Source organism: Canis aureus, chromosome 15, assembly GCF_053574225.1.
Source record: "Canis aureus isolate CA01 chromosome 15, VMU_Caureus_v.1.0, whole genome shotgun sequence".
NCBI classification, from domain to species: Eukaryota; Metazoa; Chordata; class Mammalia; order Carnivora; family Canidae; genus Canis; species Canis aureus.
Window position 1 is genome coordinate 28,424,538 of NC_135625.1, and position 144,179 is coordinate 28,568,716.

The 144,179-nt window shown below is 34.2% G+C and overlaps 1 long non-coding RNA gene across 3 annotated transcripts; it reads right to left on the bottom strand.

Annotated features, from left to right (window-relative positions):
* Positions 1–1,729: 1,729 nt before the first annotated feature.
* Positions 1,730–111,855, bottom strand: LOC144283984 (uncharacterized). 3 transcript variants are annotated; one of them, XR_013352467.1, is made up of 7 exons: positions 111,680–111,855; positions 88,068–88,273; positions 67,467–67,552; positions 57,173–57,379; positions 18,504–18,626; positions 5,040–5,149; positions 1,730–2,427 (listed from the first exon to the last, which is right to left on the bottom strand). It is a non-coding gene; the product is annotated as an uncharacterized LOC144283984 (long non-coding RNA). The 3 variants fall into 3 exon arrangements; XR_013352465.1 differs by lacking the exons at positions 1,730–2,427; positions 5,040–5,149 and adding an exon at positions 17,853–18,202; XR_013352466.1 differs by lacking the exons at positions 1,730–2,427; positions 5,040–5,149; positions 67,467–67,552 and adding an exon at positions 17,854–18,202.
* Positions 111,856–144,179: the final 32,324 nt, after the last annotated feature.

Below are 144,179 nucleotides of genomic sequence, written 5' to 3' on the forward strand. Positions count from 1 at the left end.
TGAGAGCAGGTAGGGATGGGTTGCACAGCCCAGAGCAAAGCTACTGATTTTCCCATTTCAACTTATTAAACCAAAACAGTGTGTTTGGCTTTCACAAGACAGTCCTGCCACTTACAACACAAATGAGAGCCACAGTTTATTGAAATAAGCATTTTCTAAACTTTTTGACTCACAAACTTATTTTGCTATTAAATATAATCTCATATTATAACATTTCCCTTATCTTTATGTATTACATGCTTAAGAAATTATTTTTCTAACAAATTATTTTATAATATAGGAAAGTTCACTCATTATACTTTTTAAATATATTTTATTTTCATTTTTACTATTTCAATGACTTTTGAAAATATTAAGAAAAATGTTGTTTCTCCACCTACTTGTTTTTAACAAGTAACATGCTATTTATTTTTTTTAAGATTTTATTTATTTCATTTATTTGACAGAGGCAGAGAGTGCACAAGCAGGGGAAACAGCAGGCAGAGGAAGAGGGAGAATTAGGCTCCCCACGGAGCAGAGAGCCTGACACAGGGTTCTATCCTAGGACCTTGGGATCATGACCTGAGGTGAAAGCAGGTGCTTAACCAACTGAGCCATGCAGGCACCTGTGATAATTAACATGCTATTTAATTTACCACAGAGTAATCCTTTGAGAAAAGCCTCATTTATTCAAATATATATTCAAAAAAACCCTGCTATATTGTTTAATACAATTTACCTATATCATGAGCCATTTAAAATGGACCAGCAAGGCAGCTCCAGTGACTTAGCGGTTTAGCGCCGCCTTCAGTCTGGGGTGTGATTCTGGAGGCCGGGGATCGAGTCCTGGGTCGGGTTCCCTGCATGGAGCCCGCTTCTCCCTCTGCCTGTGTCTCTGCCTCTCTCTCTCTTTGTGTCTGTCATGAATAAATAAAATCTTAAAAAAAAAAAAAAGGACCAGCATAAATTTACAACATAAAAACATAAATTTAATTAATAATAAAAATAATTTAAAATTATATTAGGGTCAAAACCACCAAGAAAGTTAGTCAATATTAAGTGTACTTTTTGACAGAGTTTTTTTTTTCCTTTTAATTAGCATATAGTGATATTGGTTACTAGCGTAGAATTCAATGATTCATCACCTACATATAATACCCAGTGCTCATCATAGGTGCCCTCCTTAATACCCATCACCCACTTAACCCATTCCCCTGGCCATTCCTTCCATCAACCCTGTTTGTTCTTTATTGTTAAGAGTCTCTTATGCTTTGTTTCTCTCTCTCCCTTTCCCCCTTTTCCATATGTTCTTCTGTTTTCTTTCTTAAATTCCACATATGAGTAAGATCATATATCTGTCTTTCTCTGACTATTATACTTACCATAGTACACTCTAGTTTCATCCACATCATTGCAAGTGACAAGATGTCTTGTTGATGGCTGAATAATATTCCATTGTATATATATATATATATACCATATATATTATGTGTATATATATATACCATATATATTATGTAATATATATATATAATGGATCTGATATGTATATATATTCCAAATATATGGAATATAAATATGTATTTTTATATATGTAATATATACATATCATTCCATATATGTATATATGGAATATACATATACATATCATATCATTTTATATAATATAAAATTACATATATATTATATATAATGTATATTATAATTATAATATTATAATGTATAATATTATATATTTGTCATTGTTATCCATTCATCAGTCAACAGACATTTGAGTTTTCTCTGTTGTTGATAATGCTGATAATTGTTGATATTGTTGGTAATGCTGCTATAAACATTGGGGTATATGTATCCCTTCAAATTTGTTTGTTTGCTTTTTTTTTTGTATTCTTTGGGTAAACACCTAGTAGTTCTATTTTTAACTTTTTGAGGATCCTCCAATTGTTCTCCAGAATGGCTAGACCAGTTTGCATTCCACCAACAGTGCAAGAGGGTGCCCCTTTCTCAGCACCCTCACCAATACCTGTTGTTTCTCCTGTTATTAATTTTAGTCTTTCTGACCAATATGAGGCAGTATCTCATTGTGGTATTGATTTGATGATGAGTGATGTTGAGCATTTTTTCATGTGTCTTTTAACCATCTGAATGTCTTCTTTGAAAATGTGTTAATGCATGTCTTCTGGTCATTTAACTGGTTTATTTGTTTTTTGAATGTTGAGTTTGATAAGTTCTTTATAGATTTTGGATACTAACACTTTATCAGATATGTAATTTGCAAAACTCTACTCCCATTCCATAGGCTGCCTTTTAGTTTTGTTGACTCTTTCCTTCACTGTGCAGAAGGTTTTTATCTTGATGAAGTCCCAGTAGTTCATTTTTGGTTTTGTTTCTTTCGGTGACTGAGTTTTCTAATCTCTTTAAGATACATTTGGCAGCTTTCATGCTGCTCTGCCGAAAGAGAAAACAAATGAATGGTTAGTTTATTTAATGACCTTTTTCCCAGAAAATAAAATAAAAGCAATATCTTTGTCTTCTTTAATATGACGGATTCCTAAGACTTCCAACTGGTGGTTGGAGAAGTTCTGATAAAATATTCCATGCACTTCTTCTAGACAGTATGTTACCATGCCAGCTGTTCTGTATGGTGAAGGGTTAAGTGATTAAGGAAATGAGCAAAAATAACAAAGCCTCTAGTCAGGAAGTTCTAATATGCCTTTTGAGAAACTGCCAACGACTTTCATTATGGAAGTAGAGGGCACTGCAGTTGAAGAACTAATGAAACAGGCAATGTCTGCCCGGATGTAAAACAAAATGAACTTCTCTCTTTCACCTTACAGGGGAGGCCTGGGTTTGACTTAGAAAAAAACAGAATTCTTGTTTAATGTAAGGAAGGGGAGAGTGCTATTTTACCAAAAAGCATTTTATTATGTTATTTGTAGCATTTCTCAAGAGTTTATTAAATATAAGTTTATATTTAGGCTTGTCTGCAAACAGTTTCATACCAAATCAGAATTTTATTAGAGGGCAGGAGGAATGTATAGACTTTCATCAAGGAAAAAACTGTTTAAAAGTGGCAATATGTGAACCCACATCAGGAAATAATCTGGTTGTAGATTTGGTATATTATTTCCAAAGGATTTATTTGTTTGTTTTAGGTCACCTTTAAATCTCACTATTTTAGAGGAAATACAATGAGCTATGAGAAATGAATTATTTTGTGACATAGTGGGGTGTATTACCTTGTAGGGCCACAGCTGATGTTGCAGCTCCCCAAACTGTGGTCTGGATAAAACTTTGCTCACTCTATGAGAAATGTGCAGCATGATGGTGAAAGACGGTAGGTGGGGGCCTGGCAAGAGGGCTGTGGACCCCCCAGCAAAGAGGCTTCCGCACGAAAGGGAACTAACCATCAACTGGACTAAGGCTTTCCTCTGATACACTGGTGGGGTCGATTAGTGAACCAGAGATTGATTTAAATATGTGTGGCTTTCCTGTAGATAAATTTAGGTTAGCTCTAAAAAGTTTCTCATCATTTTAACTCAGGGCCAGAACATGTTGGCCAAGACAGCATCTGTATCATCTTATTAGGAACACAAATGACTTTTCCCACAAAATGCACTTTTCCCATCAAGAACAATAAAGGTAGAATGCAGCCAAAATCAACTAGGAGAACATACATACTAATTATTTTCCTTTTCTTTCTTCAGCCTTTTTCATGTTCTTATGCTTGACATTACATTGTATTTCAGAATTACTTTCATGATTGAAAAGGAAATAGAAGAGATTGGGACCAGATGTAAAAATTAACAGAATATATTACAAATTAGTTAACGTTTTGTTATCTTTTGGGTAGTAAGGTAATATCTTTTATCTTCTTGGATTTCAGATGTCTGTCTTATATATTTAATTGGTGTAAAATTACTGACATCCCTTTGTTCCCCACCTAAGGAATCAGGAGTCCTTCCCCATCTGAAAAGTTATTTGTGTGTTTGTGTGCACATCCAGGTTCCATGATAAACTAGTTTTATTTTACTTTTTTACTATTTGATAAAAGAAAATTATTAAATGTATTAAAATCGATTTAAGAATTTCCATGCAGATACTTATTCTGACTTTGACTAGGCATTACTTTTGAAAATTGTTTGATTAAGTCATTGCATATGTACTTCATGTATATATATAGCCAATGAAAATTATATAAATCATATAATTATTATTATGGATCATATATTAATCTTTTTTAGAGACCTAGCCCTTCTTATATGGTGATAAGAAAACCAAAATAATTATATAGGTTATATAATTATTATATATAATTGTATAATATTATACAATATATAGTATTATATGTAGTATATATAAAATATTGTATAATAATTATATAATTGCCTGTTATATTTGAAATATATAACCAACATAATTATAGCCATGATTTAAAACTTACTTTAAAAATAATGATATTGGGACACCTGGGCTGCTCAGTGGTTAAGCATCTGCCTTCAGCTCAGGGTGTGATCCTGGAGTCCCTAGGTTGAGTTCCATATTGGTCTCCTTGCATGGAGCCTGCTTCTCCCTCTGCCTGTGTCTCTGCATCTCTCTCTCTCTTTCTCTCTGTGTCTCTCATTATTAAATAAATAAAATCTTAAAAAAAGATATCCATTCATAAATATACTGATCTTATCTAAAAAGCTTAAAATAATTCTGCACATTTAAAGATTTATTTTTTTGTGGTACTAGATTATGGTGAAATATCTATTTAGTATGTACTTATTTGACTGAATTCTTCAGAAAAAAATAAATATGGTTTCTAAGGTTTGAATAATGTAAGCTGCCTCATTACTCTAAACAGCAGTCAAAGCATATATTTGATATATTTCATACCCATATATTTAGAAAATACATTTTCATTTGTTAGTAATTTTTATCATTTCATTTATTTCAATTTTGGAGACAAATGAAATTTGGCACAAAATGTGTTCTTCATAAACTTTTTTCCAACAATATACTTAAATCCACATAGTACAGCTTTGCAATCAAATTTCACGAGTCTGCAAGCTTACCAATTTCTCCTGACTTTAGTAGGGATAGAAACAGAAACACACAAAGAAGTTATTTTTTCATATGCTTGATGTAAGTCACAGCTCATCCTAGTTGTTGATGTTTCCTGAAACTGGGCAGAAACATACCTCTTTCTGTTAGAAAGCATTTACCACAAAGAAGCAATTCATTTAAAATACAGCATCATAGTCAACTAAATATAATCATGCTCTTTTACCTGGAAACAAAATAACTAAAAAAAAAAAAAAAGACAATAGGAGACTGATAGCTACTTCATTAGCATGTATAATATACCTCTACTATGGTCATTAGCATGGAGGAAAAGGGAAAGAGGAGGAATGTTAGTGGGGGGAGCTAAAACTGTTGTTTTCTTAGAACCATTAGTATGTATGTATGTATGTATTTTTAAATATTTTATTTATTCATGAGAGATACAGAGACAGAGAGAGAGGCAGAGGGAGAAGCAGACTCCGTGAGAGAAGCCCAATGTAGGACTCAATCCCAGGACTCCAGGATCACGCCCTGACCCACGGCAGAAGCTCAACCACTGAGTCACCCAGGCGTCCCTAGAACTATTTGTATTTGAATATCTGTTGACTACAGTTGGATCTATCCATGTAGCTACTTCAGTAAGGGGTTTGCTATCATGGTTTTGTATAATAACTCCTATATGAGCTGAAATAAAAGAATCTCTTTATTTGATATTGAATTTGAATTTCCAGAGTGCTTGCTGGTTATTTACTTCCTATTGCAAATTAAATATATCAAGTATATGGAGTTTAAGTTATAATGGAGAAATAGCCTGCTACTTTAAGTAAATAGTGTGCCTGGGCAGCCTGGGTGGTTCAGGGGTTTAGCGCCGCCTTCAGCCCAGAGCCTGATCCTGGGGACCCCGGATCGAGTTCCACGTCGGGCTCCCTGTGTGGAGTCTTTTTCTCTCTGCCCGTGTCTCTCTGCCTCTCTTTCTCTGTGTCTCTCATGAATAAATAAAGTCTTCCATGCTTAGGACATTACTAGCGCCAGTCTGGTGTATAACCAGAGCACTTACCAGATGGCTTGTGAAATCCTCCCTCAGAAGGAATTGGTGCTATAAAGAAAAGTGAACTGCCCAGGTCCTTGACAGGTGTTATTATGACCCAATTAAAGTTTCTGTGTTTTGGTTAAAAGGAAAAAATAAATAAATAAATAATAAATAAATAAATAAATAAATAAATAAATAAATAAATAAATAAAGTCTTTAATAATAATAAAAATAATAATAATAGTGTGCCAAATAGAATTAAAGCTTTTGGAACTGTAGTGTGAACAAAAAGTGGCACTCTATTTTTTTAAGATTTTTTTTTAAATCTATTCAGTTCAGAAAGAGAGAGTGAAAGCACAAACAGTGGGGAGATTCTGAGGGAGAGGGAGAAGCAGACTCCTCACTGACTGGGGACCCTCACATTAGGCTCAATCCCAGGACCCCTGGGGTCATAAACTGAGCCGAAGGCAGAGGCTTAACTGACTGAGCCACTCAGGTGCCCCAGTAAGAGGCACTTTAGCCATTAAATCTAACTGTGACATGCAATACACATATATATGGAAAATGAGTATAAGCATATAAATAGTATTCAAATTCCTGATACTGAAAGAAATATAAACTTTAAAAAAGATATCATTTTCTCTATAAAGTTGCTAACCTAAAATGGTCGGTAGGCTCCCATGTTAGGGAGACTTTAGGGAAGAGGACCTCTCTCTCTCTCATGTACGTCTCACTAATATATGCAGGTGAGAGCATGTGTTGCTGCACTTTTTGTGTGTGTCAAGTGTGGGATAAGATATATCAACATTCTCAAAAATGTTATAGACATTGGAGGAAAATTTCCAATGTGAATAATGTATGAGGAAATAAAGATTCATGTAAAATATATAAATTATTGATATATGTAGGAAGATTGAGAAAAAAAAATGTCTTTAATTGGCCTTTTATTTAAAAAGTGTGTACAGGGACGCCTGGGTAGCTCAGAGGTTGAGTACCTTCAGCTCAGAGTGTGATCCTGGAGTTTCCAGATTGAGTTCCATGTCGGATTCCCTGCATGGAGCCTGCTTCTCCCTCTTCCTGTGTCTCTGCCTCTCTCTCTCTCTGTGTCTCTCATTAATAAATAAATAAAATCTTTAAAAAAAAAATAAAACAAATAAAATAAATAAATAAATAAATAAAGTGCGTACAAATGTTAAAAAAGATCTATGAAGCCATTGCAAATCATGCTTTGAAGAATATATAATGGTTATTTCTTTTGCTGAAATATTTCCTGATAAATAGCATAAAACCCTCTGACTTTCAGAATAAAGGACTGATAAATCACATAGCTAGTATGCTACCTCAGAATACAAACTGTCTGATTTCAAAGCCCACTTATGCTCTTGATTACTTGCCGTAGATGAAGAAACTAATGTTCGTGAACATAATTCATGATGATAGTGATTTTTAAGTCATATAATAAATACAAATCTAATATCTTAAGATAATTTCTATAATCCAGAAGCATGCTAAAATGAAATTACACAAGAAAGCTATATCAATTAATCAATATTTTTTATAGAAATGGTTTTAAATAAACACATCTTAGTGAATGGCCTAAATCTTAGTAGTACTTAATAAGTCAAGGATTTATGCAGAATGCAAAGCTATAATCATCATAAGAGTTTCTAAGGAAAGAGAAGGTCTTTTGCTCTGATGATTCTCCACAAATTTTATTCACAGGAATGAGCCATAATTTCATTAAACAGAGTCATATTAAATATTTTTGTGTGAATAATTTACCTTCATAAATGATTCTTATAAACTATTTCAACAAATGTCTTTATCATTCTTTTAAAAAGCTTCAAAAATTTATGTATATTTTATAAAAGTTTCTTACATGGTTTAAAAAATTATTTTAGAAAGGGAGTGCCTGGGTGGCTCAGTTGGTTAAGCATCCGACTTAATTTCAGCCTAGATCATGATTGAGCCTGTGCTGGGCTTTGCGCTCAGTGGGAAGTCTGCTTGAGACTCTTTCCTTCTTCCCTTGCCTCTCCACATCTCATGTTCTCTCCTCTCTCTCTCTCTCTTTCTCTCTCTCTCTCTCTCTCTCTCCCTCTCTCAAATAAGTAAATCTTTTTAAAAAGTACCATTCAAGAATATTTAAATGAATGCTATTTTTCTCCCAAACATGTCAGCACAATATTGAGTAATTTAGTATTGACAAATACACAGATACACATTAAGAAATGGAAAAGATCTAGCATATTTAAATACATCATAACCTCAGGATGCCTGGATGGCTCAAGCAGGTCAGCGTCTGCCTTTAGCTCAGGGTGTGATCCCAGGGTCCCTGGATCGAGTCCCACATCGGGCTTCCTGCACAGAGCCTGCTTCTCCTTCTGTCTATGTCTCTGCCTCTCTCTCTGTGTCTCTCATGAATAAATAAATAAAAATCTTTATAAATAAATAAACAAACAAATAAATAAATCCATCATAACCTCAAAGACAACATTATAGAACTGTAGGATTCATATGGCCCTCTTCTGAAAATACCACACATATCTTTTCTTATCCCTGTTCATCCAAACTATGTGTTTCTTGCAAAATAGAATGCCAAAAGAATAAGTTGAAAATGGAAATGGAAATTGAAAATGGAAATTGAAAATAAATTGAAGATAGAAATAATAGTCACAGATGAAATCCTCTTTTTTATATTTAAATAATTAAAAATAGAAATTTTACATTTAAAATAATGCCTGAGGGGTGCCTGGGTGGCTGAATGTGTTAAGTATCTGACTCTTGATTTCAGTTCAGGTCATGATTTCAGGGTCCTGAGATGGAGCCCCACATTTGGCTCCTTCCCCAGTGGGGAGTCTGCTTGTTTCCCTCTCCTTCTTCCTCTCCCTCCTGCTCATGTGTTCTCTCTCTTACTGTCTCTCTAAAGTAAATTAATTAATTAAAAGAATAAAATAGTACCCTAACTTATTTATTCATGTATACTCCCTGTGGAGTAGGGAGACCAATGCTGGACTCCATTCCAGGACCATGGGATTATATATGACCTGAGCCCAGAGCAGTTGCTTAACCAACTGAGCCACCCAGTTACTCAAGGTAGACATCTTTAAAATGGATCAAAAGCTCAGTGTTAGACACTCACAATAAAAAACTTAAAGTCAGACATTTACATACAGTGTGTCACTACTTTTTACTTTGCTTAGGCAAACATATGTTATTTTATATATTCCGACTTTAGACATGAGGATCCTGAGGCTCAGACAAGTTATTTGTGCAATTGCATACATTGGGATTTGAGTCTGTGAAACTGCCAAGCCACACTCTTTTCCCTGTCCCACATTTGGTGTATACTAAAATGGAACTCAGAGGACTGCACAGTGAAAACTCTGGCTCCAGAGTGAAGGTGCTGAGACAGGTTGCTATGTCTGCATGAATCCTGTTGGATGTTTATTTGAATAGTATTTGAATATATAGTCTTTGGGGCATCACTAATAGAGCTGACATTGTCCTATAAATAATTTAGCATGGATGGTTGACAGAGAGGCTCTATCGTGTAGGGGAGTGAAATTTGCCACCCCAAAATGTATCTCTTTGCAGAGGGATTATTTTGGGCTTATTATTTTAAGAACACAAGTTTGTTTGTATATTTGTTTTCTTTTTGCCTCCCACTTAATTACCTAAAAGAATTTAGAAAGAGTATCTGCTCCAGGAAGTGATCTCTCACCATAGCTAACTATAGTATAATATGAACAATGTATGGTAGACGGGGGGGAATTTAGCAAGGCCTATTTCATCAAAGTCTTTATGCCTTCATTGTTTCTGAATGGCCTCAAAAACACTTGTTTACCAAACATTTACTCTTTCCATTCTTGCAGTAAATTGCCTCTTTTCTCTTTGTCGTGCTAAACCTTTTCCCTCTTCTCCTTAGTCCAGAATGACAAAATAATTCATTTTGTCTGATGATCTTTGGAATCTTTCATGTTTATGTGGATTTCCTGAAGGTACATAATTATTTTAGTTTTCTCCTATTAATCTGTCTCATGTCAATTTAATTCTTAGACCAGCCAGAAGAAACTTAAAAGACAGAGAAAAAATTTTCCCCCTCAGAATTGTATAGCTGGCAAGAGCACTTCCTCTGGAGTCTAGTACTGGAGTTGGAAGCCTCACTAGCTGCCAACTTTGTACACATTCTTTGACTTTCTTGTGGCTTAGTTTCCATCTTTCAAGTTTCTTGTGGGGATTAAATAAATTAATAGATGTAAAAAGTCCTTCAATGGGGGAAATCCTTCGTAAGTACTGAATAAATGTTAGCCATCACTGATATTATGGATTTTGTTTCCAGGGATCTTAGCCTAATGCAGAATAAATAGCTTCTTAAGAAATTAGTTTGCAATTTAACACTCCCTACTTCCTGATGAATGACAGACACCACTAATCAAGCATGGCACTCTTTACCTCATGGCCTAGACAAAGCCTTACACTAAATACTTCAACCAAACATCTAAGAAATAATTAGGTTTGGCATGTAATAATGAACTTACTTGCCATACTGGGCAATAAGACCTTTTTTTTAAAATGAATAACTTCATACATTAAGAATAAGAGCCAGAGCCCCCTAGCTAGAATAAAACTACTTCAATACAGATTTATGATAGACCTTTCTAACAGTTTGTTTTCAATGAGATAATTTCCACATGAAGAAATGAAATATATTTATCTAAAATGAAGTAAGAATTTCTTTTCTGAATGATCTGTTAGGAAATTTGTCTCCATATATCATGTTCTCTAAAATTACAATTGATTTGATCTCCTGGATTGCAGAATTGGTAGATTCTGTTTCCTTTATTCAAACTGTACTTCTCAGTTGTTTGTTTTTCCAAGTGGCTAACTCTTTCTTGAGTCATTTCTTTGCTAGAGTATCTCCACATGGTTTTGTGGATACCTCTGCTGTAGTCTTTAACCACATTATCATCACTTGGTAAAATTTCTCTCTAGCCATATTGTGGATTCTAATGAAAGAAAATTGCTTCTGTCTCTAAATTCTAGGAGCCTAGAATGGTCCCTTCTGTGTAGTGTATATTCAGTGAGTATTTTACTTAATGAAGTTCTGATGACTTTACCTAAGTCAGATGATATGGATCCTTCACATTTTTGCTCTGACACTACATCCCTTCTCATTATTTTTTCCAGCTCCTTCAAATGCTTTGGATAGCTAACATCTACTGCTTTAGACACAAATGTATCCCTAAAACTCTATCAGCCATTACACTGAAATTATGAGATCCTTACCATGAGGTTAGCAGTATCACATCATTGTTAAAAATCTTTATTACTCTAAGAATATTATAACTATAAATTAAACCTTATTCTTGCTCCCATTCTAGGATAGAAATATTTTCACTGTGTTATTATCTGCAGGTGGAAATTAAATCATAATTACAGGAAGAACAAGAACTTTAGTATTAAGAGAACTCTTATTCAGCCTTCACAGATCATCTTAGATATCATTTTAGGTACCTTTTCTTGTTTGCTCATTCTATTGGGGATTCTTTCCATTTTCTTTGCTACTTCCAAGTGTTGTACCCATTGCTCTTTTTGCATGTACTCTTGTATCTGTAATTATTATTTTTATTATTTTACTCTTTGGAGAATTTTAGGTTCAAAGTAAAATTGGGCAAAACATACAGAGACTTCTCATATGCCTCTCCCCCTAGCCTCCCTATTACTGACATCCCCACCACAATGATACATTTCTTATAATCAATAAATCTACATTGACACATCATTATCACCTGAAGTCCATATTTACATTAGGGTTCACTCTTAGTATTGTATATTATGGGTCTGGACAAGTGTATAACGACATATATCCACTATTTTAGTATTATACAGAGTAGTTTTACTACTGAAAATCCTCTATGCTTCAACTATTCATTCCTGCCTCCTCCCAGACCCTGGCTGTCCTTGATCTTTTTACCGTCTCCACAGTTTTGGCTTTTCCAGAATGCCATATAGTCAGAATAATACGTTATGTAGCCTTTTCAGATTGTCTTCTTTCCCTTAGTAATAGGTATTTAAAGTACTTCTGTGTCTTTTCATGGCTTTATAGTTAATATTTTTTTTAGCACTGAATAATATTCCATTGTGTGGAGATACCACAGTTTATCCATTTATCTACTGGAGGACATCTTGGATGCTTCCAGGTTTTGATAATTATGAATAAAGCTTCTATAAACATTCATGTTCAGGTTTTTGTGTGGATGCAATTCTTTTTCATGTTATCTCCTTAACAAAAGTGTGAGCTTGGGCAGCCTGGGTGGCTCGGTGGTTTAGCCCTGCCTTCAGCCCGGGGTGTGATCCTGGGAACCCGGGATTGAGTCCCATGTTGAGCTCCCTGCATGGAGCCTGCTTATCTCTCTGCCTGTGTCTCTGCCTCTCTCCCTCTTTCTTTCTCTCATGAATAAATAAAATCTTTAATAAAAAAAATGTGAGCTCTGTGAAGACAGCTTTCATCTTTTTGTTTCTTAAACTAAGAACAGTGCCTGGCACAGAGTAGGTACTCGGAAACTTTTGTTGAATTGAAAATGTGTGGCAAAGTGAATGGAATAAAGAGGCACACATTCCATTTCAGAACACTTGCTTGCTTTGAATGAAAGTACATAAAGGATTTCTAATTCAGGATGATCTATTATAACCATCTCATGGAAGCCATTATTTTCAGAAGGCATGATGATAGCTTTGCTGTGTTGAAATAGATTTATAAAGGCTTTGGCTTAAAACCCTGCTACTCAAAGCATAATCAAAAATTGATAAACTTGTAGAGAAACAAAAATGGGATTCAGTATTTTTTCTTATTCTACAATGGATAAGGGATTTCTGGATTGGTCTTTAAATCCTCAAATAACATTTTCCTCTCATGAGTAAGAGAAAAAAAAAATATATATATATATATTCTTTTAAACTATTCACTAGAGAATTGTTTCAAAATTGCAGTTGTCATACTAAGGTTCTTTGATTTGATTATAAGAACCAGTCTAATTTTTAAGCTCTCACATAAATGTATGTGCATGGGTGTGCACAGACACACACACATGCACACACACAGAGGATATCCAGCAAAAGCTTCACAGAAAAAAATTACGTTTATTTGGAATATGGCCTAAATACAATATTATGTAATATTGTCCTAAATACATGCACATATGGGCATAAGTTTTGTTTCTATAAATAAAATTCCATTTTTCAAATGCTAATTCTGAAATGCTTAAACTCCAATTTTCCAAGGCAAGGTTATCAGGATTTTCAAAATTATTAAAATAGGATACCAAAAGCATGTTGAATTTTTCCTTCTGTTTATTGTTTGGTTTTGTTAGTATGTATATTATATATAGACTACAAATCAAAGTTCGTTCCATAATAATTTCAAATTTGAAATGCTAGCCATTGTCTCCCAATTATCTCCGGTTAAGCATTGGTGTAGTAATAGGTAATTAGATTTCATGTAGATGGTAACTTCATCAAAATGCAGGAGAATGTTCTTCTGTTTGCACATTTACAATCATCCGAAATACTTGAATTATGAACATGTTTGCAACATGGCCTTTAAATTTTCTTGAATTTATTTTAAATGAATAGAATTTGGAAGATTTACAGACCTTTAAATGCCATGAAAATATATGATTTTGTTTCAGTAATATATGAAGATGAATGATACAGTCTTTGGGTTAGATATGCAGATCTAATCTCATTAATAAAAGTACCTAATCCTTGCATCCAGAAAAGGAATAATTGAAGCTATTTGTAAAAGTTACCCCTGGGATCAGAATATTTAGCATTTATAGTATCATTTGATGGTTTATATTTTATCCACTTGAATCAACATGACTGAAGGGACCTCAGAAGCAACACCAAGTTTATTTAGAAAACGTATTTTTATGGAACTACTAATAAAAATTTCAGAGGAAAACAAAGAGTACACATGACCTTTTCATCTTCATACAAATTATAGAATTGCTATAGTCCAAAAGATGAGGAGCGAATTCTTTATTTAGGGCAATTTCATTCTAAATTCTGACAGAATTAAATTTTTCTGATAAGTCTATAATTATGATCCAAATTCATTTTATTTAAAAGTTAAGGGACAGTTGAAGAAAAAATTTATCATCTATAAAATAGAGCAAAACTGTTAGGCAACATTCCATAATTATTAGGAATATCAGTGATTTACTACGTTTTTTTTACTAACCCTGTGTCTTTGTTCAAGATACTTAATATGGAGGCAATAAGAATCCATACCTTGTAGGTTTGTTATGAGGAATAAATGTGTTAATATATATTACATGCTTAGAACAGTGCCAGGCATAGGATAAAATAAATAAATGTATACAATAAGTAGATTTGACATTTTAAACATAAATTATGAGGAAGGATTGCTGCCCTTCTCTTTCTTTAAGACTTACAGTCACAAATTAAAAATAATATATAAGACAAGTGATGCTAAAAAAAAAAAAAAAAAAAAAAAAAAAAAAAAAAAAAAAAAAAAAGACAAGTGATGCTGATTTATAAGGACAAGGAATTTAACATATTTTCGAACTTTGAAGACATCATCTGATATTAACCATTTATCTGAAGTGACCAACTTTGTCTTTCACAATATCTTCAGATTTGTTAATTTAATGGAATTTTGCTTTCTATTATATAAGTTCTTTGCATCTTTAGGTGTAAATACTATTATATACAATTAGGATATTTACTTGCAGGTATTCTAGAAAGGCAGAATTTTATTCAGAATGTGTCAAGTTCAATACAACTTATGCCATAAAAGCATCAAAATCTCTCAGTATCAAAATGTCACGTATACAGTAGTTCCTAAAAAATTATTATTTTTCTTATGTAATCAAAGACAAATTTTGATTATAACAAAGCATTCTTTTAAAATTAACAACTCCTAAAATAACTTGCCCATTTGTGTTATATAAAGCACTGGGATATTGATTAATATTATATAGAGAAGTGTTCTATAGAGATATAATCTGATATTAAGCAGAGATGCGTAATTTTTCTTTTTTTATTCCAGGATATCTTGGAATCTTTAAAAAGTCTGTATGCATTGTTATTCTGTATGAGGAGGATCAAAAACTTATTTGACCAAAGATGTTGCTGGGGGAGGTGGGAAGGCATAAAACAAAAACATCTCATGAAGTTAGGGTTTCACAGAGACACAATGGTTTGGAAAAGCTGCCATTTTGTGCCATATTGACAGTAAATACTTGGGCAACTGGAGACTTCATTTCAGGTGCAAAAGTAATAACAACAGTTATTCTCCTCTGTGATTCTATGTGTGGTGCAATCTTTATCCCGAAGCCATCTTCAAAGGGGTTAAAAGAATATTAACCATCAATAAGCCAGAATAAACATAAGTACTTAACATTTTGGTTATCTGATATACATGTGTCTCCTCAAAAATAAAATTGTACAGCGATCAGAGAAACTCACTGTTGAACTTTATTTCAAGCTAGAGTTTCTTATGGCAAATAACAAAGTATAATAGAGAAATTCTGCAATGTCTATAGTTGCACAATACAAAGTTGTTCATGCAGACATTAAGTGAAGCAGACACAGAGTTCCAGAAGCTTTATTAGTGAATAGCTTGGACAATGAATCTCTCAAGCCAAACTCTGATTGGCAATCGAGTCCCTTTTATAATGTCACAGCTGTGCACCAAGCTCCAGTGGTATCTGAGCACAGCTGGGATCTGACAATATATATAAATGGGAATTACTGCACTTTTGTTTGAACTTCTTCATGTTTTACTTTGAAGTACAATAGCAAACTTGTCTTTTTTATCTTAATCTGTGATTTATTTTCCTTTTTTTTCTGTAAAAATCTGCCATGCAGTCATGACAAAATCCTTTGATGATTATTAAAAATTTAAAATTTTTCCTCCACCCAGAAAATGTTAGTACTTGAAAACAAGTAGAAAATTGTAGAGGAAAAAGAAAAAAAGAAGAAGAAGAAGAAGAAGAAGAAGAAGAAGAAGAAGAAGAAGAAGAAGAAGAAGAAAATTGTAGAACATACAGAAATCACATTCTTTCTACTATCTTAGTATTTTCTTTCAGAAAAGAGGTCAAATATGTTTTTCCAATATTGAAAGGAAAACCTAGGCAGTGTGAGAATTTTTCCTTTTAGAAGAACCAAAAAAGAAGTTTGGTCATTCATATCAGGCTTTAATATAAACAATAAAAATCAAAATAATAATAATAATAAATATATAAACAATAAAAATTCAAATTCTCTATATGAGCACTATTGTATTCAGTAGTGGAAGTGAAAAACTTGGAAAATGCTCAGGTCAGGATCTCAGGGTCATGAGATCGAGCCCCAAGTCAGGCTCAGCACTCAGCACGGAGTCTGCAGGAGATTCTCTCCCTTCCTACCCCTCAAATAAATACATAAAAATAAAACAAAAGAAAATTAAAATTAAAATCTAAATACTCAAATATGAGGTCCTATGTGGCCTATTAGTGGCTCTGGAATTCCCAGTGTTGGGTTGTCATCTCATCTCTGGTGGCTCCTCAGAAGATTGGAATTTCAAACTAGAAAGTCTTTGACCAGTCTCTGCTTTTTTTTCCCCAACCTATGGTTTCTTAGCACTCTTTGATCATCTTTTCAGCCTCTCCACTTCTCAGCTACCCAAGAAAACTGCTGGAGGGGAAAAGGCTTTATTTTCTAGGTTTTTCTGCCCTTTAATATGATAGCAGAAAGAAGAAAAGAGGATAAGATCCAATTATGTGTCTTCAAAATGACAGCCTGAAACTCATGTGTCTCCCTTGTCTTAATTTGAAAAAAAAAAAATAATAACAATGCATTTCTCTCTTAAAAGTTGGAGAGAAAACAGGAGCAAATGGGATTGAGCCTCTCAGCTCTGTCCACACATAAAGTTCACATACTTTTGTTGAAGTTAAACAGAGTCACCTTGGCTTGGAAACTCACACTTCTTAGAGTAGACTATGAATTCCATTTCGTTTAATATATTTAGGTTGAATAAGATTATGCTAAATATAGACATTAAATTGAGTCTCTCTTTGGGAAGTATTCCATTAAATCTAGATAGTATTAGTACTGGCCACTGCCTAGTACCAACTTTTTGCTCAAATCTTTGCTCAAGACTTCGCTGGAAAATCACATTTCAGAGAACTGCCCTTATTACACTGTTATTATTGTGTCATTATTCTTGTAGTTCTGGTTACTCTGCTCTTTCTTTGTCTTTTATCTGCAGCATCTAGCGCCTTCTGACTATAAAAATAAGTGACTATAAAAATCACTTATTTAATATGTCTCTGTTTTTAAAGATTTTATTTATTTGTTCATGAGAGACAGAGAGAAAGGTAGAGACATAGGCAGAGGGAGAAGCAGGCTCCCTCTAGGGAGCCTGAGGTGGGACTCGATCCCAGGACCCCATGATCATGACCTGAGCCAAAGGCAGATGCTCAACCACTGAGCCACCCAGGTGCCCCAATATGTCTCATTTCTTATTTCCATCTCTCCCCTTGCTATGGAGTAAACTCCACAGAGTGTGGAGTTTTGCTGATCTTATTCACGCATTTATCTCAAGTGTTTAAAAAAAATGCCAGGCAGAGCACCCACTAAATATTGGTGGAATGAAAATCTCTATCTCAAAAATTTCTCATCAAACTCATGTCTCTTTAAACATCTGCCATAGTTATTTCCTTTTCCAGTTTTTGTAAACCAAAGAAGGCCTTGATTTTACTTTACCATAGTATTTACCACCAAACCACCAAAAGCAGAATTTACTGAATAGCTGTTTGTTTATGGTACCTGGTTATCTGCAAAGTCCATAGTTGAAATCATTGTTGCATATATCCAAGATATAGGAATATACAAATAAAAACTGTCAGTGAATTACAAGTCCAACTGCTTTGGACATGTAAAAGCCCTAGAAGTTTGAGCGTGATATTCAAGTTACTATTTTAATTGTTCTCTTTCTGGTATTCTTATGTAAGAACTTAAATATGATTTAGCCTGGTTCCTGTATTCCAGACTCTGTAAGCCTCCATTTAACTTGAAGGTCAACGCCTCATGAATGGAGCAGATTGGGGAGACTTTCCTAATGCCAGAGAACTAGACCTAGAGGAAGGAAAGAAGAAAAGTCAGGTCAGCATTTGGAAAAAGGGTAAACAAGTTAGTGTTTCCTCTTCTGGCAGGCTCACAGGCCAGATGGGAGTATCACATAGCTTTGTCTACTGTGTAGTTCTCTAGGTATGGACACACCAATTTGCTTCCCAAATTCTCTGTGGCATGGAACCACTGGGGGAAAAAAAAAATCCAGCCTGTTACATACCAGTGCTATAAAAAAATTTGAAATGTTGCGTCAGTGTTGAATTTTCATAGGCATCTCTAAGTGCTTATTCTTAATTTTTGTACTTACTTAGTTGAGTGGTAACAATCAGTTCAGATATTAGCACCGGATAGAGGTCCACACCGTGAGTGTCATGGGCAGCCACACACTGAGTAATAATCCATGTGTCCACTATTTGTCCATCTTAAAACACTAGAACAGAGAATGCCAGGCAGAAGAGTTTAGTGTGAAGATGAGAAGGCACACCTGTTGGCATGTTATTTTCCCCAATTTGGGTGCAAAATGTAAATATACTCACATTTCACAGGTCCAAGGAACAGACTTAACAGTACACTCTCCTTTCTATTTTTTTTTTAAGATTTTATTTATTTATTCATGAGAGACACACCCAGAGAGAAAGAGAGAGAGAGAGAGAGAGAAAGAGAGGCAGAGACACAGGCAGAGAGAGAAGCAGGCTCCATGCAGGGAGCCCGATGTGGGACTAGATCCCAGGACTCCAGGATCACGCCCTGGGCTGAAGGCAGGTGCTCAACTGCTGAGCCACCCAGGGATCCCCCTACACTGTCCCTTCTAAAACTCAGTCACAAACCAAGAGGCTACTGGAGAAAGCTTGTGAACCACCATGATAATCTGTCTGGGACTTGTACACCAAAGCCATGAACTTGATTGACTCCATAGAAGGAGCTCTCCCTCAGATGCTTTTTAATCTGTTTCATGTCTAATTTTCAGCAAGCTTGATTATCTGGTTTTCCAGCTCATAGACTGGAAACAGATGATGACAGCTGGCACCAGGAAGAAATAACTGTTACTGTTCTCTGGCAACTGGAATAGTTGATAACTGACTGAATAATCAGACAAAAGGATGAAGATAATGCACACAGTAGTCTAGGGCCATTTAGTGGATGGCTGACAGTTCCTATCCACCTGTCCATGGCTTTATGTTCTAACATGTGGCTCTCCTGCGTGCTTACTGTGAACCTCCTGTTATTTGAACTCTGCACGCATCACCGTCATCTATGGAATGTGAAAAATATTTTTCAAGACTGTTTGAATGTCAATATATACCAAAGTATGTTGCAATTGCTAAAATAACTATATCAATGACCATTATAATAATTGTAATTTTTTTTTATATTTCAGCCTAGTAAAGTTGTGTTTTTAGTATATTGCTCCTGTATCATCAAGATAAGTTAAATCTTGTTCTTTTTGAGATATTACTTAATTCATTATAAAAGTAGTTCAACCTATGAGCACCTGGGTGGCTCAGTCGGACATCTGCCTTCAGCTCAGGTCAGGATCCCAGGGTCCAGGGGTCCAGGCGCACTTTGGGCTCCCTGCTCAGTGAGGGAGCTCAGTGAGGGAGCTCCGTGAGGGAGCTCCCTCTGCCTCCTCCCCTGCCCTGCTTGTGCTCATTCTCTCTCTCTCTGTCTCTCTCAAACAAATAAATAAAATTTTTAAGAAAAAAGTTCAATCCAAATTTCTGAACATGTCATTCTTAAAGCAGTATATTTTATTAACTGAAGCATTCACTTATTTAATAAAATATCTAATAATTTTTGTATTATGTATGTTCTTTTAACAAAATGAAAAATAATTCTAGGAAATCACTTAAATGGAATGCATCATTCTTTGACGGTGATAGATGGTAGAATTCGGAGTTGCCAATGTTCACCTTAACATTTTTTGAGCCTGCCCCATTGTGAATTACTATATAGTACTGTCATGGCCAGTTCATGGTATTGCAAAGACCAAAATATTGAAGGCCATTTACATGCAAGATTACATTTCTATTTTATTACCTAATTTCTATATAATGGGGTTATCAGGATGTTTCTTGGAAGGATTATAATATGAAATGAGGGCAGCCCAGGTGGCTCAGTGGTTTAGCTCTGCCTTCAGCCCAGGGTGTGATCCTGGAGACCCAGGATCAAGTCCCACGTCAGGCTCCCTGCATGGAGCATGCTTCTCCCTCTGTCTGTGTCTCTGCATCTCTCTCTCTCTCTCTCTGTCTCTCATGAATAAATAAATAATAATATGAAATGAGTCTAGAAGAAAGAGAATAACATTTCCGTCACCACAGAGAGTGCTTTCAGCACATAGAGGGTTTTCTAGTTAGCAGTCAGGGTCTGGGTAATGGATCAGAGCTGGTAATTCTCATTTACAAACTCTAGAAACAACAACAAAATATAGATCATTTGACTAGAAGAAATTAAGATTCAGCAGTGAAAGAAGGGCATGAAGACAAACCTTTTTTTTAAATTTATATTCAAGCTAGTTAGCCTATAGTGTAGCATTCATTTGAGGAGTAGAATTTAGTGACTCATCACTTACATATAACACCCAGTGCTCATCTCAACAAGTTCCCTCTTTAATGCTCATCACCCATTTAGTGCATCCCATCACCCACCTCCCCTTGAGCAACCTTGTTTGTTCTCTATAAGAGTCTCTTAAAGTTTACCTCTCTCTCTGTTTTTATCTTATTTTATTTTTCCTTCCCTTTCATCTATTTTGTTTCTTAAAATTCCACATCAGTGGAAAACAGTGGCAAAGTGTGAGTCGCATGGTAGGAAACCAAGCACAGATTAACAATTCATATCACATGAAGAATGGGTTGTATTCTCTATAATCCACCGTTTGTTTCTTTCTCCTCTTAAGTCCCTATATAAGAGTTTTTCAGTAGGTTGGTTAGGAGATCTCAATTTCTAGCCAGTTGCTCTAAAATGAGTAAGCCTTGTTAATTCATTTTTTGACTTAGAAATTGGAAGTCAGAAGGGTGCATAACCTCAGATAAGCCAGGAGATTCTGATCTATGTGCAGTGATTGAGGTTCTTGAACACAAGTCTGAACAGGTCTTTTCCCACACATCTACAAGCTTGTAGGAGATTCAAGGCAATATTTTATCCTGTTGTAGATAATACCAAGAGGTCTGAATTCATCATCCTCTTCAGATACTATCAAACTAATTTGCAGCAAAACATGAATTGCAGTTCTTTTGCTGTATTCCACAGCTTATGGAGTTGATATCAATTCTGAATCTATCAGAATTACAAGCAGAGCAATATTTTAACTTGATACCACTTTAAATATGGCTAATTTTTGAAAGAAAATAGCTTCTAATATGGGACTATTTTATTAATTCTACTAGCATTTGAATCCAAAGCACTTTAGACAGATGAACTTGCTGGGCTGAAGAACTATCGAAGATTCATGCATATATAATAATTCTTTAGCCTGAAATATTAATGAATTTAAACATTAAAAAATCTTTTTGCAAAGAAAAAAGCATAATTCTGAATTTTTAAGTTATTATTTGATTTCCAGAAACCAAGCTGGCTTGCTTTTTTGTTTTGTAGAGAAAGGGAGGCAGGGGAGGGGTAGAGGGAGAGGAAGAGAGACTCTTATAAGTAGGTTCCATACCCATTTTGAACCTGAGATCACAACCCTGAGACTATGAACTGAGACAAAATCAAGAGTCAAACGCTTAACCAACTGAGCCACCCAAGCCCTCAAGAAACCAAGCACTTAAAAAATGTAGATTAGTTTTCCCCAAATCCACTATATTTATCACTTTAAACTGAATTCTTAAATTTTACCCCCAAAATGATATAAATAATGAGGTCTTCTTTACCTTTAGTAAGACTACTATCTGAGAAAAAGCCTAAATTTATGGAAAGAGAAAACAAGTATTTAAATATGAATTTTTTAAAAAGATTTTGTTATTTATTTGAGAGAGAGAGCACGAGCAGGTGGAGGAGGGAGGGCAGGGAGAAAGGGAGAAGCAGACTCCCCGCTGAGCAGGGAGACCAATGCTGGATCCTAGGACCCCGGGATCCTGACCAGAGCTGAAAGCAGATGCTTAACTGATAGAGCCACCCAGGCGCCCTTTAAGTATGAGTATTTTAAATAACCATTGTTATGTTAACTACTTCTCATTGTTTATGAAGATATATTAGCTAGGAATTTACAGGTGGAATACTGATGATAATGAAAAGAAATATTTTGTAGTTCAGATAAAGTGTAATAGATTCTGTTGATTACAGCTAATGCCAATCACGTTTAATATCGTCCTTTTGTGCACTGTAGTAGAATTGTGTATTTGAGAGAGGTGACTTCAAAAGTTAGAGATAATATTTTCTGGTGTTGAACTGACAATGGATATATTTTAATTAAGAATAATAATGACAGCCAGAAAAACTGAGAGTGTACATGAGAACAACTAGACACACACACACACACACACACACACACACACACACACACACACCTCTGTCCCAGCTTTGATCCCCATCTCAGTTCCACATGAGGTAGTCACTTAATCAGCGTGGGAGATTCAGCTGCACGAGCCTATTCCTGTATTGTTCAGTAGGACAGATGTCTCCAATTACTATGGCAATGTGCACCTTGGATGAGTCAGAGGTGAAATGTGTGGGATTTTTAATTGAATTTTATTTGCATCAAATTATTTGCACTGAGCAAGCCAAGGATAAATTGCTGATGGCAGATCTATAAGACATAGACTTTGGAAGGCCTTCTGGGGTAGCATGACTCAGCAGAGATGATCTTCTCAGACAGTTGGTCTGACAACATCCGATCTGATTTGAGGAGTCTGATCACTTCTAAAAAGTACAAAGATATTGATGACTGCCACTATAATCTATTTTGGCTTCTGGTACGCACTCATAAAATATATTTGTTTATGTAATAATGACTTGCCACAGAAGTCATATATTTGGTTTTATATTACATACTCAATGACTCTAAAGTCTTCATTCCCACCTCTGACCTCACCACCAAATTCCCAGCTCATCAGCATGAGTCTACTTGAAATATTCAGCTATCTGTCCTTAACTCTAATGTATCCCAAGCAGAAGTCTTGCTTCCTGATTCCCCCAAATCTGTTACTCTCCCAGTATTTCCTCAGCGAATCCTGAGATCTCAAGCAATTGATAGAGAGATGCTTGAGTCATATAATTGGGAGTGACAAACGCCATGCTTATTAGTGACCAAGCCAGGTCAGGGACATGCTTAGCTGTAGAGTCACAATGAGATACCTGTGATGACATTTGTTCCCAGGCTGGGCTGAGAGCTCCACTCCAACCACCTATCTGCCTCTGTACAGCACACAGGCTATAGGAGCAGAGAATGTGTGCCTTCTGAAGCCAAGCAGACACTAAAAGCAGAAAGTAAGGAGCTAACTTGCAATGCTTTGCTGCTTCTCCCAAATTTACCAATTAGGTAAGTCATACCTCCTCCCCCAAAAGAGGAGTGCTAGAACTAAGGGCAAAGGCCTGCTTTAGTGGAGGGCCCTTAATATGGAAATGTGAGTCCATGAGAAAGCAAGTCCCTCCAACATACCCTATCATAGTGAGTGGCTCTACACAGCTCTGGAGCATATGCTACAAATCAACAGTGTTTTTGATTTCTCTTTTATTTCCCATCTGCCCAAACCATGTTCTGTTCGCTTTTTCTTCAAAGCATATCCTATATTCTTCCACTTCTCTGCACCTGGAAAACTGCAGTAGCCTCAGACTGACCCCCCCACACCAACTACCATTCTTTTGCCTCTGTTATCCATTCTCAGCACTGTTCCTTGTATCAAATCATATTCCTGTTTAAAACTCTCCATTGGCTCCATTGGCTTTTCAAGTCCCTAGGATGACTCAGGAACCTCTATAAATCCGCCCCCCCCACCACATCTTCGTCTCATACCTACAACCTCTCCCTCACTGAATTCCAGCACATCAGTCTTCTTTTAATTTTTCTTTCTTTTCTTAATATTTTATTTATTTATTCATGAGAGACACAGAGAGAGGCAGAGACACAGGCAGAGGGAGAAGCAGGCTTGAGACTCGTGGGACTCCATCCCGGGTCTCCAGGATCACACCCCGGGCTGAAGGCAGTGCTAAACTGCTGAGCCACCGGGTTGCCCTTCTTTTAATTTTTCAAGTGCAGCAAAAACACTTGGCCTTTGCACCAGCTTTCCTCTCTGCCTAGACCTCTTTTGCCCTAGATGTCTCTGTAACAGATTCCTTTTTGTATTCAGGTCTCAGTTTACCTCCTTAAAGAGGCATTTCCTGACTATCCAACTTAGAATGGCTGTGTGGTTATTTCTAATCACTGTAATACTTATTTCTCCCTGGTATTTTTCATTCGGTTTCATTCTTTGTTTCCATCCATCCATTCATTGCTTATTTTCTGTCTTCTTATCTTAAAACATGCATTCTTATTTATTTATCATATTAAGGATATCTCTGAACCTACAACAGTGTCTCTGATATAATGAAATTTGAATAATGTGTGTTGAATGAGTAAGTGTGTGTTTATAGGATAAAATACCTCTGACAGATGCAGGCTTTGTGCTGGGGCCTTGGATGTGAGGAGAAAATTGATATGATTGACTTGTGCTTAGTATCTAATAGCATTTCAGTATCTATCTCTGAACTAGAATTCTTTTACATAAAGTTTTGAGTTTTATAGTGGTGACAGCATTTATGAAAAATAAGTTTGGCTTCTAGATAAGTTAGTATAGAGCAAGCAGCTGTGCAGTGCTTCTAGACAGAGATGAAATTTAAGCAAGGTGTGAATATCAGTTTGAATGTGCATTGTGTTAGCCTCTGAAATTTGGGTCTGCCCGTGGACCAGAGCAATAGGTCTTTACAAAATTTACATGGAGCCGAGAGGCATGCTCAGAAAAAGCTCAACCTACATCTAATGCTGACCAGGCATGACTATACGCTTTTCACTTTAGGGAAGTGGTATGTAATAGTGACAATAGAGCCCACGCCTTTTCTTGACTATGTGCTTAGGATCCTGCTAAGATCTCTGTACCTATTGTCTTAGTGAATCTTATACAAAACTCCTCTGCCGTAGGAATAATTATTATTACAACCTACTGGTGAGGCAACAGGGTCTTGGAGAGATTAAAAAATTTGTTGCATAACTAATATTTCTATGCCAGGATTCAAATCCAGGCTTGAATCCAAAAACTGATTTTTAAAATATTATTTCTCCAGATAATTGTCAAAGGTACTGGGAAAAATTCTGTGAGGTAGCTTATTAGGTTATTGTTTTTTTGTTTTGTTTTGTTTTGTTTTTGTTTTGTGTTGTTTTGCTTTTAATCCACACAAAGCCCTGGGGGATTCTGAGTATCTATTGTAATAGTGGATTCTTGGTCAGTCTTACCCCATGGAAGAAATCACCTTATTCTCTCTCCCTCTCCCTATCTCTTCCTCTTTCACTCAAGACACACTACTTTGTGATCTTACCAGCAGAGTGCAATACAAAGATGGAGAAAGCCATTTCCCAGCACCTCTCAACCCACCCACCACCACCACCTCCACCATGTAATTTCCCTAGTGAAGCTGTTGGGCATGTGGTTCATCATCTACATACTTGGCTTTTACAAGCAGGAGCTGCTCTGAGTGTAGGAGCTGTGGACAAGCAGGGAACCTAGTATCAGTGGTATATGTGCCCTGTAAGTCATTATACTATGGAAATCACAGAAATATTTGGGGGAAATTTTGCAGAGGGGTAGAGTCCCTGAATTAACTGCTGGGGATAATGAAACCCATAAATTTTACTTTTTATGATTAATTTGCAAATATAATGGAGGCAGTGATTTTTTTTTTTTTTTTTAACCAGTAAAGGCTGTGAAGTGAATAAAAACTCCTAGCAACTGGAGATATAGAGAATAAGGATTTTTGCCAGGGTGCATGGGTGGCTCAGTCAGCTGAGAATCCAACTCTTGATTTTGGATCAGGTCATGATCTCAGGGTCCTGAAATTGGGCCCCGAGTCAGGCTCTGCACTGGGTGTGGAGTCTGCTTAAATTCTCTCTCCCTCTCCTTTTGCCCCTCCTCCTTTGCTTGTGTGTGTACTCTCACTTTCTATCTCTCTCTCTCTCTCAAAAAAAGGAATTTTTGTCAATAATATTAGTCCTCATATACCAGAAAAAAAATGGAAATAAGAAGAAAAGGGAGATACAAAAACAGGAGAAAATAATGAGGAGACCATCAGAAAAGAGATCAATCTGTGTCAAATAACCAGAAATTGTCATCCATTGCTAGACAGGAGGTGCTATGGCCTGAATGTTTATGGCCCCGAAAATTCGCATGTTGGGATCCAAATGCCCAATGTCACGGTGTCAGAAGCTAAGGCCATTAGGAGGTGATTAGGTGATGAGGATGGAGCCCTCACAAAATAATTAGTGTCCTTATGAAAGAGACCCCACCGAGCTCCCTAGCTCCTTCCAGGTTGTAAGGATACAACAAGATGTTTGCCACCTGGAAGAGGGCCCTCTTCTGACTGCCGGCATCCTCATCTCAGACTTCTGGCCTCCAGAACTGTGAATAAATTTCTTCTGCTTATAAGCCATCCAGTCTGTGGTATTTTGTTAAAAAATAGCAACCCAGACAGATTAAGACAGGAGGGATTGGAAACTGGTATTAGAAAGAACCACATTATTTCTTATTTATTGCTTGTTCCATATACTTATTTCCAGGAAGCAATAAAGCAAATTGTATTCAGTCTTATTTTATAGCATTCATTCAGATATTCTCAAATAGTTCATCTATGTTTATCAATTAATTTAAAGGAAGTTTTTAAGTTTTACTGTAAACATTTTATCCTGGTAGACTCTATCAGCTCTTTCAGAATTTTAAGGTCCATAATGAACAGACTGGTCCTTAAAGAAGGCTGCTTGGACTGTCTTATTTATGCCTAGAAATACTAGCCCTCTGGCAATAACTGAGTAATCGTGAACTGCTCACTTGTGCAGAGCCAGAAATGTCCCAACAGAATTGTGAGTCTGTCACAACACTCACACCTACTTTAAAGGAATCAATCATTTTGTAAAAGTCAAGATGGGCTAGTGGTCCTATAACCTCCTCTGGATTTAGTGATTAGTGGAACTGAAGTGTGCTAACCATATTGAGCTCGTTGGTGTTTTAGGGAAGAGAATCACATGTCTGTGCCGAGTGATCAAATGCTACAGACACCTGACCATAGGTCCAGGTGGCTGGTGTCCAGAGTCTAATATTTCTTGAGTAGAAACTTGTTGGGGCTTAAGGTCAATCAGAACAGCTGCATCGAAACTTTCTCAGGAATAAGGATACTCATAAAGCAACTATTCTATAAGTACTTAGTGAAGAAATGAATAAGCAGCCTTCCACCCACAAAGAAACATACAAAATGAAGGCACCATTCCTGGAGAAAGTGGATAAAATCACTGTGGACCTGCAGCTGTGTCCATGCACAACATCCTTTGTCAGAGCCTTGGGGATCTGACCCCATGCCCAGCACATCCTCTGGCCTGCCTAGAATTGGTTTGCTCGGATAATGATTGGACCATGTCTTTACTGACATCAGCAAGCAGGCAGGTCTTGTCTATAGTGGTTTCCCAGCTGTCAACATACATGCTGAGGTGCCTCAGACTTGTTCTTAGTATAGCCTCAGAGTGTTTCTTGGGACCACTCACCATTGTCCTGTTTACCATCTCATTTCAGAAGGAAGATGTTTGAGCAAACAAATACTTTTTATTAGTCCCACTAGTCCTGAGAAATTGAGTAGATTTTAACCTGTCCTGGATCCAGCTCCCAAATGTGGCTACATTTTAGGTTTCTTGGTCATCCCATCCTAACTGCGGATAAAAACAAAAGTAACATAAATAGTATTTAACTGAGAAAGTGTGCACCATAACTGTCTATGCTCAACAGAAGCAGGTGGTTTCTTCATAGAGCCCACAGACTTGCCTTACTTGCTGTTTTCTCCGTGATTGGTCAATTTAACCTTTGAAAATGTGCATATGTTTCTCCTTAATCATAATCACTATTTACTAAGTATATAATATGGGACAGATGCTTTTTGCACACTACCTCTTAACTTCAAAACAACCCTGCAGTGAGGAAAACTGAAAATCATAAAGATTAAGTAGTTGGCCTAAGTGCATAGAGCTGGCAAATGCTAGAATGAACATTTGAAATCCAGTTTGCCTGGTCCAATTCTGACTCATTCCTGCAGTTCTTGCTGCCTCTCATACTTAGCTCATTTCTCCTTCCTAGGCACAAATTACCTCAAAAGATTACGGTAGACGAATCAAAGGATCAGGAAGGAACCAAAGATGGGTGGATGGGTGGAAGGAAGAAAAGACGGAGAGAAGGCAGGAATGAGGAAGGGAGGAGCTCATTTAAGAAAAGGAAGTAGGCATTACTTAAGTGATTTCAAATACTCCTGGAGGAACATATTCCTTTGTATTATAGATGGCAAGGGAAAGATTAAATACACTGCACTTCAATTCGTGGGAATAAAATACATGCTCAACGAAGCTCTTACCATCCATAACAACTTTATGATTCCATTATTCAGATCATTTTATTTTCAATCTGCTGGCTTGTTCATAAGGGTTCATAGCTAAGAGTTTTATATTTCAGTACGACCAAAGAGAAATGTATTGAGACAACCCAATCCATCTAGATTTCATTTCAGAAAAGATATATGTATCTGTGCATCAAATAATCAAATAAAGGAGATAAGTGTACTTATCACTTAATGAGTCCTCACGTGATGCATGCATTTTTCTCTAATGCATACGAGATATCATTTTTAAAATGTTACCAGAGCCCCATTCCTTAAAAATCCACTTATTTACCATTAAGAAGTTGGCACCAGAAACCATTTCTGCAGAATAGCTTTTAAAAATATAAACCTAATCGCAAGATAACTCCTAACATTTTAAATGTGGCTTGGTCACTTACCAGCTCATGAGAAAACAAAAAAGAAAACCAAATACCATTTTCTGACCTTAAAAGTGAACAGAAAAAAAAATCACTGAAAAGTAAATGCTGAACAGGAAGTTTTAATTTATACTATCACCTGTTCTATTAATAAGCAGCAGGAAATCTAATGTGCATGCAGGCTATAACTTTAAACATCTCTGCTTATTCTATTAATATATTAATATAGATAAGGACATATTTTAATAGCTTCTTTAATGCAATAGTATAGATACACAGAGAACTCTATGTGTAGGTTCAAAACTAGATGCAAACATGACCTACTAATTGAGATATCCTCGTTTTAATATAATTGCTTGGTAAATTATACCAAGAGCTAATTAATATATTTCTACTGTTAATCACTATAGTGAAATGAGAAAAGAATGAATTTAGAGTATAGATGCACTCATAATTTTGTGGTTTTTCTTTATCAACATCAATATAATTAATGTTATTGCTTTCCACTTACAGTTTTTAATGGTGATCATTTCATGCAACAATAAATATTTTGGAGAAGTACAATTATATATTTAAACTGAGGCATTGGGACGCCTGGGTGGTTCAGCAGTTGAGTGCCCGCCTTCAGCTCAGGGCATGATCCTGGGGTCCCAGGATCGATTCCCTCATGGGATCCCTGTGAGGAGCCTGCTTCTCCCTCTGCCTATGACTCTGCCTCTCTCTCTCTCTGTGTGCTTCTCACAAATAAATAAAATCTTAAACAAATAAATAAACTGGGGCATCATTTTACTTTTAGCAGAGTAGAGGGCACAGAGTTTGACAACAATACAATTCTCTGGAAAAAAATATTTATTACCAATTAGAAAGCAGGATAGAAGAATTCATTCAAAATTAAGACAGCTTGGAATTTATGTTTTAAAGTCTACTATATAGAATTTCAGCTATTATCATGAAAATTATCTTACAGTTGGTTGGTTGTCCTCCATGTGCTCTCACAACTGAGGTCATGTGAAATATTTATTTGAAATAATTTTAGATTTCTTAGTTTCTATTAAAATACACATAGAATCATTGGAGAAAGCCAAATTTAACTGTTTTATTAGGATTTTGCATTGGAATAGTTCAAAAAGCAATACTTGGTTTTCAAGTCCACAAAGATACAAAACCAAAGCTATGAGGACACTTCTCAATGATTTCTGGTGTGACCAGTTGTTTCCTTTCAAGTTCAAAAAGACAAAGAGTATGGTTACCTGGCTTACGGTACTTGGAGGAGTCTGGATGTACTTCAATAACCCCTGTCCAAAATTCAATTGCAAAAATATTGTCATCACAGTTTAATTACTTTGAATACATAAGGAGAAATGAAAAAAAAATTTCTAAACCTTCAAGCAAAATTTCTATATTTACAGGATTCTTACTGCCTTGTATCCACAAAAAGATGTAAATTTAAAAGAAAAGTAGAACTTGAGTGCTGAATTTAAGAATTTAAGATAAACTTTGCAAGATAGTTTTTAATCAAAACTTCTTTAATCAAAACAGAATTTTTCAAAAGCTATATTTAAATGTTTCATTATAACACTATATTCTCTAGAGTCTTTTTGTAACAGAATAGCAAAATCTGGCACACAAAAGTGGAGAAAGTTAATTTTTTTTAAAGATTTTATTTATTTATTCATGAGAAACACAGAGAGAGGCAGAGACATAGGCAGAGGGAGAAGCGGCTCCCTGTGGGGAGCCCGATGTGGGACTTGATCCCAGGATCCCAGGATCACAACCTGAGCCAAAGGCAGACACCCAATGACTGAGCCACCCAGGAGCTCCAAAAGTTGATTTCTGTATCAAAATACATTTTTGCATTTGAGGTTAGAAATGCTCATGGTAAGAGCATTTGATGTGATTCTCAAATGGATTGTTTCAATTTTCATATATATATGTATATATGTATATATATATATATCGGCAAAAAGGACAAAAATAAAAAGAAAATGGAATATATATATATATATATATATATTTTTTCCCCCCTTGGAAAAGCTAATTGCTTGTCTGTGGAGGGCAGAAATGTTTTCACCCAGCCCCTGAATTTTGGTATTAATGTTGCTGCAAACAATTAGATGTACCAGCCAAAGTGCTAACTTAGCATACTACCTCTTTAGTTATTTTCAAGAGTTATTATTTACTTTCTTTGAAAAATAACTAATAATTTGTTCCTTCAAATGCATGACACAGCACTTTGCTCCTTTATATTTTAATATGCAAAAGTCAACATTTTTGCTAGCTTTCTTTGCACTACACAAATGTCTAAACAGGCACATTTAAAATCCCCTGATGGTATAATTTCCAGTGTTAACAGTCTTATGAAATGCAGATTGAAATTGTCAAGTTAGATTTTTGCAATTTATCTATTCAGTTAAAATATAATCCCATCACAGATTTTTTTTTTAAGCATCTAGTTAATCTTTTGACACATCCCACCATAGCTGGATCGCTAGAAGTACAAATTCCAGCAGGAGTGCTATGATTTCCTATATTCTTGAATATAAATTCACTAACTTTTGGCTTTTGGAGGAACTTTCACAACAGCATAAAAATTGATTATTTACTATTTTTTCTTTGTGGGGCAAACAAGGGCTAATCATTGGGCTTTACCCTTAATATCCATGGACTCATAATTTTTGAAACCAAATTGTGTTTTCTAAATTTCTTAGTGTTCTTTAATGTTAGATGTCAAATCATTATTTACCTTTCTCTAAATTTTACCACTGGATAACAGAGTTCTCGCTATTTTTTTGTTCTGTTTCAACACCAATAAGTTTTTGTCAGTATTGCCAGATTCTGGCCAGGATTAATAACAACAGCAATGCCAACATTTAATATTGAGCTCTTACATGCCACGCAATGTTCTTAATTTTTTATCTTTTGTAGTTCTCTCTACAACCATACGTGGTGAGGTTAAGTTGCTTACTCAAGGTCACACAAGTAGTAAGTAGAGAAACCAGGCTTAAAACCCCACAGAGCTCAGATTTTTCATTGAAGCCTCTCCAAATGACTCAGCCTGAGAACGTGACTTCATTTTCTGCATTATTAATTTCAAAACTTCATAGGAAGCAAACTGAACCTTAGCTGAAATTTAACCTTATTATCAAAAGTCTTAACTAATCCTTATTATGCTGACACCAGTCTCCTAAAATAAACTAGTTCTGACCTTATAAGGTTTGAATGTTTCATTGTAATATGTATGACATTTCACATTCTTGGGAATAATTGCTATTCTATTTTCTTTTAATTGTCACATAGAACATACAATGGAATGGGAAATTCCTCTTCCATAGAACTCAAACTATCAGATACTTTGATCATGAGACTTGGAGTTGTATACATTTGGTTCTTTTCTAGTTATTTGGTCATTGATGATTCTCCCATTTTCTATGTCAGCACCATTTAGGGTGATTCCAGAGTGATAGCATCCTACCCATTATTCTATTTTCAGATTTTCAATTTATGTGTTGTGGGAAAAAGTCGGGGGGAATACAGATGAAACTACTTTTAGTGTCTTTTTAGAAATTCCACAATATGGCAAAGCACTCTAAAAATAACATTAAACATATGATAAGAACACTTCAGTCCCCAGAACAGTATAGTAATGGTTGTTATTGTCCTTAAAAGCCTCCAGTTATTCATGTGCAGCTCTTCATAACTGGGTCCCTATTTGAGTGAAACTCTTTACTGCCTGTTACTGCTATCATCCTGCAAACTTATGAAATGTTCTGGGAAACATTGTATTTTTTTTTTTTTTTTTTTTTTTAGCGTTCTCCTGGTCTTACCCAAGTTTCCCGCCTTTCACCAGTTGTAAATTGTACCTGGCAGCTCTATACCATGCATGGCCAGGTCCTTGATCGTAGAAAAAATAAATTACACATATTAATCAGAATTTAGTGGTTGTACTATAACTCACAAGGTGATACCTCAGGGCTTTAGGAAATAAATGTATTCAGAGATTCTTATGGTTTGTGATGATGTGGATTTAGACAAAGTCAGAAGGTTATGGAATTAGAACATGGGTTCTCCCTTTTATTTAGGAAAATGAGTGAATAGGTTCAATTCACAATTAAAAACAGTAGAAGTTACTTGATTTTTGGAACTGTCATTATGATAATGGTGTCACCATTTGGAGAAAGACTATGCCTATCAAAATCAGTAACTTTAGGGGAACCTGAGTGGTTAAGCATTGGCTCTTGGTTTTGGCTTTGGTCCTAATCTCAGGGTCTTGAGATCCAGCCCCACTCTAGGGTTTGTACACAGCATAGACTCTGCTTGAGTTTCTCTCTCCCTCTGCCCTTCCCCCCTGCACTTACTCTCTATATAAAATAAATCATTAAAAAAATCAGGAACTTTACTGCTTTTTATGAAAATAGTGTAAATGGTCCCATTGTGAGCAACTTAAGAGTATGTTGCCCCCTTCCCCTCAGAAGTCTGTGCCATCCAGTGCATCATCTGAAGCCATCTCAAAAGAAAAGCACACATAGAACAGCAGTTCTCAACCTGACCGCATAGCACCAATGTGGAGCTTACTACTTTATTTTTTTATTAGAGATTTTATTTATTTATTCATGATAGTCAGAGAGAGAGAGAGAGAGAGACAGGCAGAGGGAGAAGCAGGCTCCATGCAGGGAGCCCAACGTGGGATTCGATCCCGGGTCTCCAGGATCGCGCCCCGGGCCAAAGGCAGGCGCTAAACTGCTGCGCCACACAGGGATCCCAGAGCTTACTACTTTAAAGGAATGAAGTTAAAGGAATTACTTTCCAGTTTTCTTTTTATAAAATCAAGTATCAGGACACTGACTTTTTGTATTGACTGAATACTGGTGACTTTTTAAGCTAACTTGTACATTTTAAGTTATGCTTGTGGTCATTCCATTATTCTTTGATTTGTATCTTCAGGTGTCTTGCTATTCATTTCTAAGCACATTTGATTACCATTTGCAGGGGAACTATGGAATAGTTTTTGAGAAAGATGAAACTTTTATTTTTTTTCTCTCTCTCTCTTTGCTGTGTGTCCTCCTGAAGCATTCAGTGTTCTCAAGCTCCCTTCAGTCTTTTAGGACTTTCCAGAAGTGATGTACTTAGGAACCAAACTGGCTAGCTTGGAATCCCAGCCTAACTGCTTGTGCAATGAAGAACAGGATTTGACCTCTTCTAGTGCTTTAATTTTCACTTATACAAAATGAAGATAATAATAGTATCTAAACCATAGAAATGCTTGATACATATTAATTATCATTATTACCCTCAATTCCTTCATTCATACTAAAGTGTACATGACTGATTCAGCTAATGTGATCAGTAGCCTGGTAAATTTGCACAACCTTTCTGCAAAACAGAACACACTCACCCGAACAAAATCAACGTTTGATTAATCAACCAGAGACAGCAAAATGAGTTTGGGGGATGAGGCTTGGTACTTCCCAAATCTCTGGAATCATACCTCAGAAATGTGATGATGGAGTTCATCCTTACATGAGCAGCGGTGTGTCGTCAAATTGTATTGAGTGATTCCTGACCCGATTTCATCTTGAAACCCAGAGAGCCATTTCATTCCCCCAATCTTCGGTAGTGACATTGAACTCAAGTAATGAGTTGCCCTCCTGTCTGTCATGGAGCTGCACCTACATCGTGGCTCTTTCTTTTAGTCCCTCTTGCCAGAGCCTCAGCGTTGGTCTTCATTTCTTCTCACCTGTGATCCTAGAACAACCTCTGAGTTCATCCATTCCCAAATGGTTTACCCTTTTATGTTAGTTTGCTAGGGCTGCCTTCAACAAAATGTTACAGACTGAGTCACTTAACCCACCGGGGGGGAGGGTGGGGACTCTTTCTAGGGTTAGAGCTTCAAGAACCAAAATCTGGGTTGGGGGAAGGTATTTAGCCCGTAACACCCTTTTAATACCTTGTTCACACTTCCATCCCAATAATCTTTAGCAAACAAGGGACAGCTCTTCTTAAACATCTGATTTGAACCTGAACTGTTGCTCTTTTGTCTTCCAGATAAATCCACGTTACTTTGTATAGCATATATGACCTTCCCTAGTAGTCTCATTTGATAAATTAATTGATGATTGTACTGAGAATGATTATTAGACTGTGAAGAAGCTCATGAGAAATGGTTCTGCTACCACCTGACTGTTTGTATCACTGCAGAATCCATATGTTGAAGCCTAAACCCCAGTGGGAGGGTATTGGAAGTGGAACTTTTGGGAGGTGCTTAGATCTTAGGGATGGAACCCACATGAACAGGATTAGTGCTTTTATAAAAGAGACACCAGAGAGCTCCCTTGCCCCTTCCTCCATGTGAAGAAACAGAGAAGACAGACTTCGATGAACCAGGAAGTGTTCTTCACCAGATATCAAAACTGCAGGTGCCTTGATCTTGGACTTCCCAGCCTGTGGAACTGTGAGAGATAAATGTTTTTAACTGAAGCTACCCAGTCTACGGTATTTTTGTTAGAGCAGCCCAAACAGACTAGCACAAGGTGGCAGGAAGCCGGGCTGTGCAGTGTTGCATGCTGTATATAGCAAACTTGTTAACCCTTACCTGGCCTCTACCTGAGACTCCAACTCTTTCTCAACACTTCCTCTTTTCTCTGACCCTAAGAATTGAGCATCTTCTCTGTATGGCTTTGTCTCTTGCTTTTCCTTCCCTTAGCAAATGTTATTCCTTTTTCTTTTTCCTCCTCTTCCTTTTTCTTTGCCTAGCTAACACCTTACTTTCAAACTTCAGTACACACTTCCCCTTTTCCAAGGAGTTTTCTTTTTTCCTACTGTGGCCTCTTCCATGTGCAGGAATTAGCATCTTCTCAGCAAGTATTAGCATGTGTTACAACTGCTGGGTCATTGATCTGTACCCATAAAAATGGCTTGACTTTATTTTGCTCAAGCAAAATTTTTTACATATAACAGAAAATCCATGCTTTCAGTAGGTGACTGACTTGAACTGTTTCTCACATGTGGGTGTTTATATAATAACATTCACACGCTGTTTAATATAACAAAGAACCAATCAGAATAAGTCAGAGGTAACCAGTCCGAATCAGTGAAGAGATAATCTAAAAGTACTGTCCTCCACCCAAATGCTTCTACCAACCATCAACCAGGCAAAAACATCCCCAGGTATAGATGAGACCATTCACTTGACACTAAATCTATGTGCACTCAAATTATAAAAGTAGCTAAATTCTTGCTATTAATCCTGAAATAGAGTATAAATTCAATAAATTGAGTTCTATAACAAATCTCTTTGTTCGACAACCAATATCAAGAGCTAGATGAAATGGAAAGATTTAGAATAGTTTTTTGCTGCCTTTTAGTTTTGTTGATTGCTTCCTTTGCTGTGCAGAAGCTTTTTATCTTGATGAAGTACCAGTAGTTCATTTTTGCTTTTGTTTCCCTTGCCTCCGCTGACATGTCTAATAAGAAGTTGCCATGGCCGAGGTCAATGAAGTTGCTGGCTGTTTTCTTCTCTAGGATTTTTATGATTTCCTGTCTCACATTCAGGTCTTTATGCATTTTAAATATATTTTTGTGTGAGAAAGTGGTCCAGTTTCATTTTTCTGCATGTTGCTGTCCAGTTTTCCCAATAGCATTTGTTGAAGAGACTGTCTTTCATCTACTGGAGGTTCTTTTCTGCCTGGTGTTTATAGCAGCATTAACAACAGTAGCCAAACTATGGAGAGAGCCCAAATGTCCATTGACTGATTATGGATGGATAAATAAGAGGTGATATATATATATATATATATATATATATATATATATATGATATATATATATGATATATATATATATATTCGAATATTATCCTACCATCAAAAAAATGAAATCATACCATTTATAATGATGTGGATGGAGCTAGAGAGTATCATGCTAAGTGGAATGAGTCAGTCAGAGGAGTGCCTGGGCAGCTCAGATGATTAAGCCTCTGCCTTCCGCTCAGGTCATGATCCCAGTGTCCCATGGTCAAGCTCTACACCAAGCTCTCTGCTCAGCAAGGGAGTCTGCTTCTCCCTCTGCCCCTTGCCCTGCTCATGCTCTCCCTCTCTTAAATAAGTACAATCTTTTAAAAAAAAGTCAGAGAAAGAGAAATACCATATGATCTCACTCATATGTGGAATTTAAGAAGGAAAACAGATGAACATATGGGAAGGAGGAAAAGAAAAAAAGAGAGACAAAAGCAAGCCATAAGTGACTGTTAATGATAGAGAACAAACTGAGGGTTGATGGAGGGGTGGATGGGGGATTGACATTGAGGAGTGCATTTGTTGCGCTGAGTACTGGGTGTTGTATGTAAGTGAGGAATCACTGAATTCTACTCTAGAAACCAATATTGCACTGTATGTTAACTAATAAAAATTTAAAAAGAATAGCTTTCTGCATAATTTTCAAAAGTCAATAGTTATATATAGGTCTATGTTGAATCTGAGCATAAAAACATATTCGTGGTGCTGCATCCATATCCTGATTTTATATAAAAACTGAAACCTGCATATGACAAGACTCAGATATTAATAATTGCCTTCAGATAGAGATTTACACCTAGTAAAATTCCTGGCTGTTACCATTGACACTTGTAATGGGAAATTAAAGCTGCTTTAAAGTTATGGGAGAGAAGTCCAGGTCAGTCTTCCACTCTGATTAATACATAAGATTGATCCTTAATGAAAAAGTTAACTTTTTAGTGGATTTAATTGGAATTTATCCTCCAAAGCATTAAATATGTCATTAGTGATGTCAATCTATCTATCATCATTTTTACTATTAAAACCATACCACTTAGGCACTGAGTATTCAATACATAAACTAGATCATATCATTTTATGACTAGAAAACTTACAGCTATAACCCAGAAGTTTATTCAGAGGTTACTTTTTACCAAGGAGTGTATGTATTTTTCATGAGAAAGATGCCTTAGTCTGAGATGGAGTTCTAGACAATTTTTTTCATTGTTTTTGCTGAGTAGCTAGGAAAAACATGTTTATGTCCAGTTGTTTGCTTCTTCTTCTCCTTTTAGGTTAGTGCTTCTGGGCCTTCAAGTATTATGATTTTGCAATAGCTACAGTGTTTTTCTGTTGTGTTTGAAAAGGCACAGTAAGATAGTGCATGTTTTATTCCTTAGCTGAATCTCCTTAATGTTTCTGACAAAACAGAGCAGTACAATTGGGAAGTTACATTTCTTTACTTCATATATTGAAAGCAGTGGCATGACTGGTACTATTTCTAATAGCACAAATTTTGAGTATAATGATGCCTTACATTTTAGTGGTACAGAAGATAATGGAAGGCCGATGCTCCTGATTAATATCATCACATATTAATAACAGCTAATTAACTTTCAATTAAAGCATTGCAGCTGGATTATAGGATCTATGAATAAATTTTACTGTGATAAAAAGAACCTGTGTGCTAACATATTTTTGCTTTAATCTTTATTAGCAATTAACTCACTTATAGCAATACACTACTTATTTACAGAGACTGTAACAATAGGATTTTCCTGACTGCCCAAGTAAGATTTTTTTTTCAGATGGGATAATGTGTGCTTTGTCATAAAAGCATATGACAGATGATATGTTGGGGCATTTGCTGGAATAATCCACAAAAGAATATGTATGTTTTATACTAGAAAAATAATATATTACCATTGATTAAAATCCTAATAATTTTAAAGGAATCTCCTAGAATTGACTATCTCTAGTCTACTAAATAAGTAAATTTAATCATAAGAAGAAACTGGATGGCTGTGTGTATGTGGAGAAGGAAAAGAAAACAAGGAAATACATGATTATGAAATAAGTGCTTAGCTTCAAATATCAGAAATTTAATGAGATAGATCCAATTCTAAAAAGAAAGCTAATAAATATACCGCACCCTTAAGGAAAGAAATATCCCAACATCATATTCATTTTTTTTTTAATTTAACACAAAGCAGTACCCTCCTTACCACCTCTGGACTGATAGCAATATTGATTAGATTATGAGTATTTTTATTAAAGGCAAATAGGACTTAGAATATTAATGGTGGGCTGTCCATTACTCAAACATCATCCTGTATAATTGGAGGTGCCCTATATAATAAGTACATTTTAGAAGTTAGGGCTGAAGTTTCACTTCCTGTCAAGCTTTCCAAAGACCTAAGTTTTGAATATTTATTGTGTACAGGGAGTAGTCCCTGTGCAAGGACCATCTCTAAGCCTGAGCGTCACATTGTGGCCATGGGTGTCCAGAACCTTGAGAGGAGATTCAGAAGATTTCTGGAGTTCCTCTGATGTGCTTTCCTAAACATAGCTATATCTTTGAGAAAATGCCAGATAGATAGACAGCCTTTCATTACCAATTCTTGTTTCCTTCATCTAACTTTCTGTAATACCCATGTGGGAACTGTCATCATCAAGAACCTTCCTTCCTATCACCACACTTCACATGATTGTGCCAATTGTCCAAATGCATGTTAGAGGAGTGATGCTTTTTGATCATTTGCATTAATCAGAAACTTGAATTTTTTATACAGATTAGTACTTCTCAGAAATGACCACTCATATAACAGTAACTAAATGTTCCTGTCTTCTTAAGAAATTTTAAAAATGGACACAATGAAAGAATAGTAACACAATGTAACTCTGACCCTTAAAATGTTTTCTATTGATATTACTATGCATATTAGATATGTTGGAGTCCAGCACTTGATATTTTGTGTCATGTTACAATTTATAAAATTTTTAGATCTATCTTATTTGATCTTCACAATAAACTGTGAGGTATATAATGTCATTTTCCCATAATAGAGTTATTGCTGTGCCATTTTACCTATGAAGGTGAATTTCACAGAGGCCAAGGATCTGCCTGAGGTCAGCATTCTCCAAGAACACTCTTATTTCTTCACAGTATTACCATTAGCAAGAGCTGTCCTCCTTAGCAGTTCCCGGTGCTTCATGACATAGATAGAAGGACTTCCCCACTTGGATATATCCCCAAATTAACCTGCTGGAAATGGATCTCTCAAACTTGCTCTCCAGATATTCTCCTCATTTCATGGTACTTTGTCACAGTTAATGGTATGGGCATCCTTTTGAACACTCAAATCAGAAATCTGGAATCATCTTAGGAAATTCTTTTTTCTCTGTCTGTATCCTTTATTAATCACCTCCCAACGACTTAATTATTTCTCATATTCTTGCTTTCTTTTTTCCTGTCTTGTCACCAGCTTTGATCAGGTGGTCATCACGCAGCTTCTGCTCTGCTACCCTGGTCCCCAAGTTGATTACTCTTTGTCTTGTGTCTCTCACATTTGTAATCTACCCTTCATAAAGATGTCAGGATGATCTTTCTGCATACAACTGACCAAATCATCCCCCTGACTAACACATTTCAGGGTCTCCCTGACCAGACACTACCTCATCATGGCCCCAAAGCCTCCCATGGGCCTCTCTTTATTGACCTCTGCAGCCATTTCTACCACCTCAAGCAGTAATCCTAGTGATATTAGACCTCACATGGTTCTGAGGCACACTGAATGCCTTTTCTTTCTTGTTATTTTTCCCCAGAAAAAGAACACATCAGATTTGGGGAAATTTTCTGTATAAAATGTTTTCTAAGCAGATAGATATGGAAAGTGTTTAGGAAATTTCCAGAAGACAGTAGTGGAGAACATTTCAAAGAGGGGAAAACGTATTTCCCTAATGTTTTAAAGAAAATGTGAACAGTATTCGAGAAATAAAACTGGGAAGATAACTAAAACATGAAGGACCTTATCTGATTTTTTTACTAGGAATAAATACTTCTAAATCCATTCATTAAACAAATACTCATTAAGTGTCCAATATGGGTAGGCTAAACATCATTCCAGGTGTTGTGGGTATAGGGGAGTTAACACACACACACACACACACACACACACACACAAACACACACAACTATGACCAGTCCCTTCCCTTGTGGATCTTAAAACAAATAATCACAGAAATAAATGTAAAGTTGCCAGTGTGACTGAAATGCATGTGAGGAGGCATATAATTCTGGAACAGTCCATAATAAGGGATTTGCTGTGAGGAGGTCAGAGGGTACTTTCCTAAGGAAATAAAATTAAGCAGAGATTTATCTAAAGAAAAAAAATAAATCTGAATGAAGTAAAGATAACTTTTGCCAGCTTTACATTTAAAATATACCCAGCATCTAGTCACTTCTCACTACCTCCACAGCTACTGTTTTTGTCCAAGCCCTAGCATATGCTCAGCTGGGTGACTGTCATATCCTATGACACGAGGCAGAGCGATCCCATTAATACCTAAGCCAGACCATGTCATGTTCTATGCAAAGCTCTCCAGTGGCACATAGTAGATGCTTAATAAATATTTGTTGAGTATATGAGCAGAAGGGCAAAAGAAGGAGAACTTAGGCAAAGGTAAGAAAACACATGCAAAGGACCTGTGAAAGAAGAAACCTAGCACATAAGAGCAATGGGAATCAGGTTATTGTGAATTACGTAAAAAGATGAGGCCAGTATGGTGAGTACAAATCAGATCAAGAAGAATCTAATAATACTGATGTTTAACCTAAGCACAGCAGAAAGACCTTGAATGTTTAAGTGGGATGTATGATATAATCACCTTTTTGCACCTCACTCTTTCCTCTGAGCATATCAGGGGGTCATAAATAGGACTTTGAGTGAGACAATAGTACTCTTTGAGTGAGAAAGAAGCAGATAGATTCAAGAGGTGTTTTACAAGATCTAAAGGTAGATTGGATGTGGACAATGGGCAAGAGGTAGATTTCAAGGGCAACACTGGTTTTCTTGCACTAATGTAAGAAGCTCTAGAAGGCCAGATTTTGGGAACAGAAACTCCTGAGTTAGTTGTGGACATACTGGGTCTGAGTGCTTAGATGGCATGCAAAGGAAGCATCAAGTGGCCAACTGACACAGGGTCTGGAACTGGGCTGAACATAGATATTTATGAGTCACTTGAAGCCAGATAATTTAGGCACAAACAGTTTTCTAATCCAGGGCCTCTCATACTTTAATGCTCATTTAAAGCACTTGGAGATTTTGTTATAGTGCAGATTCTGCTGAAAGAGATCAGTTGTGAGTCTGATATTCTGAATTTCAGCTCACTCCTGGGGTTCTTATGTTGCTGGTCTTTGTATCATATTTTGACCAACAAAGTGCCTGTTACTGTGTAGCCTGCTTAGTTTCTGAATAAGATGAGAGTAAAGTCTTCCAGCAGAAGCAATACTCATCTTAAGTGCCTATATATATATATATATATATATATACACACACACACACATATACATACAGGATATATACATACATACATATATATATACATATATACATACATAATATATATATACATAAAGGATGTAAGGCAATTAAAACAATGAATAATAACCTACTGCTTGCTAAAATGTTAATATTTTGAAGTGGTATCATTGTAAGTGGTTTAAATTCATTAAAATATTTTAATGGTCTTCTGTAGTTTCCAATTTAAAAAAAAATGATCCTGTGTAAGCAATGTTATAGCAAAAAAATTGTTTGAAATATAAGCTACTTTTAGTTGCCTGGATGCACCAAAATCATAGACTGGGTTGGGGTAGAAGTTACAAGGTCTTTTGAAACTTAAATAAATTTGGATCGCACCCCTAATCCTGTGTCTTAAGAGACTCTTCTGGAGTGGGAGGTGCAGTTCATTGCTTTAGGTTAACTCTTGCTCCAAATCCCACTAATATTTCAGTTTATAGGCTGATTTTTCACAGTAAGCATGATGTTCTGTTTTTGTGGTGAGTTAACGCTATTACCACTCAAAAAAGTACAAAAAAGACGTGACTGTGTGTCGGGCAACATTCAACTGACATTTTAGAACTGGAAGGGGAAGGCGTTGGTCAGCAGCAAACAACAAATGAAACAGCTTGGATTTAAAGGATAGACAACTGTTTTATTAATAGAGCCTTAGTCATTGCTGGCTCCCAGAGCTTCCCACCAGCCATCCCTACACTGAAAAGGAAGCTACTGCCCACCATGGAACTTCACTAATCCTGCACTATTCTGCCTCCAACTCTCTTTTTAGTTGTTCATCCAGAATACAAGCTTATTATTTCTGTAATGGGCATGAATGATTTTCTAAAAAACACAGCATAAGAAAAATTTGAAACTCTGTGTTTCTCATGGTCTGCATTTATGCTTAATGAGAGAGCAGTTACTTCTGCAGAGGACAGAAAAGTAACCTTGACAACTGAGGGTAGGTTATTTCTGGATTGAGACATGAGCGGTTTAGGATTTTCCTCGATCAATTCAAGATTTTCATATGATGTATGCTTCCTTAAACAGCAGAATCCCCAAGGCCCCTTCTGCTCGGTGGACTCTGCTTACTCACCTTCATCCTCTGTTGGGGCACCAGAAACTCCCATCTTCTTCATTATACCTTACTGAGGAGCACAGAACACTTTCATAGGCACCCTTGGACTATCCTCCTAATATAGCTTCCTCGATTATTATTGAAGTCACCACGCAAACTACCATTTTGGATATGTATTTCCTACTAGTTTTGTAACTTAAGTTACCATTCTGAAATATGGCTACAGACCCATCTGCACTGGGGTTCCACTAAACCTAACTGGGATTTCTATTGTACTGGGAATAAACCCAGCAAAGTTTCACTCTCCTATCTAGTGTTTAGAACACAAATTCTGTGCCCTGAGCTCTCAATGAATATCATGCTTTTCAAGTCCCATGAAAGAGTATTTCTTTCTTAAGAGCCCGTGAAATAACAAAATCATTTTTGAAACCCTAAACCAAGCAATTAACTTTTCTAGTCTTCATACATTGTCCCTGACCGCCCACCCTGCCAATGTCATTAATTCAGTTAGTGGAGACTATGTGGCAACTTTTCATACCCAGGAATAAATAAACATTAAAAATGTACTTGTTAATATTCTGAACATATTTTTTCTACATTTCTTAAGGAAAAAAAAATGATATCTTCCCCCCTTAGCCCAGAGTCTGTTTTCACAGTGAAACATTTCTATTAAGATGTATTTTAACATATAGTATTTCTGCAAAATTCTATGGTTAGTTATTAGAATAACAGCTTTTTGTTTTGGTTTGATTTTGTCATGCCCTATTTTTTTTTATTTAAATTAAATTTTCCAACATATAGTATAACACCCAGTGCTCATCTCATCACGTGCCCTCCTCAATGCTCATCACCCAGTTACCCCATCTCCCCACCTGCCTCCCCTTCCACAGCCCTTTGTTTCCCAGAGTTAGAAGTCTCTCACAGTTTGTCTCCCTCTCTAATTTTGTCCACTCAGTTTTCCCTTATAATGCCTTTCACTATTTCTTATATTCACCATATAAGTGAAACCATATGATGATTGTTATGCTGTACTAAAAATATTTTTTTAAAAATTGATTCATCAGCTACATAAAAATTGTATAATTTTAAATGTAATCATTTCTACCTCATAGCAAAAAGAAGAACACTATTCTTGACCCATATTTAGGCTAAAAATTAACCTTATAATATAGGGAAAATCAAGCTAGTAGCTAGTACAAATAAGTTTCCACAGAAACTCTTAAGGAAGAGCCATAGAAATTGTCAATTGTGATCATTGTGTACTCTAGAAAGTATATTATATCTTATATCATGGGAAATGTGGGTGACTTTGTTAGGAAGTTTGTCCTTTATTCTTAGGACTTTGATAGAGAATGGTGTATTTGTTTACCTTAAAACTTATGTATAGTTGATTCTTATTGGTATTACTAGATAAACTAGTTATATTCTTCAGATATCACAGATTATATATTTTTCTAAAGAAAAAGATGTTTTCATGTATCTCCTAAAATAATACATTTAAAAGCACTATTTCATAGCTAGAAAAATTAGTTGTATAAAGAGAGTCTAATAGATTACACCATAAAAAAATAGGATGGTAGGCTCAAATAGGAAAAGTTAAATAGAACCATAATTATATCCTTAATGATTATTGTAATTAAATCTATTCTGTGTTTTACTTGTGAATTACTTGACATTGAGACTACACTGATGAAATTTCTGCCATTCTGAAAGTTTGGGAGCAAATTAATTTTTCAAAACACTACTGGCAATTTAATACACATATTAATTGATATTTAACTTTATGCAGTGAAATTGTTTCCTGAAAAATTAATTACTTTATCCTCCATTTGGGTTAATTATGAAGCAATATAACTTCAAATTAAAAGTGTAAATGGTTTTGATTTAATTACATTGTGATCATTAATAATGTAGGTAAGTTTCTTCCACTTAAAATACCTATGATCAAAGAATGTTTTCCCAAAAGGTTCTTAGGATATTTTTGCTATATTTTGGAAAGGGATGACTGGCTATATAAGTGAAAGGTGGAAGAGTATTAATAAGAAAAGTTACCAGTGGGAGTCCTAGAATTTTAAAATTAACAGCCATTAGAGTATTTGCTTACAACAATGAGAACACAATTTAGTAGCAGGAAGATTATCAAATTATCCTGTGGATATCAATTATTGGTAGAAATACTGAAAAAAATGAATATATAAAATATATCACACACAGTAAGTAGGGTGTGTAAAAAGGGACATGTATTATTTTTCTGTCTGTAAGAGAAGTGTTTTTGTATTTGAAATTCTTTCATTTCTCCTTTGATTATTTTTTTCCCCTGGGGAAGTTTAGTTTTAAAATTTTCCCAGTGTTTTTGAGCTAATGCCATGATATCTCTTCTTTCAAAAATATATTATATTTTTTATCTATAAAGAACAGTGTCTTGCTACATAGCTAATAATCTTTAAATACCTTACAGGGATAACAACAAATCATGGAAACACTGTAATTCTCAGCTTTGTAATCACAGTCACTTTCAATAATTGTTCTTCAGTATATTGTCTACGTGGGACCAAAAGACTTAAGTTTGACCTGCAGGCATCAAGACATGTAGTATTAATTTTAAAAACGTTTAAACTCATGTTAGGAAAATTATTTCATGTTGAATCATCAATTCCAGTTTATAAATTGACCATTTATACTCTGCTTTGACATTTTCCACACCTCTTACACTTCACCTTGAACTGAACAGTGATACTTTGAACCCCTGATCCTGCATACAGAGTTATGTGGTAATTTATGAAAAACTCAAATAGACTACTTAAAGTTTTATTATTAAATTGACAAGTCATGAAAGTTTGCCTTGGGCTTCTGCAGGCCAATCTTACATGAGAAGAATAAGTCAGACAGAGTTATCTTGCATTTAACGCCTTTTTACCAACTATTTTTCAAGCTAGCAGTCTCTAAAAAAAAAATTATGTAAAATTGAGAAATACTGAATGATATAGCACTTAGCCTTTTTGTATAATTGGCAAATATATAAATTTAATGAGTAAAATACTATTCCACATTTCTACATATTCAGCAGGAAAATATAATTTACCTAAGATTGAGTACTTCATCAAGGGTAAATCACTTCAGATTTGTTCAATTACTGCTGCAAATTTGAACATGATAACCAAAAGTCTCAAAGTAATTTACTTTATCACAGTCCATGTTTGACAGTGCCATGCGTATCACTAGATGGCCCCCATTTAATAATTGTTTTTAGAGGTATTTTATGTTTATGATAGTAAAATATCCTTTCTGCAATTTGCCATAAGAACATCAACAATACTTTAATACTTGTCAACTTACTCCATCAATAATATTTACTGACTTTGTAATTTACAACATAGGATGTTAATAAATGTTCCATAATTCTGTATTATTGTTTATATTTAACATGAATATTTTCTAATTCAATAACTGTAGCAACAATGGGGGCCCCCACCAAAGACCAAAGCATCTGAGGGTTTTCATTTATTTCCTTTGAAAAGAAGTTGTTTGCTCTTTGGCTTAGAGAGCTTTACTGTTCCATAACATCCTAGTCCTAAAATCAGTTTAAATATTCAACAAGTATGTTTCAGCTCTCACTGGTGTTTTGCGGGTGTTTGCAGGATCTGTCCTCTCAGATATAGCCCGTGTTGTTTTTCTGGTGCCCTAAGTGGACAACTGCGATGTCCTCCGCTTGAGCCCATCCTTAAGCCACTCCTAGTTGCTTTGACTTGCACACAATGCAACAATTCATTTCTGGCAGTGAACTGAATAGAATACATTAAGCACACATCCTGCATTCTGAACTGCTTTCTGTTTACTTTGAATTGTAATTCAAGGCATTGAGGTCAGGCTCTAAATCTTGGGATATTTCAGCCTCTACTTTTCCCATAAATTTTTAGCTGTTTTCTCTGTCTTAGGACAGAAAATGGCCTGAGAGAAGGTGAATTCCTGTTTGTGATTTGGGTATAGGGAAAGGAACAATGCTCTCCTCTTTCTTTGCCTCAGAGAGGCATGACAATATGCCCTCTAACACATCCAGCAGGACCTGAGAGCCAGCCAATGCTGTAGCCAGCTCAGAGAAATGTCATGATTTCTGGCACTTTGTTCTCTCCATTCCAAGGGAAAATAGAAAGAAAAGACACCTTATGTAGTTTTCTTCAATTTTAGAATTCCTGACTGGCTAGTAAGGGAGGGGAGAGGCAAAATTAAGAATCCAAATGTATTCGTTTGATTTCAAATCTTTCAAGAATTTTATCTCTTTCTTTTTTTCATATTTGACCTCAAATAAACAGCCCTGGACTAAAGAAAGGGAAATAATTATCGGTTTAATAAAGGATACTGACATTTTGAAAGGAAAAGGAGGTTTATAGTGATCTTGCTGACAAGATACACAGAAAAATCCACAGATCATGAATGTGACACAAGTGAACATAATATCAAAGCTTCTGTGTTAAGTTAATGAAAATAACAATAATGCTGTTGAAAACTACCCTACATCCAGAATGGTAAACTACACTGAGCAGAGGTTTGAAAATGTAAATGTAGCCTGCGAAAAGGAATTTAGTTTTTGTTCAAAGGTACCAAGGTGCCCTGGAAGGGCATTAGAAAAATAACCAAGAACGACCAACTTTATAATACTACATTATTGAAAAGATATTTATTGCCCAAAAATACAAATCTGAATATGATCAAGCATCTAGAGCAAATGTTCAACTTTTAGGATACACAGTGATCAAAAACAAGTGACACCATGGGGTTGTGTAAACAAAATCCAGATTAAAGAACACTCTATATAATAAAAAAGCCTGTTTTTGTTTTTGTTTTTTAAATGCCAGATAAAAAGAAATGGGAGAGAAAAAGTCTTTAGATTAAAGGAGAATTTAGAGACATAAAAAATAATCTCTAGATGTGGACTCTACTTACATTTGGCAAAAATAAACAATTTTTAAAAAAATCACAAGACAATTAGGGAAACATAGATACAGGATTGTGATTTGCTTATATAGTGCATTTTTTACTGTTTTATGAATGATAATGGGATTGTAGTTATGTTTTGTCAGAGCCGCTATTTTATACTAAAATATTTGCAGACTAAATGTTAGGCCATCTGGAAATTACTTCAAAATAATTCCAGAGGATTGGAGGTATGGTGAAATAATATTGTCCATGAGTTGATAATTATACATGGGGGTCCATTATACTATTTTTTTAAAGATTTATTTATTCATGAGAGACACAGAAAGAGGCAGATACATAGGCAGAGGGAGAAGCAGGGAGCCTGATATGGGACTCAGTCCCAGGATCCCGGGATCACGACCTGAGCCAAAGGCAGATAGATACTCAACCACTGAGCAATCCAGGTATCCCACTATTTTTTATATTTATGTATATGATTGACTTTTCCATAATAAACAGGATAAAGAAGTTCTTGAAGGTAATTTTTATGAGAATAGCATGTCATTAGGCTAAGTATCACTCTTCTCTAGTACATCTTTATGTTAGGAACTGATCTGATATAAATCTGAATTAAAAGAGAATATTAGTTGAAAGAACCTGAGATAATAAAGAGTTTGTGGTGCATGTATAATAAAATATAATTTTATGTAGTTGAATATATAAAGAAGCAGAAGAATATAAAGGTATAATAGATATGCAGTATAGTTAGGGCTTTATTATGATACGGTAAAATGTAAATGAGCTTAGGAAATAGAAAAACCAGGGTCTGATGCACTCATTTGCTGCCTATCTTGTTAGGAAAGCCACTGAACCTTCTGAGCCTCAATTTCCTCCCTGTAAAATAGAAAGTGTATTTCCCTCAAAGGAGTATTGCAGACATTTAATAATTTGTGAAAACACCTAGTACAATAAAATAAGCCCTGGTACTTCCATAATATGGTGTTCTAAATATGTTATTGACATAGTAACTCATTTAATCCTCAAACAACCCTGTGAGGTAAGTATTTGTATTGTCAGGCATTACGGATGAGGGAGCAGGGATTAAGTGAATCCTTCAAGGACAAACAACAAGGTGGCTGAGTTGGGATACAAACTATGCCATCTTGTCTTCAGAATCTGTGCTCTTTAACCAGATCTATGACAGATAGCAAAATGACACATCATAGATACTTAATAAATGTTTTAACGCTAAGTAGATTTGTTGCTTTTAGTGCTAAAACATCAAAGAAGCTGATTTGTGTGTTCATTAGTGTCACCCCCCAAAATCATATCTCATATTTGAAAAATTAAGACAAAACTGTTTTGGGGGCTCCTGGGTGGCTCAGTCGGTTAAGTAACCAACTCTTGGTTTTGGCTCAGGTCCTGATCTTATGGGTCGTGAAATGGATCCCCCAGTCAGGCTCTGTGCTCAGCAGAGAGTCTGCTTAAATTTCTCTCTTTCTCTGCCCTTCCCCCTTCTCCCTCCCTCTCTCTCAAATAAATAAATAAATCTGAAAAATAAATAAATATTCTGTAATTTAGTTTCTCTATAGCAAACAGATTAAGCATTTACAATTTAACAATGACTGTACTTAACACTGTGTCTATTAACTTAGTCTATGGCTATTATTGGCTATTATAATAGCCAATAATATAAAAAATATTGCCCCTATTGAACAGATGAGGAAGGTGAGGTTAGAATATGGTGACTAACTTGCTGTATATCATGTGGCTTGTAAACAATGGAAACTCTTTATATGTGAAATGTGGTGGCATTGATGCCAAAGGCCATTTTGATAATTTTATTATTGAAGTATCTCAAGAAGGTATGAGAGGCTAGCAATTAATTTGCACCCATTGTACTAAAAGTTTTAACAATAATATTATAGTATTCTCTCATTACAATCTTCTGAGAAAAGGGTGCTATTATTTTTCTCTATTATGAAACTGAGGCTCAATTAAATTAAATAATTTGCTCAGAATCACACAACCTATAAATTATGAAGCAGGTATTTAAACCCAGCATCACCTGTTTTCAAACTCCATGTATTTGGCATTATATCAAATATTGGCATTTTCTTTGCATTCAGTCACTTGAGACAATAACCACCAACCCTTGTGTCCAGCAAAAAAAAATGATAATCTTATCTGTATTTTCATACAATGTCATTCCTTTTTGAAATATTATTTCTTGAATAAGGAATACATTTGATCTGGCTGTTACATTTCCAAGTGGAAAATGCTTTCTGATTAAAATATGTGGTAGATCTTATTCACTAAGGCTTATGGTACAGCTTATTCATTGTCATGCTTGCTTTTCTTATATACTTATGCATATGCTACTCATAGATCATGTACCTTGTCTGTAGTAAATTGGAACCTTCAAGTTTGGGGACCATAGGAACAAAAACTCACCAGGATTTGAGCTGGAATGGAAGAAGTATAGGGGGACATTATTCAATTCTAGTTTTCAGTGCATTGTTTGGATATTTAAAGCAATTTAATCCTGAGGATTATTCCCATGAAGAAATATATTTACCCTTCTTCTAGCTTTTTCACATAGGAAGCCTGCAGAATTAATGCAGTTTATTTTGGTAGACATCAAACTTTTACCAGGTGCTTCCTCCCTCTGAATCATAGGTGTAGTCCTTAAAAGAAATCTAAATTGTGTTCCCTTCACTTTGGCAGCATTTTAGTACAGGTGGAAAGATAAATATAAAATTATAAAATATATTCTGATGATAATAAGAAGGATGGAAGATTAAGTAACCGATTAATTTGGAGCCAATTTAGTTGGGCAAGATTTGATAGAAGAAATGGGATTTGAACTGAGTGGATATGGGGTAATTTCACTGCAGGAGATATGGTGAGATCAAATTGGAAGAGTGTTCAGTGTAGGGTGAAGAGAATGTGCTTTATTCCAAAGCAAATAAAAATGGATAGTAGACTTCTGAGCAAGAGAAACAATTTTATACAAGTCATATTTAAGTAAGATTTAGTATGGCAGTCTTACGTTTAGTGAGTTGTGTCAAGGAGAGTTTATGAGCAAAGGAAATGCTATTGTAGCCATCCGGATGTCAAGGGATGAGGTATGGTGTGGAGTAGGCAATGGAATGGAGAAGGAAAATAGACTAAGGATGAAGAGGGATAGAGAATTCATGAATGGATAATGACAGGTAAATACATACACACATACATAGTTTTATTTTTTTTATTTTTTATTTTTTTATTTATGATAGTCACAGAGAGAGAGAGAGAGAGGCAGAGACACAGGCAGAGGGAGAAGCAGGCTCCATGCACCGGGAGCCCGACGTGGGATTCGATCCCGCATCTCCAGGATCGCGCCCTGGGCCAAAGGCAGGCACCAAACCGCTGCGCCACCCAGGGATCCCCATACATAGTTTTATATTAATTAAGGCAAACATAAAGATATCATAAAAAATTAAACCCTTAAAATATAGTGGTTTAAAACAAGTAGGAGAACATTTTTGGTTTTATGTGAGTATGGTGGGCTTGCCAGGCTCTCTTGACTAATGAGAAGTAGTTTCCTTACTACTTCCCACTCTGCCTTCCTTTCCTTTATTTTCTGTGTCTGATTGTGTCTACTTTCTCTCCTTGGTGAGGGGTCTGAGGGGAGCGTGGCCAGGTCAAGAAATTTCCTTTTTAGTCAGTGAAGCAATGTCCCTCAACATATCTACATCAATCCATAAGTCCAAATGCTGTCACATGGCCATGCCTGGCTGCCAGGAAGCCCAAGCTTTGGCATCTTTGCACTTAGATGATCACTACCATTTTGCTTTTCTAAACCTTGATATCTCTATTGGTGAATCAGTGTTTATATATTTCCTAAGTTTGTCATGAGGAATATTTAAGATTATTTTATTTTATTTTATTTTATTTATTTTATTTTATTTTATTATTTTATTTTTATTTATTTTGGGGAAGAGAGCACAAATGCGAGTGGGGGGAGGGGCAGAAGATGCGACTCTCAAGGCTGACTCCCCTAAGAGTATGCAAGGCTTGATCCCAGGACTCAGGAGATCATGACCTAAACTGAAAGAGATGCCTAACCAACTGAGCCACCCAGGCAACCCTGAGATAATTATTTTAAAGATGATTATTAAAATTTTGAAATGTACAAATATATTATTACTGATGTTTTAACACACAGTGAGAGAAACAAAATATAAAGCAAAATATAAATTAGTGGAAACCAGGAAAAAGCAAAACTGCCTTTTGATCACTTTTTTAAATTTTAAGGATAATTTATTATCAGCTACCTGAAGCTATCACTACCCATTCATTTCCTAAGAATCAGTCTAACATGTTTAAGAAAAAGTAAGTGAAAAAAATTCTTCAATGCAGGATATTAGTTGTTTTAAAAGGTGTGGCTTTGAATTTTAGGGAGTGGTATTAATAATATTGAGTGCCTTTGATTCAAGTGTACTTTGCAAACATCCTGTAAAATGCAGTCTCTGCCCCAGGTTTGCCTCATTCACTTCTTTAAGTAAAGCTTTCTCAGGGGAGATAATGCAGTAGCAGTTAACATTAAAAAGCAACACTGAACAACTGTAGCAGAAAGGACATAAAAAAGGCATATCCATTTGAAATTCCAAAAAGGATTATGTAAGCATTTTATGTGCTTTTCCCATCTTTGTAGATCATTTAATTTTTAATGGCTACAAATTTTTTGCATCTTGGTATTTGAATTATAGATTCAGGTAATTAAATATATTCTGAAAATAAAATTTAGCAATTCCAAAATATTTATCTATTGGACTTACTTAATGTGTGTGTTTGTATTGTGTGTGTGTGTGTGTTGTATGGTCAACCAATTTACTTATTTTTTGACAAGAATAAGGCATCATTAAAAATCATCTTTGCAAAACAAAATTATCTTTGCAGTTACCTGGGACAACACATTTGATTATATTCAAGGTGAATGTTTTTATTTATTTTTAATTCATCTCTTGTCTCTGTAGGAAAATAGTAATCTCTTTGATGGCAGGAAATAATCAAGTCATTGGTTTCTCTTTGTGTCAAGAAAATAAGAGGTGCTCCATAAAGCCTTCCTTTATTTTTAAAGTATTTAATAGTATAGAATGCATAGAAAACTGATATCTGAAGACATGCTTCAGATCTATTGGAAGTCAAGATATAGGGAACAAAACCCCATTAAGGCTAAACATTGATAAAAGCTGGAATATAAAATTAAACAAAAGCCACAGTGACAGGAGTTGATAGTAAAAGACATCAAAGGCAAGTAGACATAATTTATAAACAGTAAATTTATAAACATAGTAAAATTTTAAAGAAACAGAGAGTTGAGATGGCCTATAAGAAGCTGGCTGAACTTGTCTAACAATAACTGATAATGAGAAGCTTCAGGACTGTAAAGAGTATGTCAGCACATCAGGGTTTTGAAAAAGCTGGTGGCATGAAATCATCCCCAAGTTTCAAAGGAAAGATAAGTAAGGAAATTTATGGTTTTGAACAAATATTTGTTTATTAATTTTTTCCTTATTTTGAAGGCTGGTAATTAGTTGATGATATGTGTAATATTCCTATAAAATATACATCTTAATCATGAGGGAGGTTTTTCGTTTTATGAGTGTAAGGAGAAAGGTTTAAGTCTTAGGGTGACCCTGGTTCATATTTGGGCTTTTCCCCTTGTGCTGCCTGTATACTTCAGGCAAATTTGTTGTGTTTTGTTTTTATTTTTTTAATCTCAAAGTCTTGATTTTCCAGTGTTTGAAAAACAAATGATAATATCATTAGTTGTAAGTGAACTGACATATAAAGTATCTTACAATGTGCCTGGCATATAATAAGCTCTCATGATGATAAGGGAAAAAAGAAAGAACAATAGAGTAGTTGTGGAAAATGATAAAGCACTACTGCTTAGACCTGGTGATAAAACAAATGTTCATCAGTGTATTAAGTACATATTAAGTAGCTGTTCAGCACTGGATGAAGACATTCCCTCATTATTCATTCAGCAAATGTTCATTTAGGGCCTCCTTTCTGCTAGGCACTGGTGCTGCTAATAGAGCAGGGGAGTCCTCATTATTTAAGGAGATTCACAACCAGGTGGGGTGGAGGTTCAACTGTGAATACATAACACATGCCCTCGATGAGACGTCTAGCAGAATTCTCTTACCTCTGGTTCTGTATCAGGGTATACAGAATATATATATTCTGATATATCAGGGAAATTATTTTCAAGTGAATGAATGCTAGCCATGAAAAGGGATTACAACAACAACACAAAAGTCATAAATTTCTTTGAGGGCAGATACTTTGGTAGACTCAGGTGTTCTCTGTATGCCATAATGTCTTTGAAATGCATTACTCAGAGAAGTAACAACTACAAATAACTTTAGGTAAGTGCAATTGTAAGTTCAACAGTATACTTCACCCCAATTTTTAAGCAAATGCTTTTTCAGAACTTAAAATGCTACATATGGTAGGTCAGATGATAAATTTGGCCTATTTATACATTCTTGATTCTTAGCAATCAGAGGTTGATACAAATGGAAGCACTGCGGATGTTCTATAATTCATGATTTCTCTGGTGAGATTAACAGTATCTCAAGACTGACACTGGCATGGGATGGTAAAAGTTTTTCATTATTTTGTCATATTTTTGCATTATATATACATTTTAATTCTTCATTGAATGCTGCTAGTACTCTGCTAAATAGAAAGTCACAATGCTATCAGTGAACATGTGGTTTGACCTTATGTATTGTTGTCAGCTAGAAGTAGACATGTTACAAAGGTTATAAGAATAAATACCTATAAATATAGTTATAAGAGGTGGATTATGAAACACATATAATAAGTTAAAAATAAGAAACCAGAGATGCCAAAGATGCTAATAGTAATTAAAGTGGGAATATTATTTCAGACGGAATATTGGTATGCAAAATTTTATATACCTGGATTTGTGGGTTATGAAACAGGGACATGAATTTGGGTCCATGCTTCATGGTCAAAACACATATGGAAGAAGTGGAGTTACCAAATAATATATATATATAGTTGATAAAGTTAAATACCACTTCTTATGGGAAAGCACACTTCCTGGCCCCAGAAATGAGGAAAAGTAGCTCCTGTGGCTTATCCCTGAACATTCAATGAGTTCTATTATCAGACAATAAAGATATACAAATATTTGTTATAGTTTCTTTCAAAAGAAGCTGAAAGTTCCATGTTAAAATACAAGTCAGTGTCAATACAAATATATGTATATGTAATTCAGTGAAAATCCTACAGAGTCAAGTAAACTGTGTGTAAGGAGTCTAGCTCTTCTTATAGAGGGAAAAATCTAGATTCACTAGCATGGAAGCCTATATATGATTCAGATCATTGTGTTTTTTTTTTAAATGTATCCAGACTTTTTATAAGAACTAGACCTTGATTTTTTCAATATGATTTGGTGGACCATCGGTATAGAATCCCCCTTTAGACAAAGCTGAGATTCTCTGGGTCTGTCTCTTTTTGAATATGGCCATGACCTAAATCTTGGAGAAAGAGCAGAGAGATAGCCTGAAGTCCTTTCCCCACTTCAGAGTACTGGGAATTTCAAATGTCCTGACACAGGGCCACCAGGAGAGCAAAAGTGATGCCATATCACTTCTCTCCTCACGTATCTTGCTTTTTCACCCAACTGAATTTTCTCAAAGTAATTTTGCTTCTAAGTATTTTGTTAATTGTAGTATTAGGACTACTACTTGGAATAAGATGTGCACTTCATAGCATGGTTGTGAAAATGACGGTAAAATCATATATGCAGAGAACCAGTACAGAGTCCAGCACAGGAATTCCCATGTTTGTCTGCACTTTGGAATACTCAAGGAGTTTTGAAAAAGACTGAGGCTGCATTTCACTTACAGAGATGATGATTTAATTAGTTTGGGGTGTGGCCTGGGCTTTGGAAGTTTAGAAAGGTCTCTAAGTAATTCTTAAGTGCACAGGAATATGGGAATCACTGACCTAGCACCTAGTAAATGTCCCTCAGGTTACCTCTTCCTACTGGTATACTTTGATGAAGGCTGTGGTACTGTAGGCATCACAGGCTAATTTTAATTTCCCAGATGTGTATTCAATGTTACAGCAGATGCCATATAAAATGACAGTTTTGTATTTTTGTTTAAGGTGAAAACTTAAATTACAGCATACATTTTTTTTCAAAGTACCATAAAAATGTATTGTGCAATGTACACTACTAATCATATCTTTTTCTCCATGGGAGTAAAAAAAAAAAAAAAAAAGCAAATCATGAGTCCAGCAATTATGGGCAGTTCAAGAGCTGACTTTGCACAATGTCAACATGTTAAAAGATGTGCTGAGGCATTCAGTCATGATTTGCAAGTCAGCAAACAGTGATATAGCAGCTGCTTTCTAGGTGGAGACAACTGTAGCTCATTTTCACCCTTAGGGAATCTACGTGTTTAACTCATTTCCTGTTGTAAATATGAAAATGTTCATTAGATTAAAAAAAGCATAGTCTCTTGCCATGAACATAAAGTTGATGAGAATTAACTGATTAAGAACATGAATGCACTGGTTTACCCTAAATAATCTATGGGGCTCAAGCAAGAATAGATTCAAAGGGGTTCAAATTCAAAGGCAATTTTAAGAAGTCTTCTTACCCAAATCCTCTCAATCTGTGGAGGAGGAATCCCTTTATCACAGGTATCTGCAACTTTTCCAGGGTCATACGAAGATCTAGTAGGAGAATACAAAGTTCATTTCTTCCATCTTCCAAACCATTAAACTCTTTTGATTATATGATGCTGACTTCCTGGAAAATGAGCTGCATGGGATGCCAAAGCTTAATATAGTTCAAATCGAGATTCCTTTAAATAGAGAAGAAAGTGAGTTCATTAAGATGGTGTCAAAGCAAAACTTGCCCTGACAAGGTTAAACAGGCAACAGAAACTTTATTCAAAGCAACTGCAAAGAGGAGAAAGAAGAGAACTAAGTCTGAGCTCAATTCTGCTGAAACTGAGGGTAGAGGGTAGGTGTGAATGGTGGGTGCGTCTGTGTGTGTTGGCTGAGAAGAACACAAGCCATGTGTGTTTGCTTCTGGGCCCTGCTCAAAAGAAAAGTAAATGTTCTCTGGTAGTTCTGCAACTCCAGAAAGTTCCCACCAGTTAGGCACCTACTCTCCCACAGAGACTAGAAAAGGGTACTGTCTTTCTTGATGTTTCCTTTCAAAGTAGTGACTCCTAGATCTTTGAGAAAGATATCCCTGGATTGTATAACTGGCAAAGAACATTTTAAAAGATTTAAACCTCAAAAGGACAAAGAAAGAATGGACAGAAGGTAACATAATTAGTTAATTAATTAAAATAAATTAAAACTTTTTTAAAAAAGAGGCTGAATAAAAAAAGAAAAAGAGGCTGAATTATACATTTAAGATCTAACATCTTTCCATTACCTTGACTCTTGAATAAAATATATTTGTTACTCCTGCTGAAATACAATGGGCAATTACAAATTTTCTAAGAGTAAATGTTCTAAGAAAAGGCAGATCAAGAACCAGAGTAAGGAAGAAGACTGTCTGAAGTTTAGTCAAGCCAAGACAAAAGTTGAAGACATTTTGTTAAGAAAAAAAATTCCCATTTTCATTCTAGGTGACATTTTGTATTTTTAACTCTATTTACCTCTATTTTATTTGATTTTCACATCAAATTATGAATTTGCAGGAAGAAAAATAGTACTTATTTGGTAGGTTAGAGTATTGAGGCACAAGGATATTAACAATCTTAGTAAGTCTCAAAATTGATAAATGGCAGAGGCAGAAGCAGTGATGGCCACTCCAAACCCACTAACTAGAAGTTCTCACAGTAGCCAAAGATACTGTTGGTAATTTTAGGCATTTACTGTCGCTGGTATCTGAGTAAAATATGGCTTATTAGCATGCCAGGCAAATTGAATCCTAGCATTAGGTTGCCACAGTTGCTGAAAATGACCTCAAAAGTATTATCTAGATCTCATTTATCCAATATGGTAGTCACTAGCCATATGTTGCTACTGAGCATTTAAAAAGTAACTAGTCTGATTGAAATATGCTGTAAATATTTTATAGGTACTGGAATTTGAAGACTTAGTATGAAACAAAGAATATAAAATATATTATTAATGTTTCTTTTTTATTGAATCAATGTTAAAATGATAATGTTTTGGATATAGTGAGGCAAATTAATTATAACATTAAAATTAATTTCGCCAATTTCTTTTTGCATTTTTAATCTTCCTACTATAAAATTAAAAATTCCATATGTGGCTCATATTCTATTTATATTGGACAATGCTGATTTAGGAAATAAATATTTTAAAAATTAAGGTTTGTCATACACAATTGCTTAGAATTTGAATAACAAATTAAATGATCTTGTGACTATTTTGGAAGCTGTGGCACTGATAGTCCATTTAAATGAAAATAGCAATTTATGTTTGTACTTAAAGAAAAACTATGAAAAAAGTGAAGTTAGATTGAAACCCTTGGGTATCTTGAAATCAATTTTTAGTGGAAGCACATTGATAAAATGATTAAAAAAATGTTACACATATAAAAGGAGAGTTCAGGAAAGGGTGGCAGGAAGATCTGATGTAGTTACACAAAGCCATATACCAAGGAAACATTATGTACACAAAGCAGCTGTATAAGTGCCTCAGAACATTCATTCTTTAGTGCCAGATGTAAGCAAGGTTCTCTGTAAAATCATATGAGAGCTGCAAAGATGAGAAATACATAGTCCACACTACTCTAAAGTTTTAGATTCTTGTTTCACACATGTGATTTTAACCAAGATAGTGACAGAGACACCAAAGCATGTGCATGTTAAATAAATTTCTACTTGATACATCAGTCATTTTAACATCTGTTAGACATGATACTCTTGTACCCACATAAAAAATAAGTCTATAAAATTGACAATCTTGACTCTATCTTCAACTGACAATTGACTCCATCTTCAGCTGATGGCCAAAATGGAGTAAAATGAACCAAATTTATCATGTCACTTGAAGCAACAAGAATAATGGACAAATATATAAAACAACAGTTTTCAAGTCACTGTGCAGCAAGCAATGACAATGATTCTGGGAGATGTGAAGCCAAAGAAGTATGCTTTATGATGAGCTCAACTATGTTCCTTGAGAGAGTGCCCAGGCCATAAAGCTGGCAGTGCAATTTAAAGGACCCCTTCTATTCCCTGGAAAAAAAAGAAGTAGAGCTTAGAGTTCCACTTTACAATTCATTCTATGAGGTCCATAATAACCTGAATTCAAACACAGATAAAGGTGCTTTGGGAAGAGGAAGCTACAAAGCATATACATCATGGAAATAGATACAGAAACTCTAAACAGCAAATAGCACCCAACAACATATAAAAATGATAAGGTTTCATGAGCAAGTAGGATTTATCTCAGGAATGCAAGAGACTGGGTTAACATTTGTAAATCAATGTAATTTACTACACTGCCAAAATAGTGTAATATATCAGAAAGAGCATTTGACAAAATTCAACATTTATTTCTGATAAAACTCTCAGCAAACTAGGAATAGAAGTGAACTTTTTAAAATGATAGGGAATGCTTATGAAAACTATCAGCTATTATCATGGTTAACGTTGGAAGACTTAATGCTCTTCCCTTAAAATGAGTCATAAAACAAAGATATTTGTTCTGGCTACAAAATATTCTTTCACTACTATACCAGAGGTATTAGCCAGTAAAATAAAGCAGGAAAAAAATCAAAAAGGCATTCTCTGAAAAAGGACATTAAATTGACATTAAAGATGACGTGACCGTCCAAGTGGATAATTAAATGGAGTCTTTAAAACGGCAATCAGAACTAACAATCACAAGGTTTCAAGATAAAAAAAAAAATCAACATACAAAATCAAAAGTACTTTTTGGGGTGCTTGGGTGGCCCAGTCAATTAAGCATTGGCACTTGGTTTCAGCTCAGGTCATGATCTCAGGGTTGTGAGTTGGAGCCTGTGTGGGGCTCTGTCCTATGTGAGGAGTCTGCTTGAAATTCTCTCCCTCTTCTTCCGCCTCTGCCTTTATCATAGACCACCTGTGAAGTCTAAAACTATAAAAAACTTCTAAAGGAAACCGTAGGGGGGAAGAAACCAAGCCTTTCAGCAAAGTTGTTTTTTTAACACCAAAAGCACAATCCTATCAAAAAGCAAGTTAATATACTGGATTTCATCAAGTCTGAAACATTTCTGCTCTTCCAAAGATAGTGTTAAAGAGGATTAAAAAACAAGCCAGAGTAGGTGAAAATAATTTGGAAATCATATATAAATTAAAGCACTTGTATCAGATTATCAGATTATGTAAATAATTCTTAGAAATCAATAATGACAAAAGAAACAACCTAATTAAAAATGAGCAAATTATTTGAATAGTCATTTCACCAAATAAGATATAGGGATGAGAAGCAAACTCAGGAAAAGATGCTCAACATCATTTGTTATTAAGAAAATATGAATTAAACCAGCAATGAGATATCATTATACATCTATTAGAATGACTAAAATTAAAATGATCTTACCAAGTTTTGCAGTGAGTGTGGAAGAGAATGAAAAAGGATAAAACCACTGCAGAATATAGTTTGACAGTTTCTTAAAGTTGAAATATACATCTATCATTTTGGTCTTACATATTTAACCAATATATATGAAAAACTTCTATCCATACAGAGACTTGTATGTGAATGTCCATGTCATCTTATTTATGATAGCCCCAAACTGAAAATAATCCAAATGTCCATCATTGTGTAATGGATTAAAATAAAAACAAATGTGCTACATCATACAATGGAATACTACTTAGCAACAACAACAACAAAAGAATACACAAGTCATGGAGGCTGCAACATGGATGAATTAAATATAATCATGCTAGGTGAAATAAGTGAGATTTTTAAATTTTTTATTTATTTATTTTTTAAAGATTTTATTTATTTATTCATGAGAGACACAGAGAGAGAGAGAGGGAGAGGTAGAGACACAGGCAGAGGCAGAAGCAGGCTCCATGCAGGGTGCCTGATGTGGGACTCGATCCCGAGTCTCCAGAATCATGCCCTGGACTAAAGGCAGTGCTAAACCACTGAGCAACAACCAAATCAGAAGTGAGATTTTTTTTAAAGGTTTTATTTATTAATGAGAGAGAGAGAGCATCCAAGCAGGGCAGAGGCAGAAGCAGACTCCCCACTGAGCAGGAAGCCCAATATGGGGCTCCATCCCAGGACCCCAGGATCATGACCTGAGCCAAAGGTAGAGGCTTAACCTAGTGAGCCACCCAGGTGCCCAAGACTTTTTTATTTTTATTTATTTTTTTTCCAAGACTTTTTTAAAGTACGTTCTGTATGATTCCATTTATATGAAACAAATAAAAAAGGCAAACTAACATACGATCATCATAAAGTAGGTAAAAAGTTGCCTCGAGACAATGGTTGGGGATTGGTAAAAAGAGAAAGGCATTACAAAGGGTCAAGAAAAAATATTTTGAGATGATGGATACATTCATTATTTAGATTGCAATGATAGTATTATAGTTGTATAAAAATGTCAAAACTTATCAAATTATCCACTTTAAATATGTGCTATTTGTGTCAATTACAACTCAATAAAGCTTTTAAAAAATGAGAGAGTAAATGTTTGAGTGTGCAGTTGTGGGATCCAGATACAGTAGGGTGTCACAACACAATTATTGCACAATTTCCCAGAAATTTAATATCTCATAGACATCCAAATTTAATAGTATTTCTTAATAACAACATACATTGCAAATTGTGGAAAAAAAAACATTGGATTTTAAAACACAATACATTCCATTGTTTTTATTTGGAAAAGGGCAAGAAATCTAATTTTACTGGATTTGAATTAATTGGGTCATAGTTCTCAATGGCTTTACATCTTTCTCAGCCTGTCATACTTGCCAAAAAACACAATAGTGTTAATAGCACAATGATTTAAATTTTCGCATAAAGCCGATATAGATGTTATAATGGGGGGAAATATTCATTTATTTCTGCAATTCACAATTCCATCTTTTATTTACACAGGAAAATATTATTGTGGGAACTAGCCCAAATGAAAAGTAATCCAGGTCATTAAAAGAATTGATTCAGAACTTCATAAAATTTGAAAACCTTAGCCATTAATTATTACGGATAATTTATGTACAAGTGAAGTCATAAAATATTTCTTCTGTTCAGATTGCCTTCTCAAATACCAAAACTAACCAGGTATTTTTTCTAGCTTTTGAATACTTATATTAGAAATCATACTCTCAAGGCAGCCATAATTAAACCTACTCCCTAATGACAATGTTATATTCCATAACTGTTTATGTTCCACTTTTCTGTGTTTGTGCAATCGTCTGCACAAACATATTCCATAGCTCTGAGCCCCTCCATTTTAATTATCCATTGACTGGTCTATCTTACCCATTTTACTTTTAATACCCTAAGAGAATGTAATGTGATATCTTCACATCATCCTAATCTAGGATCTACTATATGATGTTTGATAAAATGTTAAGTAAATTGATCAGTTTAGGGAGTATATCCCTGGTTTACAGAAAATCCTGACAAATCCTTTTTTTCTATATCCATCTTTTCCTAGTGTCTACTCTGTAAATCTATGTTATTAAGCTTACATAAAATGCTGGGGTTCTAAATGTTCCCAGCTGATCTATTCAAGTGATTTTAATCAATCTGTTGCAAAAATCATAATAGGAACTACAATTATGTCGTATACTATATGTTTGATAGTATCAAGATGAGGTACTACAAATTGCTTGAATAAATCAAATGAAAGAGCCATATGGAGTGTAGATTCTGACAGTAATTCAATCACTAAATTAGAGCGACACATTCATTCTAACCAATCTGATAAGACACCAAAATTGGTACATTTTATTCTCGTGCTTATTATACAGCCATGCCCAGATCGGGCTCAATAAATTCTACTTGGATTAAATTCTGTACAAGATGGGCACATTGCATTGCCTGTTCATTTAATTCAAACAAATGCTTACTGGACACTTTTTATTTGAAAATAATTTCCCAGTGGAGAGCTGTATAATTGGAGTGACTGGCTTTGGAGTGGGGCTGCAGGGGTTGCTCAGTTATCTGGCTATAAACATGCAGATTTAGGCACAGATCATTTTTCATCAACATTTTATTCCAAGTATTTCTTGAGTATTTACTTTGTGAAAATTCTGTTCTAGTTCTTGGAAATAAATGGCAAATGAAACCAAGCGCTATTCTTTTCTTTATGGAGTTTACAAATATCAATCAATAATATAAACCAGGGGAGAAAGTTCAGTTGTGACAAGTGCCTTAAACAAGAGGTAAGCCTACTAGAGGAGCCCATGATTGAGGCATTTGAACTATACAGGGAAGTTAGGAAAGGCTTCTCTGAAAAAGTGATAATTAAGCTGAGATTGGAAGAACAGAAATAGAAATTAACTAGGAAAAGAGGAAAGACATTACTCCAGGCAAAGGAAACAGAAGGCTTGCAGGTGTGTGGGGAGGAAGCCCTGTAGTAAGGATGACCAAACGAAGGCCAACACATCTGTAGAAATGTAGTAGAAGGAACCCCTGAAAAATAAATGAATAAGGCTTTCTTTTTATTGCAAAACAAGGCCAGCCTTTTAGTGTTGCTGAAGAATGGAGAATAGATTGGGTGGGATGAAGTGGAAGCACAGTCAGTTGTAAAGCCATTGTCATCAACCAGATGAGAGATGATTGAATTTCGAGCCAGCCTGGTGGTAGTAGAGGGGGAGAGAATGAATAGATTGGAAATAAATGTAAGAGTTCAAGTGCAATGAAGAGTGAATTGAATAAGATGGGGGTTTACAAAATTTTGGATTTGTACAACTAGATAAATGATGCTTTATAATTCACTGAGATGTGAAATGCTCAAAATGGCCAATGTTGTCTGAGTGATGTGAGGTGGAAGAGGATGGTGCATTCCTCTTTAGATGTATTGAGTTTGAGATGCCTTTTTGGATTAAAAATTGATGTCAACAACTGGATATGGAAGTCTGGAGCTCAAAGGAAAGTTAGAAAGAGTTATGAGTGTTCTTTATTTAAGTGATAAGACAGAGGTGTGGATGAGCTCATCCAAGAAGAAAATAAAGAATGAGTGAGATAAGATGAAGATGGAAATAAAAAAAAAAGTAATGTAAAATGAGAATCTGTGTGCATATATTCAGCAGATAGAAGAGAGAGACTCTATAACTTTCCCCTCAAACTGTGGTCAGTGTACCAGTGATGTTGCCAAGGAATTTTCAATCAAATATCACAGGAGGCCTGCATCTTAAGATATCTAGATGATATGAAGGTATATTAAAGTTTGGGAAGAACAACTCTTGCTGAATTCTTTTCTGAGAATTGTTCTGAACTGAAGGGAACTACTCTTCCTGGGGGTAGCTACCACTGAAAGTAAGGTCATAAAAACTGTTCTCTTTGCTTCAGTTCCGGACAGTGTTTTGGAGCCATCCCATATCCAGAGCTTCCGGTGGGATTGGCTGAGTTAGAATTTTCCCTCTGCCCAGTCTTGCCTTTTGTACTCCTTGTAAGAATTTGCCTCAGAGTTTGCCACAGTGTGATTCCCACATGCAAATCTCTATATCAGAGTCTGTTTTTCCGGGATCTTGTTAGCAAAATCATCTCCACAGAAATATGAAGCTTAAAAAGGTCTAGGCAGGGCATCTGTCTGATTTCTCATGATGAGAAAGTTTTCCTCTCCATAAGTGAGCCTTCTCTATGGGGAGTAAGAAATGAACAACAAAGTTGTATGTCAAGGCACTATCTTGGTTCCATGTCTTATATGTGTCTCTACTTTAATCTGTTTGGTAATGCAATCTCGTGCCATCAGGCTAAGCCAGGGTGGAAAGATTGGATTTGATGACCAAGCAGTCACTGTGGTGACCGCATCACAAAATGAAAAAGTGGGCAGAAAGAGGTTTCATTTAAACCAAGCCTTTCAATTTACAGATATGTATGGCTTATTCTATTTCTTTAATTCAGACTTAAAAGATAAATTTACTTATTCCTATAATTTTCCATAGGACTTAACGAAGAGTTTTACTTACTCTTGTACCCTTATAGGATCCATGTGCTATTGTTTTAGGGACTTTGAACAACTTGGACAAATATTTTTTTTTTTAATCTGGGATAAAAAGAATTGGTTAGGTGAAAATTTTGGTTTTAGAATGCACTAGGAAGAAATTAATAAATTTGATGGAAAGTTTGGAACTGCAATGAGTGATCTCTGTGAGAGAGGAGTAAGCATTATCTTAAAATAGTGGACTTTGAGAAAGGCTACAAAGAAAAAACTGCCTGCAAGTATTTTCCCTACATTTCCTTAAAATTTAATGATTAGCAATTAATTTCCTGAAATTAGCTTGAATTTCAAAAGAATACTATTTGAAAACTTAAAAATGAATTTTTACCTTATTGGATAGCTCCCACTTTTTGGAATTGTTACTAAGTTACCAGTTTACTTCCATTTTGGCATATATATTCATTCATTTATTCATTCAATGCATATTTACTGAGGACCCAGTATCTGCCTTCCACTGTGGTAAGCCTTCCTACTTAATGTGCTTCTTCCCTAGCAGCATTAATTATAATTTAAATTAAATAAATGTGTGCACTTTGGTCTTAGTGAAGGAATATAAGGAAAAATGTTTTCAAAACCATGCCACAGAGTGAATATCCCTGGAATTATGTATTACATGTTACTGCAAGTGATTCTGAGCAGCCACTAGGCAGCCAAAGACTCTAGAACCTGGTAACCAGAAGTTAGCAAAGGATAAAGGGCTATGTGGGATGATGGAAGTCAAAAGAGACAGACTTATAATCATAATCATAGGATTTTTGTAATTAGAAGAGGATTCAGAGATATTTATTTTTTGGATAATCAAACTAAGATACAGATAAATGAAGATGCTTGGAAAACCCAAATGATGCCATTTAGTTCAGAAATGGAATGAAATGCATAAATCAAGACTTTCAGTCCAAGAATTTTTCCCCTTTGTTACCTTGTTACCTCCTCTTTCACGATGTCACCTAGAGCAAGCCCTGAGGAAACCTACGTTTTACTAGAACAGGGCTAATCCCCTATTGCCAGTGACATTTTGTATGGATTTTCTTTTTTTCATGGCTGCAACAGAAGAGAACAAACCATTCTCACAGTATATGGCAGAAATTATTCAAGCTCTTTTGTTCTGCATATCTCATATCTGACAAATTTCTCTATGTGGGACACTTGCCCAAGTGCAAACATCATTTGTGGCATGGTACCTCTATTATGTTTAAACATACTGTTTAAACAATTATCTTTGTGCCAACCTTTCACATAAAATCCAATTGATCTGGCATTTACTTAAGTGACTAATGATTGTGTTGCTATTTTTATTCAGGTACTATGTCAAATATACCAAAATGAATTTTCCATATCTTCAAATTGAAAATACTTTCATATTTTACCACTAAAGTACAGAGAAACCAATAAATGCTCAAACTGGATAACACTGTGTATTTTTTAAATTAGAATTTGGGAAACTTTTCTACAATATTTTTTTTATCTGTACATAAAAGTAGAATCCTAATTTATTTTTGTTGAGTGAATGGCAGATCATTAATTGTATAGATATGTATGTAATGGACCTTGATCTGATTTTTTGTTTTAGTATTCCTTGGTAGGATGGGTAATGGCCATTACACTTGAGACAATATGTCTTTTCTGGATCAATATGTTAAAATACGTTAAAAATAAAAATATATAAGCTATTGTCTATATAAGAAACCGTCATTCCTTGAGGGGAAGAGAGACTGAGGAAAACAAATCAGAAGCTGATAGACATAATAATTTATAAAGAATTTAGGGAAGGAAGTAATGAAACAAACCATCTTTTTCTTCTCCCCTTTTTCTTGTCCTTCCTGCTGTCCTATAGTTAGAGAATGCTTGTTAGCTGGTCTTGAGAATTTGCAGACTAATTGGAGAGAGAAATATACAATAAATTAAGTAAAGGATGATGTAATAAATGCTCTACAAGAATGGGTAAGAAAAGCATTTAGAAATACAAATAAATTATGAAATAGATTGGCTTACTCCTTTCCGAGTATGGTTTGGGCCTTACTGCCATGCACACTGAGGGCCAGCTGCCATGTTCTGCATGGTACAGTCTTATACCACCCACCCACTTTTACTTGTGAAATTATTTTCTCTCTGCTCTTGCTCCTTTTGTGATAACAGACTAATATACATTCTATTCCTCTGAAGTCACTCTGTGGTTTCCTTGTTTGAATGTGGAAGCTGACATATTTTCCAAAACATTTGAGAGAAGTTCACTGTTCCTACAGTCGACAACCAGTCAGTAGGTGGTCCATTTGAATCTGTGCTAGTTCTTAGGATTGAAAGAAATTTACCAACTGATAAAAATATTGAGAAAAGGAAAATGATGGAGCAGGAAAGGTCAGCAGATTGTTTAAACTCATTAGCCGACGAAAAGTACCCACAGATTAAAAGGCATAATTCAGTGCACTTCAGGCACCATTGAAGCATTGATCCAGACTCTGCTGCTAGAACTTACAGTTAAAATGGTGAGCACGTAAAAGGACATCCTCAGATATGCAATAATGCAGTCTCTTCTTTAGTAAAATCTAAAATTGGCTTTGCAATTTCCACTTGGATTTGTCTGTGTGTATATGTATGTTCACCATTTCCTTGTGGTTGGAAGACAAAATTCCCCATTCTCCTCTGAGTGGATGCAATTGTACTTTCAGCAGCTACGTAGTTCTGTGTACATAGCACTGAACCAACCGCAGGGTGTGTAATTCTCATTATTAATTTCTGTAATTGATATGGTACACAACGACAACTACAGAATGATGCTGTATAAATAGGCTTCTTTGGATATTTCTTTCACAGCTCAGAAGTAGTTCAGTATTTATGGTCGCTGACCCATCACATAATGTATTGCATTAAGACTTGACTATTTCACATTGGTGTTTTAGTAATGTTCAAACTCATAAGACAGAGACGGATTAATTTTCCTCACACTTCTGGAACTACCACAGAATCCTTAGCCCAGTAATGTTACTATTGGAGCTGTTCAAGAGAAAAATGAAGCTGTTCAAGATGTAAAATGAAGATTGCATTCTTCAGTTGCTCGTGGTAGAGTGAAACAGAGAGTCCTACTTTTGGAACTTCTAGTATATTTAAATCTGACTGCTCACATTTTCTTAGAACCATTGCATGGTAGATGTTAGTTTCTGCTCTCAGCAGTGCTCCTTTAGTACAGTTCCTAAGGCCATTAAAGAAAACTGGGGGAAACAACTTGTGTTATATGGTATCTTAATCCCTGGTTCAAAATACAATGATCCAACCAAGCAAATCATGGCATTTTATTGTAATGGCCACTGATACATATGTCATAGTAATTAAAAGTATATATTTTAGTACCTTTTACAGAAAAAAAAATACTATGTCCTCTTTCAAAAAACTCTGGTAAAAAATGTTATTTATGGATATATAAGTTAATATCCTAAAAAAGCTTTATGGAAAAATTTTTACCAAATGTACACATATGTATTTCATAATATACATAAAATATTCCACGTGAAAGACACATGGAATATTACCCAACATTATTACAAAATATCACACATTACATGTGAAATACATGTTACACATGTATGTCATTATTTTTACAATCTGAACAATCTTTTTGCTTCTTGGTGTTATGTGACTGATCTGGTAGCAAAGTAAAAGTAAAGGTTATTGAAATGGCAGCATGAGCTCTGTAATAAAGAGCAGTTAGAAAACTTTGATTGGTTGCTAAGTTCTACGGTGTTCAGTTAAAACTGGCATTTCCTTCAGGGTGTAATATAAGACCAGGGAAAGCTAATTACCTGCTTCCTGCATTTTGCTTCTACTCTTCTTTTTTAAAAACAAGGCAGTGGCTCTTCTTTCTTAAAGACTACTCTTTTTTAAAGGTTTTATGCATTTATTTTGACAGAGAGCAAGTGAGAGAGAGGGAGCATGAGCAGGGGGAGGGGAAGAGGGAGAAGCAGACTCCCTGCTGAGTAGAGGCCTGATGTGGAACTCGATCCCAGGACCCTGGGATCATGACCTGAGCTGAAAGCAGATGCATAACCAACTGAGCCACCCAGGCACCCTTAAAGACTACTTTCAAATACAACCAGGTAGATGGTAAAGATAATGATATACCAAGCAGTAAGATTAAAAAGTGAATAATCATATAGAATCTTTTTTTCAGGTCCATTGACTGTTTCTTACACATATATTTTAATACTCAATTTTAAAATTAAAAATATAATAGATAAACATGTGAAACCCACATTTGGTAGTCTTTAACAGATTATGAATCTTTAAAATGTAATGTAAGAACAATTTGTTCTGAATTCTGTTTTGCTCTGACTCATGTTTTGCTCTAGAATATAGATGCATAGTAATGAACCGAAGTGTCCAATGACATTGCTTTTTGTTTTTGTTTAATAGTTTTCACATGATCTCATTTAGCTTTTCCAATAACACTTTTATGCGATTAGTATCATTTCCCTTATTTCCTCATCTGTAATCAAAGGTAAATGACACTAATCGGATAAAAGTGTTACTGGAAAAATGACACTGCTTTTTGCTGCTGTGAGTAGATATTCAACAGAAGAAATTAAAAGCCCATATGGAAATATCAGATTTTTAAAAAAATAGACACCTGCAATAGCTGCTGTTAAATCACTTATTCTACTCTTCTGTATTTTTAAAATAAACTTGAGGGTATTATGCTGAGTGAAATAAGTCAATCAGAGAAAGATAATTGTCATATGGCTTAACTCATATGTAGAATATAAGAAATAGTGAAAGGGCCCATAAGGGAAGGGATGGGGAAGTGAATGGCAAAAAATTAGAGAGGAAGACAAAACATGAGAGACTTCTAAATCTGGGAAACAAAGTGTTGCAGAAGGGGACGTACATGGGGGAATAGGGTAACTGGGTGATGGGCATTAAGGAGAGCACATGATGAGATGAGCACTAGGTGTTATACTATATGTTGGCAAATTGAATTTAAATAAAATTAAATTTTAAAAATAAATTCATTTATATTACTAAGAAAAGATTATGTCACACATATTGTAAGCAATATTAGACTTATTAATTTGAGGGTTACTTCATATAACCTTAAAAACTTACAGATATCTTTGGAAAATTTAGAGCCTGTTATTTTTGAGTCTTTTTGTCTCACTCCTACAGAACCAAAATTAATATGCTGGACAACAAACAAAGAAAACAATATTATCACCAGTTATAAAGGAGTCATGAATATGTAGTCTAAATTCAATTGCACCTCCATTGTGTCACTATAGAACTGATTTTCCAATGAAATATCATGTCCATGTGTCCCTAGGTGAACAACTGATATCTATTAAACATCTGAAACATTTAAGACTTTGTGTTTTCATATTTTGATTGTATTATTGAGAAGAAAAGGCGTTGCAATCTACTGGTTAATGTATATAGTTGAGAGTAGTGTTTACTTAAAGTGTATAGTATGTTTGCATATCATAATGAAGAAGAAAATGTTTGCTGCACCTATGTAGTAGAGGTTTATAATATCCTGCTAATTATGTTCAAACATGTTAGAAAATATTCAAAGTAATGGAAAGATTAAGAAATTTTACAGCAAACCAGTATATGTAACATCTAGATTCTGAAATTAACATCTTGCAATCATTGTCTTATCACCTAAGGATCCATTTACACAACTTTCTACTTCTCCAACCTTGGAATTTTCACACATTTCAAAATAAGTTACAGATATTGGCATGCTTCTTGCTAAATATTTCAGCATATACATTATAGAGTTCAATATTGTTTAGTTTTTGTGCTTTTGAGATAAAATTTGCATACAATAAAATGCACATCTCAAGTGTAAATTTTCTGATTTTATACAAATGTATAAACCTGTGTAACTCAAATCCCTATCAAAATATAGATCTAACCACCTAGAATGTTCTCTGGTACCCCTACCCAGAGAGTTTCTACCTCGCCAGGAAGCTGCCATTCTTTTTCTTTCTTTCTTTCTTTTCTTTTCTTTCTTTCATTTTCTTTCTTTTCTTTCTTTCTTTCTTTTTTCTTTTTTCTTCCCCACTATGGATTAATTTGCCAGTTCTACAGCTTCATACAAATGACATCATACAGAACATACTCCTTTTTGTAAATGTTCTTTATTCAACATTATATTTTTGAGTTTATTCATGTTCTCATTTATCAGCATTGTATGCCTTTTTATTGCTAAGTACCATTGTATGAACATACCACTGATTTTTGTCCATTCACCAACAACATTGTATTTGTTTCTAGTTTGGGGTGTTTTGTATAGAAATACTATTAACAATCTCATACAGCTAATTTTTTATAGATATATATTTTTATTTCTCTTGGGTGAAAACCTAGAAGTGAATTTCTTGGTCCTTTTCAATTTTTACTTACCGATTAAATGAAATAAATTACTAATTTATTTTACTTGCAAAAATATAAGAAAAGGAAAGAACATAAAAACTTTAAATAAAACAGCTCAAAAGGATCCTACAGATCCTACAAAGAATCCCATATCCATCATGATATAAAATGAAATTACTTTTTCATGAGTAATATGCTAAAATATACCTGAATATGTGATAAACTAAACCCAATTTATGACTTTTAAATGTGTTATTGTACATTTCCCTAAAAGACTATATAATTCAGTCAGTACTTTAATATTTGGGTTAGTCCATGATCCAGCATTTGTACTCTAGGTATTTACTCAAAGGATTCAAAAATACAGATTCAAAAGGATACATGCACCCTGATGTTTATAGCAGCATTATCAAGAATAGCCAAACTATGGAGACAGTCCAAATGTCCATCGACTAATGAATGGATAAAGAAGTGGTGTGTATATGAACATACACACACACACACATATACATACAGTAGAATATTACTCAACTGTAAAAAAGAATGAAATATTGCCATTTATAATGACATGGAGGGAGCAAAGTGTATTATGCTAAGTGAAATAAGTCCGTCAGAGAAAGACAAATATAATATGATCTCACTTATATGTGGACTTTAAGAAAGAAAGCAAATGAGTAGATGGGAAGGGAAGAAAAAAGGGAAGACAGCAAACCTTGAGAGATTCTTAATGATAGACAACAAACTGAGGGTTGATGGAGGCATGGATGGAGGATGGACTAGATGAATGATTGGGCTTGAGGAGGGGACTTATTGTGATGAGCACTGGGTGTTGTATGTAAGTGATGAATCATTGAATTCTACTCCAGAAAACCAATATTGCACTGTATGTTAATGAAGTAACATTTAAATAAAAATCATCTTAAAAATTTTAAATGTTTAAAATGTAATTGCTTTCATCTAAAAAAATATTTATTTTAGACTCTCAGATTCTCACATAAGTGTTTTTTGTAAATGTTGTTGATATCAAATACTAAAATGAATGAAAGAGCATTACATTAGACAGGCTTTCAGGACAATAGCTACCATTTGCTCAATTTGTCTTATGTGTATTTCCTACTATAGCATCCAACACAAGGAGATAACTTGAATTCACAATACATAAATATATCCATGATATACTAAATTGAATTTGCAATATATAGAATTATCATTAAAATAGGGTACTAAAATAATTACTTGGAACCCTATGAATTCCAAAACAGATTTTAAAAATGTATCTGGGTACCATATATAAGAAGGCTTAACAGTTTATATCAAGTAAAACATGGTAAGTAACACACAAATTATGCATTTATCACATTGCAAATTATGTGAATGATGTTTATAAAAGTCAGATTAGGGAACTGAACATGTACATTAAATATAAAATATATTTCAGTATCAGGATAAATCTAATTTAAAAAACAGCAATAAAATCAAGTGATTAGAAATGGAAAGCTTAATATATTTTACCACAGCTTCCATGAAAAATATATTCAAATAATGTAAACATATAAATTTTTCATATTTACTACAGCTATTCCAAATATATTTACTTTACCTAAAGGTTTATATTAACCATTACATTTAAAAAGAAGATAAAAATTTATATTTGCCAAATAAATTTGGATGCATATGTTAATACATATTCATTCTACTGAACAATATCACCATCTGTTTCTATATTTACATGGTTATTTGCATAAGAATGATAAAACAAAATTATACATATTTACAGAATTTATTTAATGATAATAATTGTAATCAAGTCCAATTTTATATGGAGATAGCTTTTTTTGGAGACTAAGAAGTAATTTTCTCCAAGTCCTTCAAATTAATTTAACCATAAAATATAATAAAAATTAGCATAGTCTGCCTTACATTATATACATAAAATTCTGGGTTTTTTTCCTTCATGATAAAGCACATATATACATCCCTGTGTGTGTGAGTGTGTGTATGTGCATATGTGAGTGTGTGTATGTACATAGAACTAATTTCTTTTTGCCTGATGAAAATTTTGCTCTCAATTAAAAAAAAAGACTGGCAATTCACCAAAACTGACAAATGCTAAAATTCATTACCTTTCCTAAAAAGTGAGAGAATAGTAAAAATAAATTATTATTCTCTTAACAGTTTAATGACCTACAAACAAAACAAAATAAAACTGGGCGTAGTACTTGGGTATAGATTCCGGAATATTTTACAGCAAAAATAAAAAAAAATCAATGAAATATGAATTTAGTTGTATAATGGCTTTTACATTAGCCAGTTGCCTGTAACTTTATCATCAAAAATGGGGTTTTATACTAGAGTGTTGCATTCTGTTATAAAAGTTTTTCTCTATCTTTTACAAGACATATATATGAAATATAAAAATTGACATATTTATCTCTGAGACCTGGGCTAGAGTTTTCCAATGCTGATTTCAATTATAGCTGTATCCAAGTACCTATCTTTTCTTTAGGAAGGTTTTGAGCATTAAGATGTGCTGAATATTTTGTATGAGAAGATTTTCCCTCTAAAGTGTATTGCTTAGAAAAATCACAATCTGCTAAAGACCTTTGTCTTTAATCCACTGAGTAACAGTAAGCATTTTGGAAATTTAGAGTTCAAGGCAAATCAGTAATTTTTACTTTTTTGTGTTTGTTTAGAATATCATTTTCATGAAGCCAAAATCAGGGAGATTATTTCCTATGTGCCTATAAAATTCCCTTCATCCTTGTCAAGGTTCTATTCATCAAGTATCACAGCAAAATCACTCTACTAGTTGCTAGAGGATGAAGATGAAAAAAAAAATTAAAGCAAATTCAACAACACTATCAAGCAAAGGTCAACTTTTTTATATTCACCTTTCTGATGATGGATCCAGAGCTTAACTCTAGCATAAAAAATTCACTAACTCAGCATCACCTGCATAGACTTGAAAGTGCTAAGAGATTCAAGTATAGACATAACTTCAAAGTGCTTTCAAAATGAACAAAAGCAGAGTGATGAGGCCTAATCCTATGAGTCAACCTGTGCCTATAATTCCTATGATCTTGGTAAAATGATAGAAAATAATAATAATTCAGATTATGCCTAACAAGAACTTGTATTTAGGAAAAATATATTCAAATATGGCTGTTTATGTAGGTTTGAAAATAATTATCTCAGAATTCTTTCTGAGAATAGTATTTTAGATAAGATACTAATACTCAGAACAATATTTTACTCAAGATGTAGAGTGAATATAACCTGAAAACTAAAAAATAATATAAAAATGTTAGTTGAAAAATATCATATCACAGGAATTTATCCGTTAAGACAGGCAGGTCCATCAGTTTAAGAAATGCCCACTAGGCTAGCAATAGTTGCTCATTCCAATAAAATTAGCTGTCTTTTTAGAACAAATGTGAAAATGTTCATCTTAAAAAGGAAGGTGAATTTTCTTCATTTACTATAACTGTTCAATTTATGGGTTTGACAACATGCAGATAACTTAACTGAGAAGTTTTATTATACATAGGTATACAGAAATTGAAGTCCCATGTTCTTGAAATGACCAGAGAATTTGGAGGTGTTGCTGTTTTTTAGAGCATGTGACTATGACTTTAATCATTTAACCAATCCGAATTGTATCATATCACTTAATCAGTGTTTACACTGATTAATTGTATTTTTTTATGTTGTACCAGCTTAACAATATTTAAACTTCTATAAATTCACTGTTAATTAGATAACATGTTTTAGGCACATTTAAGAATTATTTTGTGGTAAATATATCTAATACCTCACGATATAATGTCTTAGCAGTATTTAAGACCATATAAAAATATTCTCCTCCTTTCTTTCTTTTTCGAAAGACAATAAATCTAACATAGACTGTAGGTATTTAAATTCATTCCCTGAAAGTCTTAAGTTAATGTGATATGAAGAGCACAAGACAATGTTTTTCTAAAAACGTTCCTTAAAATATAATGCTGAATTTTTATAGTTTATTTCTTAAACTAATTTTGCATGAGGTTTTTACATAAAATTAGTAATTGTGTTTTATTTTATTTTATTTTATTTTTTTATTTATGATAGTCACAGAGAGAGGGAGAGAGAGAGAGGCACAGACATAGGCAGAGGGAGAAGCAGGCTCCATGCACCGGGAGCCCGATGTGGGATTCGATCCCGGGTCTCCAGGATCACGCCCTGGGCCAAAGGCAGGCGCTAAACCACTGCACCACCCAGGGATCCCCAGTAATTGTGTTTTAATTTAGCATAACACATAGGATTGAGGTATAATTATTAAACTCTTTAACTCTACTTCTGTGATAGATGTACTCTTTAAGATTATGTTAGGACCATTTGTTTAAATAATGTCCTTTCTAATATAACAACACCTGGGGGGGTAGGTAATATTGGTTCTTTATCTAATTTTTTTTTCCACAAAATTAATGCTAAGAGAAACAATGTTCATTCACATATGGACTATAATTTGTTACTCTCCAATTTTGACTTATTTTTGTTTACCCTGAATGTTTTAATTTTAGGCCAGAATATTCATTAATTTTTGCTCTTTCAAGTCTTAAGTTTAAGGCTTTTTATTACTCTTTTATTAACTATTTAAATTTTCTTTTTTTTTTTTTTTTTTTTAAAGATTTATTTATTTATTCATTCAGAGAGAGCGACGAGAGAGGCAGAGACACAGGCAGAGGGAGAAGCAGGCTCCATGCAGGGAGCCCGATGTGGGACTCGATCCTGGGTCTCCAGGATCACACCCCGGGCTGCAGGCGGCGCTAAACCGCTGCGCCACCAGGGCTACCCCAGGGTTCTAACCCAATTTCATTATGGATAATATCATTAGTAATACAGATTTAATGTTTAATTGTTTCGGATTGTGTATCTACATGTATTTCAACTGTCATTTATTGCTTATGTTTTGTTTTTGCTCATTATATCCACATTTCTCAAATAATATTCCTCCTACCTGGATGCCTATCTCTCTAGAAATTTTCACTAAACTATAATTTTATTGCCAACAACCTAACTTTAAAACTGATGTTTCTAGGGGTTCCTGGGTGGCCCAATCGGTTGGGCCCCCAACTCTTCCTTTTGGCTCAGATCCTGATCTCAGGGTTGTGGGACTGAGCTCCAGGAGGGGATTCACGCTGAGCATGAAGTCGCTTAAGAGCTCTTTATCTCCCTCTGCCCCTCCCCACTGTGTGCTCTCTTTTTTTTCCCCCTCTCTGACATAAATAGATCTTTTAATAAATAAATAAATTATAAAAATGTTTCTACTATTAAGTTGAAAACACAGAGCTACTTAGGCATGTTGTTTTCATCAAAGATGACTGCTTGTAGAAGTATTAATAGTTACTGTTACAAATTAAAGATATTTATCTCAGCCTTGATACTTCTAAAAAGAGGAGATAAAGGAAAGAAGAGAAGGGAGAAGAGAAAAAGGAAGAGGAAAGAAGTGAGGAATGAGAAAAGAGAAGAAGGAAGGAAGTCACACATATACTTGGCAATATGGAACTTTTTCATTTGGTCTGTTTGAACTTGTTATTTCCCATAAAGATCTTCTGGCCCATTTTTCATCTTCTCTGCAAACTTCTTAGAGTGGCCATTCATTTACTGACTATTCTAGAAGATGAAATCCATCTCGCAAAAAAGAATAGACTACCCTTGAGGAGAGTATAGTTTCAGTGTTTCAGGAGTGGTTTAGAGGCACTTGGTTTATTGAAATCTATTTTGAAAGCCTTTCACAGGGAGCCAGGTACAGCCAGCCAGATTTTTGAGAAAGACAAAATCTAAGAAATAAGCTGTTTTCATATACTGTTACACTGAAGGATAAAATAGCTTAGTTTTATTTACATTAAAAACAATAGTTTTAAATACAAATTACTTTAACTTGCCATCTTTTGCCAAACTCTTTTATACTTTCTGTGGCTGAAATGTTTTTGTTCTAGAATTATTACATTGACTATAAACCTTTATTACTTCATTTCTCATCTGCCTTGGTTTTATTGATCACAGTTATAGAACAAAACAAAACTTTGTAATCAAATGTTGAGTAGCACACATTGTTAAAACATTCAGCAGAGATAATCCAAAAAGATAATTTGTTTTCCTTTGTTTAGACTGAAATGAAATGAAGAATGTTAGCAAAATGACCTCCAGAGTTCCCAAAACATAAATGCCCCAATGCCCCAATAAAATATCCTGCCTTCAGTGCTCAATTCATGCCAGGATTTAATGATCTCCAAAGTATTGATTTTATCTTCAGTTTCCTGAAATAATAACTTCTTATGATAATAAATCTTCATACTCTAGACAAATCAGTCATGTGTAGTAAAATCAATCATCTTTTTACACAGTAACTTTTTGGTCTATGTATGAAGGCTTTTTTTTTTTTTTTTAAAGGAATATGTGCCCTATTTCAACCCTAACCCTCTGTTCATCCTTATTTAATTTATATACAATAGTATAAGGTCAAAAGCAAAACAGTACTTCTCGTCATTAATTTTTAAACAATTTTTATTTATTTGTGTGTGTGTGAGAGAGAGAGAGCAAGTGAGTGCATGAGCAAGCGGAGAGCCAGAGGGAGACGCTGACTTTTGCTCAGTGGGGAGTCTCATGAGGGGCTCAATCCCAGGACCCTGGCTGGGATCATGACCTGAGCTGAAGGCAGATGCTTTAACTGACTGAGCCACCCAGGCACTCTAGTCATTACTTTTCTTAGTAGAATCTGATCAATATTTTCTTCCTTATAAGGTAAAAAGTATCTCACTGCTATAATTAATCTTCATCTAAAGTATTAATTATGTGGACCACCATTCCTCTCAGAGTTTAAAACGGTTATGTGAAAACAGAGTTTCAATGCTAAAGTATTAGTATATATACTACTTTAAAAACTATCTTTTCAGGTTGATTCTTGGGTTTCTGGTTGAGAACTTGAGAGACCAAATTCTGGGCCAGAACGTGGTTTAGAAGAAGCAGCTGCATGTATATTGGCTGTGGTGAGTTGGAGGATTTGTGGAAAATCTTTGTAGATATTTCTGTACAGGAGATCACCCAGGGAAAATGAGGAAGAAAAAAAGAACAAGAGACACAAATGAGGACAAAAGCTGAGGAATTTCAGCTTTGAGAGGTAGGATGGAGAAAGGAAGATTAAAAAACTGAGTCAGAGAATGAAAGTGCAAGAGAGAAGTAAAAACAAAAAGCCAGTAGTGCACCTTGATGAGGAAGATGGAGTTTAGGTATTAAAGAGGGATTAACTATGGGAATTGTTGCAGATGATGAAGGGAATGATAGAATTGAATGCATTCACAGAGTTTGCAAAACAGGAAATTGTGAGTGACTTTGGTGGGAGCAGTTACATTAAGAAGAAGAAATTAAAATTATATGGAGTAGATTAGGAATAAACATCATGAGCGAAAGTCAAGACTACCTGTATAAGTACTGCTTTTAAAAAGCTTGACTATGAAGGGAAGAAGAGTCATAATAGCTAGAGCTACGTAATAGCTCTTTTGATGATGATGATGATAATGATGATGATGGTCATGATAGATGAACTTAAGGTTAATCTTTCCAAAATATCTTTCCATTAAAAACAGAGTTTATACTCTTATTTCTTTCTTAGTGCTAGTTATGGATCCAGTGTATTAGGAGGGAAGAATAATCAGTTGTCCTCATTTTATTATAATTCAAAGTCCTTTTGCAGTTTTTATCTCAACCAACAAGGAAATATCAATATGACATTTTTTTCATGCATCTTATTCATTCAGTAATTTAAATCTTTTTTTTAAAGATTTTATTTATTTATTCATGACAGACAAGAGAGAGAGAGAGGCAGAGACACAGGCAGAGGGAGAAGCAGGCTCCATGCAGGGAGCCTGAGGCGGGACTCCATCCCGAGTCTCCAGGATCATACCCTGGGATAAAGGCAGCACCAAACCACTGGACCATCGGGGCTGCCCAGTAATTTAAATCTTGATCAGTCCTAGGATTATTCTTACAGAGAGGATAAGTCTAACCATTCCTGGAGGGGCAGGGGCTGAGGGGATGGGATAATTATGTGATAGCCATTAAGAAGGGCACATGATGTGATGAACACTGGGCCACTGATAAATTATTGAACACTACATCTGAAATGGATGCTATACTATATGTTGACTAATTGAATTTAAATAAAATTAAAAACAAAAGAAAACAAAACACAAATAAGCAAACAACAAAAAAGTCTAATGATTCTGTGTAAAAAAAAAAAAAAAAAAAAAACAATGTCAGTGCTGTCCCTTGACAAACCTGCAGCCTTCTGTGGCTCCTTCTCTCTTTCCCTTCTCCACAATGGAGCAATCTCAGATGCTTTCTATTCTTTTTTTTTTTTTTTTCAAACAATGCAGAAATGCCTTTTAAAAAGTCTGTCATTTGGATGCCTGGGTGGCTCAGCGGTTGAGCAGCTGCCTCTGGCTCAGGTTATGATCCTGGGGTCCTGGGATCAAGTTCCGCATTGGGCTCCCTGTAGGGAGCCTGCTTCTCCCTCTGCCTGTGTCTCTGCCTCTCTCTGTGTCTTTCATGAATAAATAAATCTTAAAAAAAAAAAAAAGCCTTTCATTTTGTTAGATACAGCTTTGGTGGCAAAAGGTAGAAAAAATAATTGAATCAACTTACATCATCAGATTTTAAAATGCGATCTGATAAATTTTATAAAGAAATTTCATTCCTATGTAGCTGCATATAAGACAAATCAAATGGCTTATTAAAACATAAATGTTGTGCTTGTAGTCAAAGCTCTGCTGAATGTGATGCCCTAATGTCTTATACATTAAAATTACAGAATCTTTATGAGGTGGCAACATATTTAATGCTTTTCTTCTAAGTGTCATCCATAATGGATTAAGCACAGTGAATAAAATACTTAATGATATTTGCTCTTGCTCACCTTGCAAAACTGATTATTTGCATTGAAGAGGCACTATGCCTTTACTAATATAAGCAGAACAATTTTACGTATAGTCTAGTTACAGAGCAATGTAGACTGTTAATGCCATTCTCCCTAGTATCACCATCCCCACACCATTTTCCAATAGAAAAAATATTTTTAAGAAAGAATCAGAGATCTGGAAATTTTCAAATCTTTTAGAAGCTATACACATTAGGACAGAGAGGCACTTACTTACATATGAACAAATAAGTAAAAAAGGCCCGGTCAGCTTGCTCCAGGGAACTGCAAAGCCTGAATTGATCTCATTGTTGATTCAGCCACTGATCAAAACAACGCCATCCACCCAAATCTGGAGTGCTTCCTCACTGAGTGCTTGCTAATGGTCCATTAAGGAACTTGGATTGCTTCCAGGATACTTTGCTTTTGTCTCTGTTCTCATTTCTCATTACTTTTTCTCATAGTAGGATCAACTTATCTTTTTCCAAACACTCACACCTCACACTTCTTTTCATAGATGGGAGTGTTTTTACTCAAAGCTAGATTCAACTCTATCGATGTAGCTGGATTGCTTTTTTTTTTTTTTTTTTAAGGGGAGAAGGGGAAGGGTTAAGACCATAGTGAGGTTTTTTGTTTTGTTTCATTTTCTATGTTCACTTTATGTTTTTAAACTTTTAATACAGGAGGCGAAAACATATTTCTAACGAATCCTCTGATTTGACCGTGAAATGTAGTCTACCCTGCTCTTTAATAACATACTGAACACTGCACTGTGCTAGACACTCAGCAGTGCGCAAAAGATAAAGATTTGATCCCTGCATGGCACTTTACAACTCAGAGGGGGAATCCAACTACTCAAGTGGAAATGTCACCAAGCTCCACTGGGTCCTTGGTTCTTGTCTTCTTGAAGGAAAGAATTCAGTGAAGGACAGAGGTAGTGAAGCAACAAAGCTTCTTTGAAGGAGCAAAAGGACACTCTCAAGGGCAGAGAGTGGGCAGGCTCAGAGGTGGCTACACCAAGTCAGAGGTGTCTTTTCTTTTCCTAGGATAAGACCCATACTTATGGGTCACAGTAAGGACAGTCTCTGACGGAGATTGTTTCCAATCATCTAAAAGACTCTTCTTACCAGTCTGGAGGGCGAGTTTTGGACCCTGCAAGGTTCTTACTGGAACCATCATGGTAGCCTTCCCCCATGGGTGTGGAGGCTAAAACCACAATGCAAATGCATTATGAGTCTAGGGGTTACCCTAGGACAGAGTTGGAAGGGGAGAGCTCATTTCTGCACCTGTGGCTCCTGCTCTGTTAGCCCTGGGGGTCTTGGAGCCACATGGTCAGGATGTTGTACTCCCAAGCTTCTAATGCATAACCTATTTATTGTTGCTCCGGCCTCCAGCTCATGTCTCACTAACTGCTTACTCCATCAGAAATACCTGAGGCAGATTCAGAAAGAACATCCTAAATGCGCACAGAAAATACTCTGCTGAGATTGGCTATGGTGCAGCTAGAAATGGAACTCAAAGTATAACTGCCCAGCAATATTCATGACGTGTTGGGTGATGAGTGGATGTGGTCAGCCCTAGATTACCAGCATATGAGACAGTGAGCCTACAGTTTCTTCATTTCTCCAACTCATGTTCTGTTCTCCCTCTGGAGGATACTGACTACTGTGAGGAATTAGAAAGTCTTCAAGAATTTGTGTATACCCACTGTGAGAGTGAGAGTGATAACTTCCACTCTATTTGCTCTTGATTCAGGAGCAAAGCAACATCAAAGTAGCCTTCAACCAAAACTGAATTGTCTTTCTTGCCAGTCTCTGAAATCCAACCAATCCTTTGTTATGTTACCTAGAAAGACTGCCAAACACAGAGGCCTTAGAGCAATAGAATGTAAACAATCTAAGTCATCATCAAATGCTGACTCTGAGTCTTGCACAGGATATGAGAGAGGTAATTAGGGAAGTCTACTTTGTAGTAGAGGTTCTGAAGGAAATCGGGAAACTGTAATGCAGATTGTTTGCTTTATTTATACTTTGTGCTTCTCCACAAATTTAGGTTGTAAGTGTATCATAATAAGTTCTCTGGCCTCTCTCTACAATGCAAATTATAGTGTCAAGTCTCATCATAACTGCTTTGTTCTCTTGATGTTTCCTTGTTCCTACCTTACTTGAGAAGGTGCCTCTCTCTAGCACCAGTTTTCATTCAATTAGAAATAAATATCAGGCTCGTGTGATTCAAAAGACCAATGGCTAAGCCTTTTATTGATGGTGGCATGCATTATATGCTGCCTACCAGGAACATGGAGTATTACAGCTCATGTAACTGGATTCTCATATCTAAAAATATTATAACATGGATATATAGAAGTGTATATATATGTAAATATAAGGATATATTTATATTTACACAAAATTTAATCAATTGCCTATCCTTATTAACTTGTATCACCTATTGGTCTTGTTTGTAAACTAGGTTCTGTGGTATTTTATCTGCATTTCTTACATAGTATTCTCCTTTTATTAAGTTAATGTGACATAATTACCTTAAGTTCATTTTCAAGGTAATTAATTCATAACACAGCATTAAATTTTCTAATACACTTCTAATTCAAATATTTTGATCCACTGTTATCAAAATCATAACCCTACTCATGGCACCATTTAATTGATATTAATATTAATATTGTTATTGTTTGGAAAATCTGATCACCAATGATGCCCTGAGTTGACTATTTTGAACAGAATGGTCATCTCCCACTTGGACCCAGCAAACCACATAGAAAGTCAACATGCATACAACGACCCAATATTTTGTTTGTTCCAAATGTTAGTGGCTTGACTTAGAATGTGAAGTAGTTTTTTGAACTTGTTTGACAGTTTTGGAACAGAAAATGTTTCACTCAAAATTCTGTTACATATTTAAAGTGGAAGAATATTTTTTTTTTACTTCTTCAAAGCATATAGCCACATTTTAAAAATGTTGTTTGCTTCTTCATTCAGAGCCTCTGTTTTATATCTTTGAAAATGGATCCTTTGCTGACACTTAAATAGTCTAGATTTAGTGAGTCAAGGGAACAGTACAAGTATTTTGAATGCTATGTTGTGAATCACCTTTTGTATATTCTGTGAATACTAGTGAAATATTGCTGCATTATAACACTTCTTCATTGTAATAATATTTTATTTTTTACAGTTAGAAGATATAAGAGCTGAATGTGTCTGAGTAAGACTGGCATGATTCAGCAATCAATCTAAAACTATGGGTGCATATGTTAAGCAATACTCTCTGAAGAGTGATAATATAGCCTATTGTCAGTATGTGGAGAACTGCAATAAAATGCCTTTAAGAATGGTAAAATGAAGGATATGTGGCTTTTTTTTAAAGAGTTAAACTGCAAGATAAATGCCTAATGAATCAGCGTGTAGATATGAAATCACCTAAAAGAGGCAGAATTGTTCCTACCATAGAAACACTGGAGCTATTACTTGATTGAATGCATTAGCATATCCAAAAGGGGAAAGTGTAGTTGTGAACAAGAGTTCATCAGCCATGAAAACACCCAGAAATGAATATTACAAAGGGAAAAGCTACCTCATTCAAATGCTGCGAAACAGAAGGCACTTTCACCAATGAACAGTTTCACCTTGATACATTTAAGTATCTGGTTATTTCAACATCAAGCAATTTTTTGATTATGCTTTGACTTCCCATCATTTATGTCTTCTTACAAGAAACCTATGAACTTCAGTTTCCCTAGTCCAGTGTTACTGTCATTTGTCATGATAAATACATGCATTAGAATTTTGATTTCATTCTGATTAAAATTATGTTTCAAATGAGTGCATTAGGGGCACCTAGTTGGCTTAGTGAACTAGTGAACACTTCACTCAGTGAAGCGTGTGCCTTTGGCTCAGGTCATAATCTCAGGGTCTTGGGTCAAGCCTCACATCAGGCTCTCTGCTCAGCAGGGGAATCTGCTGCTTTTCCCTTTCCCTCTGCCCTTGCTCTTGCTATAAAATAAAATAAATATAATAAAAGAGTGCATTAGCATTCTGATTTTATATGTCTCTCTTGGTTGAACATGAGCTCTCCCATGAGACAAAAGTCCTTATTTTCACAAGGACAGTAGTAACATACATTCAGAGTAGAGGGCCAGACCCCACACCCGGTGGATATTCACCAGTCTAAGAGGCTTCTATGGAAACAGCCTACCTCTAAGACATGTCTCATGCTGGGAGTCCCTAATGATGCCCTGGATTCATTGCAAAAGTTTCAACCAATTCTTCTAAAGCAAAGTTCCCATATAGCATGATAATATATATAGAAAATTATTTAATTATTACATTGGGCTCCTGTATTTTAAATTTTATATTTCAACCTTTTCAATGTTGGAACTTATATGATTATTATAGTTGATATATATAATTTTTATTTTCTGCCCCATAATGACCTACATTTTGTGTTGAAGTTTTATTAGTTTTATTAGTTATTGCAAATGTATAAACATATACATATACATATAAACCTTTGCAACTTGTATCTATTTTCCCATTATGCAAATAAAATTTTTATTTATCTTTTTAAAGATTTTATTTATTTGAGAGAGAGGGCACACACACACATGAGTCAGGAGGGGGCAGGAGGACAAACAGACTCCCTGCTGAATGCTGAGCCCTTACTTAAAACTCCATCCTAGGACCCTGAGATCATGACCTGAGCTGAAGTCAAATGCTTAACCAACTGAGCCACCCTCTATACAAATAAAAATTTTAAAAGCATTTTAAAATATCTGTATACTATTTCATAGCATGCTTGTACCATTAATGTATTCATTTGGTTCTCTCTTGATAAACATTCAGATGGTTTTCTATTTTTGCCACTATAAATAAAGATGTAATAAATATCCTTAAATATAGATGACTTCACACTGTTATTTAATATTTGTAGGATAGTTTCTGAAAAATGGTGGTACTATGTTAAAATTTGCATTTAAAATTTTTTTGAAAGTTATTTTGGGTGATTTTCTAAATGACCATAGTATTTCACACTTCTACAAGTAATGTATTAAGATGCCATTTCAAAGCTTCTTCACCAACACTTGATACTAACTTTTGTGAAGTTAACTTATATAGTGTGCAAAAATGGTATTTTGTTGTCATCTTAATGAACATTTCACTGAACATTAGAGGTTGTACATGTATTTATATGTTTATTGGAGATTTGCATTCTTTTCTGTAGATTGTTCACATGCTTTTTTTTCTCTTACAATGTCTTTTCTTATTAATTTGTGGGAGCTTTTGACATTGTAACACTGTAGTTCCTTTTTTGTTCATACGTGTTGCGTAATTTCCACCCATGCTATGTTTTCTCTTCTGATTTCACTTATAATGTCTTTGGTTATCTATAAATACATACAGTGTATTCATACATCATCAAATAAGCTTGTCTGTTCTTTTTGACTTCCAGGATTTCTGCCTTATTAAAAAGACCTCCTGACTCCCAACTTATTAATATTTTTATTAATTTCTTGTACTATTTGATCCTTTTTCTTTACATGTTTAATATTCAGCCCATCCATAATTTAACTTATATCTGCTTTGTCTTAGGATTCCAAGTTTGTTTTTTTCAAGCACATATATTATACTTAGGGAAAGTCAGAGCATTACTACTGATATTAAGATGTGTATGCTCGCAGTGGCCTGGGTGGCTCAGCTGATTGGGCATTCACTTGTTGGTTTCCACTCAGGTCATTATCTTGGGATAGAGATCCTGGGATAGAGGTCCTGGGATAGAGTTCTATATTGGGCCTGCACTCAGCAGGGAGTCTCCCTGGGATTCTCTCTTTCCCTCTCCCTCTGCCCCACTCCTCCCCTCTCCTCTAGAATGGATAAATAAATCTTTTTTAAAAAGAAAAAGATGTACATTCCTTGGTTCTTTTTAGTATAGTTTTGAGAACATAAATAAAGCATCTAATCAAGAATTAAACATGTTTAGGTCTATTTAAACTATTCATCTTCTAATTTGAGAACATTTTGTAGAGACTTTGTATGATGAATAATGCATTAAGATGCTAAGTATTGTTAGAAGGCAGCTATTATCCCTATAGTGGTGTGCATATACTACAGCTTTCTGGTTTATGAAATCTCAGGTTGTCACCAGTCTTTGGATTGTGTAATATTAATCTCAGAATCCTGGGTTACTATGCTATTTTGACTTTGTCATTATCATTAATATCCAAAAATAGAATTAATAGGTTCAAAGGGAAGATATTTCCCATGATTTAAGAATGGACATTAAGAACATATTCTATCCTTTTGTAAGCATAAATAAAACTTGCAAAGAGTTAGTTGACTAATTGAATTGATTCCTTTGATTGTATATTGTGCTGATTCCCTAAGCATTGATAGATGATTCAGTGAGAGGATTACCCATTTATAATTATTTTATTCAACTAGGTAGAGTTGAAATTGTTGAATAGTTGGATTGAAACTAATGTGGTTTTAGTTCTTTGAATTGTGACAAAGTGGGATGGGAGCTAGAGTGGATGGGCATCCAGAGAGTAGTGTGTGGAAACCTTGAAGTCCGAAAAGCTGCTTCCTTGAGTAAATACTACTTGGATTAATCTTACTTGAGAGTTCTTTTGTTTTCATGTCAACTATATCTGTAAACAGGTGATTAATTTTCACCAGCTCTTAGCAAAATGAACATTTATATAGGTCAGTACTAATCTGCCAGCTGTCCACTATTCTGAGATGATGTAAATTCCTTTTTTCCTCTTTGTGTGTTGAAGTATTTATTTTATGAAGGTATGGTCATCATTTTTTGTTAGTTTAATAGTTTTATTTCATTTTGTTTAACTATCCTTACAAGACAAAAAGTTGTCTGCTCTATTTTACTCTCTCATTAAATTTATTTTGGCGTGTGTGTGTTTTAGTGTGTGAGATTCAAATATTTAGAAAGCACTGTTTCAGAAAGCATTATATTCTAAGATATTAATCCTAACCATGTTTTGAAGAAGATATTGACTATAAGGTAGGTACTTAACAGTTCTAGCTAGTTTAAATTTTTTACTTACCTACATATTAGGCTCAGGTTTGCTTTGGTGATCCTAAGAGTATAAATTGAGACAAGGGTAGCTTTAGGTGCAAGATTCCAGCTGGTAGTTACTTTGCCAAAGGTGTTAGCTCTGGGACAGGTCTAAAGTCTCCAATCCTTTCTATTCACTGGAATAGGATCCTGACTGGCAAAGAGCTTCCAAGCTTGAGGTAGGAATCAGTAATTCTGGAATGAAGTACAAAGAAAGACCCTGGATTATTTAACATACTCTCTTTGTGGGATGCTGGCTCTGATCCTGATGGTCTCCATTGCTTTGGTCCAAGTTTGTGAGAACTAAAGCACAGACAGAGGCATTGCAGAAGTGTCAGGCTCAGTGGGAAAGAATGCAGTACTCGATTAGTTATATCTACCTTGGTACAGCTGGGAGAAATTGTGGTGAAATATTCAGATATTTGTCATTCCTGTTTCAGTTCATTTTCTAAAATAACCAGTATAAGGAAATATTTAGCAGCATGGTAAATATGAGTTAAATGAGAACATTTACAATAAAAAGATAGTAATTATATGTGGCAAATTGAAAGAAACATAAAAGTAACAAGTGTAGAAAATATTCAAATCTGTTTTTAGCTGAAAGTTTAGTAACAATTTAGTCACATATTTCAGTTTTTAAGAATTAATGAAATTGTATTTGTAGGATTGTATGTGTTTAGAAGCAACAGAAATTGGGGATGCCTGGGTGGCTCAGCGGTTGAGTGTCTGCCTCCAGCTCAGATCGTGATCTTGGGTCTGCAGATGGAGTCCTGTGTCAGGCTCCTTCTAAGGAGCCTGCTTCTCCTTCTATCTCTCTACTTCTCTCTCTCTGGGTCCCTCATGAATAAATAAATAAAAATCTTAAAAAAAAATAAGCAACATAAATTGTAAGCTTCAAAAAGTTTTAAATCCTAATTTAGTTCTCAAAAATTAGTTTAATTTTCATAATTGTATTAGTTTTTAATCACACTTCTGTAATAAAAACAATAAAATCAAATTTTAATTAGCCATTTGAAATCAGAAAAGAACTAGCAGTTTCTGCTGTGTCACTGTTTTAAAAATATATATACTCAAAGATCTATTTATTATTGATAAAGCTTTAAAGTGAATACTTGATGAGTTATATCTACCTTGGTACAGCTGGGAGAAATTGTGGTGAAATATTCAGATATTTGTCATTCCTGTTTCAGTTCATTTTCTAAAGTAACCAGTATAAGGAAATATTTAGCAGCATGGTAAATATGAGATAAATGAGAACATTTACAATGAAAAGATAGTAATTATATGTGGCAAATTGTATATAAATGCTAAAATATATTCAAGTCACCTAACAAGTTGTTCTTTAAAATACTGACCATATACATAGGTATTGAATATTGAATATATAGTGGCTTACAAATGCGTGTACTATTGGACTCATCATATCCTCTGCTAATTTGTATTTCTGGCTTTATCTATCTAAAGTTGTTTCCGATTATAGCTCTACTATAGAATTGAATCATTCTACATTATTTTTTAACATGCAGAATCTCTATAAGCTAATGTAAAACAGAGAACACCACCAAAGAAACATTTTGTAAGCAAATACACATTGTTATGTATATATGTGTTAGTATATATATTTTTCCTAAAAGTGTCAGTTACAAAGATGAATTTCCAATGTCTTATCAAGTATATTTTCAAAAAAAAGTATATTTTCAAGTATATTTTAGTTGACTTTGGCAAATGAAAAAAAGTTCTGAGCTCAATCTTGACCTTCCCCTAGAATACTAGTCAAATGTATTGTTTTACTAATATTATTATCATAAACTTTTAAAAAATTTTTTAAAAGATTTTATTTATTTATTCATGAGAGACTCAGAGAGAGAGAGAGAGAGAGAGAGGCAGGCAGAGACACAGGCAGAGGGAGAAACAGGCTCCATGCAAGGAGCCTGATGTGGACTCGATCCTGGGTCTCCAGGATCAGGCCCTGGGCTGAAGGTGATGCTAAAGCACTGAGCCACCCGCGCTGACCTATCATGAACTTTTTAAAAGTCTCTGATTTTATGCTCTATAACATAGCTGATTATTTAGTATACGTTTTTATTCATTATATTCTGCATTTATTTGTGAAATGATTTATAGATTTGTTGTATGACATTTAAAAATAAGACTGACAAATTCAAATGACATTTGAGGAGAAATGTCATTTTTTTTTTTTTTAGAAATAGGATATGTAAAATAAAGTAATAAAGTTCTTACTCTAAGATATTTATACAATTCAGTGTTATTTATTTTGTGGTAAAAATGATGTCTAGAATAAATATGAAAGTCTACCTTTGTTTTATATGGATATAAAGCAAATATATATATACACACTTACTCATGAGTAGATTTAGTTTTTCTTTTCCTCTTATACTCATCTCTGGTTTATGTATCAAAGTTATAAGTGTATAAATAAGTGGTAGAGTTCTTGAACACTTTAACAATTTCTATTTCTTATGGATGAAAAATGGTTTAAAGTTGAAAATGTTATTTGTATTTTAAATGTTCACCAGAGATGACCTAAAGAACCATCTGGGCCTGTTTTTCTTAGCAGGAAGATATTTAACTACAGATTCAATATTGCCAATGTTTACAAGATTATTTCATTTTCTCATTTCTTCATTACTCAATAATTTTTATTTTCTGTGGCATTTTTAATCTTAATTTGTCAAATTTAATAGAATGGCTGTTTTAAAAATATCAAGTTATCTTTTAAATCTCTAATATCCATATTTTTAAACTTGTTTTTAAATTAATATTGCTAACATTTGCTTTTTCTTCTCTTTGCTTGAATATTTATTAATTATTTTTTATTTTTATTAATATTATTTTATTTATTTTTATTATTTTTTATTACTTAATAAACTTTTGGCTAATTTAATTTTTTATTTTATATTGTTTTCTGTTTCACTAATCTCTGCTGCTAAAGTCTTTAAACATTCTTTGGTTAATTTTTTTTTTTTTTTAGCTATCTAATTTGAAGTTTAGATTTTTGTTTTCAGGATTTCTTTAATATAAGATTTTAGGATAATAAATTTTATAGAGAGTTAAACGTGTATCCCACAAGTTTTAATATATATTTTCATTAAAGTTCATTTTGGATGTTTTATTTTCATCTTGGCTTACCTTTTGAATCTAGAGATATTCGTTTTTTAAAAGTGGTTTTGTCAATAAGTTTTATTTATTTGTTTTAAGGACAAACAATATGATCTGCATGATATAATTTTGGAAATTTATTTGATCATTATTTGTGATCGATCCCTATCCATGTAGATTAGAAAATGATGTGTAGGGATGCCTGGGTGGTTCAGTGGTTGAGCCTTGGTCTTAGGCCCAGGGAGTGATCTGGAAGTTCCAGGATTGAGTCCACATCAGGCTCCCTGAGGAGCCGGCTTCTCCCTCTGCCTGTGTCTCTGCCTCTCTCTCTGTCTCTCATGAATAAATGAATAAAATCTAAACAGAAAGAAAAAGGAAAGGATGGTATTCTCTAGTTAGTGGGTTCAGCATTCTGTACATGTCCATTAGATCATTTACACTCATGTTGTATACCGATGTTAAACTTACAGATGTAATACTTATACTACTTCCATAGATTTACTGGATATTTTTCTGCCTGATTTACCATGTACTGAGTCACATGTAAAAAATCTTGAACTATGATGGAGGAATTTGTCCATTTTTCCTAATAGTTATGGCAGTTTTTCCTTAATAAGTCTTAATAAGTCTGGATTTATTAAAATTTGGGATTATTATATACGCCTAATGAATAAATCCTTCAATTATATGAACATGATTTTCTTTGTTCTAGTAATTTGTTTTTGCTTTCAAGAGTTTTGGGGTTGGATATTAATAAAGCTAATCAGTGCAGCCTAGGTGGCTCAGCAGTTTAGCACTGCCTTCAGCCCAGGCGTGATCCTGGAGACCCAGGATGGAGTCCCGCATCAGGCTCCCTGCTTGGAGCCTGCTTCTCCCTCTGCCTGTGTCTGTGCCTCTCTCTGTCTCTCTCTGTCTCTCATGAATAAATAAATAAAATCTTTTAAAAAATAATAAAGCTAATCAGCTTCTTCAGATGATTTTTTTTTCTTTTTTGGTTTCCATCTTTTTTTATCTATAATTCATGTTTTCATGGTTTAGGAGTGTTTCCTATATATGCATTTTGCTGGTTTTAGCTTTTATACCCTTTCACAGTCTTTGTCTTTAAACCAGAAAGTTTAGTTCATTTACAATTACTGGGCTTACTAATCTATTTTTGTTAATTTCTTCTTGTTTTTTTTTTTTTGTCACATATTTTAAATTGATTAGATTTTGGTTTTACTTTTATATATTTTTCCATTTGCTATAGATTACCCTTGAATTTTACTTGTACAGTTAACATGTCTAAATTTAATCACTGCTTTTGCTCTTATACCAAATGGTTCAAAGATCTTAGAATATTTTATTTACTATTTGGTATTAATGATTGTTATCTAATTCTATCACTCTGTTTTTAAATAAGACATTAATATCTACTTAAAAAACAAAATTAGAATATTTTATATGATCATTTCTTCTTCTGATACTTTGTATGTTTTTCAATTATTTTCATTGTAATTTTCTGGATTTGGAATATGACCTTTAGAAATGATCACCATTTTGTTTTTATAAAATTGTCCTTTTCCTTTTATTGTCTAATTTAAAAACCATTTTTTTTGATAATCCTAGATTAAAAGTCTTTTTTGTCCCTTTAGCACAATGAGGTTATTATTCACCTGTCAGTTTAGCCGTTGTTTTTTTGTAGATTGATTTACAGTTTTTCTTGGATGCATTTGGATATTTTCTTTGTCTTTTGTGTTCTCAGTTGCACTTTGCTATGTCTGGATATGGGGTTTCTTTAGGCATCTTAAATTTGAAGATTTATATCTTTCATCACTTCAAAAAAATCACTTTTAGCATTATTTCTTAACATACTGTTTCTGTTTTATTCTGTATTTATTTTGTTTCAAAATATGTAGGAAATTCTCAGTCTACTCTCATATATTTTAACCTCTCTTTCATATTTCTTAATTCATTAACTCTCCGAGATGCAGTGTGGGTATAATCTTCCCTGATAGCCTAAAGTAGAGCATTCCTATTAAGTCTTTTATAAGCCAAATGGTGTAAAGTGAAGACACAGTTATGCTTAATTTATAAAGAACTTTCTGGAAGTGTTCCCAGACATAAAATGTAACATCTTCTAAGTTTTTCGGATACTTAAGGAACATCTTGCTAAAGGATGCAAAAAATAAACTGAGATAAAGCTCAGATGTTCACAGTTGAAAAGTATGGCGGCTTAGATATTGGGATGCTGAGTATAGCTACTGGGGAAGAAGCTTGGTGGTGTCACTCTTGCTGCTTGGAGTATGTGCCACCTTTTATAGAGTATAGAGGCTTGCTACAAGACAAGTGCTAAATGCTATTTTCACTTTTCACCTTTTTTGTAAAAGTGAAAATCCTCTTTGGATTTCTTTCAGTTGGTGCAAAAAACTACTAATTTAAGTAAATATTTTGTAAAAGCTAAGTGGTATAATGTGAATTTGCAAAAAGAAAGGGATACCTGTACTTCTATCAGCTTTCTTTTTTAATGTATGAATTCTTTCATCTATGGCTAAACTGATGTTCAAACTGTCCATTCAATTATGACATTCAATTACTTTACATTTTAATTACTACAAGTACCCTTGGTTCTTTTTTAAATAATCTTGGTCATTTTATAGTCTCTCATTCCTATTCACATGTTCAAGCCTCACACATTACATATATCTTTAAAGATACATAATGTGTATATCTTTAATTATTAATTAATCTATAATTAAATATATTATCTATCTGTAAATCCATAGAATAATTGATAGTTAAATGTATTATTTTCAATCAAAATATATAGTTAATTATATATGTTTCATATATGATAATCCCAATATTTAATATTTATAAAAACTTGATTCTGCTATTGTTTCTTATGGCCTCAATGCAATGGTGCCTTGTTCCATTTCTTTCTTTCTTCTTTTTTTAAAAGCATTCCTTACTTTATCTTTTTAATTTAATTTAATCTTTCTAAATTTTTAATTTATATTTATTTATTTTTATTTTAGTTACAGGAGTAAAATTTAGAATTTAGTGATTTATCACTTATATATAACACTCAGTGCTCATCACAAGTGTCTTCCCTAATACCCATCACTCATTTAACCCATGCCCCTGCCCACCTCCCCTCCAACAACTTTCAGTTTGTTCTCTATAGTTAAGCGATGGTTTTATGGTTTGCTTCTCTCTCACATATTGTCCCCTATATTCATCTATTTTGTTTCTTAAATTCCACATATGAGTGAAATCTTATAGTATTTGTCATTCTCTGACTTACTTATTTCCCTTAATACACTCTGGCCACACCAAGTCATTGCAAATGGCAAGATTTCATTCTTTTTGATGGCAGATATTTCATTTTATATACATTATATAAATATATACTTCTTTATCCATTCATCAGTTGATATATACTTAGGCTCTTTCCATAATTTGGCTATTGTTGTTAATGCCACTATAAACATCGGGTGTATGTGTCCCTTCAAATCAGTATTTTTGTGTTATTTGGATAAATACCTAGTAGTACAGTTGCTGGGTCGTAGGATAGTTCTATTTTTAATTATTTGAGGAACCTCCATACTGTTTTAAAGTATGGCTGCACCAGTATGCATTCCCAATGGTGTAAGAGGGTTCCCTTTCTTGGCATCCTTGCCAACCATCTGTTGTTTCCTATGTTGTTAATTTTAACCATTCTGACAGGTGCAAGGTGATTATCTCTTTGTAGTTTTGCTTTATCTCACTGATGATGTGTGATGTTGAGTATCTTTTAATATGTTTGTTAGCCATTTCTTATTTTGTGTTTTGATTGTGAATACATGTTCATTAGAATTTTATCATTAGGAATAATTTGAGGGATGCCTGGGTGGTTCAGCAGTTGAGTGCCTTTGACTCAGGGCATGACCCTGGAGTCCCAGGATTGAGTCCTGAAACGGGCCCCTGCATGGAGCCTGCATCTTCCTCTGCCTATGTCTCTTCTGCTCTCTCTCTGTGTCTCTCATGAATAAATAAATAAAATCTTAAACAGGAATAATTTGAAAGTATGTTCCTCAAAAATGGAAGTGTTTTTGGAAGTACTAGTAACTTGGGGACATTTAATATGAATTACTACTGGTTATTAGATTTTAGAAAAACAATGATAATGGTGAAATCCTCTGGTGTTCCATTTTTCACAGAGATCTCTCAGACACCCCTTTTTAGAAGGACCCCTAGGCTCTGAGTCCTCTTTTTGTGTCCAGTGCAATCTTCAAAAGAAGGCTCAAAGTTATTAGATTTTGTTAGATGCCCTTGTAGTGAATTCAATATTGGATGCTTTCTTACCATTAGATGTACACTTTTTAATTAACCTTTTTAGCCTTTACCATTTTACCTGCTTTATCTTAAGGTATTTAGAATTTTTTTTCTAAAAATACAGAAATTTTAGTTGTTTTGGTGTAGGAAGTTTGTTTAGGTTGTTAATTTAAAAAAAATACATGCATGTTTGAATGTAATGTGGATATTCTTTTGAATACACAATTCTACATTATTAGCTCTTTATGTTTATTTCTTTCTGTTTTGCCAAACTTAGCTGGTATTTATTCTAAGGATCATTGTTCTTTGGGTAAAATATGGCATTATTTCAATAGCTAGGGTGAAATATTGAATCTGTAATTGCCCTTCTCTTCTTTCTCTCTTCAAATTAAGTAAGTGAAAATTTGGAAAGCCAAATTCTTTAGACAGAATGAATGTACCAATTTTACTCTATAGAGCATAAATTAAGATTCAGTTTTATTTCATCTTTGCATCATGATGGAACAGACATTTTGCAATTCATCAGTTATTTTAGAAGGGCAAATAACCACCATCTTTTGAGATGAATAAACAAAATTGCTCTTAGAGTCTGCCAGAAACCAGTTAGGAACAAATTGAGAATTTTTGTAACTAGTGGTTTTATGTTATTTTGAAACTTTAAAAATCTAGCCATTTTAACTTTTATAATTTGTTGGTATGGGTTTACTTTTATTAGGGCAGTCATAATTTTTAATTATCACAAAGGAAATGTGTACTATATTATTTTCCTTCCTTTTCTTCTGAAACAAATTTCAAAAAACAGAATTCAAAGAGGTCAGATTCTATTTCCAGCAGTATGGTAATAATGATGATATAATCTCAACTACAAATATTCATGAAATAACTAATGTAGTTTATATAAATAACATGTATACTAAAATATGAACAATATGATATTGGGGTCCACCTTTAATATTGTACAAGCTGTCTCCATGAGGAAGCACACTTAAAAACATCTAATCAGTGATTTATTAAGATAATGTTTCAAATAGGGGTCACAGGAGTGTCAAGGTAAAGACAACAGTGAATAAAAACCAAACAAGAAAACAAAGAGCTTACTGAGAAAAGTGACAGTGTTGTTGGGAATCGCTTACCCCAATATTCCCATTATGGGTTCATTTCATGGACAAAGCTATCTTTAAGGACAAGCCTTAATATCACAAAGAACATCTGAAGGGTGTCTGTGTGGCTCAGTCAGCTAAGCATCTGCCTTAGGCTCAAGTCATGATCTCAGGGTCATGGGAGCAAGCCCCAAATCAGCTTCTCCCTCTCACTCTGCTGCTCCCCCTACTTGTGCTCCCTCTTTCTCCCTCTCCCTTCTCTGTCAAATAAATAAATAAAATCTTCAAAAAAAAAAGAAGAAAATGTCTGAGCTGTTGTATTAATTTTATAATCTTTATAATTTACGGTTGTAATGGAAACTTAATTAGTATTTTCAGTGTAATAATATGAAAACTACCTCAATAGCTTTACAGCTCACCTTCAAAGATGAAATCATCATTAGATTTCTTACAAACAAAAACTGGGTTGCTAAAAATATTAGGATCATGTGGCAATCTATTTTATTGTTGCCCTTTATCAGTGACACTAATCAGGAATTATAAAAATATGCAGGTAAGTTTCTAGAAACATTAGTAAATATGCTCAAGATACAATATACATATCTTTCTGGAATATTGCATTTCATCAATTATTTACTATTAAGACAGATATAAGTAAAGTAGAAGCCATTAAATTAGATGAAAATATTTGAAAATTGATCAAAATATGTTGTAGAATAAATAGAAATTTATATCATTAAAAAAGCAACAAACACTAAGTAAATAGAATTACTTTTTTGTGTGTGTAGTGTAATTTAGATTAAAAAGGCATAGCATATACATGACCAAGAATCCATTAAGGTCCCAATTTGTTCACCTAGAAAAAATACAACCATTTCTTGAAAGATGTAGTCTTCCAGAATTTGCACAAGAAGAGACACTTTATAAAGGACTGTATTAGAGAAATTGAATCAACAATTAATAACCCTCCAAAATAGAAAGTGTCAGACCTAAATAGATTCCCTGGAGAAATTCTACCAAACAGATAAAGAAGAAATTATTATACTGATTCTCTTTAATCTCCTTCTGAGGATAGTTGCAGAAGGAATACTCCCTAATTCATTCTATAAATCCAGCATTGTTCAAATAGTAAAACCAGACAAAGACGTTACATGAAAAGAAAACTATGGACCAATATCTCTCCTGAATGTAGAGGTGAAAATCTCCAATAAAATATTTTAAAAATTGAGTCCCAAGAGGCTAAAAAGAATTATAAACCATATTCCAGTGGATTTATCACAAGCAAGCCTGGTTTCAACATTTAGAAATCAATTTATGTAATCTATCTACAGATCAAAAAAAATCACAGAATTGTATCAATATATATAGGAAAGACAATTAATAAAATCCAATACCCATTCATGATAAAAACTAAAAATAAACTAGAAATAGAAGTTAATATCCACAATTTGATAAAGAAGATATACAAAAACTCTGCAGCTAACATCGTACATAATAGTGAGAACTTGAAATTTTCCACTAAGATCTAGTACAAGGCAAAGATTTTCCCTCTTACTACTCCTTTTCAACATCACACTAGAAGTTCTAACTAATGTAATAACACAAGAAAAGGAAATAAAAGTTATACACTATGTAGAAAATCTAAACTAACTTACAAAAAAATATCTTAGCATTAATAAGTGATTACAGCAAGTGTCAGGATAAAAAGTTAATATATAAAAGTAGATTGCTGTCCAAAAATCAACAATGGACAGTGGAATTTGAAAGAAAAACACAATACCATTTATATTGGTATCCCCAAAGTGAATAAGGTATAAATTTAATATAATATGTACGAGCTTTATATGAGGAAAACCAAGTCTGATAAGTGAAATCAATAAAGAACTAAATAATTGAAGAAATATTCCATGATCATGAATAGAAAAACTCTAGTGTCAAATGTCAAATTTCCCAGCTTGATGGATAGCTTCAATGCAATCTCAAGCAAATCCAAAGCTGTTATTTTGTAGATATCAACAAACTGATTATAAAGTTCACAGGAGAGACAGAAGATCCAGAGTAACCAATACAGTACTGAAAGAGAAGCAAAAAATTGGAGGACTGACACTTCTCAACTTCAAAACTTACAATAAAGCTTCAGTTATCAAGGCAAGGTAGTATTGGTAAAAGAATAGAGAAATAATAGTGGAATAAAATAGAAAACCTAGAATTTGACCCACATAGATATATAGTTAACTGACCTTTGACAAAGGAGTAAAGACAATACAATGGAGCAGATAGTCTCTTCAAGTAGTGCTGGAACAATTGAACTTCCACATGTAAAAAAAGTGAACTTAAACACAGATCTTATATGCTTCAAAAGAAAAAAAAAACAAAATGAATGAAAGTTCTAAATATGAAATGCAAAATAACAAAATTCCTATAAGATAACATAAGAGAAAATCTAGATGACACTGGGCATAATAAGGCATTTTTTTAGAATCAACGCCCAAGATGTGATCCATAAAAGAAATAATTGAAAAGCCGATCTCATTAAAATTATAAACTACTACTCTACAAAAGATAATGTCAAAAAAAATGAGAAGATAAGACACAGATTGGGAGAATGTATTTGCAAGAGATACATCTAATCAAAGACTATCATCCAATATATACAAAAAACATCTAAAACAAGATAACAATCCAATTATAGAGTAGGCCAATGACCTTAATAGACACCTCATAGAGAAGATATACAGATGGCAAATAAGCATATGAAAAGACACTCCTCCTTATATGTCAGTAGGAAAATGCTACTCAAAGCAACAATGAGATACCATTACACACATATTAGAATGGCCAGAATCTGGAATGCTGACAATACCAAATGTAAGGATGTAGAACAATAAAAACTCTCATTTATCATTGGTGGCACTGTAAAATGGTACCAGTACTTTGTAAGACAGTTTGATGATTTCTTATGAGACTAAACATGTTTTTATTATGGATCTAGCAATCACACTGCTTGTTATTTACCCAAAGTATATGAAAACTTACATCACCACAAAAACTTTCATATGGTTATCTATAGCAGCTTTATTTAGAATTTCTCAACTTTGGAAGCAACCATGATGTTCTTCAGTAGATAAATGGATGAATTGTGGTATATCCAGAAAATTAAATATTATTCAGCACTGGAAGGAAATGAGCTATCAAGCCATAAGAAGACATGGAACTACCTTAAATGTATGTTGCTAAGAAAAAGAAATTAACGTGAAAAGGATACATACTATTTGATCCCAACAATATGGCCTATGGAAAAGGCAAAACTATCTAGACAACAAAAAGATCAAATAAATTAAAGGGGATGGGGTTACTGGATGACTCAGTTGGTCAGCTGAAGGCTCATCTGCCTTTAGCTCAGGTCATGATCCCAGGGTCCTGGGATCAAGCCCCACATCAGGCTCTCTGCTCAATGGGGAACCTGCTTCTCCCTCTCCCTGCCACTCTCCCTGCTTGTGTGCTCTCTTTCTGTCAAATAAATAAATAAAATCTTTAAAACAATAAATAAAACTTAAAAAAAAAAAAGTCAGTGGCTGTGGTTGTCAGGGGTTGTCAGCAAAGCACGGAGGATTTTTAGGGCCATGAAAATAGTCTGTATGATCTAATGATGGACATAAATTATCATAGTTTTTTACAAATTCATAGAATGTACAACACCAAGAGTGAACCCTGATGTAAACTATAGGATTTAGGTGATATGTTTCATCAGTGTACACTCACCCTTGTTTAAAAAAATGTATCATTCTGGTTAGTGATGTTGAAAATGAGGAAGGCTATGCATTTGTAGGGGCTGGGAATATATGGAGAATCCCTGAACAGTCCTCTCAATTGTGTGATGAACCTAAAACTATTATAAATAAAGTCTTTTAAAAATAAAGACTCCATCAAAGAAATTAATGAGAAATTTATGTGAAATGGTGAAAAAACTAATGCAGCCAATATTACATCTGACACAGATATCTAAAAACCCTATAATAGAGTTTGGACCTAAAAGAATGCAAAATATTTGAAAAAAGTAAGGAAAAAGATTCATTCAAACAAATCATATTTAATTCAAAATCTGATATAATTCATAAACCATTCTTGAGTTAATAAAAAACAACTTTAAGTTCTCTATCTACTAGGAGTCTAAAAACAAACTAATCTCAGGTGCAGAAATGCCAGGTTTTTCCCAACGCAGTGCAATAGTACTACAAACCTAAGTTTAAGAATAGTGTAAAAGCTATTATTGAAAAATTCAGTAATTAGGGTGCTGGCCATAATTATTTGGTGAATGATAGTCATCAACTTTAAGTCCTAGCCTGCACTTGTTATTCTGTTGAAATAATGAGGAGTTACTTCTGCCAAATTCCATATCCTCATAATGTTAAAGCACTATCTGTTACTGGGCAATGAAGACATTAATTAACCATGAAAACCTGAATTCAAATCTTCAGTGTCTGCCTTGGATTTCATCCATGGTTTATTTCTAATATACCAACAAACCTTATAATAGGTGATCCCAAAATGTAGATTCAGAGACTAATGAGGGGCTTCTGCATGTGTTTTCACTCTTTGGAAGACTAAGAACAGGTTAAGAAAATTATTTCCTTTAGATTTATCAAACTCAGACCCTCTGAGGCCCAGAGGCCAATGATCAGTGTGTTGGACTGCCTCAGACTGAGATTCCACTAACATTTATAGAGCATTTATTTTGCAACATCATGTAAGGCATTTCCATAACAGTATGTCAGAGTCAGAATATTAGCTTGGCACTTAAGCTTTCTTTTTTTTTAAGATTTTATTTATTTATTTATTTATTTATTTATTTATTTATTTATTTATTTATTTACGAGAGATACACAGAGACAGGCAGAGAGACAGGCAGAGGGAGAAGCAGGTTCTATGCAGGGAGCCTGACGTGGGACTTGATCCCAGGTCTCCAGGATCACACCCTGGGCTGAAGGTGGCGCTAAACTGCTGAGCCACTTTCATAGCATAATAACAAATCAGTTGCCCTTTCGTATCTAGAGCATATGGCTCTCACTTGATACAGTAGCATAGTTTCTACATTAGGGGCATTTTTAAGAATGCAGTCAAAAATTAAATATAATGAGGCTGCCATTAAAGAAATACCATTGATTTTAAAGAAATTTAATATTTGAGGGGCCCCTGAGTGGCTTAGTGGTTGAGCATCTATCTGCCTTTGGCTCAGGTCATGATCCTGAGGTCCTGGAATTGAGTCCCGCATCAGGCTCCCCAAGGGGAACCTGCTTCTCTCTCTGCCTATGTCTCTGCCTCTCTTTCTGCCTCTCTCTCTCTCAGGAATAAATAAATAAAATCTTTAAAAAAAGAAATTTGATATTTGAGAAATGGATGTGTTAGCCATCCATTCCTCTATATTAAAATTACACATTTGGTCTCTATATTAAATTATATATACAGGAAGAAAAATATATAGTGTATGTTATCACAAGTCCTACGCCTAGAAATATCCTCAGGGTTGTTATACCTTTAGCATTTATAGTAATTCTTTATTTTAAAGTGTCAGTTTGAATGAATGACAATTTTGTTTTTAACAAAGCTACAGTGAAATATTTTTCTGCCAGTGAGGACCAAACAACATGATTTCACAAAAATTTAGTAAAAACTGTATAAACCAATTAGTTTTCATTTTTGACCTTGATTAGCAGCACACCTAATGCCAAAGTCAGAGATAAAATTATAATAATTTGCAAATCTTCTATGTCTGGTACTATGTATTTCTTCTATTCCCTTCAGATAGTTTCTGTTTTGTTTTATTTTTGTCCCCCTTTGTTTCATTTTACTTTTCACCTTCATGTCATCAATCAGTTTAGAGTGATATAGGATATAAGAAGAGTTAGCACATTTTTCTCATTGAGCATAGATATATTTAAAGGACTAATAGGCCAGAATATTTGACTTTGAGAATTAGAAATTCCAAGACATGCCATAATAACTACAAGTCATATGCCAATATTCAGTTTTAAATATTTGATGTATCTTCAACCTTGAATGGTGTCACTGATATTGATTTTTTTTATTCCTTGGAAGAATCTGGCCAAGAGATGAATTTATCTGAAACTTCTTAGCTTTCATAAAATATTTTCACATGACCTGGATAGTAGTGTGACAAGCTAGTCACTAGAGACCAGGACCTGAAACCATACGAAGGCAGAGACGTCTGGCATATGTCAAACAAGCAGTCAAGTCTCTGAAGGTCAGCTGAGGCCAGAAGGACTTGACTATGATGGGACATTAGTCAGCAACGTCCAGGATCTTGGGATATTCTGAAGTCATCAAATGTGTACTAATGAGGATGACTGAAATCTATGGCAGTTATTTCTCCCTATTTGGTGTGGGAAAATCCTGGCATTATTTGTATTAATTATTAACAAGGAACATTGAGTCAGAATGGAATTTAATCCTTTAATGAAGCGAGACCATGTTATTTAATTTTTACGTTTTAAATCTTAGAGTTTTTCCTTTTCTTAAATAGTAATTATTGAAAATATAAACACCCTAGTAGAAGTGTTTCAATAGTTTCCTCAAATAAATATTTGTGTCTTTTTCTTCCAATGCTCTGCCTCCTTCCTCCTTATACATCTCTCCCTTCTTAGTCTTTCTTCTATGTTGCCTTCTTTCTTCTTGTTATGCCTCTCCTTTCTTTATTCTTGCTTTCTCTTTTAATTACTAAACAACTCCAAAGGTGGATTTTATTTATATCCTTTTTAGTTTAAAAATCCAATACTTAAAGCATATGTTAAATTTAAATTTGCTATAAAAATGTAATTGATACTGAGGCACTATGTATATGGTGTGTTCATTGGACTGTGACATTTTGGAAATTTAAGAAAATCCCTTTGAGCCTCAGTTCTCTTTCCAAATCAAAACATCAACTGTGTTCACCCAGCAGTCCTTACCAAACTAGGACAACAAAATGCAATAGCATTCCAACATTTGTTTAGAATTAAGAACTAAGTTGTACATATGAAACTAATGTGGGACACCTGGGTGGCCCAGTAGTTTGGTGCCTGCCTTCAGCTCAGGGCATGATCCTGGGTTCCTGGGATCAAGTCCTACATCAGGCTCCCTGCATGGATCCTGCTTCTCCCTCTGCCTGTGTCTCTGCCTCCCCATCTCTCTGTGTCTCTCATGAATAAATAAATAAAATCTTAAAAAAAAAAAGAAACTAATGTAATGTCGTGTGTCTACTGCACTCAAATTTAAAAATATGTTGGTTTCACTGTAATAATAATTTTCACAATGTGTGTATATAAAGTGTATATATAAATATATATCAAAATATCATATTAGGCATCTTAAATATATACAACGTTGTCAATTCTATCACAGCAAAACTGGAACTTCCCCCATGTCGTTCTCCAAAAGTGCATTTGAGATACTTAGATGATAAATGTGCATGCCCCAGGAAGGGATGGTCCTCCAAAATTTAGCAAAGTCAAAGAAGAAAATTTTTAACATTAATTGTTCTGTATATATTTACCTTATCAATATAATTTATTTTTAAAACCTGGACTAGCTATAATTTTTATAGGTGAAAAATGATGACAAAATGCTTCCTTATAACCATTTATTATCTAATGTACTAATTTTCTACAAAATTGGCTGAACTTTGACTTACAAATTAGTAAAGGAGCATGTAATCGCTATTAAAATTTAAAATCTGTGTTGCTGAAATATAAAGTATTTTCATTGAAATTATAGTTTGAATTTAATGACCAGTATTCTTAGTGTTTGCTCCATACATCAATCATGATTTATATTTTCTCTTTCGTAAATTCATTTTCCTTTTTCATATAATTAACTTTAGACCCACTGAGATCATTTGCACTTCAGCCATCCACTTGCAAATCATATCCTTGCATTCGACAGTTAAAAAAAGCCATTTTTGCTCTGTTGTAATTATCCTGTTCACAATAAGTACACTTACCTTTATGTGTAATTTTTTCTAATTTCATAAGGCATCTCTATAATTGGATTTCCTGTCCCTTCTCAGGTGCTCCCAGGAAACAACTACCATGGTATTCATTGGTTTGTACTTTTTCTGTCCATCTGGGACAGCAATGGAAAAATGAAGCCAAACCAAATCTGGAAAAACTGCAGCTTTGCTGTGCATGCACCAGTAATGCTGCCTCTTACACCAGGATTACCAGCGTTCTTGGGAATTGCTTGCTTCTCAAGCAACCTAGGGGGTCAGTCTCATCCATCCTGCCCATATACTTACAGGCATGCATTTCCTTGAGATGAAAGAGTTAACCTCAGTTAACCTTTTTATAAATTGATCTATCTGCTGGGTCAATTCTTTTTTTTTAATTTTACTTATTTATTCATGAGAGACACACAGAGAGAGAGAGGCAGAGACACAGACAGAGGGAGAAGCAGGCTCCATGCAGGGAGCCTGACGTGGGACTCCATCCCAGGTCTCCAGGATCACACCTTGGGCTGAAGGTGGTGCTAAACCGCTGAGCCACCGGGGCTGCCCTGCTGGGTCAATTCTTTTTTTATATATATACATTTATTTTTTATTGGTGTTCGATTTGCCCACATATAGAATAACATATAACTTGTGTAGTTATAACTACACTACATATATATATATATATATAACTACATCTTGTGTAGTCAGTGTTCATCCCCTCAAGTGCCCACCTCAGTGCCCATCACCTAGTCACCCCCACCCCCTGCCCACCTCCCCTTCCTGCTGTGTCAATTCTTAAAACATTTTGGTTCCTGGTACATGAAAGTAAAGGACAAAACTCTTAATATGCAATGTTCTCTCTCTTTTTTTTTTTAAGCTGGAATTTTCATGCTATGAGTGTAGTAAATTACTGATGTTAAGAAATTAAAAGAAAAAGAAATGCCATGTGAATTAGATTGATGTTCTGTCAAGAGAAAATTTTGTCTTTGATAATAAAGTAAAGACCATGTTAATATTGTGTGAGTATATGTAAATGCTAAATAAGAAAATCAAATTATAAATTTAACTGCTGAGTAAAGAAAAATGTCTTAAATTCCTCGGTAAAGATATGAGAATATACTTGAAATAAAAATAATACAATAATAATAATTCTTAAAACTTTAACAAATTAAAGTTTTAGCATATTAGTAATTTTAGCTTCAAATTCAATTTACTATATTGAAAAAGACTTGAGAAATGTATTCATTTGATTGTTCTTTCTGAAGTTTATTTATATTAAAAAATACTAAATAGGGACACTTGGGTGGCTCAGTCAGTTGAGGTTGAGCATCTGACTCTTGGTTTTAGCTCAGGTCGTAATTTCATGGATTTTAGGATGGAGCCCAGAGTCAGGCTCAGCGCTCAGTGGGGAGTCTTCTTGGAGATTCTCTCTTTCTGTCCCTGCCCCCATCAATAAGTAAATCTTTTACAAAATACTAAATATTATCACTAATATAACCCCTCTCAGACCACTATTTTTTCTTCTTTAAAGAACTTAGAAAAAAATGAATTTAGAATTATATGGGTACCCATTTAATGTAAATTGGAAGGTGTGCTTTTGTGTATCGATGTGTGTGTGTACCTTGTCTTGATTATTTGAACTATCTTCCTTAGATAAAGAATACCAAAATGTATGGAACTCATATATTTTTGATAGATTTTTTGCTTTGTCAAAGATGAGCAAACCTTATTTAAAAAGAAATTTAAAGGGAACAGAAAAGAGTTTTATTTGAGCCCAAGTTAGGACTGTTGCCCAGGATACACAATCTTCACAAGAAAGAGAGTGCTCTAGGGAAGGAACATTTGGTGCAGGGCTATATATGTTTTTTTTACATAAAGAGTTACAAATCATCATGATGAAGGACATTCCAGAAAGTAGTTACAGACTTTATCTTACATTTTTAGTATATGCAAGACTGTATGACTTTAATCTTATGGGTATAAATGAGGGTTTTTTTTTCTTATCTTTGGAATTTTTATTTTTATTATTTATTTATTTATTTTAAAAACAAACCAGAGGTAGGATGTGTGCTAGGGGTAGAAATAGAGCCCATGCATGGTTTGAGGTTTTGTCCAGACATTTTTGACCTTGGTAATTGCTAAAGTAGAGCTACCTTGGGATCCCAGAAGCAGACCCACAAACATGCAACATTGAAAATTTCCTCAGCTTTTCATTAAGCTAATATTTCCCAACACATTTTATCTATATCAAGTAACAAAGTGGTGAGTTCCCTAGCAATCAGTTTTCCCTTAGACACGGGAGAGCTAGGTTCTTGTCTCATGGAGTCAAAGAATGAATCTTGTGGACAATGGAGAGTAGGTAAAGCGATAAAAGTTTATTAAGCAAACATATAGAAAAAGCTCTCAGAAGTGAGAGGAGTCCTGACAGGATTGCCACTGAAGGCTTTTTGGTTAGCCTTTTATTGAGAACCTAGCCAGGGAGCCCATGGCCTTCAGATTCTTGTGTAGTCTGAGCAAGGACTTTTGATAATATTTTTAATGACTGACTTCTTTGTAGTCTGGTGGGTTTCTGTGATTACTTGGTAGCCATTAAAGGGAGATACTCCCTAATATTTTGGAGCTAGGGAGCCAGATTTATTTATTTTTTTCTCTGTTTTTGCTGTCTTATCTCTGTTTCCTTGGGATGGGTAGGAACCTGACTTGGGGCCTCTCAGTGTCCTTGGGATCTGTGGGAACCCACAGATTTATGGGAGCCTGACTCTGGGTCTTTCCCTTATCTTTCCCTGCTTAGCCCCATCTGCCCCTAACTTGTTCCTACATCACCTTGTCCACCTGTGCCCACCCATCTTGTCACATTGGCCTCTAAGATGCTCATGAATAATACTTTTATTATTTCACAAGGGTTTCTTTATAGTGGCAGATGCCCTAATGTCTTTTATTATTATAAAATATGAAAACATGAATTTAAAGACAAAAAAAAACCCCTCTTACAATAGCCTAGAAGCTTATGGTAGAGATTGAGTTTTTGCTTAATCAGCAGCAGTTGTTCTGGTGACATAATTTACCATGCAAAGTTCTATTTCCAATGGATACAGAATTGTGCATTGCCTTTGAATTCCATCCCACATATAGTGAAATAGATAAAATCTTAAAAAAAAAAGAAAAGAAAGGGGATCTTGAAATGATTTTTAAATAAATGTAACAGATAGGGCACAAGTAATAAATGGCCTCCTGGGAATTTTGCACAGTATCCTAAAAGAGTTAATTTCTTTTACCCAGCTTATAACTTGCTAACTTGTAGCTTTAGAAAAACTCCATAGGAAGAGCAAATACTATGGGAATGATTTTAATCTTTTTAACTGCTACCATATTTATTTTCTGTCTCTGCATATCCAATTCTGTTATCTCTGTACTTCTGGGCACACATCCAGAGAGGTTCATCTCTTTTTCTCTGAAAATTAAGGAAGCTACATTTACACATTTTTAGTAAAAATATACTGTATTGAAATATTTTAAGTTTTTTATTAGAAATATCACAGTAGATAATAGCAACCCTTCCATCAAGTCAATATAGAATTTAAAAATAGCTAGAGTAGTCAGATTCTTCTGGAAACCAACACTGAGTTGCCTGTGAAAGCTGACTTTACCTAAACCACTGCTCTGAAGTTTACAGCACAGTTTGGCTTGTGGTTATAGTTTCCTGACAGTAAATGACCTTTCAAACACAAACAGATTTTTAAATTCTAGTTCAGAAAAAAAGCTATATTATTTCATTTGTAAAAATACTTCAAATCCATGTGAAAGACAAAAATATAACAATGTGTAGAAGTTAACACTGCAATGGTAAAATTCAGTGTTTGAAATTGGTGGTGGAAATTTCAGTTCTTCCTCTGTGGTTGAGTTTAGAATATGTAAGTCTATGTAAAACAACTTGGAAGAATCTTTCTTGACATCATCCCCCATTCAGATTTTGGCAATTAGGTTTTTAGTTTGTTTCCTCTTGGAGTATCTTTGTTTCTTTTTCCACACATTTAATACATACATGTTGCCTTGAATTGTTATTTTGTCTTAAATATATGGAAAATACTTTATGCCTCAGAAGATGAGAATCATATCTTATATTTTATGTTCCTAGTGTCAATGGAGTATTTAAAACTATTCCATGTATAAATATTTTTGTATTCATGATTCTGAAGATGAAGTTGCAAGCATCTTATTTTGGAAATTGGAGAATATCAGTCAGAATTACATAACCTATATCCACTTGAATCACTTTTTCAAATAATACTACTTTAGCAAAAAATAATTTTTGTTCTGAAACAAATGATGGAATAAGTTAAATGAAAGCTTTATTCCTTAAAGACTATATTCAATCTTTCTATATCAAATATATTTTTTAAGGCATGTTGGGCACAAAACTAATTGCCTATCAAGTAATAATGTCATTACAAAGGATAGTTAATTGTAAGCAGTCTTTTCATGTCTTTTGTGGTATTTCTCTAGCTGATCCTGTTTCTTTTGTTACTCATATGGTTTCTCACAGTCTGAAGCTGACCAAGGGATATTTGAAATAAAGTAGCCAAAGCTGGAATGAGCATGATTTGGCATGACTTCAAGTTCTATCAATATCTTAGTGGTAAAGAAAATAAAATCAAGTGTATTCAGATAAATGACAGGTGATTTAAACTCTCTGAAACCACCAGAACCATTTCATTATACCATAGTATTGCATAACATGTGTTTTCATGGATTACTATTGCTTGGTAGGTAAAAAATGATGCAAATTGCTTCATTCCATTTTCAGTTTTATTTTCTAATCTGGGGTTTCTGTTTATCAGCCTGTTCTTTATAGTTCTAAAGGCCTCTCATTGGTTAAAAATATTTGGACTCCTCCAAAAAGGAATCTTTTCTTAAATTATAACAAATGTATGGAAAGGGGAACACAAAGTCATCATTATAGCAGTTGTTCAATTTGTTGATTGTTGCAAATCTTTTATCTATAAAATGATGTCAGAGACTTGTGAAATTCCTCTGGAAGCAAATTCTGGCCATTGGAGTTCAACTTTAAGCATACCAGTGACTAGTTGGAGTTGCTTATTTAGGAGATATCTTCTTAATTCATTATCATTGTTCCTCCCCAAGAGTCTTTGGCCCATTATCCAAAGTAGAATGTTTGCTATTCCTCTTGGAATTATTATTTTTTTTTTTTTAGAATTGGAGGTATGTTTAGTTGACTCTGATTTATTCGTTGTCCTACCTCCACTGAATATTTCTTTCTTTAAATACAATATTCATAAATGGTTCAGAACTTCTTGATAAAAATTTACATGTGAACAAGGTTGTCCAGCTTTTCTTGTAATGCAGACAGTGATATCTAGAGTGACAGATTTGCTGACATATGATCCAGGAATCATTAAGCACCACTTTCAAGTCTTATTATAGCACCATTTCAGTTTGGGTTATTATTAACCTCATGAAGCTCTACTCCTGAGAGTCTGGCTGTCTGGTGGTTGCATAGGCAGCAATCACAACCCTACACAAAAACTCATAAGCTAGCATACACTCCAAACTATTATTTAGTAGAAGTGCAATAAATTGTAAACATTGCTACTATTAAAAATTATCATGGGATAATATTAATGCTAATTGGTTTTAATTGTTCAAACAGGGTCTATATTTTAATTTTTATCATCTTTCTAGTTCTATTTATGTGTTCTCTGAAATGAGTATGAAGAGCAATATGTATAAAATTGACATCTGGCATATTTTTATATTTTATATGGCATATTGCCTATGTTAACAAATACTATCAACAAAACTTCTATTCTAAATAAATTTTAAATATTAATTCATTGAATCAAAAACTATAAAAGCTGATTATTTACTGACATATAGAAAAATGAAAATCTTATACAAGGTCATGGAGCTAGATACTACAGGAGAGCTTTTGAGACATTCAAAGTCCATGCCACTAACCAAAACATATGCTGCCTCCAGGTGGATTAATCATATTTTTGTACCAATTTAGTAGCTTTCAAAATAGTTTCTAAAAAATTCATTAGCTGACTCTTGGCAGGAATTCTGTAATGTATGCTGGTCAGTGTTACAGTTGTTACAGTGAAGAAGACTCTGAGATAACTGGACATCCTTATGCCTCCACACAAAACAATGAATGGTTCAGAAACTCCACCTAATGTGTTCTGACTGCATGCTCTCCCCAGAACAGTAATAAAGTTTTCCTCAATATATTAAAAACCAAAATTATTGGTGGTGTAATCAGATAAAAATCTGTTATAGAAAGTTCTGTGAGACTATAAAATAGTGTTGCTTCCATTTTAATGAATTTAATGAAATTCCATTTAATTGATGGGTTGCTTTATTATTTGTTTACATGCAAATATCTCTAGACTTCAAATGAGTATTACAAATCTCTATGGTGTAGGAATATCCTCATTATTAGAGGATTCTTGAGTTTAGAGAAAAGATACATAAATTTGTTTTAAAGAGCAATGATAAGTTTTACTTAAAAATGGTGGTGTAAGAAACTCCAAGAGTATGACCCAGAGAAGTGTGTTTAATCCTTCATGAATGAAAAGTGTCCTTAATTTACACTAACCAGAAACTGTGAACTTAGTTCTGAGGACTAGTGGGATGAAGCTGATAGGAATAACTATGGTGATAGATACTCTGCTGCTACACTTACTTCAGATGCAACCTTTCACTCACTTAAATTCTCCCTTATAAGGAAACGTAAAGAAAATTGGGAAGAAGCCGAGGAAAGGATGTTCACCTATTCTCTCCCTTATGAAGACTGCATACTATCTTCTTGAATGTCAAATTCAAAATTAGATAATTACTTCTAATAGAATCCTTGTCTTTGCTACTATCCATTATCACTTTCAAAGAGGACAAAACATTTTGGTTTCCTTTTATAGATATATTATTTCCTATTTAAATGAAATGATAACAGGTATAATAATAACTGCCCTAATATCCTGTAGAAACATAGTAAGAGATACATGAGATAATGGAACTGAAAGCATCCTGAAATGTTAAAAGCCAAACAAATATGTTGCATTATGGTTCCATATTTTACACACTCACCTCTTATTTACTCTAATGATGCGAGGAAAGTACAGATGGCACAAAATTAGAAAAGGCAAAAAAATCATTTAGCTCTTTTCAAATGCAGTCAGAATGAATGCACATAAAGAGGAATACACAATTACAAATATGTAATCTCTCCTTAACTTTTCTTTCAGTTCAGCACCATTGTTAAGTGTTCTAGAACCTTATTATGTGGAATAGGATGCAAAGTTAGTCATCTATTAACACACAGTTTAGAACTGACAGAGTATGCATTTGGTTGGCCAATTTATAATAAGAATTATTTGCAATGGGTCAATAGATTACCATGATATGTCTAAACCAATGGAAGAATTGAAGATTCAAATAAAGAATCTAATCTTAGTGTTATATTACTAGAAATGATTTGGACAGTCTTTCTTGCTCAGTAGTTTTATTGATTAAACTTTGTAAGGACCTTTGAGTTAGGAATGAACTTGGTATTCAGGATCCCTTCAATAAATTTTCCTTCTGCTTGGTTAAAGTTATAATGGAAGAAGAATAATAATCATAATTCAGCTAAAAAGAAAATCTCATACTTAAATTGGCTACCTTGTTATTGGAATTTTCAACATTTTACTTCTTTTAAATTATTTTTGTCAATAAAGCATTAAATAAGATTAATTATAATGATAAGATTGCAGTGAAGCTATAAATTATGACAGATAATTCAGGCAGAGAGAAATTTATTTGGCAATGTATATTTTGATTAGCTAATAGCTGTACCTGCTAAGTACACCAGGACATATTTTATATGAAGAATCTGATGTGCAGTCAAACAGTCCATTTGAAAAGATGTGAATACCTCCAAAATTATATTGCTTAATGGAAAGTTGTACTCCTATTATGCCTTGAGTATGACTGCTTTTTCTGATAACAAATAAGGGTATCATGCATAGATCTGCAGTAGGTATAGTTAAGAAAACAAAAAGTTCATAAGTAACCAAAAGACTAGATGTTGTTCTTTTGAAAATAGTTATGCTTCCACTCTTACATGCACTACTAGATTAGACTCTCTGGTGTGCCTACATGGTTATAAGTACAGATTAATGCCACTTACTTATACAGGACTAGTTATGCATAATGATCTTTCTCTTTCTTTCTTTCTTTCTTTCTTTCTTTCTTTTTCTTTCTCTTTCTTTCTTTCTTTCTTTCTTTCTTTCTTTCTTTCTTTCTTTCTTCTTTCTTTCTTTCTTTTTCTTCTTTTTGTACAAAAAGAGAAACTCTGCTCATGTGTAGGTGGGCAAAGTAAAATCAAGAAAAAGTGCCATCTCACGAATGGGATCTTAGTTATAAAACCACAATATATGAAGTCAAATTGTTTTTTTTCCCTTTAAAGGAAGATTGGTTAAATATTATATACAGATTACAGAATATGATCTTCCATAAGCAAGTACTGTCTTATACTAGATATGGTTCACAGTGTGGTAAGGTCACTTGTAAGTTTGGGGCATACTTCAAAAAAATAGACTGGCACAGTAACATTACACATTTCTGCAAACACTGGGTTGAGAAAAGTATCATTATTACTTTACTTTTTCACTTTATTCTTGAGCTACTTCCCTCTTTTCTTCCATGGTATCTATATCCTGGTAATGATGTAGGAACAAGTTATGGACTGACCGGCCTTGGTAGGGAAAGAGAAGGGAAAGACCCCGGTCAGGCTCCTACCCATCCCAAGAAAACAGAGATAAGACAGTAAAAACAGAAAAACTTGGCTCGCTAGCTATAAAATGTTAGGGAGTATCCCCCTTTAATGGCTACTAAGTCATCACGGAAATATGTTATCCATAGTCCCTGCTCAAACCAAGATGGCACAAGAATCTCAAGGCCATGGGCTACCTGAAATTCCAGATGTAGAGAAATATGGAGGAGATATAACCAGAGAGAAGGGAACACGTTGTTTGGGCTCGTGATATTTACAAACATATCTTGTTTGTCAGTTTAATAGTTACAAGTCCACCATGCTTGCTCTAAATATAGACATGATATTTACAAATCCACCCTGATATTGACAAGAAATTTACCAAGCTCCCTGGTCAGTTTCCTATAAGAGACAGACCACAAAAGCCCTTCGAGGCAACCTTATCAGGATCCCTCTGATTTCTGAGAGCTTTCTCCATATCTCTGCTTAATTAACTTCTATCGCTTTGCTCACTCCCTGCTGCCTGCTAGATCCATTCTTAGACACTGTGAGGCAAGAACCAAACTATCCCATATCAAAGATTTACTGACATAGGGAAGATGTTAGGGTTCAAAGCTGATGGCCAGGAAAGCCTAAGAAGATGTCTTTGGTGCAAAAGGGTGATTTTATTAAAGCACGGGGTGAGGGCCCATGGACAGGAAGAGCTGCACTGGGCCGATGAGGAGTGGCCCATTATATACTTTCAAGTTGGGAAGAAGTTGGGATTAGCCTAGTCTCTAAGGAATTTTCAAGCAAAGTTTCCAGGACCTTGAGGAGGTTAGCTATTGTTGGGAAAATGGTCATTTATTACTGTCTAATAAAACCTTAGTCATAAGACCCTTCATATGATTTCAGTGAGTCATATGCTTGGGGGATGATTGCTAACACATGTATTTTGCAGAGTAGAGATGAATTTTCCAAAGGCATTTTTAAATGTTAAAGTAGACTTAAAGAGTCCTGGGAGTCAGGCTAAGATTGCCTCTTGTCTTTAGTAAAGTATTAAAGTCCAGGCAGTTGAGGCCCTAGAGGAATGTCACTCTGCCTGTTTGAATGACATGGACTTGCCAATGGGCTGTAAGTAGTAATTTAATAATTAAATTGCTAAATAATTTTAAATTAAATTGTTTTTAAAATTTAATCGTAAATTTAATAATTTTTCTTTTGCCTTTGTTTCTCACATCTTTTACTATAAGGTTTCATTTTCTATTTGAAGTGTAAAAAAATTTTGGCCTTCTTGAATTTTGAATCTTGTTTGATTTCTTTGTTATACCTATATTATCTAAACAGCATGATTATTGCCATAAGTATTTTATAACTTTAAAGCAGTAGATAAGAAATCAAAGACCCTTAGTAGAAATCTGATCCATAACTTTATTATTTGCTCAAGGAATGTACTTTTTAAAAAACTCATTTTTGGGACAACCCCGGTGCTCAGCGATTTAGTGCTGCCTTCAGCCCAGGGTGTGATCCTGGAGACCTGGGATCGACTCTGCATGGAGCCTGCTTCTCCCTCTGCCTATGTCTCTGCCTCTCTCTCTCTCTCTCTCTCTCTCTGTGTGTGTGTGTCTCTCATAAATAAATAAATAAATAAATAAATAAATAAATAAATAAATAAAATCTTTTTAAAAAATTAAAAACTCATTTTTAAAAAATGTTTTCTATACAGAATATAGGTAGTACCACTATTATTTTACCAACCTATGTGTATAATATGTTAATATATAGTATGTTTAGTTTGTACTTTAAATACAAAATCTAATTACTTTTTGAATCCCAACAGTTTCTTTATAAATCTACTGGAAAACATGTTAAAATGGCCAACATTTATTAGAAATATAAGGATAGATAACTTTTATTTCTTGAGTACCCAGTCTCTCAAGTTAAATTGCATAAGTACTGATATACATACACAAACAGATTTTTCCCTCAAAGGTTTGTAATTGAATTTGCAGATATTTTTGTAGGGTGCCATTTACCTACATGCAGGTAAACTTTGTACGCCTGTAACACTATGGAAGATAGCCATTTTTTAAAACCATTTTTTAAATCTTTGAGCTATCTTTAGGAAAGAGGGTGGAAAAAACAATAAGATATGAAAGAGGGGATCCCTGGGTGGCTCAGCGGTTTAGCACCTGCCTTGGGCCCAGGGCATGATCCTGGAGACCTGGGATTGAGTCCCACATCAGGATCCCTGCATGGAGCCTGCTCCTCCCTCTGCCTGTCTCTCTCTCTCTCTCTCTTTCTCTGTGTCTCTCATGAATAAATAAATAAAATCTTTAACAACAACAACAAAAAGATATGAAAGAGCTTTTGGTGGTTGAAAAAAAAAAAACTGCAGTTTTTACTGCAGTAAGACCCACAAGTAAGATGTAGCAAGTATATGTCATGCTCAATTCCAAATGAAGCCACCTGCCAGTTCTCCTTTTGCTTGCAAAGTTTTGCAGCGTTAGCAGTCTAATAGCAATGATGTGGTAGTTTTTGGGCTGGCCCCCAGCTAAGTAGCAACTTACATAGTGTGAGACCTTCTGAATTGTGAATAGAACAACAGCATTTCCCAAAATAGCTAGTGTGCTGAAAGGAATAATGTGTTTTTCAAAAGTATGCAAAGGAATTACTAATATTTGTAATTTATGTACTGTAACTAAAGGAACTCTCTTGGTATACCTCTACTGTAGGCATTTTTCATTGTACCTTACCTGTTTCCCAACAGCCTTTTGCCAAGTAGGTTACTTTGCTGGCCAAGAAATGCTGGTAAAAAGAGAAAACTTACCTGACCTAAAGAACTTTCAGATATAACCAGGAGCATGGATAAATGATGTGTAGAAGAACTACAATTGCCAGTCTAAAAAGGAATTAGGAGTAAAACTGAGGGATCCAGAGGCTAGCATGGATACAGAGGTGGGTCTTAAGATATTCATGCCTAGGGAGGCCTGGGTGTCTCACCGATTGAGCATCTGCCTTGGACTCAGGGCGTGATCCCAGAATCCAGGATCAAGTCCCACACCGGGCTCCTTGCAGGGAGCCTACTTCTTCCTTTGTCTGTATCTCTGCCTCTCTCTCTCTTTCTCTCTGTCTCTCTGTCTCTGTCTCTCATGAATAAATACAATAAAATATTAAAAAAAGAAATATATTCATGCCTATCATATTCCCTTATTTTGCTTGTCTATGACACCAGTACATTTACATTTCACATATAGGTACTCACAGCGTGTATATGTGTGTACACGTTACATATATATGTTTGGATATATGTATGTATGATTGTAGATTACACAATTTCTCGAAATGCATTTTGCCCTTTAAAAATGTTTATTTCTGGGCAGCCATGGTGGCTTAGTGGTTTGGTGCCTCCTTTGGCCCCAGGTGTGATCCTGGGGACCCGAGATCGAATCCCACATCGGGCTCCCTGCATGGCACCTGCTTCTCCCTCTGCCTGTGTCTCTGCCTCTCTCTCTCAATCTGTGTCTCTCATGAATAAATAAATAAAATCTTAAAAAAAAAGAAATGTTTATTTCTGAATATTCTCTCATACCCTTTAAAAAATATGTTGTTGTAAACGCACTAGCAAGCATCCACATATTTTTCTGTTTTATATATTCTCTATTAAAAATGAGAAAAAGAAAATGGTTACTATGTAAGGTGATGGGTATGTTAATTAGCTTGATTGTGGATATTATTTCACAATGTAAACACATCCCAAATCACTAAGTTGTATGCCTTAAATGTAGACAATTTTTAAATTGTCTATTATACCTCTATAAATCTGAGGAAAATGTGAATTTTATGATTATGCTTTAAGCTAGAACATTTTTGTTTATTCTTCTGCAAACCTGATTCTTTTTTCTTCTCCCATTTATGAAAATCAGCTGTTCTTAGGACTGCTGTGAAATAAGATAGCTTTAATTTTATCATTCTAATGACCAGAGAGTTGCATTGATTTTTCTTTTAAGCAACTTAATTTGGAAAACCTATTACTAAAGAAACTTTGTTGCCTTTCCAGCCTGCTGCCATTTTCCCACAGTGATTTCTGACTGATATTTTTCTAAGACCTGTTATTATATGCAAATATTTTTAAATTAGTGTTGTGCTGTTATTTATTAAATATGTTACATATAAAATTTACCATAATTGATTCATAAACAGATTTAACTTAAGTTTCTTGACAAAATTAAGTAAATAAATGTGTAGCACTAAGTTGGGGAAAGTCTATCTGAAGGACAGACTTACTTTTAAACCTTTTGTTGCAGAGACTTCTTAGTATAGTCTTTTAGGGAAACATTAAACTTTTTAAGCCTATATGATGAACATTTATTTTGAAAAAAGATAATAAAAAATAAAGGTAAACTAGTATTGTTATATTTTGCTCAAACATTCCAAGACCTTTAACTTGCAAAGATAAATTGTGAATCTTCATGAATGTAGTTTTCCCAGATTTATATATTTCAGGGCCCTGTTTTCAAAGACCATATTTTCCATATTTTAGGTAATATTGGTCTGGATATTTAGAATTATAATAAGATACATTAATCCTTATTTTTCTACACATTACCTGCATGTATTAAATAATTACATTTTGTTTTTTAAAGTCATACAAATACATTTGTTAGTACCAAGATCCCATTTTTTTTTAAATATATTGAACAATTAGGATGTGATTTCTCTTTTTAATTAAATGCAAATGAGTTATAAAGATTTTGGCCAATATATATACATTCTTATGTTATTTATTCACTCTATCACATGAGACATATTTGTGATACTGTGGATTATTAAAATTTATCATAATATTTTATTAAGTAGAACAAATAAATCATCAATCTAAACCAAACAAGAATGATTAAGTGGGTAGCTATACAATTTATTCTCTCACTATGCAGTGTTAGTCTTTTTCCTTTTTGGAACCCAATTAAGAATTGGAAGCAGATCTGATGCAAGGAGACACTGTTGGTAGTCCTCCAAAGAGATAGAAAGATGTATTTCATTCCTGTTGAGATCACATTCAACTCAAAATTTCATTTTTCATTAATTCTGGAAGCTTCTGGGTTTTGGCAAAAGAGCAGTATTTCAAATTGCAGCCAAGATCTGTATATATGCCATCATTTTTGACATTTTTATTTTGGCCTTCTCAGGTGAGTGGTGACTTTGAGAGTTTTGCTGTGCTGTTCTATTGCTGTTAGACATGGTGTATGAGTTTGAAACATTTGACAAGCAAGTAACCATGACAACTTGGAAACATCATTACTATATTCTACATTATTTTGTCCTCATTTGAGGTGTTCAGTTACTTAAAATATTTTATCAAAATGAAACATTAAAAAGAATGTATATCCTAAATATATAGTTCTAAACCTAAAATATATAGTAATAAATATTCCTATGCTGAAGTAAGATGGATTTTATTTTCTTCCAAAGGACATTTTATGGATTTTGTCCATCTAGAAGACATCTTTGCTCTTTGGGGCCTTATGCCATTTTTGGTATCTTCTATGCATTAAAAAATCTACAAACTGTAACTTTGCTTTTAAGTCATTAAGTGGAGCAGTAGCAAAGTGGGTCTAATATGTATAATCTTCAGAGAAGGACTTTGTAAAGAAATGTCTCCTATTTTATCTCTTGCTTACTATTTAACTTTGTTATTATTTAAACCAGCATTTTATCCTTTTTATATTTATTTTACCTAAATGTCTATAAGCCGGAAAGAAATAGATGTACATAAAATAGATGCATATGTAACATTAATGTAGCTACTTTTTACCCTTTTTATGGGAATGAAGAAACACAAAAATCTTAAGTGGTAGTTTACTAGAATAACATCATTATTATAAAATCCTTTGACCTCTCAAGAATCCTTTTATCATTTCAATATATAGATAAAATGCTACTGCATATTATATTATTATCTTTTGAAGTTTTATTCAAGTTTCCATGTAGTATGTAAGGTATGCTCAGTTTCTAAACCTAATTAATTCTAAGGAAATAAATAAAAGAGGTTGAAAGATGAAGGCAAAAGTAATATTTATACACACATAAAATACATCAAACATTAGTATTTTATGGTCCTGTATATATATTTCAAAATGTATTTTCACTGTAACAGACTACTTCTGAAACCAGTAAAGCACTTCTGCAATAAGGTTTTGTTAGGAGAGCTGAAGTTAAATTTCTCCACAGAAGTATTCATTATTTCAGAAATTTTATTTATATCAAAATTATTATATCTGATTCTTAAATCAACAAAGGATTGACAGTTCAGGTTTAACTGCCAGAAATTATATGACTGAAAACATGCTGTTTTTTTTCTTGTTTACCAAATGTTCTCTTTATTCTAGAGCTACACTTTATTCCATAGATAACTTCGTGTCCAGGATTTGATTTGATTCTGTCTTTTCGGAGGAATAGGGGCAATGGTGACACTTATTCCAGTGGGATATGGGAGGCAGTAAATCAGTTAGGATCTGCTGATTTTGTTCGAATGTAGTAGATTGTGGTTGATTAGAAATGTGAGCCATTAGGATCTAAGTAACCAGATCTGTACACTAGGGTGACCATTGGCAATTTGAATTATTCCCATTGCCCACAGCTATTTTCTGCTCAGTGTGTCACCTTTCAGAAAGTGGAAATAAACCTGAAATGTGTCAAGAGAATTCAGAATGCTTCTAGTTTGATGAACACAGGAAAAATGATCTCTATCCCATCACTCCTCAAAACAAAACACACATGCAGAAGCATCATCTAATATGAGGCATCATAATGAAATTAAGATTATTTTATTACTTATGAACAATTTAGTGATCTGTTTGTTGGAACTTTTGGGATAATTGTTCTGGTGTATATTACTGAATATATTTGTTACTATGTCTATTTTAAAGTTACTGCTTAAAGTTACATATCTATACAAAGAAGACTATATATGCAAAGAACGCTTGGAGAATTGTTGATACTAGGGCAGCCTGGGTGGCTCAGCGGTTTAGCGCCTGCCTTCAGCCCAGGGCCTGATCCTGGGGTCCTGGGATCGAGTCCCACATTGGGCTCCTTGCGTGGAGCCTGCTTCTCCCTCTGCCCCCCTCTCCGTGTGTGTGTGTGTGTGTGTGTGTGTGTGTGTCTCATGAATAGATAAATAAAATATTTTTTTAAAGAGAATTGTTGATTTTAAATGGCAGAATTTAGTGATGTTTGTGAGCACTAGATGGACAAAGTACTTAGAAGACGATGATCAGGTGCTCAATAGTTAAAACCATGCCTTTTAATTAGAATCATATTCTCTCAATTCAAAATTTGTCCTGTTATACAACAGAAAATTACTCAAATTTAAATATTTATGTGACAAATTTTAAAAGCCTAACGATTTACAAAGTTTACTGAAAAATAATATTACATAAATCTAAGATTTGTGAATGTTTAGCATGGAGAAGCCAGATGTGAAGAAGTTAAGGTAATTCCTCCAGATTTTGAAAGAGGAAGCAAAATTTGAATAAAGACAAGTTTCTACTCAATAGAAAAAAGAAATTACAACATGAAAACATGGAATACTCAGTTTAAATATTTTTAAAAGCAATTTATTTGGGGGAACATATGAGTATATTCAGTCAATTCTTAGCTTCAGAAAGTAGCAAATAATGATTTTGGGACAGGTAGATATATATAACAAGCCACCTTTAATTTGGGCTCTGCTAATTGAAAATTATAGTAATTGACAGAAGGAGTAGGCTGGAAGTAAAGTAAAATAATGAACTGAATGTATTAATACTATAAACAAGATAAGAAACTTAATCAACTTAGTACAAGTGATTTTCAAACCTCTACTTAATAATTTTGGAAAAATTGATCATGTCCCTACAGTCCCTGTTTTATGCTAAGCGTTGTCACAGGTGCTGACAGAAATAATGACATTTGTGACCCATGTCATCAGGATCTTACAAAATAATTAGGAAGAGAAGATTAACCAGGAAGAAAGAAATTTGGTGGCCATGAAACAATGTAGTCTGAAATTAAATAACTACTTATTGGTCTCCTGTAATTGTAATTATAAAATTCTACAGAATATCAGAAACTTTGTGTTCTTGATTTGTGTATACATTTGCTAAAAGTTTGAATTAGGTTCTGTGAACCTTGATAAAAATGTATAACTTGCCCATTCATATGCTTTTTGGTTTATCATGTTCCTTCATAGAATGTGGCCTCATGGAGACTTTGCCATGACCTCAGTCAGTGCCTATTATACAATGGCCAATAGGTAAATATTTGTTGAATAAATAAACTTTTTTTCTCCTTATTTTCAAAATAAGGCCCTTATCTATCTTTCTAAACATGAAAATCTTGAGTACCAATTGCAGAAACTTAGGTAAAAATAATTTAAGTTGCCATAGTAAATAAATATATTGTCTAGTTGTGAGTTATTCCTGCCAGCTCATCAAAGAGAAGTTAAAAATTGAATAACCCATTTTTTTAGGCCTAACCTCAGAAACAGGGTAGAGCAGCAAGAAACAAACCAGATATTTTCCTTTATAATAGTTCCTATTTGTCTGGTTTTATCTAAAAATAAATAAATAATTTAAAAAGCACACCAATTTTACAAAGTTCAAACTAATGTATAATTTTTCCTAAATTATCCTTTCGAAAAAGCATTAATTAATGATACTTTATCATTAATAAATTGTCCTTATCCCAGTGTTGCTATTATTTACCCCTGGTTATAGGTATCATGAATATTAGTTTATTTTTTTAAGATTTTATTTATTTATTCATGAGAGATGCAGAGAGAGAGAGAGAGAAAGAGAGAGAGAGAGAGAGGCAGAGACATAGGCAGAGGGAGAAGCAGGCTCCACACAGGGAGCCCCATGTGGGACTTAATCCCAGGCCTCTAGGACCATGCCCTGGGCCTAAGGCAGGCGCTAAACCTCTGAGCCACCCAGGGATACCCCTCATGAATATTAGTTTAAATGCCATTTAGCATTTTTTGATAACAGAGGTTTGAAAAGGGAGAATCAGCCATCTTGTACCAGAAATGTGACTAAAGCAGAATTCTTTCCTATTGACATAGCTTGCAGCACCCCAGTGGAGAGGAAGATGAGGAAGACATAATCCTAATGATCTCAAACAGGTTTTATTCTTTGTTAAGAACAAAATCACTAACAAGCACAAGTTAGTTACTGGAGACATCTAGCACATAGATATACTAGTACTTATTAATAATTAACTGGAAGCCATAAAAATCACCTTGGGATATAGTAGATTTTTTATCTTGGAGGTACTGGATAAAGTAAATTTCTATTATTGTGTAGACCACGATTTACATTTCAGTGATCCACTAACATGTATAAAACTAGCATCAGGTTTACAGGCAGAATAAAAATAAAGTTTTATGGTATCGGTTTGAATTGTTTATGAGACATAATTTAAGGTTATTGAATTGTTATAAATTATCTGAGAATGGTAGAAATACCACTCTTCTTTCTTGTAAATATATATATTTGGAAGTACTCTGACTCCATAACAATGACATAGTTATTGTCTTAGTTACTCTATCTGTGCCATGTAAAACTCACAAGGAAATGGCTTCTCTCATGAGGACTCAAGTTTGGCAAAAGGCAGTTTTCTAATGCTAAGCAGAACTACACATACATCATGGATGGTCTCCAATTGATTTCAAAGAAGTGTGTGCATCACACAAAGTTCTGCAATCTAACTTTCATTCTTATAAGTCCTGGTAAGCATTTCACTATTTTTTAAAGAATTTATTTATTTATTTATTCATGAGAGACATGGAGAGACAGAGGCAGAGACACAGGCAGAGGAAGAAGCAGGCTCCGTACAGAGAGCCCGATGTGGGACTCGATCCCGGGACTCTGGGATCATGCCCTGAGCTAAAGGCAGGTGCTCAACTGCTGAGCCACACAGGCATCCTGTAATTTCAGTATTGATGAGGGAGTTAAGGTAACTAGATTGTATTCAAATGGTTAGTTCTTTTCTAGAATAACTATCAAACATTTTAGAAGCCAAGGGCTTTCTTTAAATTAAATTTTATGTGGTAGCAATGTCAATTTTCATTGTTTGGTAGAAATGAAAAAAAAAAGTAAAAAAAAAATTACATAAAACTTTTTATTTGTAGATAACCTGATACATCTTCATAGTTAAGTGTCTCCCAGAGCATGGTTTGAAAACTATTGGTGTCGTAGATATCTAGTGTCTTTATGGATTTTTACTTCTTTAAGCTTTGTAGACATTTATGTAGAAGTATTTTGGTTTTCAGAGTATTCAAAAAGTAACACTTAGAAAACATTCAAATAATCTTAAGTGTTATTTGAATATGCACATCTATTATGATCTTCATAGTTTCCACGTACAGTTCTCTATATAAAACAACGAGGACATCTCAAAACTAATGTAAGAAATTGTAGCTATTGCTATTTGTAAAACAGAGAGTTAATACTCTTAATACATGATCTTTTTCTTTATTTCATTTATATACATATTTTTATGTCTCAAACATACAGCTTTTTGTTGATCACAGCAAATTTGTTGATCACAATGTAAGCATCAGTCTGAAAAGCCTTATTTAGGCTTATTTTTATATTTCAAACAGACTCTAACACTATTTCTGTCATAAGTCTACCTTTTATTGTATTTAGAAGTGTGCTTCCAGGGTACTTTTCCTACATTTACTGAGATATATGTACATCCTTATAAATATGTATGTATATATGAATAGGTGTATGTATGTATGTGTGTAAATATATATAATTTTCTCTGTTTAGCTTTTATAAATGGTTTAAACTTTAAATTTCATCACTTTATTTTTCCAATTTTTCCATACTCAGCGTTTAATTGAACCCTTGTCCATGCTGCTGTCTGGTTTGTAGTCTCTGACTTCTTTATATATCTCTATTTATGTATTTCCATAGATGAATTCCTAGTTTGGTTTCAACTCTCTGATACCATGATTAACACCATGGTTAATTTAATTATGTATGTAGTGTACTACTTTTCATTGTGTGTGTGTGTGTGTGTGTGTGTGTACATGCATATGCGAGGGAGAAAGAGTTTCTCCGGTATATTTTGAGAAATTTCTAGGGTGATGGATTATACACATTCTCAGTTTTACCAAATACTGGACACCGTGCTTCACATTGAACTCCAACCAGCGAGCATCATGTCATTTTGAATATTTTAAATATTTATTGGTCTATTAATGAGCTAAATCATCTCTTTACCATTAGCCATCATTATCTTAATAGGCTTTTTCTTTGTGCATATTTCCTTTTTATAACCTTGACAATTTTCCTGTTGGGATCCTGGATTTTTCTTGATGAATAGGGAAGTGTCTGGTATATTTTAGATAGTAAACTCTTATCTACTAACTTTGTGTATGATGTCATTTGATAAAAACAAATATTAATTCCAAAGAAATAAAACTTTATTTTTATCAACTTTTGCCTTATAATTTGTGACTTAAGGATGAGAGTGTAGATAGTATTAAGAAATATTCCCAATTCATGGGGTTACAAGGATACTATCCCATACTTTCTTCTAATAGTTTTGTGATTTAGGTTTTACACTTGGGCAATGTATATCATATTAATAATGATAAAAATAAGCTTCATTAAAAAATAGATAGTTAAAATGAAAAGAATGGTTATCCAAGATAGAAATAATATCCAATAAAAAATAATCAAATTACAAAAAAGATACTGAGGCAGTTTTAAGAAGAAAAAATTATCAATAAAATATGTGAAATAATTTAAAAAGAAGGTATCCTTAGAAGAACAACATAGAAACCATATCTGACTATGAAATATAAATACAGAATATTAAAAAATACAAAATATAATTGAAGTAAGTATAATGCTTTATATGAATTAATCTTATATAAGAGATAATCTGTCACTAGAAATTTCTATAAATAATGCTACTGACCATATTAAGAATTTATCAAGAATTTTATTCTGAGGCATGCCTGGGTAGTTCAGCCAGTTAAGCACCTGCCTTTATCTAGGTCATGATCCCTGGGTCCTGGGGTCAAGTCCCACTTGCGCTCCCTGCTCAGGGGGAAGCCTGCTTCTCCCTCTCCTGCTGCCACTTCCCCTGCTTGTGCTCTCTCTCTTTCAGCCAAATAAAATCTTAAAAAAAAAAAAAAAAAAGGATTTTATTCTGATAGGAATATACTGTTTTACAGAGGAACTTAGAAACTTTTCAGCAGAAATTATCTCATAATGAGTTTAGGATATAAGCAAAAGATAAAATTGTGCTTCTGGTTCACAGAAAGTGGAAGTGTGTATATTATCTGATAATGAGATGTTTTGCATGGCATTTTGAACCATATTTAATCTTTTTTGAAAAGGATTAAGATAGGAATAACATTGTCATTTATACCAAAACATTATTCTGTGCTTTCTGTATGAGAAGCAGTGTTGTTTTCAGAGAAGACCACAAGGGATAAACAAATCAAGTGTATTTTCCCAAAGAAACAAGGTTAGGGGGAAGAATTTGCAGAAAAAGCTGAGGGCAGCAATTCAAACAGATTTTTTTTCCTTAAGTACATCTTAATCTATTTTAGAATAAATTCATTTTGTAAAATACTCTACGGTGGATAATAGTGTAACATGAGAAATTGAGGAAGGATATGACTATTTTTCCTTAAAAGTTAATAAATCATTAACACTAATTGACTTTTTCAATTATTCCAGCCCCTGAATGGTCATCCCATCATGTAATAATATTGATTGAATAGTCCACAATTTCCTGGTATAGAATATTACTAATAACAAGAAAGGACATGATTAGAGTTTGTATTCTAACCCTCTTCATATATGTTTCTCTTCTCTATATTTCCACCTGTTCTTCCTATATAAATTCTCATTGATTTTACCTAAGTCCAGCAGTGTGTATCTTTTCTTTCTAATAAAGCTGAATAATTTCCTGGATTATAGGAATAATCATTCATATTCAGACTACGATATAATGTACCTCACCCAGCACTATACACAGGCTCTATACACTATACACTAGCTCTCCTTCCAAATCCTAAGTCCCTCAAGCGATTTCCTATTTTGTAGAACTGATTGAAAGTTTTCTAATTTTTATCCATCCTAATTGCTAATTCTATCTACCTACCTATTATCTATCTATTTTTCAATGAATAAACTCTAATACTCAGAGAACACCTTAGTAATCATTCTAATAACAGTCTATTGGCAAATACCTTTTTTGTTTTGTCAGGATTTTAAGATTTATGTTGTATTACAGGCTAACCTAAGCCAATACACATCACAATTATTAGTTTTTTTTTTTTAATAAATACTGGTGTTCATCAATACTTAGAGATGATGACCATAAGTTTTCCCTGCTTCTATATCACTGTTAGAAATGATGGCAAGTCTTAGAATTTGGTACATATACTGTCACTTATTTGCCATTAGTCATAAGAACATTTCAAAACCTGTTCCTTAATGAAATCTCAGTTCTTTGTCCGGTTAGGTCCTCTGACCACACATTACATGAAAGGTTCATTGAGGCAAATGCTATAATATTCTAGAGACAGGATTTAATTAAGTTTACTTTAAACATAAGGGAACCAGTACCTTCTGCCTTCATAACTGGTTATAGGATATTTTTGAAATTAAGTGTCAGCACCATCTGAAGAACAAGAATGAGGGGCTCAAAAGCTATTTCTAACCTTTTTATGCAAGAGAGGGAATACTCTGAACATATTACTAGCCAATTCATGTTTTGAATATCACCAGTTTTGCCAACAAAAACCAACTCTAGCATTCATTATGTTAATTCAGAAATGTTTGGATTTTTGAGGAAGTGCTAATCCATTTATTCAAAAACTAAACCATCATGGAGACCGTATTCTTGATTAGAGGAACAGACCTTCCAGTGAATTAGAATATTTGCCTATACTTAAAAATCATAAAGAAAATTAAAGAAAAATAAAATACTGTGTGATATTTCCATCTATCTTGATCAAATTCAATGTCAAGAATAGTTAGGAACCAAATAGCAATACACATTTTTTCTGAAAAAGGATGGGTGTGCAGTATACAAAGGCATTCACCAAAAACAAAGATAATCCTTTCTTGGGTGAACTTTTGGGGTAGAATAATAAAGTCCTATTAGAAAAGAGGCTTTGAGGAGAAAGTAGGGTTTATGTTATTGTTTCAGTCATAGACACTGGTGTCTGACACTTGATCCTCCAGGCAAGGAAAATTCATGCCCAGGGAATTCTTAGACATGATCTTCAGAGTTGACAAAGTGGTCATATTATGCAGGGGAGCCCTACAACCAAGTCAGAATGCCTAGAAATAGTCCAAGTAATGTTGAGTCAAGAGAGGAGTCCAGCATAGAAGCAAGGATTAACAACAGAAGACAAAAAAGAAAAAAGTAATTAGGAGATCAAAACAGTGATGAAACATATGCAGAAATGGAGCTGGGAAAGGGATCTGGTTATGGGAGGTACGGAATACAATTTCCAGGAATGAAAGTCTGGCTTTTGTGAGATTTTGTCGTGCTCTAACAGAGCTATGGACTGATTAGGTGCACATACACCAAATGTGGCTCTAAGCATTTCCTGAGCCAAATAGTTTAAAATAAACATATTGATTTATATGATGTATAATATAGAAAGTATATATATATAAAGTATACTAATTTATATAATAAATTATATTGATTTAGATATTAATGTGGTTAAATGTAATTATTAATAGATCCTACCAATTGATGAGTGATTTTTGCCCCCCTCAAAAATATTAACTGTCATCATTTATTCCTATTAGATGTAAACAAATCATTTTCGCATTTATTTCATGCCTTATTTTCACTTCTTTTAGATAGAACACTTTTTTCTCTTGCACAGTTGGTTTACATTAATATGACATTTCTTGCATATGTAAAAAATATTATCTCTAATTGTACAATCTGTTAAATGCCATTTTTATATACGTCTGATACATTGCTTGGAACAGATTTATGCAATTTTTCTAAATAACAGCAATCCTTCATAAATGTATATGTATAATCTCTTTCAAATACAAGTTTTGGCAGTAAATGTTTTTCTATCTGAAACCAGGTAAACTCTTAGTAATAGTTTAAAATGCTCTATTCTCATAGAGAAATCCTTTATACCCCTAAATTTTATTCTCTTAATGTCCTTGTCTTCTAATCACAGGAGGAAGATACTCAGGTTCAAATTGACCAATGACCTTGTGCGTGGTGACTCATTAGACATGTTTCATACCCATCAGTAATGAAAAGGTCCTTTTTTGTTTCTTCAACTCATCATAAAACTGCCACCACTAGTGAGTCATCACTGGAGGATTTTATTGGGCAATTATTTCTTAAGTATGCTTTTCTAATTTAGGGTTCATTAAGGATGATGACAGAAGAGTCTCCCAACTAGAAGTTGTGACTTAATCCAAGGTTTTATTGTCTATATGTATAATTGAACTAATATTTATGCTGGGAATATGCCAAGTTTAGGAGTAACAGGAATTGAAACTCTTTTCCTTTGAGTAAGCATTCTTGCACAACATAAATTACATAGTATTAAAAAAAACCCTTGATATTAATAAATTTGATTATCAATTCTCAAAGCCTGAACTATTTAAAGTAAAACAGTACACAGAAAAAAATCATACTTGATAGAAAGTTTTCCAATGACTGTATAAATCTTATAAATCAGGAAATACAAATTAATTAAATGCATTTTAATTTTCAGCATTCCTACAATGTGTCAATATGGGAAATGCCTATTTTCTTTAAGGGATATTGAATTTTGACTTCAGTTACCTTCGGTAATGTAAATAGTCAATGATATCCATGAATATTAAGTGAATTCAATTGTGTTTTGTCCTTGTTTGACTCAGTGATAAAATATCTTCCAGATTTCCTATTATATGTAAAAATGAGATTCATCATGAATTTCAGTGATAAGTGAATTGAAATCAAATCTGATATTCAACCTAAAATGACAGGCCTTCAATGATTTCAGCATTGATGATTAAACTGATTTTTTATATGTGGGCTGATAGGTACAATCAGGGCTGCTATTTGGTCAGGACACAACAGTGTAGTTGAGTTGGTTGTTTGGGAGCCAGAGTCCTTTATGCTGTTGGTGTGCTGATTTTGATTGGTTGATTTCTGTGCCATACAGGTTACTGAATATCACTGTTAGAAGGTCCCTGTCCCATGTTACTGACTGTAGTATCTCTTTCAGCATTGCTCATTCATGCAGTGAATGAGAAATAGTAGAAATTAGAGCCATTGGGGATTTATCAAATTATTAGGAAAAGTGAATTAGTGAATAATTTGATATTTAGATTTTCTTTTTTTTTCATGATTTCCTCTAAGATGTGCTCAATATTTATAATTATCAATGTTCTTTATTTTTATTTTTAAAAAAATACTACCTAGACTCAAATAGATATTATTTATAGTAATGAAATTTTATAAGAAAGCTTTCAAAAATATTTTGGAAGCTTGGAAGAGTTTTTATGGTATTCATAAAATACCCTACTTTCAAAGAGTAACAAGAGAAAAATCTGATTCATTGAAGGGTCTCTTCTCAGAGAATGAGGAAGATATTCTATGTCATACATCCTCAGCAGTATAGCACTCTGTGCTGTAACTACTTACAGAATAACAATGTCACTTCATTTCTTTGCTTTTCTTGTAGTGTTAAAACATTTTCCTCTCCTCCTCCTCCTCCCTTTTTTTCTACCTCTTCCTCCCTTCCCCTTTCCCTTCTTTTGCATTTTTTCTATTTCTTTCCTCCTGCCTTCCCTCCCTTTTTCTCTTCCTCTTTCTGAGGTTCAGGCTGATATAGCTGTTGCCTCAACCCTCCTACCCTCCTTTTTCCTATATATCCTTTCAGGTGGAAAAACATTAATTGTGTCACTTAACCCCCAATGCCCTCTAGATGAGTTACTGATTCAGGCATAGCCATTTACAGCAAGGAACCTAGGAACCCATAGTTTCTTTTCTCTGCAGAGATAAGTACTTACGGCAGACTTCTCTACCCTATATAGTGTGTCTCCCTTGTCTATTGAGAAAATAGCTACTTATTTTCAAACAGAAGCATCTTTGTAGAACCTTCTCTAAATCATATTCTGTACTCCTTTGTTATAGCAATTTACAATTTTTAAAAATAGACTATAAACTCTTTAAGGGCAGGAGAACCTTTGTTTTATGTATCTTTAAGCTGTAGTACTCATTATGGATGCATGGAAGTATTAGTCATTGGTGGATGCATGGAAGAAGGAAGAGTGGGAGGGAGGTGGGAAGAAAGGGAGGGAAGAAGGTAGGACCCAGGCAGAAAGTGCTTAAGCTTCAAGTTAATGTAGTGGTTAGGAGAGTTACAAACCATTAAAACCTTATTTATCCTAAGATATATATATATATATGTTCATTACAACTGGTTGACATTGGATTTTTGATAAACTATAATTAAAGTAGCCGTTATTATGTAATTAACTCTGACTCTAAGAACATGATTGGAATTCCTTTTTTAAATAAAACTGCTTGTCCTTTTTTGAAACAACTAAAATTAAATATGATTTTAAAAAGTCCAACTTTATCAAATAGACCCAAACATCTTAGCATCCTTCTCTTATTACTCTACAATCTCTTCATTCTCATGGATTTATGTATTGATAAACCAAAATCTCCCAAATTTATTCCCCCCAAACACATTTCTAACCTCCAGGTCAATTTTTTCAGTTGCCCATACAACATAGTCACTTGGATGTCCCTATAACATGTAGTTATCTTCAAGAGAGGTGTCACACACTGAATTATTCTTCTATATATTTAAATCTAATCCCCAACATGTATTCTCTATCTTGCAGATTGGAACCCCTATTCATTATTTCAAACCAGACACTGGAGAATTATTCTTAGATTTGACAACCTCGCCTCTCACATATAATCCATTATCTAGTCTTTTTGATTTTACTCATACATATTCTAGAGTCTTCTCACTTCTAGTCTTGTCGTTCAAGTCCAGTAATGATCTTTCATGTTCCATTCTTTCATGTTTCATTTTTCTTTTTCCAGTATACTCTTCACACAGCATTGAAGGATAAGAACAAAAGGATGTACCACTTGACCTAAATAAAAGCAAAGGAATCAAAATTCAACTCACCTACCCATAGTAATTGCTTCACTTCCCAATTTAGAGAAGGAATAAAAATAGTGGGTTTTCTGTTTACTCACCATTTCAATTTGTTAGTATAAACTAGTCCAAAAATTTAAGTGAATATTGGATTGAGACAATGTTTTATCTTTTCAGTCTGTTTTTACGCTGGAGTTTTAACACTAAACATGTTAATAAAGTGATTCTCAGCCCTATACTTGTTATAAATACCAGAAGAGCTTTATATATATAAAAGTTCTTCATTTTCATACCAGAAAGATCAATTAGAATCTCCAGTGGTGAGGCTCAGGCTTAGAATTTTTTAAAGCTGCCCAGGGGATATCAGTGTGTAGCCTGGGTTGAGACCCATTGCCATCTGCCACTTTAATTTGCTATTTGATACTCATCACTTGTTTGAAAAACTCACAAAGTTTAGAGAAGTTGAATTACTGTGTTGTACACCTGAAACTAACATGTGTCAACTATACTGAAAAAAAAATTGAAAAAAAGAAATGCTCAAGCAAAGTGCCTGGGACATAGTGATCTTTCAGTAGAGGTTAATAATTATTAATGTTATTAGGCTCTACCTTTTGCTCTTAGTACCTCTTTCTGGCATAAAGATGCAACACTTTATGTATATATCCCCTTAAAATATTTGGTCTTCCTGATTTAACATAAGATTTTCCAGCAGCCTTTATAGATAGATAGATGATAGATAGATAGATAGATAGATAGATAGATAGATAGATAGATAGATAATAGATAGATAGATAGATAGATAGATAGAAATATATTATTTTTTGAGAAAAGTATTACTCTAAAGCTCTTTATCTCCTCTTTCAGTTTCTTATTACACTGGTAAAATAGCTGGGAAGTTGTCCACAACACTGGAAATATTATGTATCAACCCTCCAATACATACAAATTGTGTTTTAGGAACTGTTCTATTACTTTATTTTAATTTATTCTATTTTCACACTATTCAATTTTAACCTGATTTATAGATTACTGAGAACAAGAAGACTTAAATAATCTATCCAAGATTATAAAGTAGAGGTAGGATTTAAACCCAGGTAGTATCCTTTTGGAGTTGTGGTCCTTATCAAAGAAAATGACATAGCTTGTTGGAAATAAATGTCAGCAATAAAATTAAAAATTTAGTCACTAGAGTATTAATTATATAAATCAAATATTAACAGTTATAATGATATTTTATTTATTCAAATTTATTGTGTAGTAACTTCTGTTGGAATCTGCATTATAATTTTTATTGTCTCTCTCAATAAAATTTGACTTAAACTAAGTAGAGTGATATACTCTTTTCGGTACCATCCCAGTCCCCTAAATTTCATCATTTGGATATAGCATGCACTTGGATTTTAGTCTTCCAGTTTTATAAACTATTTATATTTTTAATATACTTCTCATTCATTCTGTAGCCTTTGAATTGTCAAAACCTCTGAAGAGAAATGAAATGTTTGTGTTTCAGATTGATCTTTTTAATTTTTTAAGTAGACTTCGTGCCCAATGTGGAGCCCAGTGTGGGGCTTGAACTCATAACCATGAGATCAAGACCTGAGCTGAAATCAAGAGTTGTAGGCTTAATTGACTGAGCCACTCAGGTGCTCTCAGATTGATTTTAATAAGGAAGAGAGGTGTCATTTTTTGCTTTTTTAAATTTATGTATAATTTTTAGTAAAAAGATTACAAAGTGTCTTTAACTGAAGTAGATTCCTAAAACCAACAAAACTGTTTAGGGTTGTTTTGCCTTATTTGAGAACCTCGTTTTGGTTCATATGGGAATTTAAATGACTGCTCAGTGAGATCAAAAGCTTCTCCCTTAGGAAATGTAAAACTTGTATCACCAGTACAAGAAACCCAGAAAACATCAGAAACAAAGACAAGCTCCCGTTAATTGTGACATGAAGGAAAGACTCTTTGGGGAGACAATTTGAAGAGTTCCTGTCCATTTCTGTCTGGAATCATCACCAAGTGGACACTGATACCCTTTTTAAAAAACAATAAAAAAGCAAAGTCCATATTTCCCTTTAAGTCTACACAGTGACATTCAGTTATCTTTGTCAGATGGAAATGGATTTTCTAATGATGAACGCATATACCTTTGAAGTGTGCTCTTCAAAAGACAACTGAGAGAAGTTAGAAGAGAGACATGCATTTAATAGTAGTTACTAATTTGTCAAGGCAAATCTTTATTTGAAAACTAATACTGAATTAAATAAAATCATAGTAATGTAGAGCAATTGTATATCTCCTATATTTACAGAATGTTTTGTATTTGAATTTTTTAGCATTTTAAAACTCAAATGTATGTCATAAAATTAAGCTCTATCCATCTATGTAGATTAAGCTAAATATTTCTCATTTTTTCAGTGAGGGTATGAGTCATAGTTAAAGTAAAACTCAAGCCAATTAGCAGTTCCTTTTGATATAGTTATTGATTCATCCCTGGTTTAAGAGTGTTGCAAACAGCATAGAAGTAAGAATTATAGGAAGTGTCTTATGATGGATAATAAAGCATGAATAAAGCTGAAGTTACTCAGTAATGTTGGCATCTGCCATCTTATAAAAATACCAAAGTCTCACGAACCGATGGATTATTAGCAGTGTTTTCTCCAAATCAGCAAAGTGAAGATATAAAATTATTTAGCATATTGTTTATTTTTTATTTTTAAAGATTTTATTTATTTATTCATGAGAGACACACAAAGAGAGGCAGAGACATAGACAGAGGGAGAAGCAGGCTCCCTCCAGGGAGCCTGATGCAGGACTCAATCCCAGGATTCAGATCATGCCCTGAGCCAAAGGCACCCACTCAACCTCTGAGCCACCCAGGCATCCCTAGTATATTGTTTAAAATGCTGTGTGACAAGGGTAGATAATTTATCATTTATCATAGCTAAAGAAGGTCATGAGCACTTCTCAACATAGTTCATAATATCTCTTGCCTGAGACTCAGTATTGGATCCTTGATAACGGACATTGGCATTTATAAATGTTTATGAAAAATTCCTAAAATTATGGAGATCACATGAAAGCTAATAGCTAACTATTCAAAATATAGCATAAATACTGTTAAAATATAATTCCATTTCTTCTGAAAAGAGAAAACATTTGTCACCTTTGTGGGCTATATTAATTTCTCTTGCACATGAGAAAATGTTCCGCATCACTGGCCATCAGGGAAATACAGATCAAAACCACAATGAGATACCTCCTCACAGCAGTGAGAATGGCAAAAATTAACAAGACAAGAAACAACAAATGTTGGAGACGGTGTGGAGAAAGGGGAACCCTCTTGCACTGTTTGTTGGTGGGAATATCTTACTGTTTTAAATGTCAGAAGTTTGATAGGGGTCTTACTGAGCTAAATCCAAGTTGTTAGCAGCCTTGTTTCCTTTCTGGAGGCTCCAGAAAATAATCCATTTTTCTGCTTTATCCAGCCTCTAGAAGCTACCCACATTCCTTGGATTTTAGCCCTTTCCCTCCATCTTCAAAGCAGCAATATTGCATCTCTCTGACCCCACTTCTATAGTCAATATCTATTTCTGACCACAGACTGGATAGGTTCTCCATGTTTATGGACCCATGTGGTAAGATTACCCACTTGAATAATCCAGATAAACCTTCTAACTCAAGATCCTTAACTGAATCATACATGCATAGTCCTGTTTAATGGGTAAGGTACGTATTCCACAGAGTTAGTGTGTGGACCCTGCCATTATTCTGCCCACCACATAAACTTTATTGAAGAATAACTTCATTATAGGTGGCCAATGGTTTATCAATTTTTGTTTGTGGTATAGGGTGCTTCTTTCTCTAATCATTGCCTATATCCTGATTTTAGAACCATTGAATGTTAGATTTGGAAGGGAAACCTAGAGATCATCTAGTTCAAACTTTCCATTTTAAGGGTGAGGTGAAAAAAACTTACTAGCAAAAGTAAGTGATCACAGGAAGTAATTGTGTCTTACATAGGACTCTATTTTTTAGAGTAGTTTTGGGTTACAGTAAAATTGAGCAGAAAATCAACACATTTCTCACATACTTCCTGCCCCCAACATTCAGCCTCCCCATCATCAACATTACCTACCAGAGTGGTTCACTGTCAATATTTTATGTTCTGTGGGTTTGGATAAATATATAATTACATATATCCACAATTACAATATCATACAGGTAGTTTCACTGCCTTAAAAATCCCCAATGCCCACCTATACATCTCTCTTTATTCCCCAAACCTTGGCAACCACCCATTTTTTTAATCATCTTCATAGCTTTGCCTTTTCCAGAATGTCATAGAATTGGAATCACACAGCATTTAGCCTTTTATTTTTTTATTTTTCTGTTATTTTTTTTGCATGTAGCCTTTGAAAATGGACTTCTTGCACTTAGTGATATGCATTTGTTTCCTTTATGTCTTTTCATGGCTTGATAACTCTTATTTTTAGAACTGAATAATATTCTATTATCTACATGTATCACAGTTTATTTTTATTTTTTTTATTTTCCTACTGTCTTAGTCTATTCGGGCTGTTATAACAGAGACAAAGAGGCCCATAAACAACAGAAATTTATTTCTCATAATCTGAAGGCTGGAAAGGCCAAGATCAAGGCACAGGCTGATTCAGTTCTCTTGCCCCTCCTGCTATGTGAAGACACTGCAAAAAAGACCTCTCTGGGATCTCTTCTATGAAGGCACTAATCCCATTCATGAGGTCTTTGCTTTCATGAACTAATCACCTCCCAAAGGCCCCACCTCTTAGTACCATCACATTGGAGGTTAGATTTCAACATCTGAAGTATAAGAGGACACAAACTGAAAGTTTGTAGCATCTACTGACAGATATCTTGGCTGCTTCTAAGTTTTGGCAATTATGAATAAAGCTGCTATAAACATCTGCGCGCAGGCTTTTGTGTGGACATAAGTTTTCAGCTCCTTTGAGTAAATACCAAGGAGTGTGATTGCTGGATCGCATGCTAAGAATATGTTTAGTTTTATAAGAAACCTCCAAATTGTCTTCCAAAGTAGCTGTGACATTTTACATTCCCAGGAACGGTGAATGAGTGTTCCTACTCCTCCACATTCTCATCATCTGGTGTTGTCAAGGCAATACTTCTTCAATGGTGATGACCAGGTTTCCTAATTTGCATTAGACTATTAAAATTTTGTTATAATTTTTAAACTAAGTTCCAAGGAAGTTTTATGTGGAAATAAGCCTTATTATATTTCTCATTCTTCACCAAGTGTCTAAAACCTAATATGTGTGTATCAATAATATTTTGAATGTAAACTATTAAGAAAACAAACATTTAATTCTGTTGTGTTTTTTAAAGATTTTATTTATTTATTCATGAGAGACACAGAGAGAGAGAAGCAGAGACACAGGCAGAGGGAAAAGCAGGCTCCATCCAAGAAGCCTGATGTGGGACTAGATCCCGGATCCCACGCCTTGTGCAGAAGGCAGATGCTCAACCGCTGAGCCACCCAGGCATCCCTAATTCTGTTTTTACAAGAAAAGAGAACTTTGGCTTTTTCCAAAGAGTACTGATGCTATATATTTTTCATGGTTGCCAGGATTTCCAGATTACTCTTTTTAATGTTACAGAGTCCTTTCTAACAGTTGTATCTCAAAAATGAGTTACTCAGAATAGGCAATTTCCATTTCAATGCAATAAGCTTGCTTTTATTTACATTTGTGCATCATGCGGTTGATTGAGAGAAATATCAAAATGGTTAATGAGACATATTGTGATATACCTCACACTCAGGCGTTGCATCCTGAGACACGTTACATTACTTGAAGTCCTAGAGAGTCTTTGGAAATATGATCTAATAAAGGAGGAGGACTTGGGGAGGCAATAATATAATCTTTCAAAAACTTTTAAATTGTCTAAGGGCCATAAGATGACATTTTCATCTGAGTTTAGATGTGAATTAAATTTGAGATAACTTATGATTGAAAATATTATGCTCATTGAAGTGAATATATCAATACTCTGTTAACCTTTGTCTTGAGAACAATCTCACAAATTTTGCTTGGTCGATGGACACTTCAAGAATACATAAGTCATAGAGCAAATGTTATAGTCATCATTTTATAAACAAGAATTTGAGCCTGAGTGAAGTCATTTGCCCAATCTTCTACCCCTTAACCACCTTCCCACTTTCCTTGGTGGGATTAGTATATGCATTTGACATAATATCAACATAATAATTTAATATGAAAGAGATAACATGAACTTCACATCCTGTTTCAGAATTTCCCTATTAGTTTCTTCTCCATGAAAAATTAAGAATGAGAACATAATTTAAATACAATTTTTTAAAGCAAAAATCTTTTTACAGGATTTTCATCTAATGACATTTTTTTTTCATTACTTCTTAGATAAAGAGGAGATGAGCTTGGAAAAAAAGCTGAGGGGGCGGAATTCAAAAATAGTTTCTTGTCTCAATACCACACGTTCATATTAAGATATATTGTACTGCTGGCATTTTTTTCTTTGAGTCAGAGGGAGTATGAAATTAAATGGTTTAAGTAGCAGCCAAAGGATCTGCAATAGATTATAGGAGTATTGTGCTTATTATAAGCATTTTAAGACAAATTGTTGGCAGTGGGGGAAAGGGATTGGGAGATCCAGAAAGTCATGATAATTTGAGTACTCCTTGAACATAGGCACATAGGCACATGAATTAGACAATATTTTGATTCCTATAGATGATTATTTAAAATGTGCACCAAGTTTTATTAAAGAGGAATGCTCATGTAGCAATGTACTGTATCATTTAGAGTAATAATTTAAGCCATATCCATCACAACATGTTAAAAGAAAATCTGTCAGGGAAAACAATCCTTACTTCTCTAGTACATGAGACATTGCATTAAACTTGTATGGTTTTGATAAAAAGAAATGTAAGAATATAGACAGTGGGTTTTAGTAGCAGGTCAAAAATATTATCCTTTATAGAATGGAATAGAATTGATATTTTAATATTCTTTTTCTTCATTACAAACAATGAGGTGGTTTAATATGCACTAAATAATTACTCTGAAAAGAATCAATCTTTTCTTTGACTCAATTATTTATATAGATTTTTCTCATAAATTTTCTATGTCTTTCAGGATCACAATAAGGAATTTTATTATTTGTTTACTTCTGTGTATTTTTCCCCATAAATGATCATGCATCCTTTTTATATTCATTCTTCCACTTAGTACATTTATCCTTTTAATGTGATCAGACAACTATTTAAAATCATAGTCACCGAGTAAGTGCAAGAAGGATTAATAAAAGATGAGGAGGTTCAATATGGACACAAAAAAGTGAGATAGGGTTTATGATGAAATCATGTTTGGCCAGAGTACCTTTCATTCTGATTTGAACATCTATTAATCAGCTCAGTCATTTACCCCACCTGAAAGGCTGTGCCCTACAATCTTACGTCTTTTTTCATTTATGGATAAAGGTCACTGTTATATGTATTGGTCACTCACTTTCTAAGAGTGACTCTTGATATTTTTGTCTTTCTTTTATGGGTCTATGAGCTTTTCTAATGAATTTATGTGAGCTTCAATTACTAAGATTCTTAACTCTTTCCTGTCTTACTTGTATAACTTTTTCCATTTGTTCTTGACATTTAATATTAGTTTACATATATACAGAACTTTAAAAAATATTTTGTAATTTCCTCCATTTAAGTTTAGAAAATTTCTTAATTAAAAATTAGGAAATATTCTCCAAATTCCTTCCAGTTTTAAAAAATATGAATAGATTTTTGCATGATTCACTACTTCAATGATATATATGTATTTTATATGTATTCAGCAGGTGGCAAAGAGCTAAACTATTTTTTTCTCAAATAGAATAACAAATCATTATATCTTGACTGTACCTTGTTTTCTTCCAATTTGTGCTACTTCTTTTGTCATGCGCTAATTTAAATAAGCACAATAGCCTGTCTGTATATTTGTCTACTTGGTTGAGGGGGCAGTATTATACTAATTTATTTATTTTTGTTTCCACATATGATTAAATATTTAATAGGGCTAGTGTTCCATACTGGTCAGTTTTTTTGCCTACTTATTTTTTCAAACAAACTCTAATATTTTACATATTGTAATATAATTGTGTGTGGCTGTGTACACATGTGCATAAATTTGTTTATTTTGCTATTTTTAATGGAATTTTGCTTCCATTTTAGTTTCTAAGCCAGGATATTTCTGCCAGTAATCAAAGTAATACAAACTGAAGGTGCACAAAATATATATGTTTTGTCTTTAAGTTAGCGTATCAAAAATGCAAAATGACAATGCACAGAAAGCCTAAATTGTCACAGCGAAGTTAATCAGGAAATTCCTGATGTATGGTTATGTATGGAAAGAAAATGACGAGAAATCTAAATAAAGATTTATGCATGAGAATGTTCTATTTTAAAAATAATCTCTATGCTGAGGACAAATTTATCTCCAGTCAGGACTTCTCCTTTGAATTCCAGATTTGTACATTCAGCTGCCTACTTGACATCTCCACTTCGATATCTAACTTAAGGATATGGAAAATGGACTTGGCCTTTACCCTCAACTATTTCTATAGTAGTCGTTCCATCTCACTAAATGGCATCTTCTTTCTTCCAGCTGCTCAAGCCAAAAAACCTGACATCATCCTTGACCCATTTTATTCTCTTCTATCCCACATCTGATCTAATAATTAAAGCAGTGATTGATTCTCTTCCCTTCCCTTCCTCCATTGCAATACTGGCCCAAGTCATGAGACCTTTACCTCTTGTACTGTAATAGCTTCTCAATTGACATCTCTGCACCTGACTTACCCTTTTCAGTCTTTTTCAACCCAGAAGCCAGAGTTAACTTGTTAAAACATCAGTTTTATCATGCTGTTCCTCTGCTTAAAACTTTCCAGTGACTTCTCAGCTCATTTAAAGTAGAAGGCAAATAATTTCAATGGTCTGAAAGGCCTAAAATTGTTCCTCTTGGGATATCTTTCATTTTATCTATTTCCCTCCTCCTCAGTCAGTGTGACCTTCTGCTGCTATTTAAACCTACCAGGAATGCTCATTCTTAGGGTTTTGCTTATGCTTTCTTCTGGAATAGTCTTCCCCCTTCCCTAGTACCTCCCCATTTCAGGATGATTTTGTTCCTTCACCTCCTTGAGCTCTTTACTCAAATTTTTTTCTCATGAGGCTTTCTCTGGCCATCTCAACCGAAATTTGTGACCATGCCCTGTACTTTCTTTTCTACTTCCTTTTGTATTTTTGCCCTCAGTATTCATTTTTACCTAATGTACCACATGCTATTTTATTGCATTTATTTTTAGTCTCTTTAACTAGTATAAAAGTTCTATGAGGGCAGGGATTTTTCTGTCAGTTTTTCTCTGCTATATTCCAGCATGTAAAACAATACTTGGCACATAGAGAGTCTTCAATAATTATTCATGGAAGTAGTACAAAATTATTGATAGTTGTGAAAAATGGTAAACAATCTTCAATGAACAGTGTGCAATATGAAGGAACTAGCTTTAAAAGCAATGGGCATTTACGGGATAGAATATCATGTGGTCAAAAATTTGTAATCACAAAATAATATGGTATTACATTAAGAGAAAGGCTAGGTAAAAAATAATTTATATGATAGAAGGCTGTCTATGATTGAAGAAGACAGACTGAATGGAAGTGTCCTGAAATTCTAACATATATTGATCTCAGCTATATGGGTGAATTTTATTATTTGTTTTTATTTTTCTGTGTTTTCCAAATTTTCTACAATGAGGTTTGTTACTTTTATAACCAGAGAAACAGAAGACTCCCCCAGAGTCTATAAATATTTTGAAAAGACAGATTAAAACAAAAACCTGAAATTGGGTTGGCCTTTGTTAACTGTGTGCCAATTCAGTCTTATAATTACTGCACCTCTTCTGTGTGCCCAGTACTATGGAGAAGGTAAGGATGAAAAAGGCCTTCTCCTGCTTTTAAGCCCTAATGTAAAAGAGCAAGGACATTTTCTGCCAACTATAAGGGATTGTAATGCAGGCTGTGAAAGAGGTTCAAGCAAGTGTCAAAGAGGGAGGGGAGATAGTGATCCCATTCAGCTGAGCTATTGAGAATGAGATCACTCATATTTTGAAAATTTTTCAATCAAAGAGGGGTCCAACTCAAGTAATTACACATTTTGCATGGCAGCATGTATTTGATGTGTCACACCCAATAATTACACTAAAGAGCCCTGACATTATAAGTAAAAGTGGTGTCAGTGCATAGGCATAATAAATAAATAGATAATATAATACACTACCCACAACTATATAAGCATTCATTAATCCCACAACCCCAAGTATCCATGGCAAATAAATCACTATGCTGGGTGCTGAGGATACAGTGCTGGGCAAGTCTACATTCCTTTCTTCAAGGGGATAACTGAGCTAATTTGGAAACATAGGCACATGAGCATATTAAAGAGAAAATGATAAATGGTACAAAGTGGGGATATATAGGGAGATTCCATTATGAAAACATATTGGAGAAACATTTAACTTAGTCTGGAATGGGATTTTCAGTAAAGGAGTCAGGGGAGGCTTTTCCAGAGAAAGTGATATTTGAGTGGAAAAATAAAATACAGGGAGGCCTGCGCAGCTCAGTTGTTGAACATCTGCCTTTGGCTCAGGTTGTGATCCTGGGGTCCTGGGATCGCGTCCCGCGTTGGGCTCCCCACAGAGCGCCTGCTTCTCTCTCTGCCTATGTCTTTGCCTCTCTCTGTGTCTCTTATGAATAAATAAGTAAAATCTTTTAAAAATGCAATTAAGAATTTACTAAGATAGAGAAAAGTCATGCCAGTGGGTGGAGAATGTTGTAGACTTTCTGGAAAGAAGAAAATTTGCACATAAGGTACAAGTGAAAGAGAACAAACAAAGGAGCCTGTGTACATGTGGAACAATAGTGACTTCAGTATGATTGAAACCAACAGAACTGGGGAATTTAAAGGAGGAAGAACAAGTAGGGAGAATAACATTGGTGTTTTCTTTTAATAATAGATGCATTTTGATGTTGGGAATTTGTAACAAAATATAATGTAAAATTATGTACTAAAATGGATAAATTCTTATGCAATATGCTAAATACCTAATTATCTTTTTTTTAAGTAAGTGAATTCTAAATGTTTTTCCTTTTGGTATTGTATGCACTTAGGAGATACCCATCATTTTCTTCTGCAAGCAGAGGAGTCTTTAAAAATCATGAATATAATAACTGTTTCTAATTTTGATTTAGTTTTACTTTGTAGGAAACTTTAATATATTCAAAATGTCTAGTCTAAAATAGGCATCCAGTATATGTTAATTCTTTATCATCCACCCACTGAGAAGGAAAGTGAATAAGAATAAAAATCCTATTTATTTATAGCTTATTATGTAAAGAAAAAATCAGTTCATATGCTTTATACTAATATAGAAATAATTATTTGTGAATGTATTAATATAGATCATGTGACATTGGTTCTTAACATCTTTATAAACCTTACAGTAGACTCAGGCCAATGAGGTTCTTAAAAAAATGACAGGTTTGCAAAAAATGTTTTGGCATTAGGGGACGGATGTGCATTGCATATATCCAGTGCAATGCATTCTAAACAAGGCATTTATATTTAGAATTAATCAGACTCCTAGAGAAACATAGTGATTGTTTATTCAAACTGATGCTTCAAATTATCTCTTTCCATAGTCTTTGAAACTAATCTGTCAAATAATCATCAAGAATAATTAGTTTATGCTAAACTCCCCATATGAAATTTAAGAATGACAAAACAAATGATTGGCTCCATTACAATTCAATTTCTTATTATATGATTACTATTCTAAATATATAGTAAGGAAGAAGATAATCCTTTCATCATCATACTTATCCCAACCTTACATACTTCCCAAAAAATAAAAGATAACCTGTATTTTTGTTGTCAATACCTAAGACATTTGAAGATAGGACAGGGAAAAAAAAAAGGAAAAGACTACTGTTAGTAGAAACAGAAACTATAGGTTTCCTTTTAGTTTTGTTGACTGTTTCTTCACTGTGCAGAGCTTCTTCACTGTGCACAGCTTCACTGTGCAAGCTTATCTTGATGAAGTCCCTAGTTCATTTTTGTTTTTGATTTCCTTGCCTCTGGAGATACATACAGTAAGAGGTTGCCACACCTGATATCAAAGAGATTGCTGCTTGTGTTCTCCTCAAGGATGGTTTCCTATCTCATATTTTGGCTTTTCATCCATTTTGTTTTTTTTTTTTTTTTTTTTTTTTTTTTTTGGATAGTGTAAGAGAGTGGTCCAGTTTCATTCTTCTGCACGTGGCTGTCCAATTTTCCCAACACCATTTGTTGAAGAGACTTTTTTCCATTGGATATTCTTTCCTACTTTGTCAAATATTAGTTGATCATATAGTGGTGGGTTCATTTCTGGGTTTTCTGTCCTGTTCCATTGAACTATGTGTCTGTTTTTGTGCCAGCACCATATGGTCTTGATCTCTACAGCTTTGTCATATAGCTTGAAGTCTGGAATTGTGATGCCTCTGACTTTGCTTTTCTTTTTCAAGATTGACTTTGGCTCTTTGGGGTCTTCTGTGGTTTCATATAAATTTTAGAGTTGTT